General features: G+C 45.0%; 1 protein-coding gene across 4 annotated transcripts; it reads left to right on the top strand.

Annotated features, from left to right (window-relative positions):
* Positions 1-33576: 33576 nt before the first annotated feature.
* Positions 33577-124694, top strand: ARHGEF18 (Rho/Rac guanine nucleotide exchange factor 18). 4 transcript variants are annotated; one of them, XM_069741729.1, is made up of 22 exons: positions 33577-33739; positions 83466-83533; positions 86862-86922; positions 92020-92158; positions 92321-92433; positions 92755-92895; positions 94537-94784; positions 97644-97769; positions 99174-99291; positions 100803-101051; positions 101137-101213; positions 104761-104939; positions 108401-108492; positions 108582-108770; positions 112872-113006; positions 116069-116154; positions 116388-116432; positions 117613-117660; positions 119250-119690; positions 120317-120641; positions 121582-121704; positions 122382-124694. In XM_069741729.1, exons 1-22 carry the CDS (start codon positions 33595-33597, stop codon positions 122534-122536), a joined length of 3303 nt encoding a protein of 1100 aa, XP_069597830.1. In that variant the 5' UTR covers positions 33577-33594; the 3' UTR covers positions 122537-124694. The 4 variants fall into 4 exon arrangements, with proteins under 4 accessions (XP_069597830.1, XP_069597824.1, XP_069597814.1 ...); XM_069741723.1 differs by having other exon boundaries at positions 119250-119696; XM_069741713.1 differs by having other exon boundaries at positions 119250-119705.
* The last annotated feature ends 19485 nt before the right edge of the window (positions 124695-144179 follow it).

The raw sequence follows: 144179 nt of genomic DNA, 5'->3' as shown, positions 1-144179 counted from the left end.
TGTATTTTTTGACCCAAAAAAAACGCATGAAAACGCATGCGGTTTTTTTTGGTCCAAAAAACGCTTCTAAAAATACTACAAGTAGCATTTCAGAAAATGAACGCATGCAGTAAAAAAACGCATGCGTCAAAAAACGCGACCAAACGCGTACACAAAAAAACGCATGCGTTTTCAATGTTAAATATAGGAAAAAAAAACGCTGCAGACAAAAACGCAAGTGTGAAACCACCCTAATTCTTTTTTTATTGATAGATCTGGTGATTCTGAATGCGGCAATACAAAATATGTGTAGTTTTTTTATTGTTTTATTTTGAAGGGGGCAAAAGGGGGGGTGATTTGAACTTTTATATATTCTTCATATTTTTAAAACTTTTTTTTTACTTTTGTCATGCTTCAATAGCCTCCATGGGAGGCCAGAAGCCGGCATAGCTTGATCGGTTCTGCTACATAGGGGTGATGCTCAGATCGCCCCTATGTAGCTGAACTACAGCATTGCTATGAACACCGACCACAGGGTGGCGCTCACAGCAATCTGGCATCAACAACCATAGAGGTCTGCAGGAGACCTCTGGTTGTTATGCCGACGCACTGCTGACCCCCGATCATGTGACGGGGGTCAACGGTGCGGGCATTTCTGTCCGGATGGCTGGCATTTAGCTAGTTAATTGGCATGGGCGGATCGTGATTCTGCCTGCGCCTATTGCGGGCACATGTCAGTTGTTCAAAATAGCTAACATGTCCCTGCTTTGATGTGGGCTCACCGCCGGAGCCCGCCTCAAAGCGGGGATTCTGCCATTGGATGTATTATTCTATCCGATGGCAGAAAGGGGTTAATAAAACTGTTACGGTATGCAAATTATACTTAAAACTGCAGAATGTCATTTCGCTTCAAAGAAGATCTGTCTGCTATCTTGATTTGTCTCACTAAATGGACAAGTCCACATAGTATAGCAAATCTGGAGCATCTTTTCTTTTAGCTCTGTGCTGTACCATTCCTACAAAAATTGTTTTTTTATTAAATAGAGGTTGTACCCTTTCTACAAACCTTTGTCTGTAGATTGTTCTTTAAGTATCCTCCTCAGTTTCAGAGCCTCCACCACTTGCCTAGTCTCAGTTGATCAGCTGCAGTGGTACTCGTGCTGCAGCTAATCACAGAGCTCACTGGTTTGTGCTGATGAGACTGGGATAGCAGCAGAGATAAAGCACTGGACTCATACGACTCTAAGAACTAGGGGCTGAACCAGTTACGAAAGTGTCTGCTCTCTTTAACATTGTCCAATCGGTTTCACCAATGATATACTACATAAGAACACCCCCCTTTTGACAAGAGAAATGGTAACATCCTGGTCGAAAAATATTTCCATAAATAATTATGAGGTGTAACAGAGAAACTACAAAGTACAGTTATGAAAAAGATGCTCCAGAATGATTATTCTATGGGAAATTGAAGTATTTAATGAAAATGATGTCAGGGGAGAGCTTTAAAAATAAATAAAGCACTTAGTAAAATTCTTTTAAACTAAGGTCAAATTAGTATAACCATTATCTTTTTACAGACATATTCAATAGTGTAAAAGCAGTGTAAAATGAAATTTCTCTGCAATTCCCCCAGTAAAATATAATCATCCTCTTGTCTTCTAGGGTAAGATGAAAGAGCTGCTAAAAGAGAAAGGCAGAGATCCAACGGACAAATGGATAAATACCAGTGGGCATGAGCTGGTGCCAGGCTGCTTCTCAAGTCACGCCAAATGCACTTTATGCACCAGGTCACTTGTAAATGGGCGTGGACTACAATGCATGCGTGAGTAGGCACTGCTTGTTTGCTTGAAGGGTGGGCACTGCCACATTAGTTTCCTTTTCTAGAGTAGAGCAAAAAGATCTGTGTTGTCCCGGTCTGGCATCCATCCTCCATGGCAGCCGGACCATGACATCCTCACTTCTGCAGCCCTAACCTGGCATCCTGGGAGCTTCTGCTGTTTACTAGACCATGCAACACCATGACGTCAGGTGAGACTTGATAACTGGGCTGCATGTCACACCACACCATAACATTGTGGGACCTAGTAAACCTCAAAGCCTTAGTCTGGCTTCCAGACTAATGCAGAACAAATCTTTTGGCTCAAGTCTAGTTGATGTATTTATAGTGGTCTGTGGATTATGTGGTGTTGTTGTCTTTAATAGTAAAATGTCAAAGGTTTGGAGATAGTTTCTTTTAGTCCATTTGAGATGGACATGTGCCGTGGCACAAAAATGTTGCCTTTCACCATTTGAGGAACCTTAAATGGAAAGTGTACTTCTTTTTCCTACCTGGTTTCTGAATGTTGGACTTCATATTTGATCACTATGTATTGAGGTTTTTTTGTCTTTTTTTTGTTTACTGCAAAGATTTCACTAGCAAGGCCAATTGATCACTACTTGATATGCTAGAACTACGCCATGTTCATATATCAACCCAGGAAAAGTTAGCCTTTCATATAATACTTGAACGTTGTGCAGTGGCAAAAATGAGTGTTCCCTTTCAGGTCCGTGAGGGATGAGGTAGCCCGCCAACACAGTGCGTAGTTTTATTGGAATGCTATATACCAGTGCAGTGTGTATTATTGGAGAGGTGCTTTGTCTTATGAAAGCAGAGTTCTACCCTCTTATATAGTTTTTAACCCCTTTACCCGAGGGTGGTTTGGACGTTAATGACCGGGCCAATTTTTACAATTCTGACCATTGTCCCTTTATGAGGTTATAACTCCGGAAAGCTTCAATAGATCCCGGTGATTCTGAGACTGGTTTCTCATGACATATTGTACTTCATGAAAATGGTAAAATTTCTTTGATATGAATTGTGTTTATTTGTGCAATTTTCCAACTTTGAATTTTCATGCCCTTAAATCACAGAGATATGTCACACAAAATACTTAATGAGTAACATTTCCCACATGTCTCCTTTGCATCAGCACAATTCTCGAACCATTTTTTTTTGTTATAAGGGTTAAAAGTTGAACAGCGATTTCTCATTTTTACAACACCATTTTTTTAGGGACCACATCACACTTGAAGTCACTTTGAGGGGTCTATATGATAGAAGATACCCAAAAGTGACACCATTCTAAAAACTGCACCCTTCAAGATGCTCAAAATCACATTCAAGAAGTTTATTAATGCTTCATGGGGGTTCACAGGAATATTTGGATTGTTTAAAAAAAATTAACATTTAACTTTTTTTTCACAAAAAATTTACTTCAGATCCAATTTTTTTTTTATTTTCCCAAGGGTAAACAGGTGAAATTGAACCCCAAAAGTTTTTGTGCAATTTATTCTGAGTATGCTGATACCCCATATAATGGGGTAAACCACTGTTTGGGCACATGGCATAGCTTGGAAGGGAAGGAGCACCATTTCACTTCTTCAACGCAGATTTGGCTGGAATTGAGATCGGATGCCATGTCGCGTTTGGAGAGCCCCTGATGTGCCTAAACAGTGGAAACCCCCCATAAATATCCCCATTTTGGAACGTAGCACCCCCTCAAGGAACTTATCTAGATGTGTGGTGCTGGTGAGCACTTTGAACCCCCAAGTGCTTCACAGATGTTCAGAATGTAGAACCGTCAAAATAAAAAGTCAAATTTTTTCCACAAAAATAGGGATTTTTGTGTACTCACCGTAAAATCCTTTTTTTCCGAGCCACTCATTGGGGAACACAATACCATGGGTGTTATGCTGCTGTCACTAGGAGGCTGACACTAAGTTGAGACAAAAAAGTTAGCTCCTCCCCTGCAGTATACACCCTCATGCTGGCTTCCAGAGAACCAGTTCAGTGCAAAAGCAGTAGGAGATCAATAACAATATATTACATAACATTAGAGTATAACATGTGAGAGACAGTCAAGAATCAAAAGAGTAACGTGCTGTAAGGCTAACAGGGTGGGTGCTGTGTCCTCCAATGAGTGGCTCGGAGAAAAGTATTTTACGGTGAGTACAAAAAAATCCCTATTTCTCCTTCGCCACATTGGGGGACACAGGACCATGGGACGTCCCAAAGCAGTCCCTGGGTGGGAAACAATACAACCAAATAACTCCGCGTACCATCTGACTATAAATGCATGACGGCTGCCTGCAGAATATGTCTGCCAAGGGCCGCAACCGCAGAAGAATGAGTGTGGACATTGTAGTGCTTTGTGAAAGTAAGCTGGCTAGACCATGTTGCGGCCTTGCAAACCTGCTCCGCCGTTGCCTGGTGCTGAATGGCCCAGGAAGCACCCATCGACCGAGTAGAGTGTGCCCTAATCCCCGCCGGGATAGGTCTGCCCCTGACCCAATAAGATTCTTGAATAGCTGATCGGATCCATCTGGCTATCGTGGCCTTAGACGCAGCTAAACCCTTTCTGTGACCCTCTGGGAGAACAAAGAGGGAGTCCGATTTGCGGAAGGGAGCAGTCCTAGAAATGTACCTCCTGAGGGCCCGTACCACGTCCAAGGTGTGAAGGGCCTTTTCGACCCTATGCCTTGGCTGTGGGCAGAAGGAGAGAAGAATGATATCTTCATTAAGGTGGAAGGATGAAACCACTTTAGAGAGAAAAGCCGGAGATGGGCGTAGGACTACTTTGTCCTGGTGGAAGGAAAGGAAAGGCGCCCGGCAGGATAACGCGGCCAACTCTGAGACTCGCCTGATAGATGTTACTGCCACAAGGAAGGCGACCTTCCAGGAGAGAACAGTCAGCAAGACATCCTGCAGAGGTTCAAACGGAGATTCCTGTAGAACGCTCAAGACCAAATTGAGATCCCAGGTCTCTAACGGCATTCTGCAGGGGGGTACCACGTGGGAGACCCTTGAACAAAGGTTCTGACTTGCAAGTTAGAAGCAATCTTACGTTGGAACAACACAGTTAACACTGAGATCTGACGTTTGAGGGAACTGAGCGCCAGGCTGGAATCCAAGCCGGACTTGAGAAATTCCAGAATGGAGGGAATTGAGAAAACGAGAGGACGACCGTGGAGCCTGCACAATGAGAGAAAGGCTTTTCAGGTGCGGTGATAGATGCGAGCGCAAGACGCCTTGCGAGCGCTTATCATGGTGGCAATGACCTGCTGGGAGAAACCAGCTTGAGTTAGGATCCAGGTTTCAACAGCCAAGCCGTTAAACGTAGGGACCCTGAGCTCTGGTGGTAGATCGGCCCTTGGCGAAGCAGATCTGCGCGGTCTGGTAACCACCAGGGGACGTCAGAGATGAGTTGGACGAGCTCCACGTACCATGTGCGATGTGGCCTATCCGGGGCGATAAGGATCACAGGAACCCCGTCCATCTTGATTTTCTGGATCTGATGCCATGAAGATATCAGTGCGTCCACCCGGATGGCCCGGGGATCCCGAGAACGTGCTATGAATTTGGGAACTTTGGCGTTCAGTCTGGACGCCATCAGGTCCATGTCCAGAGTTCCTCAGCGAAGGCAGATTTGCTGGAAAACCTCTGGATGGAGTTCCCACTTCCCCGAGGCGAGACCCTGATGGCTGAGGAAGTCCGCTGCCCAGTTCTCGACGCCTGGAATGTGCACTACAGAAATGGTGGAGTGGTTGGTCTCGGCCCAACGGAGAATGTGGGAGACTTCCTGCATCGCTGCCCTGCTGCGAGTACACCCCTGATGGTTTATGTACGCCACCGCTGTGACGCTGTCGGATTGAATTCGAATTGGGTGACCTGCGTGCAGGAAGTGAAAACGTCTCAGGGCAAATCTGATAGCTCGAATCTCCAAGATGTTTATGGGAAGTCTCGACTCCCGAATCGTCCAACGCCCCTGGGCAGTGTGGTGGAGAAACACCGCTCCCCAACTGAGGAGACTGGCGTTGGTAGTTACCACCAGCCAGTGGATTGGGAGAAAAGACCTCCCCTGGTTGAGAGATGATTCCAAAGTCCACCATTTGAGCGCTTGCCTGATCCGCGGGGGCAGAGGACATGAGAGATAAGGGACTCCTGTCCCAATTGTTCAGCAGGGCCTGTTGTAAGGCGCGGAGATGCAGTTGAGCCAAGGGAACCGCTTCCATTGCGGCCACCATTTTCCCCAGGATCATCATATCAAACCGAATGGACTGCGGACAAGGGCGACAGAGCGTCCTGGCTCCCTGCTGAAGCGCTTGGGCCTTGGACCGAGGAAGGAAATCCAGCCCCTTGGACGTGTCCAGGATCATGCCTAGGAAAAAGATTCATTGGGCTGGAACGGGGGAGGACTTGTCCAAGTTGATAAACCAGCCCAGGCGTGAAAGGGAATCCAAGGTAATGCGGACGCTTGCTTCGCAGGCATGAAAAGACGGACCTTTGATCAGGAGGTCATCTAAGTATGGCAACACAACCACTCCTCGGGAGTGAAGAATGGCCATGACAGCTGCCATGACCTTTGTGAATACCCGGGCACATTGGCAAGGCCGAGGGGTAAGGCCGTGAATTGAAAGTGGTCCTCATGGATGGCGAAATGGAGGAACCTTTGATGTGGCGGGAAGACTGGGATATGAAGATAAGCATCTTTGATGCCTATTGATGCTAGGAACTCCCCTCTCTCCATTGAGGAGATGACTGACCGGAGGGATTCCATCCTGAAGTGCTGAACCTTTACGTACTTGTTTAGGAGCTTCAGGTCCAAAATAGGGCGCACCGTCCCGTCCTTTTTCAGCACAACGAAGAGGTTTGAGTAAAAACCTCTGAATCTCTCGTGTTCTGGAACCTGGAATAATGACCCCATTTTGGCGGAGGGATTCAATGGCGCGGTGAAGTGCGCGAGATTGAGCTCCCGAACTTGGGAGATGAGAGGGAAAAAAATGTTCTGGAGGGGAGGTGGAGAATTTTATTTTGTAACCAGAAGACACCAGGTCTCTGACCTATTCGTCGTGAATGACGGAAAGCCAAACATGTTGAAAAAGAAGCAGGCGTCCGCCTACTTTGGAGGTGTCGACTGGAATACTTCCGGAGTTATTGTGAAGGAAATCTGGAAGGCCTGGACCCTCTGGTTCTGGGTTGCCTAGGCTTTCCTCGCCAAGACTGATTCGGCCTGTAAGAAGGCCGAGAGTCTCTGTCTGTGTGTGGAGATCGTTCTGATCTGGACGAGGATGTGGAGAAGGACCAGAAAGGGCTATTGCGAAAGGGCCGAAAACGTTGCTGGTGCTGAAAGGCAGCTTTAGGCCTGTGTTGAGGGAGGATCTTGCTTTTCCCTCCTGTAGCATCGGAAATAAGTTCGTCTAATTTTTCTTCAAACAGATATCCGCTCTGAAAGGGAAAGGAAATCAGAGACTTTTTTGAGGAGGAATCCGCGCGCTACTCTCTAAGCCAAATAGCTCTCCTGATGGTGATGGCATTTGAAGCCGATGTTGCCGCACAGTCGGCTACGTCTAATGACACGTACATCACTAATCTTCAGCCATAGTAATTTGTTTGGCGAGATCCGCCGACTCAGACGAAGACCCTGGTCCTGAATGGATTTTGCAAGAGCATCTGCCCAGAAAACCATTGCCTTGGTGACCCATGCCGCAGCGAAGGAAGGAGATAGGGAGGAACCAGAGGCTTCATACACTGAGCGAGCCAGGGAATCTGGCGTTCTGTGGGATTTTTAATTGAAGCCCCATCAGGTACGGACAAAAGCGTTTTGGTAGCCAACCGCAATACCAGAGGATCTACCAGAGGTGGTTCCATCCAATCTTTGGCAAGATCTGCGGAAAAGGGATTCTTAGATTTCAGGGCCTTTTTACCCGTAAAGCGTTTATCCGGTCGCTCCTTGTGTTGCCGGACTATATCTAGGAAATCTGGATGAGAGGCGAACACCTTATGGGATCGCTTGGTTCTCGTAAAGGAAACCGCGTGATCCGGAGTTGAATTAGGGTCATCATCAACCTTTAGCGCATGATTGACAGCCTCATTGAGGGAATCAACAGTTGATCAAAACTCCAGAGAATCCGGGTCCAAGGACGCCTCAGACTCATACTCAGAGTCGTGATCGCTTCGAGCCCCTGGAGAGGGTGAGCGATAAAGTGGAGCTACCAGAGGCTGAATGGCATGGTGAATGCTCAGGAGAGGTAGTGCGGATCCGTTTTTTGGATGTCCGTACCTCTTTTAGGTGAGAGCGGCCCCTGCAGGCCAATGATTGCCCTGTTATAGAGGGGTCATGTAGGGATTCATTCACTTTGGCTACCGAAGCCATGGATTGTGACAGTGATGCAGCCTACTCAGGGGGGCTAGAAACACTGGGGTCGGCAGCGGCAGAGGGCTCCTGGGCACATTGGGCATCACAGGCAGGGCAGAGAGGGGAGCTTTGAGGCTGAGAGAGGGGAGCCTGGCAGGTGGTACATGCAGAGAAAAAGTTGGTATGTACCTTAGTGGTCTTTTTAACCCTTGACTGCAACATGTTGTACCCCAATGTGAGAAAAAGGGGTAACGCTGCAGGGAAGCACGTAGTGCCGTCTCCTTACCCAGGTCCTGTGCTCCGCAATCGGATAGGTGGCGCTGAGTGGGAAAACCCTCCAGAGCGGTTGGCATGTAGGAAGAAGCTGTTCAGTGCTGCTGTGCAGTGGGAAGATGGCTGCCAAGAGTTTGGGGGTAGTCTCGCAAGGAGAAGCGCCAGGACCAGGGGCTGAGCCACAAACCATGATACGAGCGTGGGCGGGGCCTATCAGGATGCGGCCTACACTAGGCCGAAGCCGGGGACTAAATTTTCGGCTTCGGCCAGTGCGCACCCGCCGACCTCCGGAAAAGACGCCGCGGAGCCCTTACCGCTATGGAGCCCTCCCAAAACGCCAGAAAACATGAACCCTTATCTGCACTTACCCCATATTGAGGGGGGGGGCCGATGTTGGCTCGGGTAGATAGGACGGTGCAGGTTTAGGCGAGCCTCCATCCACCATCCCCTTGAAAGGGGGGTGAAGAGGAACTGTCCGCCTCCTTCCATCATCCGCTTTTTCAGTGGTGATGCAGTGGGGGGCTGCACGGACGCCACAGTGGAAAGTGCCTCTGAACAGCCGAGGGTGAGACCTGGTGGGCAGGGCAAGATGTCCGGCAATAAGGCCTGGCTGCAGAAGAGGATACTGGAGGTTACACTCCAGTGCTCGTCTGTAATGCAGGGGGGAGATCGGTGCCCTTGAAGGGGCCCGTCGCCTCAAAATTCAGCTCAGGCAGTGGCATCCCACGTCGCAGGAGAGGATACGGAGAGGGATACTCTCTGTGCTCGCCTGTTGTTGGTTCGGGGAGATCGGAGCCTTGAAAGGTTCCGTCGCCCCTTCGTCCAGAAAGAAGTTAAATCCAGTGTGCCTCCTACGGACACCATCCCTAACCCACCTCTTCAACCTAACACTATCTTCTGGCACCTTCCCTTCTGCTTTCAAACATGCCACAATCACGCCTATCCTTAAAAAGCCAACCCTCGATCCAACTGCTATGTCCAGCTATCGCCCAATATCACTGCTCCCATTCGCTTCCAAACTCCTGGAGCAGCACGTCCACTCTGAACTTTCCTCCCACCTCTCATCTAACTTGCTCTTTGACAATCTATAATCTGGTTTCCGCCCCCATCACTCAACTGAGACAGCCCTGACCAAAATCACTAACAAACCTACTTACCGTGAAAGCTAATGGACAATACTCTGTAATCCTCCTTTTAGACCTGTCCTCTGCTTTCGACACGGTTGACCACTGCCTCTTACTACAGATCCTCTCCTCCTTTGGCATCAAAGACCTCGCCCTATCCTGGATCTCCTCGTACCTTTCCAACCGCACATTCAGCGTCTCCCACTCCCACACTACCTCCTCACTACCTGGCTTGGGACAACTCATAAAGTCCCATGGATTCCAGTACCACCTCTATGCTGATGACACTCAGATCTACCTCTCTGGCCCAGACGTCACTGCTCTGCTGTCCAGAATCCCAGAGTGCCTATCAGCCATATCCTCCTCCTCCTCTCACTTCCTCAAACTCTATGTGGACAAATCTGAACTCATCATCTTTCCTCCATCCCATAGATCTTCCTTACCTGACCTATCTATCGACTATCTTTCGACGTGCATGATTTCAATGGAAAAATGCATGAAAAACCAGATTCAGAGGCCGGATTCATCATTTCACATCTCAGTTTCATACGTTTTTCGCCGGATCAGTCGCTGGGCGTTTTTTCACCGGACAGAAAAAACGTTCTTCTGTACGTTTTCTCCGTCCACTGGAAACAGCTTTCCTGACGGATCCGGCAAAAAACGCCGGAAACAGTTTTTTTAATGGATCCGGCAAAAAACAGATGAAACGTGAGGCCATCTATGAGAAAAAAAATGGATCTGGCGAAAAAAAAACCGGATCTGTTTTTTTTTTCAAAACTCACCGGATTATGCTTGATGGCAAAAACCTGATGTGTGAAAGTAGCCTAACTATCCATATATCTATCTACATCTGTCTGTCTATCTATCTATCTATCTCATTCCATCTATCTATCTGTCTGTCTATCTATGTGTGTAATGGAGTGTGGGTTGGACAAATGTAAAAGAGGAGGTTGGACAAGACATGACATCACAAATCTTTTTTTTGTTCAATAATACATCTTTACTTAGCTTTCAAAAACGCATAAAAAACGCATCAAAAACCGAAAAATTTAGTTCAGAAAAATCTGCAGGCAAATCTGCAACGTGTGCACATACCCTTAAGAATTTTACCTAAAACTACATCAGATTTTCACACAAGTTCTAAAAGTAAAGATTTGAATCAAATAAATGAGTACTTTGTTCTTTCTGGGGTAGTGAGCCAAGATCACAGGTCTGAGTGGCAAAAGGACGTAAAGCTTTGCTTGCAGTATCTGGTATGAAACCATTGTGCAAAAATAACTGCACCCAAATGTTTTTCCTAATTATTTATTAGTCCTGCACATCGCTTTAAAGGAATTTTAGCCCCTTCCATCCTACAAAACAGCTTCAATAGTTACCGTACATAGGATTATGCTTTTGCCATTCCAAAACTTTAAACTTTATTCTTCTTTAGCCATTGTTTTGTAGAACAGTGCGGCTATCCTGCTTCACTGGCCAGGTTCTGAAGAGAATCAGCTCATTGACATATGTCCTGAAATTTTCCTGTAGAATTTGCTGATAAAATTCTTTGTACCAAAAGTGCATAGAACAATTCCTAATGTTTTCCCCAAATAAATCTATTTTCTAGCAAAAGTCATGTCTAAACTTCAATAACTTATATTTTGAAAAATCATCAGTTGAGGGCTGCCCAATATTTTTTTTATTAAAGAAGTTGTCCACTACTTTATCAGTGATGACAGATTCTTGTCTTGTGGTAGATTCTTGTCCGAAATGTCACCTTTGGGGGTTTAAAGGGGTATCCAGGAGTAAATGTGATGTCAAGGAAAAATACACCCCCTTCATATTGACTTATAGGTCATCAATATCTCATCGGTTGGAGTCCGACACCCAGCACCTCCGCCGATCAGCTGTTTTCCATGTGGGCGGATGGGAAAGCTCAATTGTGAAGCTGATCCTTCTTCTGATACTACACATCCACCTCCTATTGATTTGAATAGGAGGCGGAAGTGCAGTACCCAGCCGCGGCCACTACCAGAAGACCGATCAGCTTCGCAATTGAGCTTTTCGGCCGCTGACAAGGAGAACAGCTGATTGGCTACGGATATCAATGATAAAGTAGTGGACAACCTCTATAAATATTAAAGGAAGCTTCCAGACTGGTGATTGGTACTTTGCAAAGAGGATTTGTCACCAGCTCAAAAGTGGCCAGTTTTTGCTTTTATTCTATTCCTTCTGCTCCCAAGTATTCAATTTTTTTTTTTTTAAATCTGCCATACAGTTCCAGAGATATAGGCTTTTTACAATTTTTTATAGTCCTTACCAAAATGGTATGACTTGCAGCATTGTCCAAAGGTGTGTCCTTAGCCTGCTCTGTATCATTATCACCAGAAACTGGCCAGTTTTGGCCTGGTGACAGGTCATCTTTAGGTTTATTGACCACAGAATTCAAGAGGGTATACTTTATTGTTTTTCTCCTGACTGTATTTACACCATGTTCCAAATTATTATGCAAATGATATTTTTCTCGGATTTTCCTAAACGGTCGGTGCAAATGACAGTCAGTCTAATAAAAGTCATCACCCGTTAGATTATACATCAAATTTTATTGAAGAAACCTCCCAATGATAACAGTATAATCTCCAAAATGAATAAAAGCTCAAAATGCACTGGTCGAAATTATTAAGCACAGTAGAATATCTAAACATTTGATATGTTTTAAAGAACTGAAAATGCTCATTTGTGGAATTTGCAGCATTAGGAGGTCACATTCACTGACCAAAAAAGCTATTTAACCTCAAAACATCCTAACAGGTGAAGTTACATGTTAACATAGGACCCCTTCTTTGATATCACCTTCACAATTCTTGCATCATTGAACTTGTGAGTTTTTGGAGAGTTTCTGCTTGTATTTCTTTGCATGAAGACAGAATAGCCTCCCAGAGCTGCTGTTTGATGTGAACTGCCTCCCACCCTCATAGATATTTTGCTTGATGATACTCCAAAGGTTCTCTGTACGGTTGAGGTCAGGGGAAGATGGTGGCCACACCATGAGTTTATCTCCTTTTATGCCCATAGCAGCCAATGACTCAGAGGTATTATTTGCAGCATAAGATGGTGCATTGTCATAAATGAAGATGATTTTGCTCCTGAAAGCACATTTCTGCTTTTTATACCATGGAAGAAAGTTGTCAGTCAGAAACTCTATATACTTTTCAGAGGTAATTTCAAACCTTCAAGAACCTTAAAGAGCCCTACCAGCTGTTTCCCCATGATTCCGGCTCAAATCATGACTCCTTCACCTACTTGCTGACGTTGCAGCCTTATTGGGACATGGTGGCCATCCACTACTCCATCCATCTGGACCATCCAGGGTTGCTCGACACTCATTAGTAATCAAGACTGTTTGAAAATTAGTCTTCATTGTGATACAGTGACCCCTGTTACAGCTAGGGGGCGCTGCATGTGCTCCTCAGGATATGCATGGAGGCATATCTGTAGTTGTAATGGTTGAACTAGCCACACACACCTCCCACCTATGGGAGTGGTTACAAGTATATAATGTGACCATGTGGTCACATGGGAGAAAATGGATGGAACTGTGTGGTCTGTGTGCCAGGTCCTGGAGGGCCTTTTTGTTGGGAGGTCCTGGGAGTAGGACTAGATCCTTGAAGAGCACATGGGTGAGGCCTTGGACCTGGGGGCCTATGTGTTGGACGATCCCAGATGGGGATGGACGTCCTGAATAGCGCACAGAGAGGACGCGTGTACAGAGTCCGTGATGGCACTGCGTTTGGGGAAGCTACAGCCCGTCTGAGGATCTGAACAGCCGGGGGCCTGGTGGGCAATCATTGCCCGGGACAGTGATCCCAGTTCGGCAGCTTCCCTGAGAGAGAGTACTGACAGGAGTCAGCGTATGGAGCAGGAGCTCCTAGAAGGTAACCCAGCGTATGGGGTGCTGTGCGGTCACCCACGGCCACTGGTCAGATAAGGATCAGAGTGTTTAGAGACCACGACCCAATGTCATGTGCGCTATATGACTAGGGACATTGATGAACTGTTCGGCGTACGGACACCCATGGTAACTAGACGAAGTGAGAGGTCCAGCATATTTAGTGTCCATGAGATAAAGCCGAATATGAAGTGTCTAAAGATAAAGCTGCAACTTAATGTCACCGATTGGTGCCTATTGTGTTTTATGAAGTGTATATGATGAACTGTGCATAATCAGGTTTATGATGCCATAATAAACCGTATGGACTGTTTAGAAACACCATGCCTAAGTGCTTGAATCCCATGCCAAGCGAGTGTCCCCCAATACACACAGTAAGTGCAATCTTACATCATGTATGTCTGGGTCCACTGCAACCGTTTCTGCTTGTGAACACTGTTTAGGGGTGGCCGAATAGTTTATGCACCAAAGCAAACCTTTGAAGGATCCTACACCTTGAGGTTCGAGGGACTCTAGAGGCACCAGCAGCTTCAAATATCTGTTTGCTGGTTTGTAATGGTATTTTGGCAGCTGCTCTCTTAAGCCAATGAACTTGCCTGGCACGAATATGTCTGTGCTCAGAATCAGCCACAAATCTCTTAACAGTTCGATGATCATGAACAGTCCGTCACATTAGTGATGCAGTGCAGTGCAGTGCATCACCAATGTGACGGACTCAGTGCTACAGGACCCTTGCAGACTTCGCCTACTCCGGACTGCTTCTGCACCTTTTCTACCCTCCATTAGAAGTGTGGTTTTGACAAAGACCAGCCTTGGTCGAAACGTTAACCGTAACTTAAAGTATCCGTCATTTTCTCTGAACACTAATAAGCATTTGGTGATGCCTGTACTAATAATAAAAAATACAACTTTCACGTAAAAACCTGCAAGTCTTGAGTGTGCGGCTGTTTTGTCATACAGACTCAATCAGTCAGAGTCTAACCTCTACAACATGGGCAAGACCAAAGAGCTTTATAAGGATGTCAGGGACAAGATCGTAGACATGCACAAAGCTGGAATGGGCTACAAAACCATAAGTACGATGCTGTGTGAGAAGGAGACAACTGTTGGTGCAATAGTAAGAAAATGGAACCCCATTTGACTGCAAAAGACCTTCAGGAAGATTTAGCAGACTGGAGTTGTAGTTGTAGTACATTATTCTACTGTTCAGAGACAACTAACAAATTATGTTGCTCCCATAGATCCCCCACAGTGACACCCCCAAAAGTATGATGGCCCCCATAACTTCTCTAGACTATTTTGTTTATATGAATAAAGTCTATATAGCATGTCCTCTTCTCCATATAGATGAAGCCTATATAGCAGCTCTTTTGTCCCATCTGGATGAAATCTATATAGAAGCTTCTCTGCCCCATATGGATAAAGTCTATACAGCAGCTCCTCTGTCCCATATGAAGTCTATATGTCAGCTCTTCTGCCCCACATGAAGTCTATATAGCAGCTACTCTGCCCCATATGAAGTCTATATAGCTGCTTCTCTTCCCCATAAGACGTCTATATAGCAGCTGCTCTGCCTCATATGAAGTCTATATAGCAGCTCCTCTGCCCCACATGAAGTCTATAAAGCAGCTCCTCTGCCCCACATGAAGTCTATATAGCAGCTCCTCTGCCCCATATGAAGTCTATATAGCAGCTCCTCTTCCCCATATTAAGTCTATATAGCAGCTCAAGTCTATATAGCAGCTCCTCTGCCCCATAAGAAGTCTATATAGCAGCTCCTCTGCCCCATATGAAGTCTATATAGCAGCTCCTCTGCCCCATATGAAGTCTCTATAGCAGTTTAAGTCTATATAGCAGCTCCTCTGCCCCATATGAAGTCTATATAGCAGCTCCTCTGCCCCACATGAAGTCTATATAGCAGCTCCTCTGCCCCATATGAAGTCTATATAGCAGCTCCTCTTACCCATATGAAGTCTATATAGAAGCTCAAGTCTATATAGTAGCTCCTCTGCCCCATATGAAGTCTATATAGCAGCTCCTTTGCCACATGTGAGGTCTATATAGCAGCTCCTCTGCCCCATATGAAGTTTATATAGCAGCTCATTTGCCCCATAAGAAGTCGATATAGCAGCTCCTCTGACCCATATGAAGTCTACTGTATATAGCAGCTCCTCTGCCCCATATGAAGTCTATATAGCTGCTCCTCTGCCCCACTGAAGTCTATAAAGCAGCTCCTCTGCCCCACTGAAGTCTATAAAGCAGGTTCTCTACCCTACATGGTCTATATAGCAGCTCCTCTGCCCCATATGAAGTCTATATAGCAGCTCATCTCCCCCATATGAAATCTATATAGCAGCTCCTCTGCCCCATATGAAGTCTATATAGCATCTCCTCTGCCCCATATGAAGTCTATATAGCAGCTCCTCTGCCCCATATGAAGTCTATATAGCAGCTCCTCTTACCCATATGAAGTCTATATAGAAGCTCAAGTCTATATAGCAGCTCCTCTGCCCCATATGAAGTTTATATAGCAGCTCCTCTGCCCCATATGAAGTCTATATAGCAGCTCCTTTGCCACATGTGAGGTCTATATAGCAGCTCCTCTGCCCCATATGAAGTCTATATAGCAGCTCATTTGCCCCATAAGAAGTCTATATAGCAGCTCATCTGACCCATATGAAGTCGACTGTATATAGCAGCTCCTCTGCCCCATATGAAGTCTATATAGCTGCTCCTCTGCCCCACTGAAGTCTATAAAGCAGCTCCTCTGCCCCACTGAAGTCTATAAAGCTGGTCCTCTACCCTACATGGTCTATATAGCAGCTCCTCTGCCCCATATGAAGTCTATATAGCAGCTCATCTCCCCCATATGAAATCTATATAGCAGCTCCTCTGCCCCATATGAAGTCTATATAGCATCTCCTCTGCCCCATATGAAGTCTATATAGCAGCTCCTCTGCCCCACTGAAGTCTATAAAGCAGCTCCTCTGCCCCACTGAAGTGTATAAAGCAGCTCCTCTACCCCACATGAAGTCTATATAGCAGCTCCTCTTCCCCACATGAAGTCTATATAGCAGCTCCTCTTCCCCATATGAAATTTATATAGCAGCTCCTCTGCCCCATATAAAGTCTATATAGCAGCTCTTCTGCCCCATATGAAGCCTATATAGCAGCTCCTCTGCCCCATATGAAGTCTATATAGCAGCTCCTCTGCCCCATATGAAGTCTATATAGCAGCTCCTCTGCCCCTTGTGAAGTCTCTATAGCAGCTCCTATGCCTCATATGAAGTCTATATAGCAGCTCCTCTGCCCCATATGAAGTCTATATAGCAGCTCCTCTGCCCCATATGACGTCTATATAGCAGCTCCTCTGCCTCATATGAAGTCTATATAGCAGCTCCTCTGCCCCATATAAAGTCTATATAGCAGCTCCTCTGCCCCATATGAAGTCTATATAGCAGCTCCTCTGCCCCATATGAAGTATCTATAGCAGATCCTCTGCCTTATATGAAGTCTATATAGCAGCTCCTCTGCCTCATATGATGCCTATATAGCAGCTCCTCTGCCCCATGTGAAGTCTATATAGCAGCTCCTCTGCCCCATATGAAGTCTATATAGCAGCTCCTCTGCCTAATATGAAGTCTATACAGCAGCTCCTCTGCCCCATATGAAGTCTCTATAGCAGCTCCTCTGCCCCATATGGATAAAGTCTATACAGCAGCTCCTCTGTCCCATATGAAGTCTATATGTCAGCTCTTCTGCCCCACATGAAGTCTATATAGCAGCTACTCTGCCCCATATGAAGTCTATATAGCTGCTTCTCTTCCCCATAAGACGTCTATATAGCAGCTGCTCTGCCCCATATGAAGTCTATATAGCAGCTCCTCTGCCCCACATGAAGTCTATAAAGCAGCTCCTCTGCCCCACATGAAGTCTATATAGCAGCTCCTCTGCCCCATATGAAGTCTATATAGCAGCTCCTCTTCCCCATATTAAGTCTATATAGCAGCTCAAGTCTATATAGCAGCTCCTCTGCCCCATAAGAAGTCTATATAGCAGCTCCTCTGCCCCATATGAAGTCTATATAGCAGCTCCTCTGCCCCATATGAAGTCTCTATAGCAGTTTAAGTCTATATAGCAGCTCCTCTGCCCCATATGAAGTCTATATAGCAGCTCCTCTGCCCCACATGAAGTCTATATAGCAGCTCCTCTGCCCCATATGAAGTCTATATAGCAGCTCCTCTTACCCATATGAAGTCTATATAGAAGCTCAAGTCTATATAGTAGCTCCTCTGCCCCATATGAAGTCTATATAGCAGCTCCTTTGCCACATGTGAGGTCTATATAGCAGCTCCTCTGCCCCATATGAAGTTTATATAGCAGCTCATTTGCCCCATAAGAAGTCTATATAGCAGCTCCTCTGACCCATATGAAGTCTACTGTATATAGCAGCTCCTCTGCCCCATATGAAGTCTATATAGCTGCTCCTCTGCCCCATTGAAGTCTATAAAGCAGCTCCTCTGCCCCACTGAAGTCTATAAAGCAGGTCCTCTACCCTACATGGTCTATATAGCAGCTCCTCTGCCCCATATGAAGTCTATATAGCAGCTCATCTCCCCCATATGAAATCTATATAGCAGCTCCTCTGCCCCATATGAAGTCTATATAGCATCTCCTCTGCCCCATATGAAGTCTATATAGCAGCTCCTCTGCCCCATATGAAGTCTATATAGCAGCTCCTCTTACCCATATGAAGTCTATATAGAAGCTCAAGTCTATATAGCAGCTCCTCTGCCCCATATGAAGTTTATATAGCAGCTCCTCTGCCCCATATGAAGTCTATATAGCAGCTCCTTTGCCACATGTGAGGTCTATATAGCAGCTCCTCTGCCCCATATGAAGTCTATATAGCAGCTCATTTGCCCCATAAGAAGTCTATATAGCAGCTCCTCTGACCCATATGAAGTCTACTGTATATAGCAGCTCCTCTGCCCCATATGAAGTCTATATAGCTGCTCCTCTGCCCCACTGAAGTCTATAAAGCAGCTCCTCTGCCCCACTGAAGTCTATAAAGCTGGTCCTCTACCCTACATGGTCTATATAGCAGCTCCTCTGCCCCATATGAAGTCTATATAGCAGCTCATCTCCCCCATATGAAATCTATATAGCAGCTCCTCTGCCCCATATGAAGTCTATATAGCATCTCCTCTGCCCCATATGAAGTCTATATAGCAGCTCCTCTGCCCCACTGAAGTCTATAAAGCAGCTCCTCTGCCCCACTGAAGTGTATAAAGCAGCTCCTCTACCCCACATGAAGTCTATATAGCAGCTCCTCTTCCCCACATGAAGTCTATATAGCAGCTCCTCTTCCCCATATGAAATTTATATAGCAGCTCCTCTGCCCCATATAAAGTCTATATAGCAGCTCTTCTGCCCCATATGAAGCCTATATAGCAGCTCCTCTGCCCCATATGAAGTCTATATAGCAGCTCCTCTGCCCCATATGAAGTCTATATAGCAGCTCCTCTGCCCCTTGTGAAGTCTCTATAGCAGCTCCTATGCCTCATATGAAGTCTATATAGCAGCTCCTCTGCCCCATATGAAGTCTATATAGCAGCTCCTCTGCCCCATATGACGTCTATATAGCAGCTCCTCTGCCTCATATGAAGTCTATATAGCAGCTCCTCTGCCCCATATAAAGTCTATATAGCAGCTCCTCTGCCCCATATGAAGTCTATATAGCAGCTCCTCTGCCCCATATGAAGTATCTATAGCAGATCCTCTGCCTTATATGAAGTCTATATAGCAGCTCCTCTGCCTCATATGATGCCTATATAGCAGCTCCTCTGCCCCATATGAAGTCTATATAGCAGCTCCTCTGCCCCATATGAAGTCTATATAGCAGCTCCTCTGCCTAATATGAAGTCTATACAGCAGCTCCTCTGCCCCATATGAAGTCTCTATAGCAGCTCCTCTGCCCCACATGAAGCCTATATAGCAGCTCCTCTGCCCCATATGAAGCCTATATAGCAGCTCCTCTGCCCCATATGAAGCCTATATAGCAGCTCCTCAGCCCCATATGAAGCCTATATAGCAGCTCCTCTGCCCCATATGAAGCCTATAAAGCAGCTCCTCTGCCCCATATGAAGTCTATATAGCAGCTCCTCTGCCTCATATGAAGTCTGTATAGGAGCTCCTCTGCCCCATATGAAGCCTATATAGCAGCTCCTCTGCCCCATATGAAGCCTATATAGCAGCTCCTCTGCCCCATATGAAGCCTATATAGCACCTCCTCTGCCCCATATGAAGCCTATATAGCAGCTCCTCTGCCCCATATGAAGCCTATATAGCAGCTCCTCTGCCCCATATGGAGTCTATATAGCAGCTCCTCTGCCCCATATGAAGTCTATATAGCAGCTCCTCTGCCTCATATGAAGTCTATATAGCAGCTCCTCTGCCCCACATGAAGTCTATATAGCAGCTCCTCTGCCCCACATGAAGTCTATATAGCAGCTCCTCTGCCCCACATGAAGTCTATATAGCAGCTTCTCTGCCCCATATGAAGCCTATATAGCACCTCTTCTGCCCCATATGAAGCCTATATAGCAGCTCCTCTGCCCCATATGAAGTCTGTATAGGAGCTCCTCTGCCCCATATGAAGCCTATATAGCAGCTCCTCTGCCCCATATGGAGTCTATATAGCAGCTCCACTGCCCCATATGAAGTCTATATAGCAGCTCCTCTGCCTCATATGAAGTCTATATAGCAGCTCCTCTGCCCCACATGAAGTCTATATAGCAGCTCCTCTGCCCCATATGAAGCCTATATAGCACCTCCTCTGCCCCATATGAAGCCTATATAGCAGCTCCTCTGCCCCATATGAAGTCTGTATAGGAGCTCCTCTGCCCCATATGAAGCCTATATAGCAGCTCCTCTGCCCGATATGAAGTCTATATAGCAGCTCCTCTGCCTCATATGAAGTCTATATAGCAGCTCCTCTGCCCCATATGAAGCCTATATAGCAGCTCCTCTGCCCCATGTGAAGTCTATATAGCAGCTCCTCTGCCTAATATGAAGTCTATACAGCAGCTCCTCAGCCCCATATGAAGTCTCTATAGCAGCTCCTCTGCCCCACATGAAGCCTATATAGCAGCTCCTCTGCCCCATATGAAGCCTATATAGCAGCTCCTCTGCCCCATATGAAGCCTATATAGCAGCTCCTCTGCCCCATATGAAGCCTATATAGCAGCTCCTCTGCCCCATATGAAGTCTATATAGCAGCTCCTCTGCCTCATATGAAGTCTATATAGCAGCTCCTCTGCCCCACATGAAGTCTATATAGCAGCTCCTCTGCCCCACATGAAGTCTATATAGCAGCTCCTCTGCCCCACATGAAGTCTATATAGCAGCTTCTCTGCCCCATATGAAGCCTATATAGCACCTCTTCTGCCCCATATGAAGCCTATATAGCAGCTCCTCTGCCCCATATGAAGTCTGTATAGGAGCTCCTCTGCCCCATATGAAGCCTATATAGCAGCTCCTCTGCCCCATATGGAGTCTATATAGCAGCTCCACTGCCCCATATGAAGTCTATATAGCAGCTCCTCTGCCTCATATGAAGTCTATATAGCAGCTCCTCTGCCCCACATGAAGTCTATATAGCAGCTCCTCTGCCCCATATGAAGCCTATATAGCACCTCCTCTGCCCCATATGAAGCCTATATAGCAGCTCCTCTGCCCCATATGAAGTCTGTATAGGAGCTCCTCTGCCCCATATGAAGCCTATATAGCAGCTCCTCTGCCCGATATGAAGTCTATATAGCAGCTCCTCTGCCTCATATGAAGTCTATATAGCAGCTCCTCTGCCCCATATGAAGCCTATATAGCAGCTCCTCTGCCCCATGTGAAGTCTATATAGCAGCTCCTCTGCCTAATATGAAGTCTATACAGCAGCTCCTCAGCCCCATATGAAGTCTCTATAGCAGCTCCTCTGCCCCACATGAAGCCTATATAGCAGCTCCTCTGCCCCATATGAAGCCTATATAGCAGCTCCTCTGCCCCATATGAAGCCTATATAGCAGCTCCTCTGCCCCATATGAAGCCTATATAGCAGCTCCTCTGCCCCATATGAAGTCTATATAGCAGCTCCTCTGCCTCATATAAAGTCTGTATAGGAGCTCCTCTGCCCCATATGAAGCCTATATAGCAGCTCCTCTGCCCCATATGAAGCCTATATAGCAGCTCCTCTGCCCCATATGAAGCCTATATAGCACCTCCTCTGCCCCATATGAAGCCTATATAGCAGCTCCTCTGCCCCATATGAAGTCTGTATAGGAGCTCCTCTGCCCCATATGAAGCCTATATAGCAGCTCCTCTGCCCCATATGAAGCCTATATAGCACCTCCTCTGCCCCATATGAAGCCTATATAGCAGCTCCTCTGCCCCATATGGAGTCTATATAGCAGCTCCTCTGCCCCATATGAAGTCTATATAGCAGCTCCTCTGCCTCATATGAAGTCTATATAGCAGCTCCTCTGCCCCACATGAAGTCTATACAGCAGCTCCTCTGCCCCATATGAAGTCTCTATAGCAGCTCCTCTGCCCCACATGAAGCCTATATAGCAGCTCCTCTGCCCCATATGAAGCCTATATAGCAGCTCCTCTGCCCCATATGAAGCCTATATAGCAGCTCCTCTGCCCCATATGAAGCCTATATAGCAGCTCCTCTGCCCCATATGAAGTCTATATAGCAGCTCCTCTGCCTCATATAAAGTCTGTATAGGAGCTCCTCTGCCCCATATGAAGCCTATATAGCAGCTCCTCTGCCCCATATGAAGCCTATATAGCAGCTCCTCTGCCCCATATGAAGCCTATATAGCACCTCCTCTGCCCCATATGAAGCCTATATAGCAGCTCCTCTGCCCCATATGAAGTCTGTATAGGAGCTCCTCTGCCCCATATGAAGCCTATATAGCAGCTCCTCTGCCCCATATGAAGCCTATATAGCACCTCATCTGCCCCATATGAAGCCTATATAGCAGCTCCTCTGCCCCATATGGAGTCTATATAGCAGCTCCTCTGCCCCATATGAAGTCTATATAGCAGCTCCTCTGCCTCATATGAAGTCTATATAGCAGCTCCTCTGCCCCACATGAAGTCTATATAGCAGCTCTTCTGCCCCATATGATTTCTATACAGCAGCTTCTCTGCCCCATATGAAGCCTATATAGCACCTCCTCTGCCCCATATGAAGCCTATATAGCAGCTCCTCTGCCCCATATGAAGTCTGTATAGGAGCTCCTCTGCCCCATATGAAGCCTATATAGCAGCTCCTCTGCCCCATATGGAGTCTATATAGCAGCTCCTCTGCCCCATATGAAGTCTATATAGCAGCTCCTCTGCCTCATATGAAGTCTATATAGCAGCTCCTCTGCCCCATATGAAGTCTATATAGCAGCTCCTCTGCCCCACATGAAGTCTATATAGAAGCTCCTCTGCCCCATATGAAGCCTATATAGCACCTCCTCTGCCCCATATGAAGCCTATATAGCAGCTCCTCTGCCCCATATGAAGTCTGTATAGGAGCTCCTCTGCCCCATATGAAGCCTATATAGCAGCTCCTCTGTCCCATATGAAGTCTATATAGCAGCTCCTCTGCCTCATATGAAGTCTATATAGCAGCTCCTCTGCCCCATATGAAGCCTATATAGCAGCTCCTCTGCCCCATATGAAGCCTATATAGCAGCTCCTCTGCCCCATATGAAGCCTATATAGCAGCTCCTCTGCCCCATATGAAGCCTATATAGCAGCTCCTCTGCCCCATATGAAGCCTATATAGCAGCTCCTCTGCCTCATATGAAGCCTATATATCAGCTCCTCTGCCCCATATGAAGTCTATATAGCAGCTCCTCTGCCCCATATGAAGCCTATATAGCAGCTCCTCTGCCCCATATGAAGCCTATATAGCAGCTCCTCTGCCCCATATGAAGTCTGTATAGGAGCTCCTCTGCCCCATATGAAGTCTATATAGCAGCTCCTCTGCCCCCTATAAAGTCTATATAGCAGCTCCTCTGCCTCATATGAAGTCTATATAGCAGCTCTTCTGCCCTATATGGAGTCTATATAGCAGCTCCTCTGCCCCATATGAAGCCTATATAGCAGCTCCTCTGTCCCATATGAAGTCTATATAGCAGCTCCTCTGCCCTATATGGAGTCTATATAGCAGCTCCTCTGCCCCATATGAAGTCTATATAGCAGCTCCTCTGCCCCATATGAAGTCTATATAGCAGCTCCACTGCCCCATGAAGCCTATATAGCAGCTTCACTGCCCCATGTGAAGTCTATATAGCAGCTTCTCTGCCCCATATGAAGCCTATATAACAGCTCCTCTGCCCCATATGGAGTCTATATAGCAGCTCCTCTGCCCCATATGAAGCCTATATAGCAGCTCCTCTGCCCCATATGAAGCCTATATAGCAGCTCCTCTGCCTCATATGAAGCCTATATAGCAGCTCCTCTGCCCCATATGAAGTCTATATAGCAGCTCCTCTGCCCCATATGAAGCCTATATAGCAGCTCGTCTGCCCCATATGAAGCCTATATAGCAGCTCCTCTGCCCCATATGAAGTCTGTATAGGAGCTCCTCTGCCCCATATGAAGTCTATATAGCAGCTCCTCTGCCCCATATGAAGTCTATATAGCAGCTCCTCTGCCTCATATGAAGTCTATATAGCAGCTCCTCTTCCCTATATGGAGTCTATATAGCAGCTCCTCTGCCCCATATGAAGCCTATATAGCAGCTCCTCTGTCCCATATGAAGTCTATATAGCAGCTCCTCTGCCCCATATGAAGTCTATATAGCAGCTCCTCTGCCTCATATGAAGTCTATATAGCAGCTCCTCTGCCTCATATGAAGTCTATATAGCAGCTCCTCTTCCCTATATGGAGTCTATATAGCAGCTCCTCTGCCCCATATGAAGTCTGTATAGGAGCTCCTCTGCCCCATATGAAGTCTATATAGCAGCTCCTCTGCCCCATATGAGTCTATATAGCAGCTCCTCTGCCTCATATGAAGTCTATATAGCAGCTCCTCTTCCCTATATGGAGTCTACATAGCAGCTCCTCTGCCCCATATGAAGCCTATATAGCAGCTCCTCTGTCCCATATGAAGTCTATATAGCAGCTCCTCTGCCCTATATGGAGTCTATATAGCAGCTCCTCTGCCCCATATGAAGTCTATATAGCAGCTCCTCTGCCCCATATGAAGTATATATAGCAGCTCCTCTGCCCCATATGAAGTCTATATAGCAGCTCCTCTGCCCCATATGAAGTCTATATAGCAGCTCCACTGCCCCATATGAAGCCTATATAGCAGCTTCACTGCCCCATGTGAAGTCTATATAGCAGCTCCTCTGCCCCATATGAAGCCTATATAGCAGCTCCTCTGCCCCATATGGAGTCTATATAGCAGCTCCTCTGCCCCATATGAAGCCTATATAGCAGCTTCACTGCCCCATGTGAAGTCTATATAGCAGCTCCTCTGCCTCATATGAAGTCTATATAGCAGCTCCTCTGCCTCATATGAAGTCTATATAGCAGCTCCTCTGCCCCATATGAAGCCTATATAGCAGCTCCTCTGCCCCATATGGAGTCTATATAGCAGCTCCTCTGCCCCATATGAAGCCTATATAGCAGCTCCTCTGCCCCATATGAAGTCTATATAGCAGCTCCTCTGCCCCATATGAAGTCTATATAGCAGCTCCTCTGCCTCATATGAAGTCTATATAGCAGCTCCTCTGCCCTATATGGAGTCTATATAGCAGCTCATCTGCCCCATGTGAAGTCTATATAGCAGCTCCTCTGCCCCATATGGAGTCTATATAGCAGCTCCTCTGCCCCATATGAAGCCTATATAGCAGCTCCTCTGCCCCATATGGAGTCTATATAGCAGCTCCTCTGCCCCATATGAAGCCTATATAGCAGCTCCTCTGCCCCATATGAAGTCTATATAGCAGCTCCTCTGCCCCATATGAAGTCTATATAGCAGCTCCTCTGCCCCATATGAAGTCTCTATAGCAGCTCCTCTGCCCCATATGGAGTCTATATAGCAGCTCCTCTGCCCCATATGAAGCCTATATAGCAGCTCCTCTGCCCCATATGAAGTCTATATAGCAGCTCCTCTGCCCCATATGAAGTCTATATAGCAGCTCCTCTGCCTCATATGAAGTCTATATAGCAGCTCCTCTGCCCCATATGAAGTCTATATAGCAGCTCCTCTGCCTCATATGAAGTCTATATAGCAGCTCCTCTGCCTCATATGAAGTCTATATAGCAGCTCCTCTGCCCCATATGAAGTCTATATAGCAGCTCCTCTGCCTCATATGAAGTCTATATAGCAGCTCCTCTGCCTCATATGAAGTCTATATAGCAGCTCCTCTGCCTCATATGAAGTCTATATAGCAGCTCCTCTGCCCTATATGGAGTCTATATAGCACCTCCTCTGCCTCATATGAAGTCTGTATAGGAGCTCCTCTGCCCCATATGAAGTCTATATAGCAGCTCCTCTGCCCTATATGGAGTCTATATAGCAGCTCCTCTGCCCTATATGGAGTCTATATAGCAGCTCATCTGCCCCATGTGAAGGTCTATATAGCAGCTCCTCTGCCCCATATGAAGTCTATATAGCAGCTCCTCTGCCCTATATGGAGTCTATATAGCACCTCCTCTGCCCCATATGAAGTCTATATAGCAGCTCCTCTGCCTCATATGAAGTCTTTATAGCAGCTCCTCTGCCTCATATGAAGTCTATATAGCAGCTCCTCTGCCCTATATGGAGTCTATATAGCAGCTCCTCTGCCCCATATGAAGTCTGTATAGCAGCTCCTCTGCCCCATATGGAGTCTATATAGCAGCTCCTCTGCCCTATATGGAGTCTATATAGCAGCTCATCTGCCCCATATGAAGCCTATATAGCAGCTCCTCTGCCCCATATGAAGTCTATATAGCAGCTCATCTGCCTCATATGAAGTCTATATAGCAGCTCCTCTGCCCTATATGGAGTCTATATAGCAGCTCCTCTGCCCCATATGAAGTCTATATAGCAGCTCCTCTGCCCCATATGAAGTCTATATAGCAGCTCCTCTGCCCTATATGGAGTCTATATAGCAGCTCCTCTGCCCCATATGAAGTCTATATAGCAGCTCCTCTGCCCTATATGAAGTCTATATAGCAGCTCCTCTGCCCTATATGAAGTCTATATAGCAGCTCCTCTGCCCCATATGAAGTCTATATAGCAGCTCCTCTGCCCTTTATGGAGTCTATATAGCAGCTCCTCTGCCCCATATGAAGTCTATATAGCAGCTCCTCTGCCCCATATGAAGTCTATATAGCAGCTCCTCTGCCCTATATGGAGTCTATATAGCAGCTCCTCTGCCCCATATGAAGTCTATATAGCAGCTCCTCTGCCCTATATGAAGTCTATATAGCAGCTCCTCTGCCCTATATGAAGTCTATATAGCAGCTCCTCTGCCCCATATGAAGTCTATATAGCAGCTCCTCTGCCCTATATGGAGTCTATATAGCAGCTCATCTGCCCCATGTGAAGGTCTATATAGCAGCTCCTCTGCCCCATATGAAGTCTATATAGCAGCTCCTCTGCCTCATATAAAGTCTGTATAGGAGCTCCTCTGCCCCATATGAAGCCTATATAGCAGCTCCTCTGCCCCATATGAAGCCTATATAGCAGCTCCTCTGCCCCATATGAAGCCTATATAGCACCTCCTCTGCCCCATATGAAGCCTATATAGCAGCTCCTCTGCCCCATATGAAGTCTGTATAGGAGCTCCTCTGCCCCATATGAAGCCTATATAGCAGCTCCTCTGCCCCATATGAAGCCTATATAGCACCTCCTCTGCCCCATATGAAGCCTATATAGCAGCTCCTCTGCCCCATATGGAGTCTATATAGCAGCTCCTCTGCCCCATATGAAGTCTATATAGCAGCTCCTCTGCCTCATATGAAGTCTATATAGCAGCTCCTCTGCCCCACATGAAGTCTATACAGCAGCTCCTCTGCCCCATATGAAGTCTCTATAGCAGCTCCTCTGCCCCGCATGAAGCCTATATAGCAGCTCCTCTGCCCCATATGAAGCCTATATAGCAGCTCCTCTGCCCCATATGAAGCCTATATAGCAGCTCCTCTGCCCCATATGAAGCCTATATAGCAGCTCCTCTGCCCCATATGAAGTCTATATAGCAGCTCCTCTGCCTCATATAAAGTCTGTATAGGAGCTCCTCTGCCCCATATGAAGCCTATATAGCAGCTCCTCTGCCCCATATGAAGCCTATATAGCAGCTCCTCTGCCCCATATGAAGCCTATATAGCACCTCCTCTGCCCCATATGAAGCCTATATAGCAGCTCCTCTGCCCCATATGAAGTCTGTATAGGAGCTCCTCTGCCCCATATGAAGCCTATATAGCAGCTCCTCTGCCCCATATGAAGCCTATATAGCACCTCATCTGCCCCATATGAAGCCTATATAGCAGCTCCTCTGCCCCATATGGAGTCTATATAGCAGCTCCTCTGCCCCATATGAAGTCTATATAGCAGCTCCTCTGCCTCATATGAAGTCTATATAGCAGCTCCTCTGCCCCACATGAAGTCTATATAGCAGCTCTTCTGCCCCATATGATTTCTATACAGCAGCTTCTCTGCCCCATATGAAGCCTATATAGCACCTCCTCTGCCCCATATGAAGCCTATATAGCAGCTCCTCTGCCCCATATGAAGTCTGTATAGGAGCTCCTCTGCCCCATATGAAGCCTATATAGCAGCTCCTCTGCCCCATATGGAGTCTATATAGCAGCTCCTCTGCCCCATATGAAGTCTATATAGCAGCTCCTCTGCCTCATATGAAGTCTATATAGCAGCTCCTCTGCCCCATATGAAGTCTATATAGCAGCTCCTCTGCCCCACATGAAGTCTATATAGAAGCTCCTCTGCCCCATATGAAGCCTATATAGCACCTCCTCTGCCCCATATGAAGCCTATATAGCAGCTCCTCTGCCCCATATGAAGTCTGTATAGGAGCTCCTCTGCCCCATATGAAGCCTATATAGCAGCTCCTCTGTCCCATATGAAGTCTATATAGCAGCTCCTCTGCCTCATATGAAGTCTATATAGCAGCTCCTCTGCCCCATATGAAGCCTATATAGCAGCTCCTCTGCCCCATATGAAGCCTATATAGCAGCTCCTCTGCCCCATATGAAGCCTATATAGCAGCTCCTCTGCCCCATATGAAGCCTATATAGCAGCTCCTCTGCCCCATATGAAGCCTATATAGCAGCTCCTCTGCCTCATATGAAGCCTATATATCAGCTCCTCTGCCCCATATGAAGTCTATATAGCAGCTCCTCTGCCCCATATGAAGCCTATATAGCAGCTCCTCTGCCCCATATGAAGCCTATATAGCAGCTCCTCTGCCCCATATGAAGTCTGTATAGGAGCTCCTCTGCCCCATATGAAGTCTATATAGCAGCTCCTCTGCCCCCTATAAAGTCTATATAGCAGCTCCTCTGCCTCATATGAAGTCTATATAGCAGCTCTTCTGCCCTATATGGAGTCTATATAGCAGCTCCTCTGCCCCATATGAAGCCTATATAGCAGCTCCTCTGTCCCATATGAAGTCTATATAGCAGCTCCTCTGCCCTATATGGAGTCTATATAGCAGCTCCTCTGCCCCATATGAAGTCTATATAGCAGCTCCTCTGCCCCATATGAAGTCTATATAGCAGCTCCACTGCCCCATGAAGCCTATATAGCAGCTTCACTGCCCCATGTGAAGTCTATATAGCAGCTTCTCTGCCCCATATGAAGCCTATATAACAGCTCCTCTGCCCCATATGGAGTCTATATAGCAGCTCCTCTGCCCCATATGAAGCCTATATAGCAGCTCCTCTGCCCCATATGAAGCCTATATAGCAGCTCCTCTGCCTCATATGAAGCCTATATAGCAGCTCCTCTGCCCCATATGAAGTCTATATAGCAGCTCCTCTGCCCCATATGAAGCCTATATAGCAGCTCGTCTGCCCCATATGAAGCCTATATAGCAGCTCCTCTGCCCCATATGAAGTCTGTATAGGAGCTCCTCTGCCCCATATGAAGTCTATATAGCAGCTCCTCTGCCCCATATGAAGTCTATATAGCAGCTCCTCTGCCTCATATGAAGTCTATATAGCAGCTCCTCTTCCCTATATGGAGTCTATATAGCAGCTCCTCTGCCCCATATGAAGCCTATATAGCAGCTCCTCTGTCCCATATGAAGTCTATATAGCAGCTCCTCTGCCCCATATGAAGTCTATATAGCAGCTCCTCTGCCTCATATGAAGTCTATATAGCAGCTCCTCTGCCTCATATGAAGTCTATATAGCAGCTCCTCTTCCCTATATGGAGTCTATATAGCAGCTCCTCTGCCCCATATGAAGTCTGTATAGGAGCTCCTCTGCCCCATATGAAGTCTATATAGCAGCTCCTCTGCCCCATATGAGTCTATATAGCAGCTCCTCTGCCTCATATGAAGTCTATATAGCAGCTCCTCTTCCCTATATGGAGTCTACATAGCAGCTCCTCTGCCCCATATGAAGCCTATATAGCAGCTCCTCTGTCCCATATGAAGTCTATATAGCAGCTCCTCTGCCCTATATGGAGTCTATATAGCAGCTCCTCTGCCCCATATGAAGTCTATATAGCAGCTCCTCTGCCCCATATGAAGTATATATAGCAGCTCCTCTGCCCCATATGAAGTCTATATAGCAGCTCCTCTGCTCCATATGAAGTCTATATAGCAGCTCCACTGCCCCATATGAAGCCTATATAGCAGCTTCACTGCCCCATGTGAAGTCTATATAGCAGCTCCTCTGCCCCATATGAAGCCTATATAGCAGCTCCTCTGCCCCATATGGAGTCTATATAGCAGCTCCTCTGCCCCATATGAAGCCTATATAGCAGCTTCACTGCCCCATGTGAAGTCTATATAGCAGCTCCTCTGCCTCATATGAAGTCTATATAGCAGCTCCTCTGCCTCATATGAAGTCTATATAGCAGCTCCTCTGCCCCATATGAAGCCTATATAGCAGCTCCTCTGCCCCATATGGAGTCTATATAGCAGCTCCTCTGCCCCATATGAAGCCTATATAGCAGCTCCTCTGCCCCATATGAAGTCTATATAGCAGCTCCTCTGCCCCATATGAAGTCTATATAGCAGCTCCTCTGCCTCATATGAAGTCTATATAGCAGCTCCTCTGCCCTATATGGAGTCTATATAGCAGCTCATCTGCCCCATGTGAAGTCTATATAGCAGCTCCTCTGCCCCATATGGAGTCTATATAGCAGCTCCTCTGCCCCATATGAAGCCTATATAGCAGCTCCTCTGCCCCATATGGAGTCTATATAGCAGCTCCTCTGCCCCATATGAAGCCTATATAGCAGCTCCTCTGCCCCATATGAAGTCTATATAGCAGCTCCTCTGCCCCATATGAAGTCTATATAGCAGCTCCTCTGCCCCATATGAAGTCTCTATAGCAGCTCCTCTGCCCCATATGGAGTCTATATAGCAGCTCCTCTGCCCCATATGAAGCCTATATAGCAGCTCCTCTGCCCCATATGAAGTCTATATAGCAGCTCCTCTGCCCCATATGAAGTCTATATAGCAGCTCCTCTGCCTCATATGAAGTCTATATAGCAGCTCCTCTGCCCCATATGAAGTCTATATAGCAGCTCCTCTGCCTCATATGAAGTCTATATAGCAGCTCCTCTGCCTCATATGAAGTCTATATAGCAGCTCCTCTGCCCCATATGAAGTCTATATAGCAGCTCCTCTGCCTCATATGAAGTCTATATAGCAGCTCCTCTGCCTCATATGAAGTCTATATAGCAGCTCCTCTGCCTCATATGAAGTCTATATAGCAGCTCCTCTGCCCTATATGGAGTCTATATAGCACCTCCTCTGCCTCATATGAAGTCTGTATAGGAGCTCCTCTGCCCCATATGAAGTCTATATAGCAGCTCCTCTGCCCTATATGGAGTCTATATAGCAGCTCCTCTGCCCTATATGGAGTCTATATAGCAGCTCATCTGCCCCATGTGAAGGTCTATATAGCAGCTCCTCTGCCCCATATGAAGTCTATATAGCAGCTCCTCTGCCCTATATGGAGTCTATATAGCACCTCCTCTGCCCCATATGAAGTCTATATAGCAGCTCCTCTGCCTCATATGAAGTCTTTATAGCAGCTCCTCTGCCTCATATGAAGTCTATATAGCAGCTCCTCTGCCCTATATGGAGTCTATATAGCAGCTCCTCTGCCCCATATGAAGTCTGTATAGCAGCTCCTCTGCCCCATATGGAGTCTATATAGCAGCTCCTCTGCCCTATATGGAGTCTATATAGCAGCTCATCTGCCCCATATGAAGCCTATATAGCAGCTCCTCTGCCCCATATGAAGTCTATATAGCAGCTCATCTGCCTCATATGAAGTCTATATAGCAGCTCCTCTGCCCTATATGGAGTCTATATAGCAGCTCCTCTGCCCCATATGAAGTCTATATAGCAGCTCCTCTGCCCCATATGAAGTCTATATAGCAGCTCCTCTGCCCTATATGGAGTCTATATAGCAGCTCCTCTGCCCCATATGAAGTCTATATAGCAGCTCCTCTGCCCTATATGAAGTCTATATAGCAGCTCCTCTGCCCTATATGAAGTCTATATAGCAGCTCCTCTGCCCCATATGAAGTCTATATAGCAGCTCCTCTGCCCTTTATGGAGTCTATATAGCAGCTCCTCTGCCCCATATGAAGTCTATATAGCAGCTCCTCTGCCCCATATGAAGTCTATATAGCAGCTCCTCTGCCCTATATGGAGTCTATATAGCAGCTCCTCTGCCCCATATGAAGTCTATATAGCAGCTCCTCTGCCCTATATGAAGTCTATATAGCAGCTCCTCTGCCCTATATGAAGTCTATATAGCAGCTCCTCTGCCCCATATGAAGTCTATATAGCAGCTCCTCTGCCCTATATGGAGTCTATATAGCAGCTCATCTGCCCCATGTGAAGGTCTATATAGCAGTCTCATATGGATGAATTTTGTATAGCAGTTCTTCAGCCTGAAGTGAATGAAGTCTACAGTTGTGGCCAAAAGCTTTGAGGAACTATACAAATTTTACTTTTCACAAAATTATTGCCGCTCTGGTGTTTCTAGACCTTTTAGTCAGATTTTTCTATGGTTACCCAAGCACAATAATAAGCATTTTTACACTTGTATCAAAAAATACCTCAAGCTGATGTAAAGACTCAATAAGTAGTGCTGAGGATGTCTGCAATTCGCCGACATGTTGGATATCAGCTCCCGGGCCACATCCTGACTGATGGCCCATACTTGTCTAATCAGTGCTTGGAGTTGATCCTAGTTTCTGCGCTTTCCTGTCTCACCGCTGTCTGAGGATTGTCCACAGGTTGTCAGTGGGACTGAGATCTGGGCGTTTCTGGCCATGAACCTACAATTTTAATGTTTTCATCACCGAGCCACTCAGTTACCACTTTTGCCTTGTGACATGATGATCCTTCATGCTGGAAAACTCATCGTTCATCACCAAAGTGCTCCTGGATGGCCACCAGCTGGATTTGGCCCAGAATCTGAGATCCAGCATGTCATGAACCGTGAGGGACAGCACTGTACAGATTGAGTCTTTCCATAAACTTATTTATCAATAAAACTAATGAAATAATTGTAATTGCACTTCAGTAACCATAGAAACAGCGAAGAGATCCAAAACACCAAGGCAGCAAACAGTGAAAACCGAATTTTGTGTTATTCTGAAAAGTTGTGGCCAGGTCTGCAGAGAGCAGCCATTGCCCTGAAGAGCGGTGTTCTGCCGCCATCTAGTGGTGAGAACAGTAAGTGACGCTGATGGCTCGGCTCCTGCATGTACCGGTCACTCAGGTTGTGGCATTTACCGCAGCGCGTATCCCGTCCGTACACAGTACGGAGGCGCCAGCGGAGCCATAGCGTCACACTGACTGGCCTCTGTACCGTGCCACGTCCGTGCCCGCACCGGTGTGGATACATGTACACTATAGACGCAGGTAGCACAGACACAGCACTCGCCGTCCGCCTCCCTCTCCCCAGGACCGGAAATGCCCCTCCTCCATACTTCCGCTTCCCGGTGACCCCGTCAGGTGGAGTCCGGTGTGCTCGGGAGCGCGGAACAGGTACTGTCCCGGTGTGGCTGATGTGTGCCAGGCTTTGTCCCTGGGGATGAGCCCCTGTGTGAGGCGGGCACCCTGCGGGGCTAATGGTACAGCCTGCGGGTACGGTGTGTACCGCCCGTGTGTGACCTGCTGACAGTGACAGGTGCAGTGTTCTAACCATGGCAAGTGTCAGCGCCTGCGGGGCTACAAGATGCCGGTGTATGAGGACCCCGCAGGAATATGTCATTGGGGGCTGCCTCCTTCATGGGGGTCCGAGGAGCTTAGCAGTGTGAGGTGTGTGAAGACCCTTACTGGTTAGATGTGAGCTGTTATACCGACACCTGGCCGTATACTGAGGGTCGTATATACACCTGGCCGTATACTGAGGGTCATATATACACCTGGCCGTATACTGAGCGTCATATATACACCTGGCCGTATACTGAGCGTCATATATACACCTGGCCGTATACTGAGCGTCATATATACACCTGGCCGTATACTGAGGGTCGTATATACACCTGGCCGTATACTGAGGGTCGTATATACACCTGGCCGTATACTGAGGGTCGTATATACACCTGGCCGTATACTGAGGGTCATATATACACCTGGCCGTATACTGAGGGTCGTATATACACCTGGCCGTATACTGAGGGTCGTATATACACCTGGCCGTATACTGAGGGTCGTATATACACCTGGCCGTATACTGAGGGTCATATATACACCTGGCCGTATACTGAGGGTCGTATATACACCTGGCCGTATACTGAGGGTCGTATATACACCTGGCCGTATACTGAGGGTCATATATACACCTGGCCGTATACTGAGGGTCATATATACACCTGGCCGTATACTGAGCGTCATATATACACCTGGCCGTATACTGAGCGTCATATATACACCTGGCCGTATACTGAGCGTCATATATACACCTGGCCGTATACTGAGCGTCATATATACACCTGGCCGTATACTGAGGGTCGTATATACACCTGGCCGTATACTGAGGGTCATATATACACCTGGCCGTATACTGAGGGTCGTATATACACCTGGCCGTATACTGAGGGTCGTATATACACCTGGCCGTATACTGAGGGTCATATATACACCTGGCCGTATACTGAGCGTCATATATACACCTGGCCGTATACTGAGCGTCATATATACACCTGGCCGTATACTGAGCGTCATATATACACCTGGCCGTATACTGAGCGTCATATATACACCTGGCCGTATACTGAGCGTCATATATACACCTGGCCGTATACTGAGCGTCATATATACACCTGGCCGTATACTGAGCGTCATATATACACCTGGCCGTATACTGAGCGTCATATATACACCTGGCCGTATACTGAGCGTCATATATACACCTGGCCGTATACTGAGCGTCATATATACACCTGGCCGTATACTGAGCGTCATATATACACCTGGCCGTATACTGAGCGTCATATATACACCTGGCCGTATACTGAGCGTCATATATACACCTGGCCGTATACTGAGCGTCATATATACACCTGGCCGTATACTGAGCGTCATATATACACCTGGCCGTATACTGAGCGTCATATATACACCTGGCCGTATACTGAGCGTCATATATACACCTGGCCGTATACTGAGCGTCATATATACACCTGGCCGTATACTGAGCGTCATATATACACCTGGCCGTATACTGAGCGTCGTATATACACCTGGCCGTATACTGAGCGTGGTATATACACCTGGCCGTATACTGAGCGTCGTATATACACCTGGCCGTATACTGAGCGTCGTATATACACCCGGCCGTATACTGTGTGTACTCCTGGGCCGCGCACGGGGCGTCGTGTGTACTCCTGGGCCATGCGTGGTGTGTTCTGCAGTTATGATCCACTAAATGTTGGCACCATTACAGTGTACTTTTTATTTCCCTTTTCCTTTCACCTTGTGGTGTTTGTTGATGGGTTTTGAGCTAATATGCCCCCAAATATCTTACGTTTGTAAAATCACGCCAGTGTGGGCTTAGTACGTCTTTGCAAAAATTGAGCCACTTTTTAAAAAGTGGCAATAGATTCAACTGAAAACATTTGGAAAAACAAAATCCTGTCACAATGGCAAAAAAAATTAATAGGCAAACACATAAAAAAAATGTAACTAAGGCACAATTTAATAGACTAAGGTGCAAATGGAAAATAGATATAAAAAAACAAAATAAACCAATAAAAGGTGCAAATGGAATAATGAATCGGACCCATTAGTCTTTTACAATAGTGATTTACCTCTGGAAAAAGAAGCGTCATCTTGGCCCCGGGGAATCCCTGTTGACATTGCTCGCTTCATTACCTGGAAGTGGTTGTTATGGGGACTAATGACATGCCTGACATATTTGTGAAGGATTGGCAGTCTGTCCTCCCTTGTGTAATGATGACACCGGCACAGCTCTTTCATCACATCAACAGTCTTGGTATTTCCCTGTCAATGTGAAGATCAAAGGCATTTGTGCTCAAAAGTTTACATACCCCGGCAGAATTTTTGCTTTCTTGGCCTTTTTTCAGAGAATATGAATAAGGCCGGAGTCACTACAGCGAGATACGGCCGAGTCTTGCAGGTTATTATTATTATTATTATGTATTTATATAGCACCATTGATTCCATGGTGCTGTACATGAGAGGGGTTACATACAAGTTACAAATATCACATACAGTAAACAAACTAACAATGACGGACTGATACAGAGGGGCGAGGACCCTGCCCTTGCGGGCTTACATTCTACAGGATTATGGGGAAGGAGACAGTAGGTTGAGGGTTGCAGGAGCTCCGGTGTTGGTGAGGCGGTAGCTCCGGTGTTGGTGAGGCGGTAGCTTCGATAGTGATGAGGCAGCAGCGGTGTCAGTGCAGGCTGTAGGCTTTCCTGAAGAGATGAGTTTTCAGGTTCAGGTTAAAAACAAGCTCTGGCGCTCCGGAGCGGAGCGTGCAGCTCCATGTATTGCTATGCGGCCGCACGCTCCGCTCCGGAGTGCCGGTGCTAGAGCTTGGTTTTAACCTGCGAGACACGGACGTATCTTGCTGTAGTGACTCCGGCCTTACACTAAAACTTTTTCTCCACTCATGGTTAGTGGTTGGGTGAAGCCATTTATTGTAAAACTACTGTGTTTTCTCTTTTTAACCCCTTAATCCCATATGACGTACTATCCCGTCGAGGTGACCTGGGACTTAATTCCAAGTGATGGGATAGTACGTCATAGTCGATCGGCCGCGTTCACGAGGGGAGCGCGGCCGGGTGTCAGCTGACTATCGCAGCTGACATCCGGCACTATGTGCCAGGAGCGGTCACAGACTGCTCATGGCACATTAACCCCTGGAACACTGCGATCAAAGATGATCGCAGCGTTTTGGCGGCATAGGGAAGCATCGCGCAGGGAGGGCGCTCCCTGTGTGCTTCCCTGAGACCCTCGGAGCAACGCGATGTGATTGCATTGCTCCGAGGGTCTCATACCTCCTCCTCCCTTCAGGCCCGGATCCAAAATGGCAGCGGGGGGGGGGGGGGCCTTCCGGGTCCTGCAGGGAGGAGGCTTTCAAGCACCTGCTCAGAGCAGGCGTCGCTGATCTGACACTGTGCACTGCAAAGGTGACAGATCAACTCAAACTCACAAGAAAAACATGGGTCCCATATGCTAGAGGGTAATGCCAAATTGGCCTATAATGCATACCCATGAGGTAACTGGACATTAGATGTATACTCCTAATACTTACAACACTTTGAATAAATGGAGTTCCATACATACAATATTAAAAGTTGGTGTACTTTATTATAAATCTCAAAAATTACATATAAATAACAAAATTATAACAGAAAAAAAGGGGAAAGACAGAACCCTAGTAAGGAAAGTGCTGCATCCCTGGTACAAACATGAGATCATAATGAACCCCAGACATGGTAATAATATATTACTACTTAAATAATCAGGACTCTTGCTGTACTGATATGCCTAGCATAAGTATGAGACAATATCCTACCTCTATAGGAGCGTACCTATCCCCAGTGTTGTCATAGTGACATAAACTCCATATGGGGAGGCAAGAGTACGAGATAGTAAATTTAAATAAAAACTTCCTTACCCATGCTGAGGAGCAGTAAAGTGCCGGGATGCAAGTGTGAACCCTCCTGACGCGCGTTTCGCGTAGGCTTTATCACAAGAAGGGAGATCGCTGATCTGACATATAATGGGATCTTCCCATTTCACCGCACTTGGAATTTTTTTTCCCGTTTTCTAGTACACGACATGCTAAAACCAATTATGTCGTTTAAAAGTACAACTCGTCCCGCAAAAAATAAGCCCTCATGTGGCCATGTTGACGGAAAAATAAAAAAGTTATGGCTCTGGGAAGGAGGGGAGCGAAAAACGAACACGGAAAAGCGGAAAATCCCAAGGTCATGAAGGGGTTAAAAATGTTTTTTTCATTTTTTTGTCATATTTTAAAGTAGGTCTTATCTTGCCTTGTAAAGACGAAAAAAGCCTTTTATTCTTGCATATCTTACACAAATTCACTGCAGATTTCCTGGGGAGAAAATTTCCTCTGATTCAGGCCGGCGTCACACTCAGCGTAGGGAAATACGGTCCGTATTTTACAGGCGTAATATGCAGAAATGATCCCAAAACAGTGATCTGTAGGCAGAGTGTGTCTGCGTATTTTACGCATGTTAAAGGGAACCTGTCACCCCCAAAATCGATGGTGAGGTAAGCTCACCGTCATCCAGGGCTTATCTCCAGCATTCTGTAATGCTTGTAGATAAGCCCCCGATGTAACCTGAAAGAGGAGAAAAAGAGGTTAAATTATACTCACCCAGGGGCGGTCCTGCTCCGATGGGTGTCTCAGGTCCGGAACAGCGCCTCCCATCTTCATTCCATGACTTCCTCTTCTGGTCTTCACTCCGTATTTTTTTCATACAGCGCTAGATAGCAGAAAAGCCAGTAATTCAATTGCCGGCTTTTGCTATCTCCTTATCAAACCCGACAAGATATGAGACATGGTTTACATACAGTAAACCATTTCATATCCCTTTTTTTTTTTTTTTTGCATCTTCCTTGCGCTCAGTCATGTCCCACGCTGTAAATCCATCTGAAGGGGATAGTTTTACATCCAGGAGCTGTAAAATCTGGGGAATTAATTGAAAGCAGGGGAACGTAGCATCGTAGACTTGCGGTGCTGTGCCCCCTGCTGACATAACCTCATATGAACTCTAGCGTGAGAAAATAGTCAGAAAAATTCCCACGCTAGAGTTCATGAGTTTATACCAGCAGGGGGCACAGCACTGCAAGTCTACAATGGTACGTTCCCCTGCTTTCAGTTTATTCCCCAGATTTTACAGTCAGGAGCAACAGCTGCATTAGCAGGCTCCTGGATGTTAACCCCTTCAGATGGATTGGCCTCATTCTGTACTATGACACTTTATGCAAATCTGCTGCAATAACCATAACAAATACACATGCAATTAATTTGTGATTTGTTGCAGATTTTTTTTCCAGTCAATATACATCCCATGTGTACATATCCTTAAAGGAGTCTTCCTAGAATTTTTTTTTTCTCTATGAAGCTAAGAACTTACTGACAAGTTGCTAACTACCTGTCTGTTTTGCCCAGTGACGATCTCTGCATACTCCGCTGCTCCTGCAGTCGTCGATTCTCCTGCTTGTGTTATGTCAACAGCATCTCCTTTTTCCTCAGCTCTGCTGTCTCAATGGGGTGTTACTGCTAATGAATAGTAATGAGCGAGTGTACTCGTTGCTCGGGTTTTCCCTAGTACGCTCGGGTGGTCTCTGAGTATTTTTTAGTGCTCGGAGATTTCGTTTTTGTTGACGCAGCTGAATGATTTACATCTGCTAGCCAGGCTGAGTACATGTGGGGGTTGCCTGGTTGCTAGGGAATCCCCACATGTAATCAAGCTGTCTATCAGCTGTAAATCATGCAGCTGAGGTGAAAAAAAACTAAATCTCCGAGCAGTTACAAATACTCAGAGACCACCCGAGCGTGCTTGAGAAATCTCGAGTAACGAGTACACTCGCTCATCACTACTAATAAAACCCTAGCTGTGAGGAGCCCACTGTCAATCAGCACGATGTCAGCAGAGCACCGTGGAAGAGAGAAATTTGCACTTTGGAGTGACGTCAACGAGAGTCGCCAACAGGAGTGGTCCGTGACAGCTCTGAGCGGGGTAGATTGTCACTGGGCAAAATAGGTCGGCAGCTACCTACCTGTAAATTCTTAGCTCCATGAGAAAAAAAATGCAGAAGTTCCTGATAACCCATTGAAATCTTCCCTATTTTGCATATATCTTTGAAGGATGCCCATCCAGGCTCAAATGCACCAGAGCAGCCTTTGCAGCTTCGCATCCCTGCTCTGCCGGCAACAAACACAGCTCAGCTGCACCATGTTATCACACGCGCAATTGTGGAGTTGGGGTCTGCAAACCAGCTAATGATATTGTAAAACCACATAAGCGGCTATACTAATGTAGATGCTTAGTGATAACTCAGAGGTTGGGCTAGTCAGAAGCATGCTGGAGAAGCAAGTGCTGCTGGGAAATGTCGTTTTAGCAGGGTACGAATAGACTCGACCATTCAGCTTTGTGAAGCTGGATGTAAAGAGGTGCAAGTAGAGATCCTTTTCCTAAATCCTTTTCCTTCCCACAAGCTGCTGCCAGGCTCCTAATTTTATCTAACATTTATCATCGAGAGACAGTAGACCTCCAAACCCAGGCGATTATTAGTCAACCCCACCAACGTTAATTGGTAAGTTTCTAAAGTGGCCGAACCTCATGAGGAATGTGGCAGGGAGCACTATGACATAGAAGAACCTGGGTCCCCCGGGATCGCTGGTGTGGGCCAGTCTAGCCCCGGACATATAGGATTCTTTCTTGTGGATGGCTTTGGCTAATTAAAAGTTTGCACATAGAGCAAAATGGGTTATTTCATACAGCAGAAAGAAAGGTCTAATGATTGACATAGGAAAATGAATGTTGTCGCATAACTATAAGCAGGGTCTGAAAGTTTGTTTTAAAGGGGTATTCTGTAAAAAAGCATTTACTATTTATCGATTGGATAGGTACCGTAATAAATGTTGTGCCTAGTGGGGGTCTGACAAGTGCCCAGCTTTTTCCTTCAGTGACAGGCATATACTAGACCACTGATTAAGGGTCCCATCCTGGCTATTGCAGGGTTTCCAAACAATCTGATTTCCACCAATGTATTATCACATGTACAGTGATTAGTTAATGCTTAGGACTTATTAGTGCAAATGCTCATTAGGCAAAACATGCGGACGCTGGGACTCGAGCATGTCACTCGCACACCCGCGATACTCTGTGCGTACCCAAGCACCCTTGGCAAACTCGAGTAGCGAGCACTTGCGCTCATCACTACTTATGACTGAGAGTATCTGAACGCTACATCTTAGGTGGGTTCTACCTGGAGCCCTCCTGAAAAAGCGCTTAATAAATCTTAAGAAAGTGCATACCGTATGTTCAATCCAAACCACATGCCTTATGTGCTGTATTTTGTACCTGCTTTTAGCTGCTTCAGGGCCTCAAATACCGTGAATCGGCTATGTGACCGGTACATTCTTCTGACGGCTCGGAAGCCACTCCCTACTTTATAAGTAGCTAACAAATGTCACTGGCAGGAAAACTGCTGCAAAAAGTTATAAGAAAGACACTTTAGGAAAAAACTGCAACAATTTTTTTTTTAAAGTTTTTAAAGTGTTTTTCTCTGGCTAAAATTCAGCGGGTACGCCATCTATAAGACCCTTAGGCTATGTTCACATATGCCATTTACACTCCACCTCTCCCAGTCGGATTTGAGGGGAGAAAAGCCACAATACAGGAATCACAGTATAAGGCCTCATTCACACATCAGTATTTGTATGCCAAAACAAGGGGTGGAACTTAGAGAAAACTATAATTGAAAGATTGACCCCTGTTCTATGTTTTGGAGACAGTTCTGGTTTTGGCATACAAATACTGGTGTGTGAATAAAGCCTTAAAGTACGTTAATTTTACCAGATCTCACCCACACACTGGGAAAAAACTGCAGTGGAAATGGAATGTTGATTTCCAATGAATAGAATCTGTATCAAAATCCACAGGGAGAAAATGCAAATTTTGATGTGGAATTTGCAGCGGCAAAGTCTGCATTGGAATATTCGTAAGTGTGAACATGTCCATAAAGCCAGTTACAGAATGTGCAGTGTCATTTCTAACCATCTTAAGACAAGTACACGCCTTAGAGATAATTGAGGGTGCATCAACAAAAACCGATCCTTGTACTGTAAACCGTCAGTGAAGATGATAATCTGTGACCGTCCAACCTTCCATTGTGTGTGCCCATAATTGTAGTGATCCTATCTCTCTCAGCTCCTCGCCAACGCTCACACTAAGATAAGATTGTTCCTTTCACTGGTGGGAAGAGACACCTGGCAGCGCCAATCTGTGGAACAAAGAACAGGACTTTCTAAAATCTAAATAACCCTTGTTGGATTACCAGTAAATACACGTGATCTTCTGTCTTACACTATGTGATATATTTTCCCATGCGATAACTTAGTATGAGACTGTATGAATAGAGAGGAAAATCGCATTATGGTAGAGCAAGGGTGGGCAATTAATTTTCCCAAGGAGCCACATGAGAGAGGACAGTTGTGGATTGCCGAACCAATAGGCTGAAATGAATTCTGCTTAATCTTAACCCCTGTCTGACATCGGAAGTAATGTTCTGTCCATTTGCCCTGGGCCTGTTTGACCATGGACGGTATGTTACGTCATCGCAATCACCCACACACACGGGGGTGTGCTGGCAATCGCCGCTGGGTGTCAGCTGATTCTGACAGCTGACACCCGGCACTAAGTGTAACCCCCGAAATGCAGCGATTGAACACGATCGCAGCATACCAGGTGCTGGCAGAGGGCTGACAGCCCCTCTGCTTTTGGTCGGAGTCCCCGCGTTATGTTGATATCTGGGTCACCAGACCTAGCAAACTTGCTGATCATGCCCAGTGCTTGATTAGCAACTTTGTCAGTGCAGAGCTGACAGTTTCTGCAGCATGGAGATCAGCCTGCAAAAACTGATAGTCCCATAGTGGGACAAAGTAAAAATGGTAACTTTTTTTTTTTTTTTAAATAATTGTAAAAATATTTAAAAAAATTAAAAAACACTTTGCATCTCTAAATTAATATTTAGACCCAACCTATAGAACTGTCCCACTAGTTAACCCCTTTAGTGAACACTATAAAAAAAATAAAAAAAACAATGCTTAATCATCATACCGCCGAACTAAAAGTGGAATAAAACTCGATCAAAAAGACGGATATAAACATGGTACCGCTGAAAACATCATTTTGTCCCGCAAAAAAACCAGCTGCCGTACAGCTCCATCAGCGGAAAAATAAACAAGTTATAGCCCTTACAATAAAGCGATACAAAAATAATTTGTTCTATAAAATGGTTTTTATTGTATAAAAGAGCCAAAACATAAAAAAAATACCGTAAATGAGGTATTGCTGTAATCGTAGTGACCCAAAACGTAAAACTGCCTGATCAATTTTACCACACACGGAACATCATAATCCCCCCTCCAAAAAAAAGAAATTCCTGAATTGCTGGTTTTTGTTCATTCTGCCCCACAATAAGTAATAAGATGTATAACTATGTGCCTAATTCTAAAACTCTGGACAAAACCGTCAATGAAAAAGACCTGGGTGTATGGATGGATGACAAACTCATATTCAGTGGCCAGTGTCAGGCAGCTGCTACAAAGGCAAATAAAATAATGGGATGCATTAAAAGAGGCATAGATGCTCATGAGGAGAACATAATTTTACCTCTATACAAGTCACTAGTTCGACCACACTTAGAATACTGTGCATAGTTCTGGTCTCCGGTGTATAAGAAAGACATAGCTGAACTGGAGCGGGTGCAGAGAAGAGCGACCAAGGTTATTAGAGGACTGGGGGGTCTGCAATACCAAGATAGGTTATTACACTTGGGGCTATTTAATTTGGAAAAACGAAGACTAAGGGGTGATCTTATTTTAATGTATAAATATATGAGGGGACAGTACAAAGACCTTTCTGATGATCTTTTTAATCATAGATCTGAAACAGGGACAAGGGGGCATCCTCTGCGTTTGGAGGAAAAAAGGTTTAAGCATAATAACAGACGCGGATTCTTTACTTGTAAGAGCAGTGAGACAATGGAACTCTCTGCCGTATGATGTTGAAATGAGTGATTCATTACTAAAATTTAAGAGAGGATTGGATGCCTTACTGGAAAAGTATAATGTTACAGGGTACATACACTAGATTCCTTGATGGGGCGTTGATCCAGGGAACTAGTCTGATTGCCGTATGTGGAGTCGGGAAGGAATTCTTTTCCCCAATGTGGAGCTTGCTCTTTGCCACATGGGGTTTTTTTTTGCCTTCCTCTGGATCAACATGTTAGGTTAGGTGTTGTGAATTCTGTGGCAGAGCTCCCTCCTGTGGTCACAAGTGGTACTTCGGCTGATTCTCTCTGTGAGCTTCCGTTGGTGGAGGAGAGTGGTACTGCGGCTTCTGAGTTTCCTTCCTCAGGTGTAGTGGTGAAGTCGTTAGGTGCTGCTCTATTTAACTCCACCTAGTGCTTTGATCCTGGCCTCCAGTCAATGTTCTAGTATTGGACCTGTTTCCTCCTGGATCGTTCCTGTGGCCTGCTGCTCTGCATAGCTAAGTTCCGCTTTTGCTATTTGTTTGCTGTTTTTTTCTGTCCAGCTTGCTTATTTGTTTTTTCTTGCTTGCTGGAAGCTCTGGGACGCAGAGGGTGTACCTCCGTGCCGTTAGTTCGGTACGGAGGGTCTTTTTGCCCCCTTTGCGTGGTTTGTAGGGTTTTGTGTTGACCGCAAAGTTACCTTTCCTATCCTCGCTCTGTTCAGAAAGTCGGGCCTCACTTTGCTTAATCTATTTCATCTCTACGTTTGTCTTTTCATCTTAACTCACAGTCATTATATGTGGGGGCTGCCTTTTCCTTTGGGGTATTTCTCTGAGGCAAGGAAGGCTTATTTTCTATCTTCAGGCTAGCTAGTTTCTCAGGCTGTGCCGAGTTGCATAGGGAGCGTTAGGCGCAATCCACGGCTGCCTCTAGTGTGGTTGGAGAGGATTAGGGATTGCGGTCAGCAGAGTTCCCACGTCTCAGAGCTCGTTCTATGTTTTTGGGTTATTGTCAGGTCACTGGATGTGCTCTGACTTTTATGTCCATTGTGGTACTGAATTACCAGATCATAACAGTACTGGAGGCCAAAAGTACTAATGATTCTCAATAGAGGGAAAAGAGAAGTTCTGAGACCATTTTTTGTTTCTCTGCACTGTGTTTTGCCTTTTTTTTCCCCTAGACATTTGGGTGGTTCAGGACACAGGTGTAGCGATGGACATTAAAGGTCTGTCTTCATGTGTGGATCAGCTCACGGCAAGAGTACAAAATATTCAAGACTTTGTGGTTCAGAATTCTATGTTAGAACCAAGAATTCCTATTCCTGATTTGTTTTTTGGAGATAGAACTAAATTTCTGAGTTTCAAAAATAATTGTAAACTATTTCTGGCTTTGAAACCTCGCTCCTCTGGTGACCCAGTTCAACAAGTTAGGATCGTTATTTCTTTTTTACGTGGCGACCCTCAGGACTGGGCATTTTCCCTTGCGCCAGGAGATCCTGCATTAAGTAATATCGATGTGTTTTTCCTGGCGCTCGGATTGCTGTACGATGAACCTAATTCAGTGGATCAGGCAGAGAAAAATTTGCTGGCTCTGTGTCAGGGTCAGAATGAGATAGAGGTATATTGTCAGAAATTTAGAAAGTGGTCCGTACTCACTCAATGGAATGAAGGTGCGCTCGCAGCTATTTTCAGAAAGGGTCTCTCTGAAGCCCTTAAAGATGTCATGGTGGGATTTCCTATGCCTGCTGGTCTGAATGAGTCTATGTCTTTGGCCATTCAGATCGGTCGACGCTTGCGTGAGCGTAAATCTGTGCACCATTTGGCGGTATTATCGGAGCATAAACCTGAGCCTATGCAGTGCGATAGGACTTTGACCAGAGTTGAACGGCAAGAACACAGACGTTTGAATGGGCTGTGTTTCTACTGTGGTGATTCCACTCATTCTATCTCTGATTGTCCTAAGCGCACTAAGCGGTTCGCTAGGTCTGCCACCATTGGTACGGTACAGTCAAAATTTCTTTTGTCCGTTACCTTGATCTGCTCTTTGTCATCTTATTCTGTCATGGCATTTGTGGATTCAGGCGCTGCCCTGAATTTGATGGACTTGGAGTATGCTAGGCGTTGTGGGTTTTTCTTGGAGCCCTTGCAGTGTCCTATTCCATTGAGAGGAATTGATGCTACGCCTTTGGCCAAGAATAAGCCTCAGTACTGGAGCCAGCTGACCATGTGCATGGCTCCTGCACATCAGGAGGTTATTCGCTTTCTGGTGTTGCATAATCTGCATGATGTGGTCGTGTTGGGGTTGCCATGGCTACAAGTCCATAATCCAGTATTAGATTGGAAATCCATGTCTGTGTCCAGCTGGGGTTGTCAGGGGGTACATGGAGATGTCCCATTTCTGTCTATTTCGTCATCCACCCCTTCTGAGGTTCCAGAGTTCTTGTCTGATTACCGGGATGTATTTGATGAGCCCAAGTCCGATACCCTACCTCCGCATAGGGATTGTGATTGTGCTATCGATTTGATTCCTGGTAGTAAATTCCCAAAGGGTCGACTGTTTAATTTATCTGTGCCTGAGCACGCCGCTATGCGGAGTTATGTGAAGGAGTCCTTGGAGAAGGGGCATATTCGCCCGTCATCGTCGCCATTAGGAGCAGGGTTCTTTTTTGTGGCCAAGAAGGATGCTTCGCTGAGACCTTGTATAGATTACTGCCTTCTAAATAAGATCACGGTTAAATTTCAGTACCCCTTGCCGTTGTTATCTGATTTGTTTGCTCGGATTAAGGGGGCTAGTTGGTTCACCAAGATAGATCTTCGTGGTGCGTATAATCTTGTACGTATTAAGCGAGGCGATGAATGGAAAACTGCATTTAATACGCCCTAGGGCCATTTTGAGTATCTAGTAATGCCATTCGGACTTGCCAATGCTCCATCAGTGTTTCAGTCCTTTATGCATGACATCTTCCGAGAGTACCTGGATAAATTCCTGATTGTGTACTTGGATGACATTTTGATCTTCTCGGATGATTGGGAGTCTCATGTGAAGCAGGTCAGAACGGTGTTTCAGGTCCTGCGTGCTAATTCTTTGTTTGTGAAGGGATCAAAGTGTCTCTTTGGGGTTCAGAAGGTTTCATTTTTGGGGTTCATCTTTTCCCCTTCTACTATCGAGATGGACCCTGTTAAGGTCCAAGCCATCCATGATTGGACTCAGCCGACATCTCTGAAAAGTCTGCAAAAGTTCCTGGGATTTGCTAATTTTTATCGTCGCTTCATCTGCAATTTTTCTAGTATTGCTAAACCATTGACCGATTTGACCAAGAAGGGTGCTGATGTGGTCAATTGGTCTTCTGCTGCTGTGGAATCTTTTCAAGAGTTGAAGCGTCGTTTTTCTTCTGCCCCTGTGTTGTCAACCAGATGTTTCGCTTCCATTCCAGGTCAAGGTTGATGCTTCTGAGATTGGAGCAGGGGCTGTTTTGTCGCAGAGAAGTTCTGATTGCTCGGTGATGAAACCATGCGCCTTCTTTTCCAGGAAGTTTTCGCCTGCTGAGCGAAATTATGATGTTGGCAACCGAGAGTTGCTGGCCATGAAGTGGGCATTCGAGGAGTGGCGTCATTGGCTTGAAGGAGCTAAGCATCGCGTGGTGGTCTTGACTGATCATAAGAACTTGACTTATCTCGAGTCTGCCAAGCGGTTGAATCCTAGACAGGCTCGTTGGTCGCTGTTTTTTGCCCGTTTTGACTTTGTGATTTCGTACCTTCCGGGCTCTAAAAATGTGAAGGCGGATGCTCTGTCTAGGAGTTTTGTGCCCGACTCTCCGGGTTTGTCTGAGCCGGCGGGTATTCTCAAAGAGGGAGTAATTGTGTCTGCCATCTCCCCTGATTTGCGGCGGGAGCTGCAAAAATTTCAGGCTAATAAACCTGATCGTTGCCCAGCGGAGAAACTGTTTGTCCCTGATAGGTGGACGAATAAAGTTATCTCTTAGGTTCATTGTTCGGTGTTGGCTGGTCATCCTGGAATCTTTGGTACCAGAGAGTTAGCGGCTAGATCCTTTTGGTGGCCATCTCTGTCGCGGGATGTGCGTTCTTTTGTGCAGTCCTGTGGGATTTGTGCTCGGGCTAAGCCCTGCTGTTCTCGTGCCAGTGGGTTGCTTTTGCCCTTGCCGATCCCGAAGAGGCCTTGGACACATATCTCTATGGATTTTATTTCAGATCTTCCCGTCTCTCAAAAAATGTCAGTCATTTGGGTAGTTTGTGATCGCTTCTCTAAGATGGTCCATTTGGTACCCTTGTCTAAATTACCTTCCTCCTCTGATTTGGTGCCATTGTTCTTCCAGCATGTGGTTCGTTTACATGGCATTCCAGAGAATATCGTTTCTGACAGAGGTTCCCAGTTTGTTTCGAGGTTTTGACGAGCCTTTTGTGCTAGGATGGGCATTGACTTGTCTTTGTCCTCGGCTTTCCATCCTCAGACTAATGGCCAGACCGAACGAACCAATCAGACCTTGGAAACATATCTGAGATGCTTTGTTTCTGCTGATCAGGATGAGTGGGTGTCCTTTTTGCCTTTGGCTGAGTTCGCCCTTAATAATCGGGCCAGCTCGGCTACCTTGGTTTCGCCGTTTTTCTGCAACTCTGGGTTCCATCCTCGTTTCTCTTCAGGGCAGGTTGAGTCTTTGGACTGTCCTGGTGTGGATACTGTGGTGGACAGGTTGCAGCAGATTTGGACTCATGTAGTGGACAATTTGACCTTGTCCCAGGAGAAGGCTCAACGTTTCGCTAATCGCAGACGCTGTGTGGGTCCCCGACTTCGTGTTGGGGATTTGGTTTGGTTATCTTCTCGTCATATTCCTATGAAGGTTTCTTCTCCTAAGTTTAAACCTCGTTTCATTGGTCCGTATAGGATTTCTGAGGTTCTTAATCTTGTGTCTTTTCGTCTGACCCTTCCAGATTCTTTTTCCATTCATAACGTATTCCATAGGTCATTGTTGCAGAGATACGTGGCACCTATGGTTCCATCTGTTGATCCTCCTGCCCCGGTTTTGGTGGAGGGGGAGTTGGAGTATATTGTGGAGAAGATTTTGGATTCTCGTGTTTCAAGACGGAAACTCCAGTATCTGGTTAAGTGGAAGGGTTATGCCCAGGAAGATAATTCCTGGGTCTTTGCCTCTGATGTCCATGCTCCCGATCTTGTTCGTGCCTTTCATATGGCTCATCCTGGTCGTCCTGGGGGCTCTGGTGAGGGTTCGGTGACCCCTCCTCAAGGGGGGGGGTACTGTTGTGAATTCTGTGGCAGAGCTCCCTCCTGTGGTCACAAGTGGTACTTCGGCTGATTCTCTCTGTGAGCTTCCGTTGGTGGAGGAGAGTGGTACTGCGGCTTCTGAGTTTCCTTCCTCAGGTGATGTGGTGAAGTCGTTAGGTGCTGCTCTATTTAACTCCACCTAGTGCTTTGATCCTGGCCTCCAGTCAATGTTCTAGTATTGGACCTGTTTCCTCCTGGATCGTTCCTGTTGCCTGCTGCTCTGCATAGCTAAGTTCCGCTTTTGCTATTTGTTTGCTGTTTTTTTCTGTCCAGCTTGCTTATTTGTTTTTTCTTGCTTGCTGGAAGCTCTGGGACGCAGAGGGTGTACCTCCGTGCCGTTAGTTCGGTACGGAGGGTCTTTTTGCCCCCTTTGCGTGGTTGTTTGTAGGGTTTTGTGTTGACCGCAAAGTTACCTTTCCTATCCTCGCTCTGTTCAGAAAGTCGGGCCTCACTTTGCTTAATCTATTTCATCTCTACGTATGTCTTTTCATCTTAACTCACAGTCATTATATGTGGGGGCTGCCTTTTCCTTTGGGGTATTTCTCTGAGGCAAGGTAGGCTTATTTTCTATCTTCAGGCTAGCTAGTTTCTCAGGCTGTGCCGAGTTGCATAGGGAGCGTTAGGCGCAATCCACGGCTGTCTCTAGTGTGGTTGGAGAGGATTAGGGATTGCGGTCAGCAGAGTTCCCACGTCTCAGAGCTCGTTCTATGTTTTTGGGTTATTGTCAGGTCACTGGATGTGCTCTGACTTCTATGTCCATTGTGGTACTGAATTACCAGATCATAACAGTTAGGCTATGGGTTGAACTAGATGGACTTAGTCTTCCTTCAACCTTAATAACTGTCACAAAAATCGCAATAGTAAGCGATAAAAAAAGTAATGTGCCCGAAAATGGTACCAATAAAAACGTCAACTCGTCTTGCAAAAAACAAGCCCTCACATGACTCTGTGGGCCAAAATATGGAAAAATTATAGTTCAAAAAATATGGTGATGTAAAAACTATTTTTATATTTTTTTGCAATAAAAAGCGTCTTAGTGTGTGACAGCTGCCATTCATAAAAACCGAAGATAAAAGTTGCATAATCACTTATACCACACGAGGAACGGTGTAAAAAATAAAGCCAAATCACCTATTAATTTTTTCATTCTGCCTCCTAAAGATCGCAGTAAGGCTCGGCGCACATTTATCCTGCGCTCTGTGCTGAGCGCTTACATCGCAGTTTCCGTGTAAATCTCTGAAATACGTGATTCAGACAGAACCTCTGGCCGAAGATTCCCTATAATGGGGCAGATGGAGGCACTGTGGATGCCGTCTGACCTGTGATACGGTGGTGTCTGTCTTTTTAGGCTTGCATAAAAATACCAGCAGCACTGAAAAGGACTCCACTGAACAGAGGCCAGAGTAACTCTGCTGCTTCATTATAGTGAAAGGATTCCTCGGGGGTTTCATCTGAATCACGTCACTCAGAGATTTAGGGTATGTTCACACGTTCAGGATTTCCATCCTTTTTTTTTCAGGACAGTTTTTTTAAAAAACTGCAGCTCTTGGCAGAAAACGCAGGTCCTTTTTTTGTCCGTTTTTGATGCGTTTTTGATGCGTTTTTTGATGCGTTTTTTTATCCTTTTTTTACTGTGTGTTTCCTAGGAAGCTTTTTAGGGCTAAAATGGCTGAAAATACCTAACCCTACCCCTAACCCTACCCCTAACCCTACCCCTACCCCTAACCCTACCCCTAACCCTACCCCTAACCCTACCCCTAACCCTAACCCTACCCCTAACCCTACCCCTAACCCTACCCCTAACCCTACCCCTAACCCTACCCCTAACCCTACCCCTAACCCTACCCCTAACCCTACCCCTATTCTAACCTTAGTGAAAAAAAAAAAAAATTCTTAATTTTTTTTATTGTCCCTACCAATGGGGGTGACAAAGTGGGGGGGTGTCATTTACTATTTTTTTATTTTGATCACTGAGATAGGTTATATCTCAGTGATCAAAATGCACTTTGGAGCGAATCTGCCGGCCGGCAGATTCGGCGGGCGCACTGCGCATGCGCCCGCCATTTTGCAAGATGGCGGCGCCCAGGGAGAAGACGGCCGGACGGACACCGGGACGCCGGGTAAGTATAAGGGGGGGAGATTAGGGCACGGGGGGGGGCATCGGAGCACTGGGGGGGGGCATCGGAGCACGGGGGGGGGGGGCATCGGAGCACGGGGGGGCGGGATCGGAGCACGGGGGGGCAGCCACACTCCGCCCACGCACTTCCGCCCGCTCCCCCGCACTTCCTGCTGCAGCGGTTCTGCACATCAAATCGCAGTAAAACCCGCAGATATATTTTTGATCTGCGGGTTTTACTGCGATTTTGACCTCACAATGGAGGTCTATGGGTGCAGAACCGCTGCGGTTCAGGAAGAAGAATTGACATGCTCCTTCTTTTTTCCGGGAGCTATTCAGCGCGTCTTTTTTTTTACAATTTCCGGACCATGTGCACAGTGTGTCCTGTTTTCCATAGGGTACAGTGTACTGTACCCTGCATGGAAAACAGCTGCGGAACCGCAGCGGCAAAACCGCCGCGGTTCCGCGGTAAAAAACGTACTGTGTGAACATGGCCTTAGATGGAAACCCCAAAGTAAATGCTCAGTGTAGAGCGCTGGATAACTGTGATCCCAAACGTTATGTAAATTGTTCTCAATAAAAGCTTCAACTCAATCCACAAAATAGCAAGTCCCCACTCAGGTCTGTCATCTGTTAACGGAAATATAGGGGGCTTCCACATTACTGGTAGTAGAAAGGCTCGCTGCCAAAAGAAATTCAGCAAATTCTGCACTCCCAAATCTAAATGGCCCCCTTCCCTTCTGAACCCCAGTGTTCCTAAACCACATATTGCATCCACATTTGGCATTTCTGCAGTGATGAGAGTTTACCTAACTTACGGGAGTATGTCTTCAGAAACATGGGCTGGGCATAATGTGCTGGTGACGGCAATGTACTGTTTACAGGGGCAGTTTGCAATTTTCATTTGGCAACATTAATGTTAGTATTTTTTTGTGTGTTTTCAAGGAAATTTACAAAACTTATTTTTATTGTGACCTGTTCTGTTTGAAGTGACTTTGGGGGTCCTATATATTTGAAACCCCAAAAAGTGATACCATGTTAAAAAACGCACCCCTCAATGTATTAAAAATTGCTTTAAGATCGTTCATTAACCTTTCAGGTGCTTTTCAGTAATTAGTGCAAAGTGGCATCACAGGAATGAAGAAGTTTAATTTTACCACCTAAATGTTGCTAACTTCTGAACAGGTCACTATAGCTAGCTATTATTTGGCCATCAACTGCCATGGCAAGCATCAGGACCACACGATCAAGATCTCAGGGTGCCCGTGGGGTAAAAGAGGAAGCCCCCAAACTGATAACCATCTAGATTCCATAGTCACTATTGAGAGCAGCATTTAAAGGCTTAAATGGCAATGGTCTGTGCCAACACTGATAGTGGCTGATGCAGAAAGTTGTCAGCTATAGTGTACAGCTTTTGGATTGCCATCTGCATGGGGATGAAATTGTTCTGAGGTCAGTGAGGAACTATTAGGCTATGTGCACACGCTGTAAACCTATGGGAAACGCAATCCGCAGTGCCCATGCTGCGGAAAAAAACGTGCGGAAACGCAGCGGTTTATATTCCGCAGCATGTCAATTCTTTGTGCGGATTCCGCTGCGGTTTACACCTGCTCCACAATAGGATTCCGCAGTTGTAAAACCGCAGTGGAATCCGCAGTAATTCCGCAATAAATCCGCAGTAATTCTGCAGGAAATCCACAGGTAAAAAGCAGTGCCTTTTACCTGTGGATTTCACAAATCTGCTGCGGAAAAATCCGCAGAGCTCCAAAATACGTGTGCACATACCCTTAGTGGTCACTAAGGGGTTATGCCTGTAAGATGTCAGTTTATTCTGTGGATTTCATAGATTTGCTGCATTTGTGCAATTAAACCTGCAATAATTTTTGCTACTTGGATATCCTGCAGTAGTTAAGTCACATGTGCATATAGCTGTAGGCCACGTTCACACGTTCAGTATTTGGTCAGTATTTTACATCAGTATTTGTAAGCCAAAACCAGGAGTGGAGAAGTCAGAGGAAAAGTGTAATAGAAACATATGCACCACTTCTGTATTTTTTTGCATTTTTCATCAACTTTTTAGCTTACAAATACTGGTGTAAAATACTGGATGTGTGGATGTGGCCTATGAGTAAGATATGTAGCATGATTGTAATGTATGACATGGGGTTAAAGTTCCTTGCCATAGATAAGGATCAGATGGGGTCTCCAGCAGTAAGGACCTTGTGGTCACATCATCTCTGGGATTCGGTCAGCATACCAGACTCGGATCAGCACTGCGACTGACCTTTGGCGGAGCAGAGGACGGTTTCCTCCTGTAACTGGGGCTCCTGTGATGCCCCAATTACAATGGGACAGTAATGGGTGATAAAAAGAAGAAAATAAATTTCCCAGAGGTCTTTTCTGTTCTCTTGAGGGACAGACTATGTAGAAAAAATATATATGCATACAATATACAGTATAGTAATGGAAAAGTCCCCTCGACAAAAAAATCCTCCAAAAAAGATCCGTCTTTCTTTCTGCAAATAGGAGAGGCAGAAAAAACTAAACAGGCATTTTTTTCGTTCTATAGCCGGGGGTCACATGAATGTATAAATTGGACGAGTGCTGTTCAATGTTTTATTTTCGTTTTATCGTATAGCACTTGAACCAATGTTCTTCAGTGGGGCAGTACTGATGATTTTTTTTTTTTTTAACCGATAGAATCACAGTATGTTGTGATTTCACTCTGAAATCAAATATCGCTCATCTACTCGAGTCTGTGGGTGCATGGAAAACATTGGACTGCACTTAGTGACAGTGATCAGAGTTTGTTCCGAGTGGCATAATAGACCTGATTTTCTCCTGAGCATTTACAGCTGCGTGACCCTGACCTATATGCTTCTCCCTGCTCCCTTTCTGTGTGATTATGCAGTGTACATTGGAATTAGACATAGGGTGATAATGAGAAGTTTCAAAGTCTAAGAATCGGAAAAGGCGCAAGGACATTTATTAATAACTTTAATCCTATAGGTTTATGCCTGCCTTTTATGCTCTAAGAAGGCCTTCAGACTGCAGAAACTGCAGAATTCCTACCTCAAATACCATATATACTCAAGTATAAGCCGACCCGAGTATAAGCCGACCCCCCTAATTTTGCCACAAAAAACTGGGAAAACTTATTGACTCGAGTATAAGCCTAGGGTAGGAAATGCAGCAGCTACCGGTAAATGTCAAAAATAAAAATAGATGCTCTATACCGTTCATTATTGCCCCATAAGATGCTCCATATAAAGCTGTGCCATATAGAATGCTCTGCACCGTTCATTATTGCCCCATAGATGTGCCATATAAAGCTGTGCCATATAGTGCTCTGCACCGTTCATTATTGCCCCATAGATGTGCCATAGAAAGCTGTGCCATATAGTGCTCTGCACCGTTCATTATTGCCCCATAGATATGCCATAGAAAGCTCCGCCATATAGTGCTCTGCACCGTTCATTATTGCCCCATAGATGTGCCATATAAAGCTGTGCCATATAAAGCTGCGCCATATAGTGCTCTGCACTGTTCTTATTGCCCCATAGATGTGCCATAGAAAGCTGTGCCATATAGTGCTCTGCACCGTTCATTATTGCCCCATAGATGTGCCATATAAAGCTGAGTCATATAGTGCTCTGCACTGTTCATTATTGCCCCATAGATGTGCCATAGAAAGCTGTGCCATATAGTGCTCTGCCATATAGTGCTCTGCACCGTTGATTATTGCCCCATAGATGTGCCATATAAAACTGTGCCATATATAATGCTGCTGCAATAAAAATAAAATGCCATACTCGCCTCTCTTGCTTGCAGCTCCTCAGCGTCCCGTCTCGGCGTCTCTCCGCACTGACTGTTCAGGCAGAGGGCGGCGCGCACACTAGTACGTCATCGCGCCCTCTGACCTGCACAGTCACTGCAAGAGGACGCGAAGACAGAGCGGCGCCCGGCGTGTGGAACGGGGACAGGTAACTATGACATACTTACCTGCTCCCGGCGTCCCTGGCTCCTTCTCCCGGACAGCTGGTCTTCGGGTGCTGCAGCCTCTTCCTCTGTCAGCGGTCACTGGCACCGCTCATTAGAGAAATGAATATGCGGCTCACCCCTATGGGAGTGGAGTCCATATTCATAACATAAATGAGCGGTCCCACGTGACCGCTGAACAGGGGAAGAGCTGTGGCACCGAAGACCGTGGGACAGGCAGGGAGAGTGCCAGGAGCGCCGGGACTAGGTGAGTATGCCTCAGACCTCTCTCCCCCTCACCCGCCGACCCTGCCGCCGACCGTGACTAGAGTATAAGCCGAGAGGGGCTTTTAGCCCAAAAATTTGGGCTGAAAATCTCGGCTTATACTCAAGTATATACAGTAAGTCATCAGATCTGCTAAGGTACGTACTGTGAGGCAGTGACCGGTGTCACATGTGAGGGTCACTGCGTGTTCCCCCCCCCCCCCCCCACAGGGTGCGCATGGAGGCGTATTGACGCCATGGGAGGTCAGTGCAGTCACGCATATCTGTGATTGTAATGCAGAATAAAAGTGAGTATAGGTCTTGGACAAGCTATTTTTCCATGGCAGATTTAAGAGAACCTGCTGGGCTTTTATTTTTTTGAAACGGACTACATGATGGTAGTGGGGCAGTTTCCTCCCCAGGCCTGGGTTTTCCATGTGGCCCATGGCCAAAGATTCCAGCTAAAGGGTCCAGCCTGCAGTAAAGGGTTGGGTGTGTCGGGGTCAGTGTCAGTCTGGTGTTTGCAGGAGTGTAGAGCAGAAGCTCCACCTGTGTGAGGAACAGAGGCAAGTGGAACCAAACAGCCATGGGAGCTGAAAGGCCTGGCACCCACATTGTACACAGTGGTGCAGTCGCCCACAGCAACAAGTCTCGGAGGTGGACTGGCGTGTTTATTGGCTGCAGTCTGGAGGATATTGTGTGCTGTGCATTTTTTGTGACTTGAACATTAAAGAGAGTTTTGGTTTGGAACTTTCCTGGGTCACTGCCTCATCACTGCACAGCGTGGATACCGCTGCACTATGTACCCCAATTCTTATTCTTTGGCATATGTACCTCTAACTATTCCCTGACCGCATCATTGGCTTTTGTACCATAGACATGTTTGGGCTGACGGCAGGCCTGTTTTTCTTGAAGTTTTACTTTTGCACAGATACTTGTGTGACCATCCAGTCCTGTGCCCCAAAGGCAAACAAATGTCAGTGAAGACTAAGATTGTTCTGACCCCAGGTCTGGAGATGCCTTCTGCTGGTGCCTGCTCTATCCTTGGTTTATTATAAGCAGCAAATCTATTCATTTATGTGGATATCTCACTTATTCAGTGGGTCTTGCAGAAAGAACCCCATTGATATGTTCTCTAGTCCACTTTGCCACATAATCATGGATGGCACAGGTCAATGGCCAGTGACTGCAAAGCTAAGCAAACTGGCGTTAGTTGGCATTAGCAACATATCACAGCTCAGCATTTATTTTTCAAGAGTCAAATGTAAAATGTGCTTATATAGTGTGCCCCGAAGATGGTGACATCGAAGAAAGTGAAAGCTTCTTGCATGTTGGAATTTTTAAGAACTGGGTCTGTTGCGGCAGTAAAGTAAAACTTTTGAAATAAACTTGGTATGTGATACGCTTAACAATTTTTTTTTAATTTTTTTGGTTACAGGGGAAATCTGTACTCAGACTGTTCAAAGTAAATCCCACCTATGCGGAGCCAATCGTTTCTATACACCTTCCCAGCTGCTTATTTTCCATCTATCTCCACCACCCCATTATTTGATTGCCAGTTCTGGCTTCTTAGGGCCAGATGAGGGAGAAGATAGATGGTAAACGAGGAGGAGGGAAGGTGAATGTATATGATTGCCCCCGTTGTGATGCACCGAGCACCTGTACTTGGCTTCAATACTCTTCCTGTGCTGGCAGTCCCTGGCTGTGCCTGGGCTACACTGCTGCAGCCCCTTACTACAGACATGCCCGCAATCATGTGACTAGTCATGTGCTTACCAGGACCAACAGAAGCAGCTGATCTGCCACTATTTCTGTTCCATACACTGCGCTCACTTTGCTGTATATATGTGAGATGGAGAAGCTGTGAAAACTGCTTCCATCTTCTTCACATGGTCCACTGCTTTGTTTCAGCGTGACTAAGGCTACGTTCACATTAGCGTTCTGCCGGGCTGCGTCGGGCGCAGCCGCGGCGACGCATGCGCCATGCGCCCCTATATTTAACATGGGGGCGCATGGACATGCGTTTTGCGATGCATGCGTCTTTTTTGACGCAAGCATTAGGGCGCAGAGGACGCAGCAAGATGCATTTTTTTTGCGTCCAAAATCCGGCAAAAAAAGGACGCATGCGTCACAAAACTATGCGTTTCGGCATGCGTTCTTGTTTGCGTTGTGCATTGCGTCGACGACGCAGCAGCGCACAACGCAAATGTGAACGTAGCCTAATTGAAAATATGTGAAAGGGAACCTGACAGCTGACACATGCCGCCTGAACTCCAGGGAGCATGAAGGACACTGGATGTATTATATCATCCAGGCCAGTGTATTTCTGAGTAAAACATACATTTGTCACTCAGGGACTAGTCCAACTGGCCGATGCTTGAAGGCTTCTTCCTGCCCAACTCCTCTTGAGTGACAAGTCATTCCCTAAAATGAATAAAGGAGAGACTGGACAAGGGGAGAAGCTGCTGGGCACTGGCCTTTTGGACTAGTCACTTGAGCCTTAGGGTCAGTTTTTAAATGTATGTTCACACATTGTGTTTGTAGCATTTTTTTCTGCACCAAAAATCAAACTATAGCAGGAAAAAAAGCTGCGTACAATACACACATTTTTAAAGGTGTTTTAATGTGCATTTTTACTTGCATTGTTCAGCCATTCTTTTGAATTCATGGAAAGTATTGCAAAAAAAGCTGAAAGAATTGGCCAAAAAATGCAGCAGGGCTCAAAATATGTGCAGAAAAAAAGTGTCCATATCATGTGAGAAATTTGCTGGTACTGTAGAGCTCTGCATATTTTACGCCCCAATGTGTATGTACCCTTTCTCTGAAATGCTTCGGTGGTCTCTACTAATCACATACCTGGCTGAAATGACGGAGCCTGACTGATTGGTACGATCGTGATTCGGGCAGCATAAGAGCGGATCAGCAGGAAACCCCTGTCGTCTTAGGGTTTCCAGAATGTCTACAGGACTGTTAGTCTGTACAATTTTCTGTATGTTCCTAAAACTAACGACGAGTGGGACAGACTCCCCTCCTGTTTAACTTTCGTATTTTGTACTTAATAGATTTTTCTTTAATTAGCTCTAAACCCTGCTGTAGGACTGAGCCTATAAGTTTAACAGATGGAGATGCAATGAAGATAGCATGGGCATGTAGGCCAAGAGTGATCCATCCCGCTGTGTTTATGTTTCGGCATATTATCTCTGTGAGGTATTGGTGTGGGATGTGCTCTGTGTGGTTTTGCAGGCATATGACTTTCCACTGGCTTTGCGGAACAACCTAATTACTGCATGCTTGGCATTCCTGTGCCCTACCCAGTTTTGGTTTCTGTTTCTTCTTTCTAGAGATTTAAATGTACATTCATATTTGGACGATCATCTGCATTTTAGTTTCATATTTTGGATGTTCTGTAGTAGTAAACATAGCTTTCCTAAGGTGTAATCCATTTTTCTGCTTTTATAAAATGAAGCATGATGCGTTTCTGCAGTCTGACAGATTTACGGTAAATGGAGCCTGTCACATCCAGAAACCCTGTTTACCTGCATAAATAGTGGTAACCTGCCTGTAGGTAAATAGCGTTTGAATCCAAAGTAGTTGGCTTACTGGAGCAGTGGCTCAAGAGAAAATGAAGATTATTCTCCCTTCAGCCACTTGTTACCATTCATCAGTGCACCGCGTAAAGCGGTTATAGTCACCCCTCAGTACACAGTCAGTGCACTATTATCACATCCCAGCATATTGATAGTTAACCTATTCTGCAAATCCTCACTGCAGATTGGGTGGTCAACCATTGTACAGAAGAGCGATTCCAGTACAGTGAGCAGTAACTATGCTTGCTCCCTGCATCGTACCTTTGACTCAAACAAGAGGGAAGGAGAATAAACCTCCAATAAGGCAGCAAAACAGGATTTAAATGCTATTTAGCTGCAGGTTACCACTATACATGTAAAACGCATTTTTAGACGTGAAAGGTTCCTTTAAAGAGAATCTGTTAGGCTACTTTCACACTTCTGTCTTTTTGAAGACGTTGCAATGCGTCGTTCTGTGCAAAAAACGTATCCTGCAAAGTTGCCCGCAGGATGCGTTTTTTGCACATAGACTTGTATTGCCGAAGGATCGCGACGTATGGCCATACGTCGCGTCCGTCGTGCACTGGATGCGTCAGTATTTGGCGGACCGTCGTAGCGAAAAAATGTTCAAGGCAACGGTTTTTCATACGTCGGGTCCTGCAATTCCTACCGTGCATGCGTGGCCGGAACTCCGCCCCCTCCTCCCCGGGACTTTAGAATGGGCAGCGGATGCGTTGAAAAACTGCATCTGCTGCCCACGTTGTGCTGAATTTTCACAACGTCCGTCGGTACGTCACGCTGACGCTTAGCGACGGCCACGTACCGACGGAAATGTGAAAGAAGCCTTACCTCTCATGACATGTCTATTTTAGTAACTACTTGTATTCCTTAAATAAAATGCACAATTCCAGAGCGTTTTTTCTCATAATTCTGCTTTTTGCCATTCTTCTTATTTCTCCTAGAAATGTTTGAATTTTTTATTTATTATGCATTGCTTATATAGCGCCATCATATTCTGCAGCGCTTTACAGACATTATCATCACTAACATTCCTCTTGGCAAAGTACAGTAGTATGTCTCCACACAGTCTGATGCTTTCAGTACTGAGTGAATAGTGCCAATCTGTAGAGACACCCCCCCTCCCAAATTAAACAGCATGTATGCAAGTACTTGGATAAGTATACAGTAAGTAACCGAAGCCAGTGTTGGACACGATGACCCACGAGGTCCCTTCCAATTCTAACATTCTATGAAATGTATTCTTAAGTTTTTAGTTGAATGAGGAATGACACAATGCAGAGTGCTGAGAAAAGATGCTTCAGAATTATTACACCAGGAGTTCAATTTACTTGCTAACAGGTGTGGCAGGAGAGGTGACCGATCCTCATTAACCCTTCCAGATATCCACCATACATGTAAGGGTACCGTCACACAGTGGCAATTTGATCGCTAGGATGGCACGATCCGTGACGTTCCAGCGATATGGTTACGATCTCGCTGTGTCTGACAACGCTACTGCGATCAGGGACCCGCTGAGAATCGTACGTTGTAGCAGATCATTTGAAACTTTCTTTTGTCGCTGGATCTCCCGCTGACATCGCTGAATCGGCGTGTGTGACGCCGATTCAGCGATGTCTTCACTGGTAACCAGGGTAAACATCGGGTTACTAAGCGCAGGGCCGCGCTTAGTAACCCAATGTTTACCCTGGTTACCAGCGTAAACGTAAAAAACAAACAAACACTACATACTTACCTTCAGCTGTCTGTCCCCGACGCTGTGCTTCTCTGCACTGGCTGTGAGCACAGCGGCCGGAAAGCACAGCGGTGACGTCACCTCTCTGATTTACGGCTGACCGGCGCTGACAGTGCAGAGGAAAGCACAGCGCCAGAGGACAGACACGGAATGTAAGTATGTAGTGTTTGTTTTTTTACGCTGGTAACCAGGGTAAACATCGGGTTACTAAGCGCGGCCCTGCGCTTAGTAACCCGATGTTTACCCTGGTTACCCGGGGACTTCGGGATCGTTGGTCGCTGGAGAGCTGTCTGTGTGACAGCTCTCCAGCGACCAAACAGCGACGCTGCAGCGATCGACATCGTCCTTTCAGTGAGACAGTACCCTTAGGCACATGCCAGCAGTGGCTGTATGGAGTGGACTCTGGAGCTGAGCCCATCAGTACACGTTAAACACTGGGTAAGTTTTACAACCAGCAATCAGAGCAAGTTCTTATTACTGCTTTTTAACCATTTATATGCTGCTGTCAATCTTCTGCAGTAGCATTTAAATGGAAGATTATGATGGCACATCAATTTGGGCTACCAGCTCCCACCATCCCTTTGCAAAAGCCTTGTTTGCTGCCATGTCTGCAAAAGTCTGATCTGTCAAGATATTAAATTACTTTCTTTATCGCCTCTCATTGGGGGACACAGGAACCATGGGTGTATGCTGCTGCCACTAGGAGGCTGACACTATGCAAATAAAAAAGTTAGCTCCTCCTCTGCAGTGTACACCCCACCGACTGGCATTATACTCTTCAGTTTAGCTTAGTGTCAGTAGGAGGTGGACACGGGTCTTTCATTAGACCCTTATCTACCTCAATGTGCGTCGTTTTCTTTCAGTTTTCCTCGGAGGGATACAGGGTGAACAGTCACACCTGTATTCCCACAAGCGGACTATGAGTACGGTGTGTACTGCCACCCCGTATCCTCACAGATCCCTCACCAGGACCAAGATCCTGGCACACCAGCGTGCTCAGAAGTCCGGTCCTGGCTCCATCCCCCACCCACTCGCCCACCAGAGCCTGTCGGTTGGAGGAGACGAGGACGTCCATCAGCCCTGGATGTCTCACCCTCTTTTAAGGTTAGTACGGCGTGGGATGTTTTTTAGGTGAGTATTTCCCCTATCCCATCCCAGATCCTTGTTAGGGGGGGGATTCTTGTTAAGGGCTCCCAGACGGTGACCCTCTCTTACCCGGTCATCGCCTGTAACCTTGCGGCGCGGTCGATATTTTATCGGTGATCCTGGAGCTCCAGCATTTTCCCCATTCTGAGCAGGCTGCGGCGCCTGTTTTCTGGCCGCAGCGCTCTCACCCGTGACCAGCACCTTCTTTCTTGACAGCTCTTGGCTGCTGTTCGCTCCTTTCCGCGGCGCACTATCAGCGCTGCGGTTTTTCACTGGGCACAGTCCTCAGCGCAGCAGCCCTGCAGTCTATCGCGCTGCTTATCGCTGCAGCGCATTGCTCCGGCGCCGCAGGAGGTGGATCTGCGGCGCCCTTCAGCGGCGCAGGCTGCGGCGCCTGTGCCGCCAGCCTCCCGTCGTGGCGCATTGCTCCGGCGCCGCAGGAGGTGGATCTGCGGCGCCCTTCAGCGGCGCAGCCTACCAGGCTGCGGCGCCTGTGCCGCCAGCCTCCCGTCGCGGCGCATAGCTCCGGCGCTCTATACCGGCGCCGCGGCTCGTTTCCCGGCCGCCGGTTCCTAATTTAAGCCCCGGCTTCGGCCGGGGCCTACTTCCGGTCTTCGGATCTGTCTCTTCCGCTTCTGCGGGCGGGCTTTTTTCCCGCCCGACATACTATGACCTGCCCACCGGCGCCTCTGCGTCTAGCTCCGCCCCCTTCCTCGTGGGACACTCGTCTGGTGTGAGCATCGCTTCACACCACAGCAGCAGCCCTTGCAGTGCCTCACGCAGCGCGCCACGCTCCTTCGCCCGCATCTTCTGTGAGCTCAGCACCAGGGGATTTCTCCACCAAGGACAAGTGGGACATCTTCCAGGACCGGGTCCGTGAGTAGCTGCACTGCAGTCTGACACCCCCCTCTGCCCACTGTCCCCTAACCAACTGGCATCTTCAGGGTCCCTCAAAATGTCTTCCTCTAAAGGGGGCCGCTCTCGCCCCCCTACTTCTTCTTCATCTACTACCTTAGTCACGTACTTTGCATGTTCGTCCTGTAACAGCAAACTTCCCTCAGGTCAGTCCTCCCCGCTGTGTCAGTCCTGCAGCAACCCGATTGCTCCCACCGCCCAGGATCCCCCGGCTGTTCCGCCCGAGAGTGATCCCCCCATCCCAGGCTGGGCCGCTTCTCTGTCACAATCGGTGGCCGATTTAACACGGGTGTCTCAAACCCTGGTGTCCGCGCTGGATCGGTTACCCCTGCAGACCCCTGCAGTGGCCAGCGGGTCGCAGGAACCGCCGCCCGAGCCCTCCTTGATTAGCCACAAAAGGTCCAGACAGGAACGTCGGTCTGAGTCCTCTTCGCGTTCCATCTCGCCGCACGGCCCTCCCCCGCGGTTGGTGTCGCACCGTTCCTCCTCCCCTGAGTCAGGCGAGGCTTTATCTGATGCGCCCTCAGAGGAGATGTCGGAGTTGGATCCTAGCCAAATCGCCACCATGAGTGAGTCGGTCCAGAACCTCATTCGGGCTATAAACCAAACCTGTGGCATTAAGGATCCCTCTACGGAACCCGCAGATCAGGCGGTTTCGTTTAGACGGGCCAAACCACCTTCAAAATTTTTTGCCCCTCATCCTGAATTCGAGGAAATCCTGGCCAGAGAGAGAGAGAATCCGACCAGACGTTTTCAGAGGGGAAAACGCCTGGGGGTGTTATATCCTTTTTCACCAGATCTTACCGCCAATTGGACGGTCTCTCCCTCGGTGGATCCACCTGTGTCCAGGCTGTCCACCAACACGGTGCTCCCACTGTCCGGCGGAGCGTCTCTGAAGGATTCTAACGACAGAGTTATAGAATCCTTCGCAAAATCTGCCTTCGAAGCGGCTTCAGCAGCGCTATGCCCGGCCTTTGCTTCCACTTGGGCCTCAAAATCCATCTCAAAATGGGCCAAGGATCTGCGGCGAGGTATCCTGGACGGGGCTCCTCCCGCGCAATTAGCGGAACTTGCCAACCAGATTTCCCACGCTGGTGAATACCTGGTTTCCGCCTCCCTGGATGTCGCCTCTTGTGCGGCTCAGGCTTCCAGCAATGCCGTTGCCATCCGCCGGACCGTTTGGCTCAAGGCCTGGCAGGCGGACTTGTCCTCCAAAAAGTCCCTCACTAGTCTGCCCTTCCAGGGCTCTCGTCTCTTTGGTTCCCAGCTGGACCAGATCATTAAGGACGCCACTGGGGGCACAAGTTCCCTTCTCCCCCAGGCTAAACCTCGTCGCCCTCCTCCTAGACGGCAGTTTCGCTCGTTCCGGCCTTTTCGTCGCTTCGCTGCATCAAACTCCTTTTCCCAGCAGCAACAGAGGCCACAGGCACGTCAAGAGAAGAAGGCGGTGTCCTTCAGGCCCACTCCGTCCTGGCGTCCTCGCTATTCCCAGGGTAGATCGTCCAGGCCCAGGACTGGAAGATCCACTTCCGCATGACTCTCGGCAAGACTCCAGCCGAACTCCCAGGTTGGGGGGCCGTCTTCTCCGTTTCAGGGACGTCTGGATTTCCGCAGTAGAGGATGCATGGGTCAGGGAAGTGGTGTCTTCGGGATACAAAATAGAGTTCGCCTCCCGACCCAGAGATCGTTTCTTCCAATCTCGTCCTCCAAAAGATCCCGCTTTGGTTCCGGGCTTCTTCGCAGCCATCGCTTCTCTGCTCAAATCCGGGGTAATCGTTCCCGTCCCAGAAAAGGAACGGTACACGGGTTTCTACTCGAACCTCTTTGTGGTACCGAAAAAAGACGGCAAGGTTCGTCCGATTCTGGACCTCAAATTGTTGAACAGGAGGGTTCGCCTGAGACACTTCAGGATGGAATCCCTTCGTTCAGTAATTGCTTCCATGGAGGCTCAGGAATTTCTATGCTCTATAGATATCCAGGACGCCTACCTACATGTTCCAATATTTCCCGGACATCACCGTTTCCTGCGCTTCGCAGTGCAACAAGATCATTTTCAGTTCGTCGCCCTGCCGTTCGGTCTCGCAACCGCGCCAAGGGTGTTCACGAAAATCATGGCGGCGCTGATGGCCATTTTGAGAGTCAGAGGCTTGGTTCTGTTTCCATACCTCGACGACATCCTCATCAAGGCTCCGTCCTTTGCTCAGGCCCACGAAAGCTTGTCCATTGTTCTCGACACCTTATCCCGTTTCGGATGGCTGGTCAACCGGAAGAAGTCCTGCCTTATTCCTTCTCAGCGCATCATCTTTCTGGGCATGCTCTTCGACACTCGTCAGTCCAGAGTCTTCCTTCCCAAGGACAAGAGATCCACCCTTTGTCGGGACATTCTCTTGCTCCAGGGTCCTCGGCCTCCCTCCCTCCGATCGGCCATGAAGGTTCTGGGGAGGATGGTAGCTACCTTGGAAGCGATTCCCTTCGCCCAATTCCATTCTCGACCCCTTCAGCAAGCCATTCTGTCTCAGTGGGACAGGTCGGTCTTCTCCCTGGATCGGCCGATCAGACTCTCCTTTCGGGTCAAGCGGTCTCTCAACTGGTGGCTGACGTCTCCTCTCATCTCCCAGGGCAGGTCCTTTCTTCCGGTTCACTGGCAGGTGGTGACAACGGATGCCAGCCTGATCGGCTGGGGTGCGGTTTTTCGCCACCTGACGGTTCAGGGCCGTTGGTCGCTGCAGGAGTCCGCGCTGCCGATCAACGTCCTCGAAATTCGGGCCATCTTTCTGTCCCTCCGCCTTTGGGAAAGGATCCTCAGGGGCCTTCCAGTCCGGATCCAGACGGACAATGCCACGGCTGTGGCATATGTCAACCATCAGGGGGGGACTCGGAGCTCCTTGGCCCTTGCCGAGGTGTCCAAGATCCTCCTTTGGGCAGAGGCAACGGTTCCGGTGATATCCGCGGTGCATATCCCCGGCGTAGAAAACTGGGCCGCCGACTTCCTCAGCCGCGAGGGTCTCGCGGCAGGGGAATGGTCCCTGCATCCGGAGGTCTTCCATCAGATTTGTCTTCGATGGGGAACTCCGGATGTGGATCTCACGGCGTCTCGGATCAACAGGAAGGTTCCACAATTCGTCTCCAGGTCACGCGATCCTCTCGCAGTGGGCGTCGATGCTCTGGCCATTCCTTGGTCACAGTTCGAGCTGCCCTATCTGTTCCCACCCCTTCCATTACTTCCCAAACTGTTGAAGAAGATCAAAGCGGAAGGGGTGCCGGTCATCCTGATCGCCCCGGATTGGCCCAGGAGAGCTTGGTTCGCGGAGCTCGTCAACCTTCTCGCGGACGCTCCCTGGTGCCTTCCAGACAGGCCCGATCTGCTGTCCCAGGGTCCGATCTGCCACCCGAATTCTCGGTCGCTCAGTTTAACGGCGTGGCTGTTGAGACCGCGGTTCTAAGAGCGTCCGGCCTTTCGGACCGGGTGATTCACACCATGATTCAGGCTCGGAAGCCTTCGTCTTCCAGGATCTACTACCGCACCTGGAAGGCCTACTTCCGTTGGTGCGAGTCCAACCGCGTGCCGCCTATGGTTTTTTCCCTGCCTTCTCTTTTGGCCTTCCTTCAGGCAGGACTGGATTCGGGCCTGGCTCTTAGTTCCCTGAAGGGTCAGGTCTCTGCGCTTTCCATCCTCTTTCAGAAGACCTTGGCCTCTCGGCCACAGATTAAGACCTTCTTTCAGGGGGTAGCCCACGCCGTCCCGCCGTACAGGGCCCCTGTGGAGGCATGGGACCTAAACCTGGTACTGGACGTTTTGAAGGTTTCTCCCTTTGAACCTCTTAGGGAGATTCCTCTATCAGTTTTATCTTGGAAGGTGGCCTTTCTTGTGGCCATCACGTCCATTCGCCGCGTTTCCGAGCTGGCGGCACTGTCTTGCCGCCCTCCGTTTTTGGTCATTCACCAGGACAAGGTGGTCTTCCGACCTCCACCTTCTTTTCTTCCTAAGGTGGTTTCCACCTTCCACCTCAACGAGGACATCGTTCTACCTTCCTTTTGTCCAGCTTCGACTCATCCTCTGGAGCGATCGTTGAACAAGCTGGACCTAGTCAGGGCAGTGAGGATTTATCTGGATAGAACATCCTCTTTCCGGAAGACGGATTCATTTTTCGTCATTCCTGATGGCACGCGCAGAGGCCAGCCGGCTTCTAAAGCGACTATTGCTCGCTGGATCAGAACGGCAATTTTGGAGGCTTACCGGGTCAAGAACAGAGTGCCCCCTCCTGGGATTAAGGCTCACTCTACCCGGGCAGTCGGCGCCTCCTGGGCGGTGCACCACAGGGCTTCCGCCCTACAGCTTTGCAAAGCGGCAACTTGGTCTTCCATCCACACGTTCGCCAAATTTTACAAGGTCCATACCTACGCATCGGCGGACGCCAGCCTAGGCAGAAGGATCCTGCAGGCGGCAGTGGTGAGTCCTCTGACCTGATGGAAGTCTGTTTTCCCGCCCTTGGGACTGCTTTGGGACGTCCCATGGTTCCTGTGTCCCCCAATGAGAGGCGATAAAGAAAACAGGATTTTTGGTTGCTTACCGTAAAATCTGTTTCTTGAAGCCTCCATTGGGGGACACAGCTGATCGCCCCGGATTGGCCCAGGAGAGCTTGGTTCGCGGAGCTCGTCAACCTTCTCGCGGACGCTCCCTGGTGCCTTCCAGACAGGCCCGATCTGCTGTCCCAGGGTCCGATCTGCCACCCGAATTCTCGGTCGCTCAGTTTAACGGCGTGGCTGTTGAGACCGCGGTTCTAAGAGCGTCCGGCCTTTCGGACCGGGTGATTCACACCATGATTCAGGCTCGGAAGCCTTCGTCTTCCAGGATCTACTACCGCACCTGGAAGGCCTACTTCCGTTGGTGCGAGTCCAACCGCGTGCCGCCTATGGTTTTTTCCCTGCCTTCTCTTTTGGCCTTCCTTCAGGCAGGACTGGATTCGGGCCTGGCTCTTAGTTCCCTGAAGGGTCAGGTCTCTGCGCTTTCCATCCTCTTTCAGAAGACCTTGGCCTCTCGGCCACAGATTAAGACCTTCTTTCAGGGGGTAGCCCACGCCGTCCCGCCGTACAGGGCCCCTGTGGAGGCATGGGACCTAAACCTGGTACTGGACGTTTTGAAGGTTTCTCCCTTTGAACCTCTTAGGGAGATTCCTCTATCAGTTTTATCTTGGAAGGTGGCCTTTCTTGTGGCCATCACGTCCATTCGCCGCGTTTCCGAGCTGGCGGCACTGTCTTGCCGCCCTCCGTTTTTGGTCATTCACCAGGACAAGGTGGTCTTCCGACCTCCACCTTCTTTTCTTCCTAAGGTGGTTTCCACCTTCCACCTCAACGAGGACATCGTTCTACCTTCCTTTTGTCCAGCTTCGACTCATCCTCTGGAGCGATCGTTGAACAAGCTGGACCTAGTCAGGGCAGTGAGGATTTATCTGGATAGAACATCCTCTTTCCGGAAGACGGATTCATTTTTCGTCATTCCTGATGGCACGCGCAGAGGCCAGCCGGCTTCTAAAGCGACTATTGCTCGCTGGATCAGAACGGCAATTTTGGAGGCTTACCGGGTCAAGAACAGAGTGCCCCCTCCTGGGATTAAGGCTCACTCTACCCGGGCAGTCGGCGCCTCCTGGGCGGTGCACCACAGGGCTTCCGCCCTACAGCTTTGCAAAGCGGCAACTTGGTCTTCCATCCACACGTTCGCCAAATTTTACAAGGTCCATACCTACGCATCGGCGGACGCCAGCCTAGGCAGAAGGATCCTGCAGGCGGCAGTGGTGAGTCCTCTGACCTGATGGAAGTCTGTTTTCCTGCCCTTGGGACTGCTTTGGGACGTCCCATGGTTCCTGTGTCCCCCAATGAGAGGCGATAAAGAAAACAGGATTTTTGGTTGCTTACCGTAAAATCTGTTTCTTGAAGCCTCCATTGGGGGACACAGCTCCCTCCCAATGTTTTCTGTTGTTATCTGTTCTATGACTGTTCTCACGTTACAGTTCTCAAGTTTGTGGTTATGGTTTTTCAACCTTGTTTCATTATCTCCTACTGCTTTCTCACTAACTGAAGAGTATAATGCCAGTCGGTGGGGTGTACACTGCAGATGAGGAGCTAACTTTTTTATTTGCATAGTGTCAGCCTCCTAGTGGCAGCAGCATACACCCATGGTTCCTGTGTCCCCCAATGGAGGCTTCAAGAAACAGATTTTACGGTAAGCAACCAAAAATCCTGTTTTTAAACTGTATGATAAATGATGTAAGGCAAAAAAAACCAAAAAACTTCAGAATTGTCGTTTTTCGGTTGCCGCACCTCCCCAAGGAATGCAAGAAAAAGTGCACAACATATGTACCTCAAAATGATGCAAAATTACAAATGTCTCAACGCAAAACAAAAGCCCTCACAGCTCCTTCAAAGGATAAAAGGTTAAAACCGTATATCAAATAAAGCAGTTACATCTTATTGGCAAGTGCAAGGTCCCCTTTAGAGGGAAGAGGTATCATCAGAAAATGTCCTATTGTTGTCAGGTTTTTTTGTTAAAAGTATTTCAAGATTTTTTTGGCATTTCTTTTCATCTTACATTGTTAAAAAAACAACATTTGTAATCTTGCAATTTTCGCAGTGGTCACTGTATCTTTTTTTAGACTTGTCCATCATGTCCTTTCAAAAAGAGTTTTCAGCAAGACTCCTTATCAGAGGCAGGATTACATGTGACAGGTGACACCACCATACACAACAGATAACCCAGGATCCATTGATCACAATAGGTGATGACACAGCTGACCCTGCTCCTCCTCTCTTCACAATGACCTCTGCAGAGGCTCTTTATACACTTCAGGACAAGAGATGAGGTCTGCATCCAACTTGTGGGTTTGTGTATGTTATTTCATGAAACCACAGTGGCCAGTATGAAAATTGGAAGACTTCTATTTTTTAATTTTTTTTTTTAATACAGGTTTTGATATGGGAATTAGTGATGAGTGAACGTTATCGGAGCATGTTTGTGTGCTAACAGTGTATTTGGTGTGCTCGAATAATATATTTGAGTCCCCGCGGCTAAATGTCTCGCGGATGTTAGCTGCAACATATGCAGGGATTGCTTAACAAACAGGCAATCCCAGTATGTGTTGCTGCTGCTTGACAGCCGCGAGACATGCAGCCGCGGGGACTCAAACATATTTTTTGAGCACACTGTTGGCACACAAACGTGCTCTGATAACATCTTATCGCTCATCACTTATGAGAATAAACATATTTCACACAATTTTCAAAAAATACATGTAACACAAAAACTTGATTTCAACAATAGATAATAGTCTGATGATTGCCTCCCTTAACGTACAGATTTTGATACGGAGTTTCAATACAGTGGATGAAATGTGCAACATTGTCACTGTGAATCTTTACCAATCTTCAGCTATGAATTTGACCCCTTACCGGCCACCTATACGCCTTTTAACGGTGATCATTAAGGGTACTTATTCCTTAGTACCGCTTTTTAACGGCTCTGAGGAACTAGAGAATAATGCCGCCGAGCGGCAGCAATTCCCGCGATTGTCAGCTTGTATGTGACAGCTGACACCCTGCCGTATCGGACCCGACTGGTTTTGCGACTGATCCGGGTCAATTAACCCTTTAAATACCACTGTCAATCGTGACAGCGGTATACAAGTTGATACAAGGGGGTTACCATGGTACCCTGAGGTCATGTGATGACCCCAGGGTACGGTAGCCTGTGAGATCCAGCAATAAGCTGGGACTCAGGTTGAGTCAGTGAGTGTCAGTGAGACACTGACTGCTCTCATGCACTGCTGTACATGAGTACAGCAGTGTATGAGACCAGTGATTAAAGTAAACATTATTGATGTCCAACAGTGAAAAAGTGTAAAAAAATAAATAATATGTAAGAGTAAAAAAAAACACAAAAATGCTCACTCAAATCACTAAAATCCATTTCGCCACTCAAAACAAAGCCTTTCTGATAAAACAATAATAAAATAAAGAAATAAAAATAAGAACTATTCTTCTATTTCTGTCTTTTGTTTGCTCACATTTATCTTGCACTCTCCAGTGATCGCTTACATCGGGGTTTCTGTGTAAATTCCTCAAAACTGTGATTCAGACAAAACCCTGACAGAACCACTAACTTATGAGGAAGATGGAGTCACTTTGGACTGGTTTGTGTTCCAGCATTGTCCTATCATTTTAGGTATCTTTTTTTTGCACACAAGTGTGGGCGACCATAGATTTGTGCACGCCTAAAATGGAGACCCTCCAGAGCAGATGCCAAACGGAGTACAAAGTGTCTCCATCTGCTTGATGATGGGTGGTTCCCTCTATATCGTATTTTTGTGGGATTTACTTGGAAGCCCCCACGTAAGTGCTCAGCGTAGAACACAAGACTGTGATCCCAGCCTTATTCTGGAAGCGACTGAATAATATTATGTACCCTAAAATGATACCAAAAAACCCCCCTAATTTATCCTCCACAAAACCAGCCCCCACTCGGGTCCGTCATCTCACTGGAACTCTGGGGGGTTACCACATTGCTGGTAGAACAAAAACTCTGGAAAAGCGACATGGCTCCCACCCCCTCAAATATAATCCAGTGAATTTTGCATTCCCAAATCCCCCTCCTCCTGAGCCCCACTGTGCCTAAACCACAGTAAGAGGCCAAATGTTTGACATTGTAATGGTGAGAAGGCACTTAATTTACGGGTGCGTATCGCCAGAAGCATAAGCTGGGCACAATGCATGGGGGCTCTACACTGTATGGGGGCACAATATATGGGTACTAGACTGGCAGATTTGCATTTCTCCAGAAAACAGTACGGCGTGGATGTTACAAAATGGTCATTGCAGCTGTAGATGCATTCATTGAGAGGTGCAGTTTCTACAATGGGGTCACTTTTGGGTGTTTTCTGCTGTTCTGGCACCTTTTGAGGCTCCACAATTGTTGCCCACAAAATATATTAGCAAAATCTGTGCTCCAGAAGCAAAATTGCGCTCCTTCCTTCTCAGCCATGACGTGTGGCCTAACAGTAATTTCTCACAGCATATGGAGCAGCACCATGTTCGGGAGAAATTGTGGGGTCTAGTTTCACCTATTAACTCTCGTGAACCTGACAAATTTGCAGCAAATACAAATGTTACATTTTTACCACTAACATCTCATGTTTTCACGTCTTAATGTAATAAAATTGTGTGAGGCACCTATTGGTTCAAAATACTCACAGCACCCCTAGATGAATTCCTTAAGGGGTTCAAAATACTCACAGCACCCCTAGATGAATTCCTTGAGGGGTTCAAAATACTCACAGCACCCCTAGATGAATTCCTTGAGGGGTTCAAAATACTCACAGCACCCCTAGATGAATTCCTTGAGGGGTTCAAAATACTCACAGCACCCCTAGATGAATTCCTTGAGGGGTTCAAAATACTCACAGCACCCCTAGATGAATTCCTTGAGGGGTCAAGTTTCCAGAATGGGGGTCACTTGTTGGAGGCTTATGTTGTTTTTACATGTCAGGGGCTCTTGCAATGTGACATAGCATTCACAATCTATCCCAGGGAAATGGCGTTCTTTACTTTCCTAGCCCTGCCATGTGCCTAAGCAGAGGTTTTTGACCACATAGGGGGTATAGAAGCGCTCGGGACAAATTGCACAACAAATTATGGGGTCCGTTTTCTCCTATTATCCATTGTAAAAATTACAAATAGGGTTAAAACAATATTTTTGTGGGAAAAAAAATGAAAATTTTCAATATGCTTACCTAATGTTATCAAATTCAGTGTGGTACCTGTGGGTTCAACATGCCCACTGTACCCCTGTATAAAATCCTTGAGGGGTGTAGTTATCAAAATGGGGTCACTTGTGGGGAATTTTCACTGTTTAGGCAGGGACTCTCCAAACGCGACATGACGCCCGCAGACATTCCATTGAAGTCTGCATTACAAGACGTCATTCCTTCCGAGCCCTGCCGTGAGTCCAAACAGTGGTTTTCCTCCATAAATGGGGTATTGACATACTCAGGAGAAATTGCACAACACATTTTTTGTCCCATTTTCTCCTGTTTCCCCTGTGAAAATAAACAAATTTGGGGCTAAAAGTACATTTTTTGTGGGTAAAATGTGATTTTTTTTTTTTTTAATTTTTTTTTTTTTTATTTTTTTTTTCAGAGCTCTACGTTAGAAAGTTCTGTGAGGCACCTGTGGGTTCAAGGTGATCATCACACATCTATATAAGTTCCCTAAGGCTATTTGCACGCAATGCGGATTTGCTGCGGAACCGCAGCTGATTTTTCCTTGCAGAAACGCTGCAGTCGCACTGTGATGTACAGTACAATGTAAATCAATGGGATAAAAAAATAGCTGTGCAGAAAAATCAGTGTGGAATTGCTGCAGATTTCAAAGAAGTGCATGTCACTACTTTTGTGCGGATCTGCAGCATTTCTGCACACTCCATGTTAAAAATCCGCAGTGGCAAAAACCACAGAAAATTGGCACAAAATCCGCATCAATTCCACATAAAAACCGCACAAAATCCACAGCTGTGGATTCTGCCAGGAGATGTGGATTTTGTGCAGAAAATTCTGCACCTCTTTTCCTACATGTGCACATAGCCTAAGGAGTCTAGTTTCCAAATTGGGGTTGATTGTCAGAGGGTTTACACACATCGGGCGCTCTCCAAACGCGACATGGCGTCCTCTCTCTCGATTCCAGCCAATTTTGTGTTCAAGAGTCAACTTCCTAACAAAAAAAATTGTTTCAGAAATTGTGCTGATGTAAAGTAGACATGTTGGGAAATGCTATTTATTTACTTTTTGTGCGATATAACTCTGATTTAAGGGCATAAGAATTAAAAGTTTGAAAATGGCAATATTTTCAAATATTTCACCAAATTTCCGATGTTTTCACAAACGCAAGTCCTATGGAAGAAATTTTACCGCTGTCATGAAATGCAATAAGCACCGTAATAAAAAACAATCTCAGAATCAGCGGGATACTTGAAATGTTTCAGACTAATAACCACATAAAGCAACATTGGTCAGAATTCAAAAAGTTGTCTTGGTCATTAAGGTCAAAATTGGCTCTGTCACTAAGGGGTTAAAGACCACAACATGCTCTCAAGTTCCCACCCTGTGTGAATAGTTTGGTACTTTTATTGCAGGGTAATTTGTGCCAGTAGAGCGTCCTCTTATAAACCGTACTGGGATAGTTTTGTGTACTGTAATTCTGACCTGTAAAGCGTAACACCTTTTACTTTATGGCTCTGTTTCATGAAAAACAACCTCTGTCTGAGACTGGAGAGCCAGCTGTGATCTGTCCTTGTGTTACAAGAATGGACATTTATCTATATGGCCATTATATAATACCATATTTTTCCCGTCAATGCCGGTCTGGTTGGCCGTGACCTCCATATGTTTTCTAGGAACAGGACCCAGTGATCATCTAATTGCTCTGTAGGCTGATTTTTAAATGGTTTTGCATTTGATGAGCAAACCCTTTAATGGGGTTAAAATGTTTTAGAAAAGTACAGCACCCGCCAAGTCGAAAAATATTCATAAGTCCTTAACGCCACACCACGGGACATGGGCAGCAAATGTGACATGCATGCAGGTTACAGAGGCATGCAGAGAGAGACAGTATGGACTATGGCCGTTTCACATACAGACGCTTCAACAGGTACAGGTCTTTAATGGGGTTATCTGGATCTTTAACAACTTGTATACTGCCCATCTGGTTGCCCACATATGGCACTACAAGAAAGTTTTAGAACTTCCTTACACAGTAAGACCCTGCAGGGATTGTGGAGCTTAAGGGATGAGACAGAGCCAAGAGCTACTAGGTCTTGGCAGACTAAGATCCACTCGACAGCGAAGGCAGAAGGCTAAATTGCCAGCTAAGTAATAAACAATTTATTTATGATCTTATGGTGGGGGGGTATAATGTCTAAAATAAAAATGAAAGAAAAACCTAAACAGGTAACTCTCAGGCTCAAACTTCTTTTTCTAATCCTGCCCGTGATGAAAAACCCTTATGTCCAATATGCAGAAATTTTAAAAATAAGTCACAGAAAGGAGAATACAGTTTAAAACCTATTTTAGTGGAAATTAATGAAATAAGAACATGTATAAAAATAAGTGAAATGTATCACCGATAAGAGGTAAATGATATGAATACCCCTAGTCACCTGTGCTTTAGTAGTGACTGCGCCTAATACCACACTTCAATACAGCTTTCCCCAATTCATGGAAATGGGACTGGGAGGTAAAACCAGGCAAAGCAGCTGTTTGGGAAACTATATAGGCGACCAACGAGAAGGGTGCAAGAATTTAATGCCAACCTTAAAACCACCAACAGTCCATGCTGGCCCTCGTCCTGTTCCATAATTATGGAGAACATAGACATCAGACTCCATCTAACAACTCTAAGGCTATGTGCACACGTTGCGGATTAGGCTTAGGAATTTCTGGTGTGGATTCTGCCTCTCCTGGCAGAAAATGCACCTGCGGTTCCGCAGCGTTTTTTGTGCGTTTTTGCTGCGGTTTTATTGCGGATTTGCTGCGTTTTTTTACCTCTGCGGTTTTCTATAATGGAATGGGTACAAAAACGCTGCAGATTAACAAAAAAGTGACATGCTACTTCTTTTAAACCGCAGCGTTTCTGCAGCGGATTTTCCGCAAAGTGTGCTCAACATTTTTTGTTCTCATTGATTTACATTGTACTGTAAATCAATAGTGGATCTGCAGCGTTTCTGCACCTCAAAAAACGCTGTGGATCCGCAGGAAATCCACAACGTGTGCACATACCCTAAGGGCTTCTGCACACACAGCTTTTTCAGATTTTACTGTATTTCTTGTAAAAACCCTCCGTGAAGTATTTTTGTTAATTGACAACTTTATTGTTTTTTTTGCTATTTTGTTAATTTTGTACTTGCATTTTTCCTTGCATTTTTTAAGTTCTATAGAACAGTCTTTTGGTAAAATGCTACAGATCAAAAAAATCCTTTATTTGGTAAAAAAAGTCTGTTACGCTGCACATCGGCGTCAGAGGTCCATCAAAATGTCTGCAAGACAATTGTTTCCAACAAAACACAGGACATCTTGGACATCACCCAATGGACCCCAATATAAAACAATGGACTTAAATTCCCATCCAAAATGCTGATACTCTACTACAGCTGGAAAATCCCGATGGAAAATTCTCTGTATACGCCTTGTGTGCACATACCCTTCAAGGAATCTAGTTGTGTGGTGACCGATTTTTCTTTCATCTGCCTGTCTTGGGAAATCTCTTCTCATTACTAATTATGTGAGCCCTGGAAATGTTCCCTGCTAATTATAAGTCTATTATATTTATGCCTATATAACGCTGACCTTTTAGGGTGTGTGCACACGGAGTTTCTTTGAGGCGGTCAAGAAAAACGAGGTTTCAAGTGGAACCACTCTTTCTAAACGCTCCTTCTTTGAGGAGTGATGATGCGCTGACACTGCTTCAGCCGGTGATGTGCCGCAGCAGCCATGTGTCAACACTCGACGTTGTCGCTGCTGGCCAGTAGACCGAGACCAGCTGGGCTGACAAGGGCAGCCACGCACATGGGAAAGAGGAGGTTGGAAAGATGTTTAACTATACACAATTGTTTTCAAGCAAGTCAGTCATCATGAGACTGATGATCCCAGTGATTGGCTGCAGCAGTTGTGTGCGCTGCAGTCATAACGCCACCTCTGCCGCCTGTGAACAAAGGCTTCGGGCAGTGCCACATAGGCAGTCTTGGACTTGCAGTGTATTGTATATTATTTTTTACAATGACAGAAATAAGAGAAAAATCCCAGCAGCTGAGAGAAGAACGGGGAAATAGATGTGCTCTGCAGAGGGGACTATTGTAGGGGGGCAGGGGACTATTGTAGGGGGCTGGTCTTGCCCAGTGACGTGACTCGCTGCTTTGCGCCCTTGAACCCTCATGTTTCTCCCCTGCCTGCCCCCTTCACTAGTCTTGCTGTTTTTGTTTTCTGCCTCTCGCCCCTCCTCTGTTGTGACTGGCAGACGCTAGCACAGGTTGAGCTTGGCGTTATTGCTCAGAAGTTTAGCAAATTTCCACGTGCACCTCAGTACAATAGCTATTTACGACGCATTGTGACTAGCTAATTGCTAGTCATTAGGAGAGATTACATTTAAGTGCTTATTAAAATTGTATCTACCTTTCTTGCAATATTGCTAGCTAGTATAGGGTGTGTGTCGGAACAAAATTGCAGCACCTTTTAGGGAACAATCCCAAATAGAAAATCATTTGCTGCATTTACCCAAAATCCATCCTTATTCAGATATATTAATGAGGTGTTAGGTGCACCCTGGGTGTGGCCAAGTAGTTCAGCGCACCTTCCCACCTACTTCTTCTCCATGTATCTCCAGTGTCCTGTAAAGCTATCAATCAGCGATGAGATGGCAAACAAGTAGGGTGGAAGGAACCGTGAACTGCTCGGCCACACCAGGGGTGCTTCATTCACCTCATTAGTGTATTCGACATTTTTTTAATTTTTTTTTTTACCAAAAGTAGTAATGACTTAAAACACTTAAGATGTCGTTTATATTAAGTCTTTGTGCCCATCCAAGGTGCTGTGCTTGGTTTGGACACTCATTTTGTTTCGATAAGCCTCCATTTAAACATGTAGTCAATTGTGCAAACCTCCGAGAGAAACTGCTGCACTCCAGACGGGAAAAGGCAACCATCCAACATCCCGCCCGTATTGTCCTAATAAAAAGGACGTGCGGCAGCAACGCTCAATGCCCCATGATATAAGGAGCAGAGAAGTACTACAGTTCCCTGCAGGTTTTGTGGGGGACGGTTTGTTCCCTCAGGTCAGTCACATTGATTATTGGAACGAAAATCGAGGCACGATGCTGAAGTTTTGTATTTCATAAAAACCTATTTAGTTAAAAGCATGACTTTTTAGCTGAAAGTGAATTTTGCAATCGTCTCTCATTAGGATTTCTGGGCTAATTCTTTTCTGTGCATGACTGTACATAGCAGATGCAGAATATGTTACAAGCAGTGCGCTCCGGTGAGCTCGCTCTGGCGGTAGGACCTGTACCACACTAGTCATCTAACGGGAGGAGTGAGGGACTTACTGGCAAGACCTTACAGTCTGGGAGAAAATAGTGGTGACTAGAGAGGTAACAAAAATTGGGAATCAAACAGGTAATGCTTTAAAGGGAATCTGTCTCCAGGGTCCTTGGAGCAGGGTCCTTGATTCCAGTGTTGTATCACTTACTGGGCTGCTTAGTGAAATTTTTATTAAACCTGTGTTTTATCTTCAGATTATCACTATTTGACTACTTGTCCTTCTGCCGGGTAGTCAAACCACACCCCCCACCATTGATTGGCAGCTTTCTGTGTACACTATGCATAGGCAGAAAGCTGCCAATGAGCGTTGTGGGCGGAGAATTGCTTGAAGTGCTACAGTGAAAACTATAGCGAGTAGTAGAGTTAGTGATACATCACTGGAATCAGGTTTTCTGCCCCTACCTCATGCTTCTCTCAGGTGGGATAACAAAAGCCTATTGATCGATTCGCTTTCTGAAGCCCCTGTTGCTGTCGCTCCAGTGTTACAGGGCTGCAGCACTTATCTTCAAAACCGCTGCTGCCTGTCATTGGTCTCAGTGGTGTTATCAAAGTAGAATGTGTATTTTTTTTCCCCTTTTGTTCAATGACCTCTACCATAAAATCTTTTGTTTACTAAAAATAATCATGTTTTTTGTTTTATCCATCAGTTTATTAAGCTTTATCTATATCTATCTAATTTTTTTTTCTATACTCATTGAAATGGTGAAACTGGTGTGCCCTTGTGAATGCAGCTTGGTAAATGGATGGCACCAAGGACTTGGGTATAACATTGGAACTACATTAGACTTCCTCTGAAGGATGTGGGACTATTCCACGGCTGGCCTGCTCGATTACCTGAACCCCGTCCCTGATCTATGTGCATATTATAGATCATGAGGGTGAACACTGTGGCTTACTTTTAGAAACAATTCCGTGATCTCCTGGGACTGGACCCAATCCTTCCCTTGGCTCCACATGTACAGCTTATGCCTGCGTGCAGCGCGATTTCCGATAATCCGTCTGCATCTGAGCCTGGTAGCAGCTTCTATTGAGGTGCACATCTGTCGTTTGGCATAGACTAATTTTTACATGTTACAAAGGACCCCCCGGACTTTCAAAAGCCATCACTGCAAATTGGGAGATCCACATGCGGCAGGCTTCTGTCATGCATGTTCTCGTCATGATTTGCGACAGAACATCTACATGGAAGAAAAGCCGACCTACCTGTTCCCTTGTCAGGCTTACATAACCCCATTCTGGGTCCGCAGACAGTTATATAAGGAGCGGGAAATGCTTAATTTTGGAAACTTTCTTGGATCGGCAGGAGGAAATTGCTGTTGCAAATGTGAACTTTGTTTACCGCTAATTAGGTCTCCTATAAGTGGAGGAGGAAAATGCAGGTCAGCCAGCAGGGTCCCATATTGCTCAGATCAATATGTCTCCACCGTGTGACTTTGTGATCGATGCCTAGAGCAGCAGGGACTTCAGGCAAGCATTAGCAAGCTGCACCCGGTTATCAGTGGGCATGGACAGCCGCAGCTTTCTTGTCAGCAACCCTTTCACAACCACAGGGTTTTGCCATGAAAGGTCCCTCAAATAAATCTCGTATCTCTTAAGTCGGAGGACCACCCCAAATTGCCATAAAAAATGGATTGTGATTCGTGATGAGCGAACATGTTCTGATTAGGTGTTATCCAGCACGCTTGTATGCTAACCGAGGGTCTCCGTCGTGTTCGAAAAATATGTTCAAGTCCCTGCGGCGTTTAGACTCCCACAACACATGCAGGGATTGCCTGTTTGTTAGGCAAACATGTGCACATGTTGAGTATTTGAGTTTTTTACCTCAGTATTTGTAAGCTAAAGTCAGGAGTGGGAGAGTAAGGCCATGTTCACACAGTGCGTTTTTTACCGCGGAACCGCGGCGGTTTTGCCGCTGCGGTTCCGCAGCTGTTTTCCATGCAGGGTACAGTACACTGTACCCTATGGAAAACAGGACACACTGTGCACATGGTCCGGAAATTGTAAAAAAAAAGACGCGCTGAATAGCTCCCGGAAAAAAGAAGGAGCATGTCAATTCTTTTTCCGGAGCCGCAGCGGTTCTGCACCCATAGACCTCCATTGTGAGGTCCAAACCGCAGTAAAACCCGCAGATCAAAAATATATCTGCGGGTTTTACTGCGATTTGATGTGCAGAACCGCTGCAGCAGGAAGTGCGGGGAGCGGGCGGAAGTGCGTGGGCGGAGTGTGGCTGCCCCCCCCGTGTTCCGATCCCGCCCCCCCGTGCTCCGATGCCCCCCCCCAGTGCTCCGATGCCCCCCCCCAGTGCTCTGATGCCCCCCCCGTGCCCTAATCTCCCCCCCTTATACTCACCCGGCGTCCCGGTGTCCGTCCGGCCGTCTTCTCCCTGGGCGCCGCCATCTTGCAAAATGGCGGGCGCATGCGCAGTGCGCCCGCCGAATCTGCCGGCCGGCAGATTCGTTCCAAAGTGCATTTTGATCACTGAGATATAACCTATCTCAGTGATCAAAATAAAAAAATAGTAAATGACACCCCCCCCCTTTGTCACCCCCATAGGTAGGGACAATAAAAAATATAAAGAATTTTTTTTTTTTTTTTTTCACTAAGGTTAGAATAGGGGTAGGGGTAGGGTTAGGGGTAGGGTTAGGGGTAGGGTTAGGGTTAGGGGTAGGGTTAGGGTTAGGGGTAGGGTTAGGGTTAGGGGTAGGGTTAGGGGTAGGGTTAGGGGTAGGGTTAGGGGTAGGGTTAGGGTTAGGGGTAGGGTTAGGGTATTTTCAGCCATTTTAACCTTAAAAAAATTCCTAGAAAACACACAGACTCTGGCTAGAAAACTGCATCAAAAAAACGCATCAAAAAACGCATCAAAAAACGCATCAAAAACGGACCAAAAAAGGACCAAAAAAAGGACCTGCGTTTTCTGCCAAGAGCTGCAGTTTTTTAAAAAACAGTCAGGAAAAAAAAAGGATGGAAATCCTGAACGTGTGAACATACCCTAAAAGTAGAATAGAAACACGTCACCACTTCTGGATTTATCACCCTCTCCTGGGTTTGGCTTACAAATACTGAGGTAAAAAACTTTCCAAATACTGCTAGTGTGCATGTGGCCTAACAGTGGTATTGGTGACACAACTATTTTGCCAATATATCACGTTTCCCTTTTTTTTTATCTGGTGGTATTTGTTGTTCTTTTATTTTCTCCATAAGTCTTGTAAATTGCGTACTTGATTCATTAATTTTGAGCAAAGTCAAAGATGGTCTTAATAATGTGTTGTGTTTTTTTGTGATTTCGTAGTGCAAAAACGGCCACCCGTTATGCCAAACATGGCTCAAAAATTGCACCAAAATATCTGATGTAAAAAACTATTCCAGGGGTGGGATTCAAACGGATAGATGAACATGGCACAAAATACTAAAGATTAGACACACAGGTGCAAACATGGTAATTAATTGGGACCACGGTGGTTACATGCTGTATGTTAAAGGGAATCTCAGTAGGATTAACCCAGCTAAGCCATGTATATGGACATGCAAGGTCATAGGACGCTGAATAAAATGACACCTTGATATCTCATCTGATGTCTTTGTAGAGAAATCTTGTATGTAAATGAGCTGTTAAGATCTATGGGCCGGACACTGATCTGCATGAGAATCTGCCTAAAGAGGTGTGGACAATGACTGAGCATTAGAAATACAGTGATAGCCGAAAGTGTTGGCACCCTTGAAATTGTTCCAGGAAATTAAGTATTTATTATTTTAATTATACGTTTTGTTATACACATGTTTTTCCTTTTGTGGATATTGTAACAACAGGAAAAAAACAGAAAAAAAGGCAAATTGAACATCATTTCAAACACAACCCCAAAAATGGGCCAGACAAAATAGTTGGCACCCTCAGCTTAATATTTGGTTGCACACCCTTTGGAATAAATAGCTGCAATAGATGGCTTTCTATAACCATCAACAAGCTTCTAACACATCTCATCTGGAATTTTGGACCACTCTTATTCCAACTTCTCCAGGTCTCTCATATTGGAAAGACACTTTCTCCCTACAGCAATCTTAATATCTCTCCAGAGGTCTTCAAAGGGATTTAGATCCAGATTTATTCATGGCCACTTCTGAACTCTCCAATGCTGTTCCATCCATTTCTGAATTCTTTTTGAAGTATATTTGGAGTCCTCCTCAGTTGCCTGCCATAGAGCTTTATTTCATTCAAATGTGGACGGATAGTTTGCACTGACACTGATGCACCCTGAGCCTGCAGGACATCTTGACTTTCTTTGGAACCTGATTAAGGCTGCTTATCCACCATCCCAACTATCCTGCTTTGCAACCTTTCATCAGTTTTTTTTCTGCTGTCCACATCCAGGGAGATTAGCTACAGTGCGATGGGTTGCAAACTTCTTGATTAGGTTGCGCACCATGGACAAAGGAACATCAAGATCTCTGGAGATGGACTTGTAACCTTCAGATTGTTGATATTGTTCAACAATTTGGGATCTCAAGTCCCCAGACAGTTCTCTTCTCCCCTTTCTCATCTCCGTGCTTAGTGTGGCGCACACAGATACACAATGCAAATATTCTCCCCTTTTATCTGGTTTCAGGTGTGATTTTCATATTGCCAGCACCTGTTACTTGCCACAGGTGTATTTGAACGAGCATTACAAGCTTGAAACAAAATTGTTTAACCACGTTGTGTGGAATTATGGCCAATTTGCCTTTTTTTCAGTATTTTTTATGTTTTTTTTGTGCTCCAATATTCACAAAGGAAATACCGTAAACGTGCATAACAAAACATATGTAACTGCATTAATTTCCTGGGAGAAATACTTCATTTTCTGGAACACTTTCAAGGGTGCCAACACTTTCAACCATGACTGTATGCTTCTCTGTGTTTTTCCGACTTGCCTGATGTTTCATCACATGGTGTTTTAAAGTAAACTGATTTCATATCTGATCTTATCTACTCTTGGCGTCCTTTGCATTGAATTGCCGTTCAATAAAAGCACTGTTTCCTTCCATTGCTTGTCATTTCCATGAACAATGAGTCGTTATATTTACCCTTCCGAATGCTTGGTGGGCGGTTTCGTTCAGAAATGATTACTTATTATATTCGGATTTCTTTTAATATTGGACTCTTATCGCTTGTGTAATCCTGAGCATGCTTGTCACATTAGCATCTCGTACACTCGCATGCTCCCACTAACAACCATTCTGGCTTTCTCCTTTCAGACACTGATTGCCCACTAGCTTCTTTTCTGTTTTGTATGTACTTTTGCATTTCACATTTTCCAAATATTCCATTTTAATTCCCACATTGTGAACTTTCTTTTTCACAGATTGTGCTGTAAATGTCCATAAAAACTGCAAGACATTACTACCTGAATGCGCCAGCAGCAAATCAAAGGTACAATTTATCTTCTGTATCGCTGATTCCATGAGCAGCGGCAGAGTTACATGGGCACGTTGTTTAGGGCATATTTGCTGGGGACATCTATTACATGATTCTCCTCCCATGAAATATGATTTTGTCCAAGAGTCTTGATTTATGGGAATAAACGTTAGTGAAAAATTTGTGTTGCTTGTGGATTTATACATTACTCTTTGATGTGCACTGAACGGATGTGAGCATATGGGCGACTGCTTTGCGCAGTGCCAGGTAATTGCCCCCTCTGCTCAGATTTTGCAGGGTACTAGATTGTTACACTTAGAATCCAGACTTATGCAACAGCAGAATTTTATGTTCTATCATAGGTGCATAAAAACAGAAGGATGTGACCAATGGCGCTCTGTAGACCTTATTGACTTCTTATCTGGTCCTTTGTCATCGGGTGCCCTAACAGGGTTTGTAATTTTCACGGAAAACAGCACTACTTGCTGTACTAAGTTCATTTTCTTTATCAAGCGTAATTTAAATCTTCATACAGATGTAAATGGAGCCTAACCTGGAAAATATTGGTGCAGACTTGCCAAGATCATGAATCCCTCTGCACTACCTGGGCATCACTACTCTGGATGGCATAGTTTAAAGGGAACCTGTTATGTCAACAACTGCTATTAAAGGGAATCTGTCACCCCAAAAATTGTATATGAGCTAAGGTCACTGTCATCAGGGGCTTCTCTACAGCATCCGGTAATGCTGTAGATAAGCCCCCTATAAGAAAAACAGGTTATATTATACTCATCCAGGGGCAGTCCCGCTGCAGTCTGGGTCTGATGGGTGTCACGGTCCGGCACCTCCCATCTTCATACGATGATGTCCTCTTCTTTGCTTCCTGTCACGGCTCCTGCGCAGGCGTACTTTATCTGCCCTGTTGAGGGCTGCGTAAAGTACTGCAGTGCGCAGGAGCCGGGCCTCTCTGACCTTTCCCGGTGCCTGTGCACTGCAGTACTATGCTCAACAGGGCAGACAAAGTACGCCTGCTCCGGAGCCGCAACAGGAAGACAAGAGGAGGACGTCATCGTAAGAAGATAGAAGGCGCCGTACCGCGATACCCATTGAACCCGGACCGCAGCGGCCCCGCCCCTGGGTGAGTATAATCTAACCTTTTTTTCTCATCTTTCAGGATACATCGGGGGCTTATCTACAGCATTCCAGAATACTATAGATAAGCCCCTGATGCCGGTGGGCTTATCTCATATACGATTTCTGGGGTGACAGATTCCCTTTAACCTGCAGTTATGGGGTTAATCTGCAGGTTAATAGCTTTCTAAAGCAGCGTGACCGCCACACTGAAAGCTTGGCTACCTGGAGGAAATTAACTTTTTTTTTTTTTTTTTTTTCCTCCCGGAGGCCTCTAGCTTTAAGTTGTCAGTCAAAGCCCCTGGCATTGCATTACTGCTCTAGAAAATAGGATACGCAGATACTTGGCACATAATTTGGCCAATTCATGTGTGCCCAGCAGCCAATGACGAGGCAATCTTCGTTGCTGGGAACCTATCCTAATGTGATTCCTTTCCTGGGCTGGGCCTACATTTATATGGGTAGATGGGATCCTGCTGTGATTAAACTGCCATGGGCTGATGGGTGGGTATCTATGCTTAACTAACTTTTTCTTTTTTTTTTTTTTTGCTTCTCCTAGATTGGGTTATGTATATTGCTACACAACATCTTATGTAGTATGCAATAAACTTAGTTCCTATACCCAAATATCTATGTGGCTATTTGTAATGAATACCGCGTTTTTTATGGAGTTTCATTTCCAGAAAAGAGTGGGAAAAATTGGTGGACCTGGACATGTGACCAGGTCAATAGTGGCCAGTTTTTGCTCTTATTTTATTCCCGCTGGTCCTCTGATTATTTTTCTTTTTTGCTTTGTAGGGCTGTGTGTGCACGTTGAATATTTGCTTGCAGAAATTTCTGCAAGATTTCTGCATCTCTTGGCAGGAAAAATTCTGCAGCAAAAACGCGCATTTTTCATGCGTTTTTGTACAGCAATGAAGGCTTTTTTGAGCTTAATAAAGATACCGTATTTTTCGCTTTATAAGACTCACCTGATTATAAGATGCACCTAGATTTTAGAGCGGAAAATAAGAAAAAAATATTTTGAGCCAAATAGTGTGCAAAAACCTTTAATAAAATATAAAACTATTATCTGTGGATGACGCTCTATTATGGGGGATCTGTGAATTATACAGTACAGTGCCTGCAGCACCATATATTGTGACTACCACCCTCCTGCTGTGTTTTTGCTGTGGATTGATGGACTCAATGGAAGTCAGTGGGTGCGGAAGCGCAATAAGAATCGACATGCTGCAGAAAAAAAACACCCTGCAAATACTGACTGAAATTTACTGATCATGAGCACAACACGTCAGGATTGTCATTGAATTACCTTGCACAAGGATTCCATTGCGTTTTTAGACCATTTCCGTGCGGGAAAAAAACGCGGTGAAAATACATCAGAAACGCATCTTGTGCACATAGCCTAAGTCTGCCACGTTCCAGAGAGATGAGCAGTTTTTATATAGTGCTACTTTTTATGGTCTTTTCCAAGGGGGCGTGACTAACAGGATTCTCTGGGGGGCATGTCTTTGAGCTGCTGGGCATTATTACCCTGAGAGCATAAAAATTATCGCTAAAGACCGCAACAAATAGCACCAAATAAAAGCAATCCAATTGTAGGAATTTAAAAAAAATGGGGGGAAAAAAAACGAATTCTCAGTGGAGGAACAGGAATAAAAGAGCGAAAACGGTTCACTTTTGACCTGGTGACGTGTCCTCTTTGTCTTCACTGAGCTGTAAGTGCATATGGTAACTATAAAAATCTCAGGTAATTGAGGGTCCTCATAAAGAGAGGATCTAATAACACTCTCTACTGCTGAGAAAAGAAAAGTAATGTGGTAAAGCCACATCCAGTGTTACAGAAGAAACATTTCTGAGAAAATATTTATCCCTTTTTTTTATGTTTTTTGTTTTCTCAATGAAAGAAAAGTCTAAGGTATGTGTGGGTTTCCTCTGGTACTCCTGTTTTTTCCCACGCTCCAAAGACATCCTGATAGGGGATCTAGATTGTGAGCCCCAATGGGGACAGTGCTGTGGAATATGATGGCTCTATATAGGGGAGTAAATATAGTCTCAATCTGTATAGGTGAGCTAACCGGGAATCTGCTGGATATTGCTATTCTACACTGTACAACATTATGGTTATACAATAATTCGCATACATTGCTGGTGCTGTACCGCACCCTGTTAATATCAAAAACCTCCATTCCAACTTTTCTTTCCTCTGCAGAAGGACAGTTCCCACAAGCCTGTAACATCTACCCAAGTGTCATCTGTGTCATATCAGCAAGGTACCGACATGCTTCTCTTTACTACTTGGGCTACGTGCACACATTGAGTAAATGGATGCAGAAAAAATGCAGCTGCAAAAACGTGCGTTTTTTCCCTGCGTTTTTGAATGAAGTCAAAGGTAAAAAATGCCAGGCAAAAACGCACAGAGAACTGACATGCAGCAGATTGTGACTTGCAGATTTGGTGCAAAAGTAAATTCTCAAGGTGTGCATGAGAACTGTTTTCTCATTCGCTTTGCTGGCTACAGGTTTTGTCACAAATCTGCATGGCAAAAACGCACCAAATCTGCAACGTTTGCACAAGCCCTTATACTCGTGTTTTGGAAATGTGTCTCTACTTTGGACATTAGAAATTGGACAGTCTGATTTTTTTTTTTTTTTTTTTTTTTCCTTGTTCCCAGTACCCCATTTTATTTCACAGACTGAATAGTTTTGATGTGTACCTTAGGGCGTGAGCCTACTACCCTGCTTTTCCTAAAATAATGAAGCGTTTTATATTTTTGCTCCAAAAGATGGGTTAGGGATTATTTTCAGGGGATGTCTTATTTTTTTTCCATTGACAACAATACACACACAAGCAGCACATACACGTGTGTGCCTGTATATACACACACTGCGCATATGGTACATACCAGCCTGTCTCCTTCAGTTTAAAGACCTGCTCCTGCCCCTAAAAGAGTGCTGGTCCTGGCAATTCACCAGTTTGTCTCCCTTCCCCAAACGCTGGTCCTGGCTGTAACGAGGACTTATTTTTGGATTAGGGCTGATATTTCAAGCATACTGTAAAATCATGCTAAGGCTTATTTACGGAGTAGGTCTTATTTTCAAGGAAGCATGATGTTTGGGACTTAAAAACATTTTTCTTTTTTTTTCCTTGACTTAACCTTTTCTTTTTATGGGGTGAAACGTACTGTAGTTTTGAAAGGCACCATTGTGTAATAAAAAAAATAGAGCAGTGCTGCCATTGCTTTTGTGTTTTACATTTTTTTTACAATGAGCCACAACATTACATTTTTGTAGACTTAGCCACATGTATGTTTTTCAGTATTATTATTATGTTTGAAGTGTTTATATAAATACACTTCTGATATTGCTATTTAACTGACAGACAGTCTGTTAGGCCTTGTAAGTTATAGCTATGGCAGCTGGTCAAATTGAGGCACCATTGGCACCTTGTGTGCTGGAACGCTGATAGGATGAGAGAGGGACCCTTTCTCTCTAATCAACCATCTAAATACTAATACTGTTGACTGGCTCTTCTGATCACTACTGTCAGCCAACTCCAGGCTCCCCTTAGTTATGGCACAAGTACAACTTCTGCACCCTTGTGATCACTCAAAATGGTTCGTCAAGGTGTGCCCACTGTGCCAGCAACAAGACATACTATTATTTTAGGGTGTAGGGATGGGTTAAACAAAATAGTTGCCCTGCCTTTCAGTAAATGTAGGAAAGGTTAAATAAAATGGATGGTCTGCCTTTAGCAAAAAATATTTACTAGTACCTGAAAGCAATAGCTTGCCTAAAGGGAACCTTTCACTGTTGCCAAAATCATTATTCACAGCTCTTCCTATGGTCTTCTTGTGAAGCACCTAAACGTTTCAGAGAAAAGCATACCTGGGTGTAATTTGCACAGTCAGGTTCTGATTCATGCTGACCAATGTTTGGGCGAAATTAATTGACTGACAGGTTCCTTTTAAAACTTAGGAAGAAGGGCAAACGTTGATTAAAACATATAGGCCATCTGCAACTCCTCACTGAAGGACCCCCAAATACTTCGAAGTTTTTAGTGTTGGCGAAGACAACTGTTCGTGTACAGAAGGACTGGACAAAAATTAATTTGGACAAGCTAGCTCCCATTATGTTCAAAGGGGTTGGCCATCTTTAGGGACAATTCTTTTAACTTAAATACATGTAATTTGGTTTCAAAATCTTTTTTTGCAATTGTTTCATTATAGATTTTTTACAGATTGGCTTTTTGTTTAACTGCACGTTTTACTTTAATGTGGTTTGTGGCCTTAAACCAGCTGAGAGGAGCTCCAAAAAAGACGGATGAGAAAGTTATAAATTTTCCTGAAAATGGCTGCTAGTGGAGGACCAAGTGGCCAGATGTGTCCATCACCTGAGAAGGCTGGTAGCCAGGTCTGGTCACAAAATGACTGCTAGTGAAGGATCATGTGGCCATACGTGTCCATCAGCTGAGAAGACTGGTGGCCAGGTCTGGTCACAAAATGGCTGCTAGTGGAAAAGCATGTGGCCAGATGTGTCCATCACCTGAAAGGCTGGTGGCCAGGTTTGGTCACAAAATGGCTGCTAGTGGAGAAGCATGTGGCTAGATATGTCCATCCCCGGAGAAAACTGGTGGCCAAGTCTGGTCACAAAATGGCTGCTAGTGGAGGAGCATGTGGCTAGATATGTCCATCACCGGAGAAAGCTGGGTGCCAGGTCTGGTCACAAAATGGCTGTTAGTGGAGGAGCATGTGGCCAGATGTGTCCATCAGCTGAGAAGGCTAGTGACCAGGTCTGGTCACAAAATGGCTGCTAGTGGAGAAGCATGTGGCTAGATATGACCATCACCGGAGAAAGCTGGTGGCCAAGTCTGGTCACAGAATGGCTACTAGTGGAGGAGCATGTGGCCAGACGTGTCAATCACCTGAGAAGGCTGGTGGCCAGGTCTGGTCACATGCTCCTCAACAGCAGCCATTTTATCGGTAGAACTGTCGGTCAATTTGTAAGGAAAGCTCCTCTAAGAGAAAGGGATCAATGTTTTTAAAGAATCCATCAGTGAGCTTGTTCTGACGGTCTAACACAAAAGCTTGTAGCTCAATTTTGTCTGTTTCCAAGCTCCTCTCAGTTGCTTTATGGCCACTGACTACCAGCTTTATTTCCCTGCAAAATGTATAATGCAACCCAATAGATGCATAATGCAACCTGTAAGACAGCTGCAACACCTGGGGCTGCAGGGAGTCAAACAAAATATCCGAGCTTTCCCAAGATACTCGGATAACACCCGAGCACGCTCTGGTAACACCCGTGTGAACTGTGCCCGGAGTTGGATACTTCTGTTTGGTTCTGTAGCTCGGGCTGAATACTGAAACTGGTGCGATCGCGCTTCTCTTTGCTCCAGGAGAACCTGTTCGGGTGAGCCCGCACTGACATTTATGTGCCCTGCTAAATTAACTCTTTATTTGCTGGGACACCTTTGTGTCCCGAAAAGTCTGTTTTGGTTTTGAATCCCTTGGAGTTCCATAAAAGCAATACAACTGCACTTTTGGACCAAACCGTCTTGCCTGTGTGAACGCTACCTAATGCCTGTTTGAGAGAGTGAATCCCTACAATGTTCTTTGTTCCTCTAAAGAGAGTCCAGGGTACTTGCTTCAGTTCAAGAGAATTACTTGTAACATTGAAAACGGGGTGGGCATTGCCTGAAAGGGCTACACCGGAGCAAAGATAATAAGAGTTACATCCTAGTCTGATTTTCGCTAACCCTGAGTGACACAAATTGTGCTGGAGAATAAAACTAAAATGAACACGTAAAGAGTAGCCATCATTTTTTTTTTTTCTTCCCATGAAGTGCACATAAAAAGAAGAACCTTTGTAATATATCTTATTAGAGAAATCTGCTTCTATCACATCCTGGACTGATCTTGTATTCTAAATTCAAGAGAAAAATCTGTATTCAGTGAAGATAGACCTTCCCATTACCAAATTAGGAAATGACAGTTGTGTGTTAAATTCTATGGAGGTGGAGGAGCTAGAAGCAGAGGCAAACATTTCGCTGCATGAAAACAGACAGTTCTCCATAGAGCTTTATAAGCACCAACTGTCATCTAATTAATTGGAAAGTCTGTCTTCACTGAAAGCACCACTCCATATTTTTTATTGTTTTCAGCTCTGGAGTGGCACTTTAAATGTAACCTCCCCCCCTCCCTGCCATTTTTTGGCACTGTTCTGGGCCTGCAGTACCATCTTGTGATGGCAGCTTCCGACTGACCGGAAGTCAGACGCTACAATCCAAGATCTCCGAGCAAGTGTTACGAGTCTCTGATAGACTTGTATTGAGAAGTGACATCCGCACAGCTCCATGAAACCCTGGAGCTGCAGACAGGTCACTTTTCGCCGGTGACCGATGAAGGCGGCAGGTGAGTAACAGACAGGGGGCAGGGGACGTATATTTAAAGCATCTCTCCAGTGGTGCAATAAAAAAATGCTGGAGTGGTGCTTTGATTTTACCCATGAATTGAGAATGAATGAGAAAGTTGTGTGAAAGTGTTTGCCCTCTTCCTGCCCCCTATCCTTCTGCATGTTTGTCACACTTAAATGTTTCAGGTCATCAAACAGATTTTATGTATATTTGTGTTATCTTTTGTCTAATATTTTACATTTGTTTGTTGATCTGAGACATTAAGTGTGACAAGCATGCAAAACAATGGGAAATTAGGAAGGGGGCAAACAGTTTTTCACCCCACTGTATATTATAAAGCTTCATATTTTCATCTGTACCAGTGATTTATGAAGGAAATGGTTACTCTAGCAATATTTCGTAGTGGCTGCGTCCGCTCTCTGCTTTATTGCTTCCCAGCAGGATCTCGTGTTGGTGGTACATACAGGAGTCTGCTTTACACGTGTGCAGTTTACCAATCAGATTATCGGTTTGCACTTGCCGCAGAGAAGAGCTGAAGTCATTTGTCTCATAGATACAATTGGCTGTTGAACACTGGGTGAAATTGACTTTGATTGCCAGCCATGCGAGCTCAGTCAATACCGGTTAGATAAGCTGCAGGAGGGGTTTCTAGAACCATCGCGAGGAGCTTACAAAGCTAGAAAACCTGAGGTTGATGGATCATTTAGAGGTGAAGTGCCTGAGAAGCAAAATGGGCAACGCCAGCCCGAAGAGAGACAAGGGAAATGGCTGCAAGTCTTTTCCCTCTAGAATGTCACTTTACAGCACATATCCACGGAAATGTTGCAGAAACTTTGTTTTGGAGAATGAGCTTTTGACTTTTCGCATATTCTCGGCCCTGCGCCAAAAGGCAGAGCGCGGCGGGCAGCCCGATGGCAGGTACTCCTATTCCAACTCCGTCTTTGCCTCTGTTGCAGCTTCTTTCAAGGATCACCCTCGCATTGCGATCTTGGGGCTCGATGGGACTCATGCACAGGCTCGTGGGCTCGGAATGACTGTCACTAATAGAGGAAATTCAAGAGTGGAAATACAAGCGACCTCAGCTAGTCGAACAAGGTAAGACTGGCGTCCATGGCCATTTACAGCAGAGCTGATGGCTGAATCCTGGATGAGAGAAGGCATGTGATGTGGCCCAGCTCCATAGTAATCTGCTCCCATGATGGACAGACCTGAGTGTGGATGATCTGCACTAAACGTCTACTTTTTCTTGTTTGACAGTTCAGCAGCTGGAGAAATGGATGAACTTGACTCAAATTTTATAAAGTCTAGGATCTTCACAGATGATAATGTTTCGCTGGCTCCATCTACCACCGAGCCTGTATTTGTCGAAGGTAAGTGTTGGGGAAATGTGCTGCTCGTACTGTGGATTTCGAAGACCTTTGTTTTCCTTATTCACGCATGTTCCTATCACCGGTAAGTGATGAACTCTGCTGTCCTGGAGCACTGCGCAGGATTTGTCCCTGCACCCCCCTCGTCCATCACAAATGGCTATGTGATCTTCAGTAGATCATTACATACTAGCCTACATCTAATAAACAAATTGTATTCTGCTGTTGTCTCTATCTCTGGATCAGGTTATCCAACTTTTAAGCACTGATTTTACAACCTTTTTTTTATGAGTATCTTGACAGGCTATTTTCTCCTTCTTTCAGATGCTTTTTATTCTTCTGTGAGAACTGAATTGGAGGGTGATGCTGTTGAATTTGAGTTTGAGTCTTGGAGCAGTGCCGTAGAGCCGCCTTATGCCAAAAAGCAGAAGAAAGAGGTCATCAAGCGACAGGATGTGATATACGGTCAGGAAAAAACTGCTATTAAGTCCTTAAGAATTACATGTCAATGTTAAAGGGAACCTGTCATCAGCAAAAAAACGCTATCAACATGCAGATATGGGGTTAATCTGCAACTTAATAGTGTCACTATCTTACCTGGCGAATGCACATAGCCGAATGCTGTGGTGAAAAAAATGAGCTTTATTCCCCAACAGGAGCATTGGTTTTCCGACACTGGTTCAGTAACAGCACCCCCGGCCCTGACTGACAGCCCGAATGCAGAGCCAGTGTCAGTCAGGGCCTGGGGGTCCGATGACAGCGGTCAGAGCGGTGACTGAAATCGTTTCATTTTCTCCCAGCGACATTCGGCTACGTGCAGACTGATTGATGGCTTTCTCACTGCCGGAATCAGCACTGATCGGCAGGTTGTGGAATTTTTATGCCACATTTCGAAACTTTTAACCCTGTAATAAAATGATGTGTCAAGTCAGACCCCAACTGCCGGTCTATTCATTCTCTATGGGGCTGCCAGATGAAGCAAAGTGCAGCACCACAGGTAGTGAATAGAGCGGCCATTGAGCATGTGCCCTGCTGCTCCATTCTAACGAGGATAAAAGTGCCTACTGGTCAGATCCCACCGTTATACCTGTTATTGGGTATCCTGCAAATGGTTAATAGCTTGTTTTCATCTGTCAGTACCTTTAAAGGGAACCTGTCATGTTGAGAATGGTATCTGATCTGCTGGCAGGATGTTATAGACAGGAGGAGCTGATCAGATTTATAAACATTTTTGTGATAAAAGTTTCATTAAAACTTTTTAATGAAAAGTTGTATTCACTTCAATCCCTAGTATGTGTCCAGTGGGCGGTCCTATTTAGTGGCTGATGGTCTTCACTGTATGACTGTGCATGCAGAGATGGCTGTCACTCACTGAGTAGGACCGCCCACTGGACTCTTGCAGACAAATACCAGGGACTTCAATGGATAAAATACAAGTTATAATCTTTTCCAACAAACCTGCATATCGTTCAGTTCTGCTTCTCCTTCTCTCTGCTAAGCTGTTTATAGATTGGAATGCATGTACAATGTGACAGGTTCCCTTTAAGCCTTGATCAGCTGAATTTGGAGCTTCAGTTGCAGTGAATGGGGAGAGCCATGGCCACCTCTCCTGTCACTGCGGCCGTGACTTGTGTCCTGGAGATAGATGCAGGTCACAGAGGTGGGACTCGCACCTATTAGGGTATCTGCACATGCTGCGGAAAACGCTGCGGGTCCGCAGCAGTTTCCCATGAGTTTACAGTTCAATGTAAACCTATGGGAAACAAAAAACTCTGTGCACATGCTGCGGAAAAACTGCACGGAAACGCAGCGGTTTACATTCCGCAGCATGTCATTTCTTTCTGTGGATTCCACAGCAGTTTTACAGCTGCTCCAACAGAAAACCGCAGTTGTAAAATCGCAGTGAAATCCGCAGAAAAACCGCGATAAATCCGTAGCAGTTTTGCACTTCGGATTTATCAAATCCGCTGCGGAAAACTCCGCAGTGGACTAGAATACGTGTGCACATAGCCTTAGATATTCTGATATGCCGTAAATATGTGTTGTGACCCAACCCCTTAAACTATGAAACAAAATGGCTTACAGCTCTCCTTTTATTGTTTTCAGAACTCATGCAGACAGAAATGCACCACGTGCGAACACTCAAAATCATGCTGAAGGTGTACTGTCGAGCACTGCGTGAAGAACTCCATGGCGGTAAAGAGGTGCACCAGCTCTTCCCGTGCGTTGATGAACTTTTAGAGCTACACTCGCAATTTCTGGCCCGCTTTAAGGAGAGACGTAAGGAGTCTTTAGAAGAAGGCAGTGATCGGAATTACATCATACAGAAGGTTGGGGATATCCTTGTGCACCAGGTGAGGATGTCTCTTCTCATCTCACTTCTTGTTACAAATCACATAAGTGACGAGAGACTTTCCGAGCTCTCTGACACACAGCTCTCTGCTCCGAGCTCTCTGACACACAGCTCTCTGCTCCGAGCTCTCTGACACACAGCTCTCTGCACCGAGCTCTGTGCTCCGAGCTCTCTGCTCCAAGCTCTGTGACACACAGCTCTCTGCACACAGCTCTCTGACACACAGCTCTCTAACCCGAGCTCTGTGCTCCGAGCTCTCTGCTCCAAGCTCTGTGACACACAGCTCTCTGCACCGAGCTCTCTGACACACAGCTCTCTAACCCGAGCTCTGTGCTCCGAGCTCTCTGCTCCAAGCTCTGTGACACACAGCTCTCTAACCCGAGCTCTGTGCTCCGAGCTCTCTGCTCCAAGCTCTGACACACAGCTTTCTAACCCGAGCTCTGTGCTCCGAGCTCTCTGCTCCAAGCTCTGTGACACACAGCTCTCTGCACCGAGCTCTCTGACACACAGCTCTCTAACCCGAGCTCTGTGCTCCGAGCTCTCTGCTCCAAGCTCTGTGACACACAGCTCTCTAACCCGAGCTCTGTGCTCCGAGCTCTCTGCTCCAAGCTCTCTGACACACAGCTCTCTGCACCGAGCTCTCTGACACACAGCTCTGTGCTCCGAGCTCTCTGCTCCAAGCTCTGTGACACACAGCTCTCTGCACCGAGCTCTCTGACACACAGCTCTCTAACCCGAGCTCTGTGCTCCGAGCTCTCTGCTCCAAGCTCTGTGACACACAGCTCTCTGCACCGAGCTCTCTGACACACAGCTCTCTAACCCGAGCTCTGTGCTCCGAGCTCTCTGCTCCAAGCTCTGTGACACACAGCTCTCTAACCCGAGCTCTGTGCTCCGAGCTCTCTGCTCCAAGCTCTGACACACAGCTTTCTAACCCGAGCTCTGTGCTCCGAGCTCTCTGCTCCAAGCTCTGTGACACACAGCTCTCTGCACCGAGCTCTCTGACACACAGCTCTCTAACCCGAGCTCTGTGCTCCGAGCTCTCTGCTCCAAGCTCTGTGACACACAGCTCTCTAACCCGAGCTCTGTGCTCCGAGCTCTCTGCTCCAAGCTCTCTGACACACAGCTCTCTGCACCGAGCTCTCTGACACACAGCTCTGTGCTCCGAGCTCTCTGCTCCAAGCTCTGTGACACACAGCTCTCTGCACCGAGCTCTCTGACACACAGCTCTCTAACCCGAGCTCTGTGCTCCGAGCTCTCTGCTCCAAGCTCTGTGACACACAGCTCTCTGCACACAGCTCTCTGACACACAGCTCTCTGCTCCGAGCTCTGACACACAGCTCTCTAACCCGAGCTCTCTGCTACACCGCTCTCTAACCCGAGCTCTCTGCTCCAAGCTCTCTGACACACAGCTCTCTAACCTGAGCTCTCTGCTCCACAGCTCTCTGACACACAGCTCTCTGCTCCAAGCTCTCTGACACACAGCTCTCTGCTCCGAGCTCTCTGACACACAGCTCTCTCCTCTGAGCTCTCTGGCAGACAGCTCTCTGCTCCGAGCTCTGACACACAGCTCTCTAACCCAAGCTCTCTGCTCCGAGCTCTCTGCTACACAGCTCTCTAACCCGAGCTCTGACACACAGCTCTCTAACCCGAGCTCTCTGCTCCGAGCTCTGACACACAGGTCTGCACCGAGCTCTCACACGCAGCTCTCTGCTCCGAGCTCTCACACGCAGCTCTCTGCTCCGAGCTCTCACACGCAGCTCTCTGCTCCGAGCTCTCACACGCAGCTCTCTGCTCCGAGCTCTCACACGCAGCTCTCTGCTCCGAGCTCTCACACGCAGCTCTCTGCTCCGAGCTCACACGCAGCTCTCGGCTCCGAGCTCACACGCAGCTCTCTGCTCCGAGCTCTCACACGCAGCTCTCTGCTCCGAGCTCTCACACGCAGCTCTCTGCTCCGAGCTCTCACACGCAGCCCTCTGCTCTGAGCTCTCTGACACACTTCTCTCTGCTCTGAGCTCTCTGACACGCAGCTCTCTGCTCCGAGCTCTCTGGCACGCAGCTCTCTGGCACGCAGCTCTCTGGCACGCGGCTCTCTGGCACGCGGCTCTCTAACACGCAGCTCTCTGCTCCGAGCTCACACTTTCTGCTGTGGTGTTGAAGCTGCACTTTGTGCAGTCCTTGAGAAGTAAATAATAATTATTTTTATGGCTGCAACATATTCTGCAGAACTTTACAATTAAGCAGGGATATGTGCAAACAGTATTGACTTTAAAAAAAATAACACACCATAAAATAAATGTTGATTAAAATATGTATTTTTTTTTTAATTTGTATGTGCTTATGTACCTGAAAAATTGCCATATTACGCACTTATTTTATATTTTTGTTTCTAACAAACACATTTTTTTTCCCCTTCCTTTAAAAAAATGCATGTTGTTTTACGTCTTATCAGTATAAAGCAGACTGAGAAGACCATAAATAATGTAAATGGAAGGTGTCTCCAGAAGGTCATTCTTCAGCCTTTTCTCATTTCAGCCTGATGTATTGTGTGCCGAGCCGCTATCTTTCTGTTCCAGGTCCCATGTATCTGGCCATAGAAATATCATTTGGTAGCTAATAATTATCTTGGTTATTGATTTACCATGTTGTATATTTTGGCATAATGATATTTTATATGCGCTTATGATATAAAAGAACTAAAAATCCCAGAAGAATCGGGTGCATATCAGGCGTTGTCTTAACCCATTGTCGGCCAAATGGAGCTGATAGTTTGGCCACACAGGTTACATGGAAAGTCTGCACGTGAGCATAACTTGTGTTTGAGTGACATTTTATTCCTAATACTTTGACTCTCTGCTCCCAGTTCTCAGGTGACACTGGTGAGCGGATGAAGGATAAGTATGGCATCTTCTGCAGTCAACACAACAGAGCAGTCAGCCAGTACAAGTTTCTTATGCGGGAGAATAAGAAATTTCAGAACCTGATGAAAGTAAGTAAAGGGTGCATGAAGCGAGCATTTCATTTTTTATTATAGTATCATTTTAGGTAACTTTTCAGAATATATACTGTCACAGGAATAGCACTAATTCTGGCTCTTATATGACTTGCATTTTGCATTTTCACTAGTTTTCCCCCTCTGTAGCCTCTCTCTAATTTTCAGTTCTCTCTGAGCTAGCGGACAGAGACTGGCTGGTATGATGTCTCCAATGCACAGTACACGTGCTTTTATTTCCCTATGTAGCACACAGAAGCTAGAGCAGTGTGGAAGATATAGCTGTACTAAGCTGTATAGATGTGAATCCAGCTCTGGGAGATGTAAAGCATTTGATTAACAGCTGATGCTGGATCTGAGTGTGCTTTCTTGCTTCTGTAGCGTTCTGCTCTTCCTCCCCCTACTTCATGTATGCAGAGTTTGGTGAAAGAACAATAACCATTAGGTATTAATGTTGTTTTTCTCCTAACACGTGCATAATCTAATGCTTGATGGAGCTTGTCATGTGCACGATCATGACAAAGGCAGGGAAATATACAGCAAGAATTAACGTGTCGCCACGCTCTTAAGCAATTCGTGCAACCACAGGGAAATGTAGCAGTATACCATTCTATATTGCAGGGAATCTGTCACCAGGTTTGTGCCACCTGATCTGAGAGCAGCATAATGTAGAGACAGGGATCCGGGTTCCAGCAATGTGTCACTTAATGTCGTTTTGATAAAATCCCTGTTTTATCAGTATGAGATTCACTAGGGACTAGTAGGGTTTTGAGCATATTCATGAGCTCTGTATAAAAAAGGAAACCAGTAAGGGGCATCTCTCTGGAATCAGGGTCTCCGTCCCTACATTAGGCAGCTCTCACATTGGGTGGGAAAAATTAGGTGACAGATTCCATAACTTCTGTGTACAATGCAAAAAGTGCAATGACTTACAGATCTGCACATAATACAATATACAGTTATGTTCAAAGGGAATCTGTCACTTGTTTCATTCTGCCCTAAACCACGGGCACCCTGATCCAGAGCCTGGCTGCAGGTCTGGCGAGAGAATTGCCAATCACCTGGAGCGGCGGTGGGATCCTCTAACTTGTCTGTGTGTATCCAATCACACAGCCAGGCTTGGAGTCATGGCTTGAGGGACGGGTTTCCTTTAGCTTGAAGCGCCCTCTTGTGGCATTATTCGGCAATTGCAAAGCTAAAGGCTTTTATTATTTGGTACTGATATGGCTGTTATGAACAGCTAGTGACTTATTGTCACAAATGCTGGGTATTTAATGTGGTGTCCCCAATATAGGAGATCGATTTGTCGATTGTAACCAAAATGAAGTTGTTGTTTATAATTGACTACAGTTCAGATCCTAAAATTGCCTTGTTATTGGTTTATGTCTAATTGCCAAACAGAAAATCGGCAACTCGACTATTGTGAGAAGGCTGGGGGTGCTGGAGTGTATCCTGCTGGTCACCCAGAGGATTACAAAGTATCCAGTCCTGGTGGAGCGGATCATACAGAACACTGAAGGTACGGGCCGGTCAATTATACATTTATTTCTTTTACTCACTCACATAGCGCTTTAGATGCATTATAATCGCTGTCCCCATCAGTCTCACAATCTAGATTATTATTATATATTATTATAGCGCCATGTATTCCATTACATAATAAATAACAAGTACAATAGTCTTGAAAATTACGGTAAGTGATTTAAATGGTTCTGTTTTGCCTGGCTATAATCACACCTAACATTTACCTTATTCTTTACGCCACTCGTACCTTCGGCATACGTTTGGGTGGGCATACCCGGTGTCCCCTCATTCCAGTAAATCAGCGGGTAGCATACGTTTGCGGCTGTTTGATCTGTACATTTGGTGCATATGGCCGCAGAGTTTCCCAGCATATCCACTGTACATAGTGTAGAAACAGACTCAGCTGAGCTCCTCTAATGATTTATTCTTATTGCCCATCCTTGGTTACAGAAGATTTTATTCCCAGACCGTTGTTTAGTCCAGTGTTTGAAGTGCATTGTCTACTCCGTTTTTATGATCCTTTTCTTGATTTCTAACAAATTTCTAAAATATCTATTCCTCACTTTATGCCTCCAGAAGGTTTTGTAAAGCCGGTAGTTCTTCTTTTTGTGCCAACTTTATAAACATCCCCTTGTTATTACAGTCTCGTAGTTTTAATCATGTAATTCTTAGGAAAGGATGTCAGATCTATATTGAAATGCTTCTGCTTGCTTTAAATGGGACTTCTAGACCTGTATGTCAGCTCTTTAAAGGGAATCTGTCACCAGGTTTTTGCACCTAATGTGAGAGCACCATAATGTAGAGACAGAGATCCTGATTCCAGCGATGTGTCACTAATTGAACTGCTTGATGTACTGATTTTTTTAAATGACTGTTTTATCAGCAGGAGGTTATCACTAAAGGACTAGTAATCCTGTTGCCTTGTAGTCCTCCATATTCATGAGCTCTGTATATGCCCACCCCCAGCACTGATTGGCAGCTTTCTAGGTACTCTGTGCACAGGCAGAAAGCTTCTAATAATATTAGGCAATATCTAATTACAAATGTAGTATAGTTCTTCTGATTCACTATGTTGCTTTCCCCATGTAAGACATTGCAGTAGCTTAGGTATCCATGGTTACGACCACTGGCAACGATTAAACTGAGTGATTGTAACCATGGATACCTAAGCTACTGCAATGCCTGCACAAGGGGAAAGCGACATAGCAAATCAGAAGAACTGTACTACATTTCTAATTGGAGGTGTTTGCAAATATGATTATTACTCCCACTACATATTGGGATAGGATCTTGGAGATGGGAATACCCTGTAACCTGGGTTGTTACTAGTGATGAGCGAGGTGTTATTACAGCTCCTTATCTGAGCATGTCTGCTCAGCACTAGTTGTCACCCCTCCGACGCGCTTTGTGATTCTCAGCTCCTGCAGAACTGTCAGTCCAGAATAATGACCTGTCGGGTTCCCCTACATTAGAAAGTTGTGTGACTGTTCACACGGTTTATTTCAGAGGGAACTGAAGACTTTGTGGCTTTATCTCGGGCTCTCACACTAATAAAGGAAGCCATCACAGAAGTAGATTCCCGTGTGCATAAAAGTGAGAAGGGCCAGCGTCTGGACGACATCATAAGCAAAATGGAGCCGAAGTCTAACGGCAAACTGAAGAATGGCATGACATTTAGGAAGCGTGACATGGGGCACAGGCAGCTTATTCACGATGGCATGCTCTACTGGAAAACTGCGTCCGGACGGTTGAAAGGTAATGGACTATCATCCGGACAATCCAATAGTGGCCTACTCGCACACTTTCACTTTATGAACCCGACTTTTCTCTTTATTCGTAGATATCTTGGCCGTTTTACTGACAGATGTTCTACTTTTACTTCAAGAAAAGGATCAAAAATATTTATTTTCTTCTGTGGTAAGTATGACTTAAATATAGAAGGGATATGCTCATTCTTTAGGCTCGTTCACACTGTATTCTCGGCTTGTGAAAAAAACAGACAGCACTAGGACCAAAAAAAAACGGATTGTGGCTAAATGGCTGAAAAGTACAATAATAATTTATTTAATTATTTTTTTTTATTTACAACTTTCATCATAGGGTCCAGGTCAGCATGATTACCAAACATGTACAGGTTTTATTTTTTTTAAATTTACTTGATGAAAAATAAAACAAATATTACTTATTGCCATTCCGAGAACCGTAACATTTTGAAGGGAATCTATGAATATGACCTATTCATGTGGGCATACAGGTAATAGAAATGTTACACTAATCCTACCTGTATGCCTCATATTAATGGTCTTGTTGCTGAGAAATGTTTCTACTCTTTCTGTATGCTAATGATTTCTTCCAGGCTCCCGGGCCTGCGGTGCTGTAAGAAATCCCTGCCCTCTGTTTTCATGATACCACTGCTCTCCCTAATTATCCCCTCATTACACTGTTTACTGACTGGCTTGATTAATGTTATATTTTGATATATTGGACTTTTAGGAACGTGGAAATATATTTATCTTTTCATTAATTTTTAATGGGGGGAAGAAGGTGATACATACTAGTATTTTTAATATTTTATTAATAATATAATTTTTTACTGTATTTTGTGGTGCCCTTAAGGTACCTGAACCTGCAACTGTCTGCTTGTACTGTATACAGCAATACTGAGAGTATTACTCTCTATAATATAAATCACGGCCTCCCATGGATGCGGGCCACAGGCTGACTGTCATATGGGTCGTGAGCGTCCAGCTGTTAACCTGTTAAATGCTGCTGTCAGCCTGGGACTGCGGCATCTACAGCGCACTTCCTGGGGGTGTGTGGTTCTAACCACCCTTTGGCACGCCAATGGGATGCCATGAAAACTGGGGGTCTACTAAAGACTTGTGTACTCCTGGGAAAGGCAGCCCATGTCTGGCATCTTTGGGAGGACTTTTTTTTTTGCTATCAACAGCAATACTGTGATATATATATATATATATATATATATATATATATATATATATATATATATATATATATATATATATATATATATATATATATATATATATATATATATATATTGATATTGTAGGCTGGCAGCTGGACAGGTGGTGGACAGGGGGAGGATGTGTGTCCTCGAGGAGCCCAGCCTCTTTAATGTAGGACCCGGAGCAGCAGGCTCCAGCACACATAGTGCAGAGTGGTGTTTTAATGGGTCCTGGAGCTATTCACTTACCTCCAGGTCTTGTATTGTCTGATGTAAGGCTGCTGGGGCTGTCTCACTTGGTCTGTGTGTGCTCACGATGCGGAGGCCTTGTATGTGCTGCTCAGACCCTGCTGGAGTCAGAGAGTGAAGATTTACCACTTAAACGGGTGAGCCCGTGCTTTGTATGGACTGATTATTTGCCATTTTTGTTCTGTTATATCCCAGTTTTATTTTGTTCACCAGACTGTTTATGGGCATTTAATAAACCACCTGTTTGTCTTGAACCGACGAACTAAATTCCAGTGTGTGAACCAGCATCTACTTACAGTCCGAATTCAGCTCACCTGCGGGGGGCGGTGTTGGAGCAGGCTCACAGAAGGTGTTCGGAGGTGCGAGTCCCATCCCAGGCTAGTAGAAGGGGGTGTTTACTTGGCGGTGGATGGGGTCTACCGACATTTTTTGAAAGCCCCCGCACTTGCTTGGTTTCAATGTGATGGACTTTGGGGGGGAAAATGGACGCCTGAGGCGCTGTTATGGCAGATTTCGATCTCTGGCACCAAGATCTGAATCTGTGCATGCGCCACCTCCGGCGTCCATTTCAATGGAGTCCACTGCATTAAAACCATGGAAGTGTGAGAGCTCTGGACAAAATGTAGGCGGAGTCCTCGCACATCCGAGCATCCACTCCTACCAGACCTGGGACTCGCAGCATTGCCCTACAGCGTCGCACCTCTGAACACCCCTCCTCTCAGCCCGGTTTTGCAACTTTCCCCACCTTCAAAGAATGGAGAGGTTTGTGATCTTTATAGTAGGTACACTTCAACTGTGAGAGACAAAATCTAATAAAAAATCCACAAAATCACATTGTATTATTTTTACATAATTAACTTGCATTTTTTTGCATGAAATAAGTACTTCATACAATAGAAAAACAGAACTTAATATGTGGTACAGAAATCTTTGTTTGCAATTACAGACGTCAGACGTTTCCTGTAGTTCTTGACCAAGTTTGCACACACTGCAGCAGGGATTTTATCCCACTTCTCCATACAGATCTTCTGCAGACCTTTCAGGTTTCGGGACTGTCACTGATCAACATTGCGTTTCATCTCCCTCCAAAGATTTTCTATTGGCTTCAGGTTTGGAGACTGGCTAGGCCACTTCAAGACCTTGAAATGCTTCTTACGGAGCCACTCCTTAGTTGGCCTGGGTGTGTGTTTCGGACCATTGCCATGCTGGAATACCCAGCCATGACCTATCTTCAGTGCTCCTACTGAGGGAAGGAGGTTGTTGGAGTCATGTATCGCAAGATTTTGTCCATCTATCCTCCCTTCAATACGGTGCAGTCATCCTGTCCCCTTTGCAGAAAAGCCCCCCTAAAGTATGATGTTTCTCCCACCATGCTTCCCAGATGGGATGGTGTACTTGGGGTTGTACTCCTCTTTCTCCTTCCTCCAAATACGGCGTGGGGAGTTGATACCAAATAGTTCTATTTTGGTCTCATCTGACCACATGACCTTCTCCTATACCCCCTATGGGTCATCCTGATGGCCATTAGCAAACTTCAAACGGACCTGGACATGTGCTGGTGTGAGCAGGGGACCTTGCGTGCCCTGCAGGATTTTAATCCATGACGGAGTAGTGTGTTACTAACGGTAATGTTTGAGACTCTGGTTCCAGCTCTCTTCTGGTTATTGACCAGGTCCTCCCGTGCAGTTCTGGGCCGATTCCTGACCTTTCTCAGAATCATCTTTACATGTAATGAGTGCAGAGTAGGAGGGCTTCTTAAAGAGAAACTAACAGGTCTGTGAGAGCACAATCGTTGCTAGTTGGTAGGTGATCAAATACTTATTTCATGCAATAAAATGCAATTTCATTATTTAAAAAAATCATACAATGTGATGTGATTTTCTGGTTTTTATTTTTATGTTCTTTCTCTCACAGAATGAAGTGTACCTATAATAAAAATCAATTGTATGTGTAAAAAAGTGTGTATTAGGTTTTCAATAACTAGGCATGTCTTTCTGAACTCATGTAGAAGCCTTGTTTTATCTCAATTTAGAACATAAGTGGTCTAACTTTTGCTGACTTATAATTGTTCTAATAATCATTATTCAGACTCTTCTCGAAGCCTTACCATTCTTACAAAGTAATGGATGCTCATCTTTATTACCGAGTTTCGGGAAGACCTCTGAATCTCATGTCTCCAAAGCTTGCTGTGCCCCGTAGAACTGAAAGGCTTTTATTTCTGGTAATCACTTTAACATTTACTTGCAGGATTCTAAACCACCTGTAATTTCTCTGCAAAAGTTGATTGTGCGAGAGGTGGCAAATGAAGAGAAAGCCATGTTCCTCATAAGTGCTTCATTAAATGGGCCGGAGATGTATGAAATTCACACTACCTCCAAAGAAGAGAGAAACTCCTGGATGACGTTAATTCGAGAGGCTGTTGAGAGGTACTGTGGTTTAAGAAATATCTTCTTTTGGGAGCTTGCAAGATGTTGATCAGTACAATTAGTTAAAAGGGTTGTCCCGGGAACAAACTATATTTTAATCAATAGATCTTGGAAAAATAAAAGTTCTACCATTGGTTGTGTTAAAAAAAAATGTTTCTATTAATTTTTTTTTTCAAATCAATAGTACATGTGAATAGTAATAATATCAACAGTAAAAATCAATGAAACGTAAAAATAATATATATATTTGTACCGTGTTAGCCAGTAGATAGAAAAATATTTGGAATTGAGAGTCCTCAGTGGTTGATACCTTTTAATGGCTAACTGAAAAGATGGTAACAGATTGCAAGCTTTCATTACTACTCAGGTCTCTTCATCAGGTAGTCTATGCCTGATGAAGAGGCCTGAGTAGTCTCGAAAGCTTGCAATCTGTTACCATCTTTTCAGTTAGCCATTAAAAGGTATCAACCACTGAGGACTCTCAATTCCAAATATTTTTCATGTGACAATAAGAAACTTTGTGATATATCTTTATTCGGGAAATCCGCTACTTTCTCCTTTTGTATTTCTCATTCGTTCACAAAGATATATAACTGTTAAAATGTCTTCAGTGAATCCAGAATTTCCCATTACTGAGCTAGGAAATGACAGTTGGTTCGTGTAAAGGGAAGTATTCTGATATATACACAGGGTGGGCCATTTATATGGATACACCTAAATAAAATGGGAATAGTTGGTGATATCAACTTCCTGTTTGTGGCACATTAGTATATGGCAGAGGGAAAACTTTTCAAGATGGGTGGTGACCATGGCGGCCATTTTGAAGTTGGCCATTTTGGATCCGACTTGGTTTTAACGTAACATTATTCTTTCATGAGTTATTTACAAGTTTATGACCACTTATAAAATGTGTTCAAAGTGCCGCCCATTGTGTTGGATTGTGAATGCAACCCTCTTCTCCCACCCTTGACACACTGATAGCAACACCGCAGAAGAAATGCTAGCACAGGCTTCCAGTATCCGTTGTTTCAGATGCCGCACATCTCGTATCTTCACAGCATAGACAATTGCCTTTAGATGACCCCAAAGATAAAAGTCTAAGGGGGTCAGATCGGGAGACCTTGGTGGCCGTTCAACTGGCCCACGACAACCAATCCACTTTCCAGGAAACTGTTTATGTAGGAATGCTCGGACCTGACACCCAGGATGGTGCTAGGGTGATATTCACCTTACCGGCACTCGCGCCCTGGTTGCACATATGCAGGCAGAGGGCGTGGCCAAACAGGAGAGGGACCCGCCGGATTTAAATATCCGACAGCGGCAGAGCTCTCTCTTCTTTCCCTCTTCCTGCTCCCATCATCACATCCACCTCTGTCCCCATCTACTCAAGTACCATGTGTTATCATCAGCCCGAAGCCTTTCTGTGTGCAACGGCCGTGGCTCCTCTGTCAACCCTGCTCCCCACCCACACTGACCTCTACTGTCCTGTCTCTGCTCCACACCAGCACTCCGTATCCTGAGCCCTACTTTCGGCTCGCCTCTGCTCTACTCCGGCACTATACTCCCCGTCTGGCTCTCAGCCCCACTGCCCTCAGCCCTGTCCCCTGTGCTCCATACCGCCGCCCCTTATCTCTGTGTGCCCTTCAGTAGGCATCCTCATCGCTCCCAAGCAGCACACCAGAACCGGGCTAAGTTGCTAAGTATCACTACTTTTAACCCCTTGTACCAGCCGTAGTTATTAACTCTTTGATAGGGATATTGAGTAATAGGCGGGTGGGCTGTTTTTATTGTGTATGAATTTTGATTACGTAATATGGGGGAGAAATACAATTAGGTAATTGTGGGTTTACGTGTATATTAGCATTGTGTGTTATTGCTATTATTGTATACAGTGTTAGTGTGTTAATTTGGTATAATGACTATAGACTTGTGTGTAATAAATATTGCCGTTCATATAGTACATTACAAAGGAGCCAGAGAAAGTTAAGGTGTGCGGTATTAGCCCAGTATTGGTTATTGATAGTCAAGCCTGACATTAATAATATACCGAATACCGCCCTGTAACAGTGTACAGAGAGAATAAGAGAGTTTTCTCCCTGAATGGAAAAATGGGTTAAATTAAAGGAATAGGAATTCTTCTGGGCATGCTCTGTTTCAAAAAACCGGAATCCGTCATTGGATTCCATCTTCTGACGGACAGCGATGGATCCTGCGCCCTTAGGCTTCCATTATAGACAACAACGGACGGCGCAGGATCCCCCACTGTCCGACTTTTCGACGTACACAAAAAACGTTCCTAGATCCGTTGTCTCCTGCCGACTGACAACGACTTTACGATGGATGAAACGTAAGGCCATCCGTTACAATCCGTCGCTAATACAAGACTATGGGAAAAAAACGGATCCAGCAGAAACATTTGCTGGATTCGTTTTTTTCTAAAAGCGACTTTTTGTGACTGATTCTAAAAAACGGATGTGTGAAAGAGGCCTTACAAAGATGCTTATTTTCATGAGTACTATTGATTATATTGATTAGTGAAGTAAACAATACGTCGGTTACTTTTTAAATATCCTTTGCCATAGGGAGAGACGAGATTAGTTTGCCAGCATCCCCAGCCAGCTCCACCCCGTATCGCTCCAGGTGATATACAGGTCTTGCCTTCCTATGTATACACATGGATAAGACCTGTCAGGCAAAGGAGGAGGCCGAGGAGTTCTCCAAACTAGTCTTTTCTCTCTATGGTCCCTGGCCAGGGGTGGATCTGCAGTCTGTGTTTTCTCTGTGTTGCACTTGGCTGCAATCATGCAACCAGGATCTGATTCAGGATGCCCACTCTTAGGGCAGCATGAATTGACTAACGGGTTGCTTTTAAACAGCATCTGTCAATCGGATCATCCCTCCTAAGCAGTTTATATGGGCATTCAGGTCACAGGAAGTCAAATAAATGACACATTGATATTTGTGATGTGATGTTTTACGCCAGAGATATCAATTTTTTTTCTTATATGAAAATGAGATGTTAATATCTATGGGCCGGGCAACAAACTGCCTCCAGAGAGTATTTTAAATGAAACAGCACGTTACCATTGTCAGATATGTAGATTAAGAGAGCAGACTGTCAGTCATTACATGTCTCACACTGGTCACTCTCCGTTTCATTTAATATAAGCTCTGGAGGCAGATTCTCATGCAGATCTGTGTCCGGCCCATATCCCTGAACAGCTTATTTATATTTCAGAAGAATGTGTATTTCTCTGGAATAAGACATCGGATCGCAGATATCAAGATTTCATTTTATTTAGCTTCCTGTGACCTGAATGTCCAGGTGGGCTGATCCTACTGACAGATTCCTTTTAAAACCTCAGCCTGTCGTCATGGTATCCTACAAAGGTGATACACTTAGATGATAGATATTTTTGTTATATGTTAGATAGTCTCACAGAGTTTTATGTTTCATACAGTTGTCCAGATGAAGAGACAGGTTTTCTTAATGAAGCCGATGAAGAGCGAAAACAAGTGTCGGAGCGTGCTGCTAGGAGAAAGGATCTTCAAGGTATTATAATTATTTAGTAGTTGGTTTCTAATAATTTGGATTACCAGATTAAATAATCCATATGAAACATTTGTTTGCTTTGCTTGCAGATCGCCTAATCATGAAGGACACAATAATCATACAAAGTCTCAGTGAAAAACTGCAGATTTGTATGGAAATGGCTGAGATGTATGGTTTTGACGACTCTTCACAAGGGTCCAGGGTTCGATTTCTTGTTGGATCTGACAACGAAGAGAATGCAAAAGGAGAACAGCTGCTCCTTTCTGCCATAGCTGAAGGTAAGATGGAAAATATTACACCTATAATCCACTATATACAAGTTGTCCACTGATTTGTTAAAACCAATCAGATCTCGGAATGAAGTTCCCTTATATACATTGGACGAGTTTGGCTGATAGTTTGAGTACATAAAAGCCCTAGACGATTTATTGTTGGGGGGATATTAATCTGGCATATACGATTTTGTACTTCAAATCATATTGTCTCCCTGAGATAAGGTGGGCTAAGATATGTCTGGTGATGGCTCTTTCATAAAATATTCAGGAGCGTTCAGCAAAGTCACCGCCCCTGTGTATAGGAGAGATGGCTGATGCCTGAACAATCAACTCAACTAGGGTTCCTCCGACAGTCCTCTACTGTGGATTGTGGACTTTTGATCTGAGATTTAATTGCTGTGGGCAGCTCTTGTAGTGTCACAGCAGAACTTCAATGGTGTGACCCTGCGAGTGTCACAATTGCAGGTATATATGCAGAATGTAGCCATCACGTAGAGCTGTCCTATACTTTTTGGGATTCAACAGCATTGTTTTTTCGTTATGGTTCGCAGTCTACATAAGCGCCCTTTTCTCCCAATTTTTAATTCTTTAACGACCTGCTTCATACCATGCAAATGCCGGCTGTGTTACCGCATCTGCCTGTAACTGTTTCATCAGAAGCTTACTCCGATTACTGCTGATTAATTACTGGAATGATATCAGTCTCTGACAGCAGCATTTCAATAATGCCAATGTCCCTCCTGAAGGCCACTGTAACCGCCATCTTGGCCCAGCCACAGGTTGCGCTTCATGCGAGAACCACAATTTAACTATATGTACTGCATTACTGTGGTATCGGAGTCTATTAAAAAATTGCGCACACAGAACTACATTGAAATGCAAATTTGATTTAAATACAGGATAAAAATTAAAAGGATGGACTGGTGATGCATGGCAAGAAGCCAAAAGGAGGCACCTCACAACGGCAAAGTGTACAATAAGCAATATAGCCTGGACTGAATACAGCCGGTTTCCACCTTACAAACTGACGCTAGCAATACATGATAATTATATGCACAATGCATCTTTCCTTCACAAGTAGTAAACTGTGCAGAGCATGCATAATAGTGAGGGTAGAGTAGACCGTGTGCAACTAAGCTATAAACTGAGGGAAGATTACTATACCTAAGCCAAGCGATAGCGCCCATTCCCCTAAGTGTGCTTCAGCATGCGGGCCTTTTTCTAGGGGTGTAGCATCATGGAAAGATTGAGCCCCTTAAGTATTGTGGATAGTCCAATCAAATTGCATATAGCGGTCTGTAAAAAAGATAATGAAAGACTGCCGATGATTGGAGTACGAAGCACTGACATCAGACTACGGTCAGCGTCAGTAAGGGCATCATCATTGGAGGGGGGGTGGGGTTGGCCACAGTGACATCATGCAACCAACGTGCCGATGGTTGAGATGCCGCCAGGGGCGCCAAGTAACTGGACATCAGGGCGCATGCGCACCAGCAAATACTGCAAGGCAAAGACTAGATGGCTTTCAGAGTATATAGTACAGAATCAATCACAGCGATTACTTAAAGGGAACCTGTCACCCCCAAAATCGAAGATGAGCTAAGCCCACCGGCATCAGGGGCTTATCTAAAGCATTCTGAAAGATGAGAAAAGCAGGTTATATTATACTCACCCAGGGGGCGGTCCCGGTTCTGTTCTGGTCCATTGGGCATCGCGGTCTGGGGCCTCCCATCTTCTTACGATGACGTCCTCTTCTTGTCTTTACGCTGCGGCTCCGGCGGAGGCGTACTTCGTCTGTCCTGTTGAGGGCAGAGCAAAGTACTGCAGTGCGCAGGCGCCGGAAAAGGTCAGAGAGGCCCCAGCGCCTGCACACTGCAGTACTTTGCTCTGTCCTCAACAGGGCAGACAAAGTACGCCGGAGCCGCAGCGTGAAGACAAGAAGAGGACGTCATCGTAAGAAGATGGGAGGCCCCGGACCATGACGCCCATCGGACCGGGACCGCCCCTGGGTCAGTATAATCTAACCTCTTTTTCTTATCTTTCAGGATACATCGGGGGCTTATCTACAGCATTACAGAATGCTGTAGATAAGCCCCTGATACCGGTGGGCTTAGCTCATCTTCGATTTTGGGGGTGACAGTTTCCCTATAAGGTCAGATTACAGTATCATCTAAGATTTCCTAGGATGGGGTCAATCTGTTGGTACATACCAAAGGTGCATATGAATAATATAGACTGTAAACATCAACAATTATGCACACGGGCCCCCATACATGAAATATAAGATAAAGTGCATGTGGACATGCAGGGATAAATATAAATGAAAAACCATTGCACCCATACAAATACGGTGCAGAGAGCTGCTTAAGTGTTCTTCAGCAGAGGAACGGAACACTTGGCAGTTATAGCTATATTGACTGGAGGTGAGTGCAAAATAACAAGGTAGCCAAAAGCTTACTAGTAGGTATGGAGTGCTTTGAAATATTATAGGATGAAAATAGGGTGAGGTGCAAAAAAGCGCATAGAAGTCACAGGAAAGAGTATCTAAGACCATCCTACAAGTTAGTGTGTCCCTATAAGTGTTGGAATGTTACTTGGATAGCTTCTGACTAGATGATCGCGCAAGTTGCGGCAGCGTCAAGCGGTAATAGATGGTTACGACGGTAAATCTTGTTTCAGCATACAATCCACAAGTAAAATGGGCCAATGTGCTTTTATAACCTCTTGCATCATTTGACACTGAGTAATACTGATGGTCTTCAATCTGCTGCTTTTTCCCCCAATTTGAATTCTTGATTTGCTTCATACCATGCAGATGACTGCTGTCTTACTTCTGCCGCTTACTCCGATCGCTGCTGATTAATTATTTGTATTCGATCAGTCTCTGATAACGCCAATGCCGCTGTTGAAGGCCCCGTGACCACCATCCAGGCCCTCCCGTCAAGCTCCACCGCGGGTTGCGCTTCATGGGAGAGCCACAATTTCACTATATGCACTGGAATACTGTGGTATTGCAGAACATAGTATAAACGATCAAACAATCACAGGTTCAAGAGTGCTATAGGGTGAGCGAAAAGTCAAAATTGGAATAATAAAATAAGATCAAAAATATCTAAAAGATTAAATCACCCACTTTTTGCAGCTTGAAAAATAAAGGAATACAAAAAATAAATATATTTATCAGTGTCCAAAAGAATCATGAAAATCGGAATACCAGAATTGCCGTTTTCAGAAAAATGCAATAGAAACTGATCATAGTTTAATATGTACCCCACAACTTATTTTTTTTGTTTTTTTATTCCATAATTTTATTTTCACCACTAGAATAATAAAACATTTGGACAGGTTGGCAACTGCTGTAATCGTCTTGCCCTGGAGAATCATGCTGCGGGATCATTTTTACTGCACAATAAATGCAGCATAAACATAACCCAGGCCAATAACTTTTTGTTCTGACATTTCACTACACATGGCTTTTTTTCTCCTTTTGTCTTGTACATTGCTCGGTAAAATTAATTAAAACTGCCAACTCTTTTCTCCAAAACTGGCCGTCCTAAAGTTATGGCGAACTGAAATATTTTTTCTTATTTTTTTTTTTCTTTTAATATATTTTGAAAAACAGGGGAGGAAAAAACTACAAATTACTGGTTCAATAAGTGGTTAAGGATGAGCTGTTAAAGCGGTTGCCCACTACTTGGTTAACCCCTTCTCACGTCACATGTTTGGCCCCTTTAAAATTAAAACACCTATACTCCCCTCCCATGCCGACACGTTCTAGTGGTGTCGGCACTTGCTCTACCGGGGCTCACGTGAGGATAAGTCAAGTGAGCCCTGCACCCAATCATCGCTTGCATCTGTCTTCCCTCCTTTCGAACATTTACGTAATCAAGAGAAAGTGATCGCTGTGGCTGGCCGTCCACCTTCCCTTGGTTACTTGTACGTCTGAAGGCGGAACAGTAACAAATTTTGGCTTGGGAAATGAGAAGAGGTTGTCCAAGTAGTGGACAACCCCCATAACTGTTCACTTGACAAACCTCATAAACCTAGAACAAAAAGATAACACCTTTCTTCTGTGCTTCTTCACCTTTGTATTCATTTTTGTAGCTGAAAAAATTGAAGCCATGCTGCTGTCCCGGTTCTCCACCCCATGTGACGATCCCAGCTCTCCGGTTCCCACTCTGCCTAGAAGATCTGAGACTTTTGGGGGCTATGACAGCAACTGTGGACATATAAACAAAAGTAAGAATATTTCTTCATTACCAATGAAGATGGAAAATGTTTAGCTCGACTTAAAGATTATTTGGCTCAGTTTATCTGTAAAGCAGTGGGTTAAAGGGAATCTGTCAGTAGGTTTCGTTATTTAATCTGTGAGCCGCATGATGTAGGGGCTGAGACCCTCATTCCAGGAATTTATCACTTACTGGGCTGCTTTGTTTGTTTTGAAACTATAATCAATAAGTGTTTTATTAGCAGGAGATTATCATTAGAGAACTAGTTGTCCCGTGCCATGTAGTCTTCCTGCTGTGAGTAATCCTGCCTCCGCCACTGATTATCAGCTTTCCGCCAATAGAGTGTACACAGAAAGCTACCAATTACTGGTGTGGGCACTGTTATACAGGGCTCAGCATTCAGGGAACTGCTAGATCTGCAGCATATAAAACAGTGATTTTTTATCAAAACTGCAACAGGCAGCCCAGTAAGTGACACATTGCTGGAATTAGTGTCTCTGCCCCTGTACCATTCTGCGCTCCGATTATATATCAAGAACCTGGTTATAGATACTGTTTAACATGTAAAATAAAGATCCCTCAGTCATGGTCCACTGCATGGAGTAATCAACCCCTAAGTGATCAGACATTTCGTGTTTTAACGGGAATCACTTTTTAAAGTCTTTTGGTACAAACGTAAGTTTTCCAATATTTTTTTTTCCTAGTGTTGTTTTTTTTAAACCTTTACTTGAAAATGTTTTCTTGTATGTTTTTTAGTATTTTTGGAAATGTGTTAAAAAAGTTGCAAGAAATATTTTTTCTTTAATTTTGCTAGTAAATTTCCACTACAATAAAGCTTTGGGATATATTTCTTTTTAAATATGTGTATATTCTCAGATTACAGCCATGAAGTGCTTGTTTGGTTACTAATAAAGCGGACCTTTCACCAAATTTCTCATGTTGAACTGGACACAAAAATTAGTAATTCTAGCTGCAGAACAGAATAAAGCTTAATTTGTTTGTTTTCCATTTCGCCTCGGTTGTGGAGATATTAGCAATCATATTTGCAATTAAATGTCATCTTTATTCAGGACATTATTAAAAAATAGTACTAAACTTGTACATGAGAGGAATGGGGTCCCTGACGATCCACCGACCAGTTTCGAGCTTTCAGGTCTTAATCATGGCGTCCCCATGATTAAGACCTGAAAGGTCGAAACGCGTCGGTTGATTAGCAGGAACCCCATTTCTCTCATGTACAAGTTTAGTACTATTTTTTTTTAATAATGTCCTGAATAAAGATGACATTTAATTACAATAACTTCCACGCTGGAGACTACGTCGTCTTTCTCTTTGCAATAATCACAGTATGTTGTATTCAGAACTACACACTGTGATGGAGATGCAGGTTCTGAGGGACCCTCCCTTCTAAGACGCTAAGTCACAGATCATATGGGGAAGCTTGATTTTGGCTTTTAATGTAAGCAAGCCCCATGATAATGCTCCCTTTCATGCAGTCACAGATCAGAGGAGTGTGGTTTGCTCTTTGTTTTGTTAAGTGTCTTCACAGTCTTTGACTTGTGAGGAGGAGCCGGTAAGGGGAGGAAGCCATGAATTGTAACAGTTACCGTGTATACTCGAGTATAAGCGGAGATTTTCAGCCCATTTTTTTGGGCTGAATGTCCCCCTCTCGGCTTATACTCGAGTCATACCCAGGGGTCGGCAGGTGAGGGGGAGCGGGGGCTGTCTAATTATACTCACCTGCTCCTGGCGCGGTCCCTGCAGGTCCCTGGCTGCCCGGCGCCCCAGCTTCTTCCTGTACTGAGCGGTCACATGGTCCCGCTCATTACAGAAATGAATATGCGGCTCCACCTCCCGTAGAGGTGGAGCCACATATTCATTACTGTAATGAGCGGTAACGGTGACCGCTCAGTACAGGAAGAAGCAGCGCCGGGGAAGCAGGGACTGCACAGCGCCAGGAGCAGGTGAGTATAATGGGGAGGGGAGCGCTGCGCGATATTCACCTGCTCCCTGTTCTGACACTGCTCCGTCTTCTGTGTCTTCTGCAGTGACGCTCAGGACAGAGGGCGCGATGACGTGGTTAGTGCGCGCCCTCTGCCTGAACGTCAGTGCAGAAGACGCGTTTCTGCTGCAGAAAAATCTGCTGCAGTTCTGCACTAAATCTGCATCGTGTGCACATACCCTTAACCTACTGATGTCTCAATTAATTTTACTTTTATTGGTATCTATTTTTACTTTTGACATTTACCGGTAGCTGCTGCATTTCCCACCCTAGGCTTATACTCAAGTCATTAAGTTTTCCCAGTTTTTTTGTGGCAAAATTAGGGGGGTCGGCTTATACTCGGGTCGGCTTATACTCGAGTATATACTGTAAGTTGCGAAAGAGAAGAGGGGAGAACAGGAGTCGTGACAGCACACAAGCTGGGAAGGAAGATGCAGGCAGCGCAGAACAAGCAGTGACACTGTATTATTCACGGACTTGTCATTCAGTGCTCTGCCTTTGCTCATGTGAAGGCGCTTTCAGGGAAGTGGGGACTGTAACATACAAGCTGGGAAGAGGCAGGCATAGATTACAGGAAGGGTAAGAAGATAGATCACAAAGGAATAAATAACATTACACATCAGGCTTGCTCAGGGGCCTGGCTTGCATAATTAGCAAGGGAGAAAGCCATGCACCCCTGATCTATGAGTCCATGGAAGGAAACAAGTGGGCTGGTTAGCAATAGGAGCCATAAGTAAGCCTCACCCCCAGACGGGAGAGTGCGCACTCAGGAGCTGCAATGATTAGTCCGGAATAGCATATGCTGTGAGTTATGGAAGCGCTATCATAGATGATAGCCTTTATGGTTTTTGAAGTTATGTCTGATTACTTTATCTCCCCAAAGTGCCCCTTTTAATATGCGATCTGTATAGCTACTGTACTTATATCTTAGATTTCAATCACCGTAAGCAATATATATAATGTTCTAATGCTACATTCTTTTTACTTGGGGAAATTCCGCCTGTTTTCCATAACTTGGGTGTTGGTGTGGTGATATCTAAATTAGAGCCTTGTTGTGTTTTGGTTTGCAGCGGGCAGTTTTAAGCAGCGAGTCAAGGACCGACGCACCACATCTACCAGTTCAGAGACTCCAATTCAAGACTTTTTGTTCAATGAGGTAATACTTCTAACCTTTTGCATTATGAGGTAAACGTATAACCATCTGTGTTTTGGTTTTTATTGAAATCGTATACAATTAGTTTGTGTACCACTTGGTAATGGGTTTTAACTATTTTAAAATGGTGTTGTTTGTTTCTTTGCTATATTTTGCGTTTTACAGAGTTACTGTATATGCCCAAGGAAGACTAAACAAGTTCAAGGTTTAACATGTTGTATATTTTCCTTTCATAGACAGATGTGCCCATATTAGAAAATGACAATGCTCCAGAATCAGAGGTAACCTTTTGTCCTTGACCAAAAATATATGCCACACTTCTTATCTACGGCAGATATCTCATAGTAGCTAGCTAGTTATAACACTGTGAATTGAACATAGAGGAAAAATAAGGGGAATGAAGTGTTGATATGAGATTGGGTTAGATTTCTCTTTGTACAGTATGTCTGCCATTGATTACCAAAATTATAATCTTACTGATGCTATAGAAAAAAGAGCAAAAAAGCAGCAACAGGCAGACAGCGTACCTGGGCGCCATGCCTCCAAGGCAACCACCAAACATCAATATAGAAGATAAAAAATGGAGGCAGCAAACCAGTTAAAGGTGAAAAAATTGCCATTTAATAGACCAAAGTGGTGACATTTCGGCTCAAGGATGTGAGCCTTTTTCAAGGCTTCAAACAGGCTCACATCCCTGAGCCGAAACATCGCCACTTTTGTCTATTAACCCCTTAATCCCATATGACGTACTATCCCGTCGAGGTGACCTGGGACTTAATAAGTACGTCATACGTGCTCACGGGGTGAGCGCAGCCGATTGCCGCCAGGTGTCAGCTGATTATTACAGACCGCTCCCAGCACATTAACCCCCGAAACACTGCGATCAAACCTGATTGCAGCATTCCAGCGGCATAGGGAAGCATCGCGCCGGGAGGGGGCTCCCTGCGTGCTTCCCTGAGACCCTCGGAACAATGCGATGTGATCGGGTTGTACGAGCGTCTCCTGCCTGCAGGCCCCCTAAAGTTAGGGGCTAAAAAAAGTGGGTGTGCAACTAAACATTAGGTTAGTGATTCACAGGAATGCTAAATCCACAAAAAAGTACATATTGTGAGTTTGTAAAGACAAATCCAGACACTGCTATGTTTTAGAACAACCCAATGCTCATTTTTTATTTTTTGCAAAGTACTTAAAAACGATATACATTTCTCCATGTTTTGAAGTACAAAACAATGTGCAATGTTCCCAATGCTGGAAATAAAAACTACTATAAAGATTTTGTGATTAACTCATGTTTTTGAACACCCTGCTATTATTTTGCACGCTACTGTAGCTTGTTGTAATTCCACCAAATGTGACTTGGCACTTAGCAGTCAGTCATAAGGCTGGCAAGTAGTAGGACACTCTTCTAAAAGATTGGCTTTTTTATTCTTGATTAGTAACCATTATTATTTGTTTTTCCAGATAATTTTGAAGGTGACAACGCTGATACAAATGCTTTACAGCCTACAGGTGAGTTACGTTAAATAAGAAAAAAAAGTTCCAATGTGCAACAGTTTGTTTGCATATTCTGCTTCCGTATCTGGGAGGGACATTTCAGGGATCTTTCAATATAATTTCTGAATCCATCCCCTTACAAGCTGTATCTATTGAAGGGAAAGCATAGACAAACAATACATTTGTTGGGTAAAATGGCTACATACAGATTCTAGTTGAGATTTAACAATGTGTTTTTAAGCGGAGTCTGCCCCCCTCATTTTTAGCTAGCTCTCCTGTGATACAGGGGATTTAGCCCCCATCTGTTCATCACATGTTGTGATGAACGAACCTCCGAGCTCGTTCATCACAACACCTCTTATCTGGCCTTGCACATCTGGTGGTCTTTTGCGCTCACAAACTAGCCTAGTATGGTACAGTACCTGAGATAATAACTTTTAATTCATATGCAAATGAGGGGCTTTGGTGCACCCTTTGCATGACCAAGAGCTCAATAGTCCATTACACCCCCTCATTTTGCATGTTGGTGGCTTCCCCTACTTCTGCCTGACGGCGCTCGCTACCTTACCAAGTGCTACCTGAAGTCAAAGTTGCATCAGATGCATTCTTCTCCATGGCTCCTCTCTGCTAACCGGTCTATCAGTGTAGTGAGCAGAATCGGCAGAGAGGAGCCAAGGAGGAGAACACACAGCCAAGAACAAGCGGTGTCAGTGCACATATATGGTTGTCGACTTTAGGCAGCATTTGCTTTGGGAAATTAACGCTGTCAATTGGAAATTTGGGAAGCCCCCCAATATGCAAAATGAAGGGGCTTAACAGTGCACCCCTCATTTGGATGACCATTAAGTTATTCTAAAGCACTGTACGTGTAATGGGCACAGTGCTAGCATGTTTTTCATAGGGTCGAAGTCCTGTATATTACTGTATAGCTAATTTAAAATGCATTTTAAGGAAGATAGACCCTATAATAGCTTTATGACAGTTTCGCCTTTGACGATCATTTGAAGTTTTTTTTTTTTTTTTTTTTACAAACTTTTCATCCATATAGTGATTTATTTTTATTGTTTTAAATCTGTATTACATCAACATATTTGTTTTTGGGACTGGCTTCCACACGTAGCGTCAGTATGGCTTTAATGCCCCCATTGAGTTCTGCTAGTGAGTAGAAATGAGCGCATTTGCTGCAGAGGAATCCCGGCTTCCTGGATCGTGGCGGCTGATCAGCTGTACGGTGCCGCAGCTGCATGTGTCACAGTCACGACACGCACGGAGAGCCTGTTTGTTGGGTTCTCCATGCATGTGTTGTGACTGACACAGCCGCGACACTTGCAGCTGCGGAGCTGATCGACCAGCGCGATCCAGGAAGCCGGGATTCCTCTGCAGCTTATTCGTGAAGCGCTATAGCTTGCCAAATAAGAGGGAACCCGAGCAAATTGGCTCATCTCTACTAGTGAGCCTCTTCTAGAAAACCAGACAGACCGGTTCATGAACTAGTCCATTCACTTCCATTGACCCGCGTTCTAATTGTTCTGTTTTGCACATGGACAGTTCATGTGCTTGTCTAACCTGAGCCTAACTTGTAACTGTGTTCTGTTAATTCTCAGGCCTTGATAGCACAGCAGGACAGCTACATAGAGGCACAGAGAGAATATGAAAAGCAATCGCGACAGCAATCATCCAGGGGCAATTGGTTGCTTGAGCAGGAGAAGCAGCGGAACTTTGAAAAACAGAGGGAAGAGTTTGCTAATGTGCAGAAGCTACAAGACCAACTTAAACAAGAAAGACAGCGGTGGGAGCGTGAAAAGAAAAGGCAACAGAAGGACATGGAAGCTACTGAGATGACGCTCCGGCAAAGAGAGGAAACTTCACGGATTGAAAAGGAGAAGATGAAGCAGGAACGGATAGAACTAGAGGCACAGAGAGAAGCCTATCAGCATGACTTGGAAAGGTTGCGCGAGGCTCAAAAGGCAGTGGAGAAGGACCGAGAGCGTCTGGAGCAGCTGAAAAAGATAAAGAAGCCCGTTGGATCATTTACTCCAGAACTGGTGCAGGTCACATTGGTTTGTATACTCTATATTATGCATCTGTTCTTTTTATTACAGCAATTCCAACAGTTTGCTTTCTAGGTACGTTTCCTGCACCCAGCTGCAGGAAAAGCCTCAGCGTTTCTCCAGCCCTATTACTTGTCAGACTACTTGTATACCTGTTTGGTCCTGATGGACATACAGTTCTCATCATAAACGAGTACACCCCAATAGATAATTTTGTGAGAGAACCAGTAGTTTCCTTTCAGTGTTGACATTTTCTATAAGATACCATGCAACTATGAAACGGTCTTGCCAAAATGTTTGAAATTGTTCTCCTGTTCAGTGAGCTATTGAATACAATCTTACTTTTTATAAGGGGTGTACTCATTTATGCTGACCACTGTACTTCTGCTTAAGAAGGCAAAATGAGAAAAGACTGTTTCCCAAGCACGCTCAGTAAATGTATGTTAGAAATTTGGTTAATATAAGATATAGAGCAATCGGTGGCCTAACATAGTGCATAGTTAGTGTATGCAGTCCAAACGGGAGCCATTATTTTTATGAGTCGTCTGTAATGTCACTGAAAGTTAAGTTAAAGAAAAAACAGCATTTAAAGTGACATTAGCAGTGTTTTATTTATTCAGGGTTTAACACATTCTGCAAGTTTTAATGGAGAAGGAATGCAGAACTTAGAAGGAGCCAGTATGAAACCTACCGCCAAAAGCACTGCCTCGGTATCAGCTGCTGACTACCTGGAGAGGCCTGAAGTCACACGTCGAGACAGTACCTCCATGGAAGCTAGACCTGCATTGAAAAATGAAGTGCCTATTCATTTGTTAAGTGCCACTAACCAGATCCAGAAGCCCACATTACTCACAAAGCAGCAGATACCTACCAAGCTGGCCACATTGACGAAAAGTGGGAGGGACAAGTCTAGTAGAGGAAAATCTCATCGGACTGACAGTTCAGGTCAGTGGAAAACATCTTAAAACTAAGCAACTGCAACCTCCAGTGAATAATGGCGTGGCAAAATTATATTGTGATTATTTGTTTATAGAGTAACTAAACTTTCTTAGTGATTGTCCATGCGCTTGAATTGCCTGCAGACTGGTAGAGATTCCCGGTCTTGATACCCCCACCGATTGATATGCCATGAGAAGTGCGCAGCTCCGCTAACGTGAGCGCACAATAAGTGGGGTATGGCTTCAATAGCAAGCATTTTGGCAAAATTAGTTGAAACAAGCAAATTCAAATTTCAAGAGAGCCTATCATTTCTAGGGTGTACTTAGTTTTTTCACATTTTCACACATTATACGATTGTTATGAAATTGATCATGACCCTGGCTTCAATTAAAAGCATATTAGATATTCGAAATCGGATTAAAAAAGTGAAAAACGTACTTAATTGGTCAAAATGCGTTGTGCATACTAAATATTTTCCAGAGTACCCAAAATCTGACAATATTTCAATCCAGTTGCCACCAGCTACACGCTTGTCTAGTTTTCTTTTTAGCAGAAGCAACCTTTGGTTCATGGAGAAAACTCTACCCCGCACCACTGTCACAGTCCTGTAAGAACAGGGTGGATGGGCTCAGTGTGGTCCTCAGGGCAGGTCCCCGGACTCCCATCATACAGTCTTTATAGAGGGACAGATGCATAGTGGAGTCCAATCAGGGCGTATGTCACATTCACATGGTGGTCACATTACCCGTTTGTGGACCACCTATTGCATTGGTTTTACGGTAAAAAAAAAATGGAGATGCAAAGGATAAAACAGCAAAAGGAGCAGGCAGAAGAAAACAGCAGTGCAAGCATGGTTCTAACACATCATTAGGCTTGTGGTTTGGTTAAAAACATTTCTAACCTTTCATCACACACAGTTTCATGTAAATGGTATTGTCTGTAACAGTATCCATAGGTCACAGGCCACTATTTCCGTCCAAGCTCTCTGAGAAGGATGACAGTGTTATGAAGATCCGAAGAGCTGCCAGTCCAAGCCTAGTGAGCAATCAGATAACGTTCTTCCAGCAAGGTAAGCAGATAGGGCTCGAGCTTGGGTCAAATATTTTGAACAGCTTCTTTCTGAACAGTATACAGCATAGTATTCCTACATCTGGAAGCAGAAATGGCGCAAGGTCACAGTAGCTCTGTCTGGTGCCAATGCATGGACACCTTATACAATTAGCCTGCAAAGTAGTCCTTAACTCTTTCATCACTCACCTTCTTTACCAAGCAAGGACTTGGAGCTTTAGCCTCCTTACCCTAAATAATGAGCCCTTGCCTGATTAATTTCCCAGCATCCACCTTTTCACTGTTTTAACCCTGAAATTCCTCTATTGCACAACCCAATGCAACTAGAGTGCCGTTATGAGTGTGCTGACAAGATAAATACAAAATATTGCAAATCCCAATTATTATTGCAGCAGATTCTAGGCATCCTGAAAGTGTAGACCTCCTGTGGAAAAATAAAAGCTGAAATTTGATGATGCCATTTATATGTGTCAGACCCATTGTGTCTATTATATGAAAAGATGGTATTGTCCAAGACAAGACCCTTACTAGGGAAAATGGAGACCGGAGTCATGTAGGGCAGATGACCGAAGTGCAAACTGCAAGGTTGTAGCATGTAGGATATTTCATCACTTATGTAGGGATTTAAATGATTGTACATATTTTCATGGTTGTTCTCCATCTGCCCATTCTACTTAGATCTTTCCGGACAAGACTATAGCAGTGAAATACAAAGCCATCCTTCAAGCCTTTACCGCCAAAGCAGTGGCCACCTCGTACCACCCTCCCCCATGCTTCCCCCAGCACCTCCCGCTGATGAAGACACAAACAAGGAAGATGTTATATTTTTCTAGTCTTCCTATCAAAGCATTAAAGTTTTACCGCAGTTCCTTTGACGCTGGACTTAATAACTTTTTTGGATTTCAGCCTGTACCACTAAGGCCTTGTAAGGTATATTGACATAGTCTTGAAAGCGTCGAGCATTTTTTACAATGGTGACGTTTGTGACAGTCCAAAGAAACGCATTCACCAATTGAAATGCAATATTAACTTATTTTAGCTTGTAGACTACTGACCAGATGTTACCGATTCTGAACGGTGGATGTTTTTTTGTCAGAGCAACGTCATAGAGTTATGATCTAGTGACCCCGTCTGCATCTGTGTTGTACTGAAGCATCGCCTGCTGGACAGGACTGCTGAACAATTAGCTAAAAAAACGATTGCCTATTTTTATTTTCACTTTAAAACCTATTTCAAAAGGCCATGATGGGCATCACTGACCACCGTCCACAATGAGGAAAACATGCTTGCACATTAAATGGTAACTCATGTTTACCCTTATTTATTGACTGCCTCTTGAGATGATTTTCTGCAAAGGTTCTTCTGATTCCAGCGACCAGACGTTGTTTCTATTTCTAAAAACCTAAAGGATGCTGCACCAATCCAGACCAACTAACAATATTAGAAACATATTTTGCCACTGGTGAGAGATAGAAACTGTCAGTGATATGTGTGATAATACCACATGGAGACCATTGAGCATGTGCGCAAATTTCCCAATTTTTTTTGTTTGTTTTTTTAACCCATTTCTTGTCCCAGTCTTTATTTTCTCATGGTAGAGAATAGCGTACCACTGCCAGTTATCTCCTGCTTGTTAGCTCAGTACTATATTCTACATAATCTGGACTCGCTGAAATAAGAATAGTGCCATTATTGTTTATAATCAGTGTTCTTTAAATATGTATAGTTTTACCTTACTGGTCTACTAGCACTTTTAAGAATTACATAGCACAGATTGTATTGATGTCAAAATCAGTAGGCCCTTGTATTTTTATATGACCACAAACAAGTGAATCGTGAAGATAAGAGATATGTGATCGTGTATTTAATTTTATTTGATATATTTTTTCATCCTGTTTTATTACACTCTTTGTACCAATTAATTTCTTTATTTTAAAAGGGAAAATATTCAGAACATTTGACGTTATTACTCTTCTCAGGAGCATTGTCTCACATTTCTTCTCACCTTGATTTTAATGTACTCTTTATACCTTATAGTAACTTCCATTGAAAATGTCATTGCATTAATACATGTTATAGTGTGTGTGTAAGGTTAAGAAAATTGTGTACTGTCCCTAAAACATATTGAATGATACCTGTCAGGTTCTAAGAAATTTTCAAAATGTCTTCTCTTCCTATATGAGAGGCTGGCCCTCCATATTGTACGTATTCCAGTGCCCATAAATGTATGGACTGTAGTGCATTGTGTAGGCTCAATTGTTCACATCATGCACTTTTAGCACAACATGTAGCTTCAAAAATACAGTGCAACGTGTTCCATTCATTGGTCTTCACCTGGTGTCAAAAAGTCTTGTAAAAAGCATGTGCGCCCATAGAATCATAGAATGGTAGAGTTGGAAGGGACCTCCTGGGTCATCTGGTCCAACCCCCTGCTCAAAGCAGGTTTCACTAAATCATCCCAGACAGATGTCTGTCCAGCCTCTGTTTGAAGACTTCCATTGAAGGAGAACTCACCACCTCTCGTGGCAGCCTGTTCCATTCATGTCCAAAGTCGCTCTTTCCAATATTCATTCCTGCCTCTTTATATTTCTATTTTTTAGGCATCAGTCAGGCTTCCGTTGTTCATTTGCATGTTTTATACTTGTTTTTTATCTGATATAACCTTATAATAGTTTACAGTCCGAGTTTTTTGCAGACTGAACTTCCCACTAATAATCTCCGAGACGCATCTGATTTTGATCCAATTGATGGATCAAAGTCGCCCATTCAAACTTTGAAGATTCGGCCAGGGATCATAGCCAGAGATGAGACTAGTTTGGTTTTGACCTCACCAGCTTATCACAATGCTGCTGCAAATGATTGACAGGTTTCTCCCTTGCATGCGCATAGAGAGAGACTTGTCAGTCATCAATAGAGTTGAGCGAATATGTTTGGGTCTCTTCTTATTTGGCAAGCTGTAGCGTTTGCCGAATAAGCTGCAGAGGGAACCCGACTTCCAAGATCGCTTTGGCCGATCAGCTGATCGGCGCCGCAGCTGCATGTGTGGCGGCTGTGTGACTGACACAACACATGCATGGAGAGCCCAACAAACAAGCTCTCCATGCATATGCTATGACTGTCACACAGCCGCGACACATGCAGCTGCGGCGCTGATCGGCCGGAGTGATCTTGGAGGTCGGGTTCCCTCTGCAGCTTATTTGGCAAACGCTACAGCTTGCCTAATAAGGACCCAAACATATTCGCTGAACTCTAGTCATCAACAGCAATGCTATGGATGAAGCCAGACTACTCTGGTCTCTGGCTATGGTCCCCAACTGGATCTTTAAATGAAATTTTCTCTGAAACTTTGGAGTGTTTCAGAGAATATTCTACCTGTCTGCAATCGCACAGCCAGGCTCTGATTCATTCCGCCCGCGGTTTGAAACAGTGATGGTAAAAACTAGCACACTGACCAAACAGTGATGACATATTCTAAAAAGGAATTCTGCACTCTTATTTCATTATAAATTATTAGATTAAACAAACAAATTGTGTATAAGCAAGGTTTGACATGTCGGCCTCGCCCACAGAAAGTCCAACAGCAGCAGGACAGCATTTCCTGACTTTAGGTATGAACGTTGTGAGCAACCAGCAACATGTTATGTCATAGAATTTCACTGTGAATGCGATTAAATTAACCAAAATGAATATACCTTTTGTGTATATCTGATGAAGGTCTATTAGACCGAAACATCAAACCTTGCTTATACGCAATTTGTTTGCTTAATCCAATAAATTGCATCAACATTGAGTGCTGGAATCCTTTTTATAATATTGGATTGAGACCCTGTCCGTACACCTAACCATTGACAGAGTGCCTTACTTCTTCTGTTTCTTTTCAAACACTGATGAACAATGGTCTGTATTTTTTACACACCAGAAAAATCATGGCGATCTCAATAAGACCTTATAAAATGTTAGGAAAGGGAGACACGCCATTAACCCCAAAATCTGGACTGACCTGGGGTCTCCAAACTCAAACGTATAGCCTCAAAGACAAATATAAGGCTGTGAGTTTGTCAGGAGACCCGCTGCCAGACTGGGCATTTGTAATACGGACCTTGAAAATTACTCTTATGATCCTGGCCTTAGTTAGAGTTTAATCTGCCAGTGTTTACGGTCAGTTGTCTGTATTTTTTCTTTTTCAAGAAACCGACCATGGGGGTTGTCTATTGTTGCAGCTTTGCCTGGAGTGACTGTAATAAAAGTTAGTGAATTTAGTATGATCACATGATTTTACTATATCCAGACCTCATCATGATATGGAAATGCTGAAAAAATGGAGACAACATTTTCAAAACATCTCAATTTTGCTAGGTATCAAGTATGAGTACCATGTGCAGGAATGTAGGACTTACATTACATGTGCTTGTGTGAGGAATGTTCTGACATGCAAATAATCAAGATCCACTGCTGGCAGCTTTTGTTTGTAATTGCTGATCAATGACGTAGTACATGGGAGACAAGTCCATAGATGCTGCAGGCCATGGTACCATGTTTAGGCCAAGTTCGATTTCTCATGGTAGCATGAGCAACATGCGGCCCATGTTATGTTTAAAAAAAAAAAAAAGGCTACTAGGAGACTATGGAGATATGGCCATACTACTAGTTCTCCAACAAATCAATATACTGCCTAGCTGCTGGTGTACCTGTAATGAAGACACAGGCACAGTGTTAGCCAGAGATTGATCTGGAGGCTGTGTGGGCAATGTCAATAAGAGATCTTTCCGCGAGAATGTTGGTGTCCCAGGAGCTGTTTTTTCAACGCAACAACACTAAGCCCTATGTTACTCATACTACTGTGAGCAATTTGTGTGTCATATATGCACTTCCATGGCCTGCTGCATCTCAAGACTGGTTTCCCATCAAGCACAACTGGAACTTCATTGGACAGCAATTACAAAGGTAGCTGCCAGCAGGGGATCTTGCTGATTTGCATGCCCAAATGCATTCAGCGTGGCAGAAAATTTCTCAGACAGCTATTAATAACCGCAACAACATGCCAAGACCTGTAAGTGGAGGCTTCTCTGCACTTAGCGCTCATACTAACTACATATGAATAAATCTAAATTCCTTGAAATTTTTCTTTCCATTTTTCATAATTTGCACATCCTTAACATCCTATGATTTTTATAATTTCACAATGTTTTCTTCTTGGTGTTGTAATTTCAATGTTGAGGAGAGTAAACAGTGGGGAAAAGAAGTACTTGATACACTGCTGATTTTGCAAGTTTTCCCATCTACAAAGAATGGAGAGGCCTGTAATATTTATTGTAGGTACACTTCAACTTTAAGAGACAGAATCTAAAAATATACAAATAAAAAAACAGAAAATCACCTTGTTTGATTTTTTACATAATTAATTTGCATTTTATTGCATGAAATAAGTATTTGCTCACTTACCAACCAGCAAGAATTCTGCTCTCACAGACCTGTTTTTTTTTAAAGAAGCCCTCCTACTCTGCACTCATTACCTGTATTAATTGCACCTGTTTGAACTTGTTACCTGTATTAAATACACCTGTCCACACAATCAATCACACTCCAACCTCTACACCATGGCCAAGACCAAAGAGCTGTCTGAGGACACCATGGTGAAAATTGTAGACCTGCACAAGACTGGGATGGGCTACAGGCATGCAGCTTGGTGAGAAGGCACCAACTGTTGGCACAATTATTAGAAAATGGAAGAAACAAGATGACTGTCAATCTACCTCGGTCTGGGGCTCCATTCATTGTCTCGCTTCGTGGGGTAAGGATGATTTCTATAAAAGTCAGGAATCAGCCCAGAACTACACGGAATGACGTGGTCATTGACCTCAGAGATGTGAACACAGTCTTCAATATTACCATTAGTAATACGCTGTTGTGGTTTAATATCCTGCAGGGCATGCAAGGTCCCCCTGCTCAATGCTAGCACATGTAAAGGCCCATTTGAATTTTGCCAATGATCCAGAGGAGGCATGTGAGAAGGTCAAATGAGACCAAAATAGAACTTTTAGATATCAACTCCACTGGCCTTGTTTGAAGGAAGGAGTATAATTCTAAAAACACTGTCCAAACCTGTCAAGCATGGTGGGGGAAGCATCATACTTTGGGGGTGCTTTTCTGCAAAGGGGACAAGATGACTGCACCGTATCGAAGTGAGGATCGATGGGGTCCTGTATCTCGAAAATTCGGCCAACAACCTCCTTTCCTCAGTAAGTGCAATGAAGATAGGTCGTGGCTGGGTCTTCCAGCATGACAATGACCTGAAACACAGCCAGGGCAACTAAGGAGTGGCTCCGTAAGAAGAATTTCAAGGTCCTGAAGTGGCCTAGCCAGTCTCCAGACCTGAACACAATAGAAAATCTTTGGAGGGAGATGAAACTCCATGTTGCCCAGCGACAGTCCCGAAACCTGAAAGATCTGTATGAAGGAGTGGGCCAAAATCCCTGCTGCAGTGTGTGCAAACTTGGTCTAAAACTACAGGAAACGTCTGACCTCTGCAACTGCAGAAAAAAGGTTTCTCTACCAAATATTAAGTTCTGTTTTTCTATTATATCAAATGCATATTTCATGCAATAAAATGCTAATTATTTTAAAAAAAATCATACAATGTGATTTTCTGGATTTTTTTAGATTCTGTCTTTCACTGTTGCAGTGTACCTACGAAAAAAATTACAGACCTCCCCATTCTTTTTAGGTGGGAAAACTTGCAAAATTGTTAGTGTCAAATACTTATTTTCCCCACTGTATATAATCTTGCATATTACCCGGACATTGCTCTGTTTTGTCAGCAATGACTGGTGTACGGTAGTGTTATTTGTATTTTGTAATTTGGCTGGGAAAAGGGCATCAAGAACACAATACATTGGAACGTGATTTAATGGTCATGTTTCTAGGATTAGATGATGAAGTAGGTTTAGTTTCACTACGGCTGGGTAACTACAATGTATCTGGATCAAGCTTCACCATTCAATGGACAAACCAGACGATAAATGAACACATTTTTTTTTATCTGATTATTTTTGAAAAAATGTCTGTCTTTAAAGCTGCTTCATTATAAAGACCATCTTTAATTGTACAAATAACTAATAGAGCAAGCATCTGATCCTTAGCTCAGTTAAGCAAAGTATAACCGGTCATAAAACATTATTTGATTTTTTTTTTTTTTAGTTCTTGCCTTGTTTCTCCACCCTTATCATGAATTCTGTGACCCCTTCATTCATTTTATGATCACTTGGACCATGATGGAAAAGGCAAAGCACTGTAGGTGCTGGAAAATGTATCTTTCATTTAAAAAAAAATCTGGTGTATGGATGTAAATTGTGTAAATATATATGTGCATTATATATTTTTTGTTTTCTGGAAATGATAATGTAATGCCGCACATGTTTATGTTGTGTGTCCAATGAACAAATAATACTTCCGCAGTATATAGCTAAGCTGCTGTGAATGAATTGATGTGTATATGTGAAAGAGACACACTGCAAGCTATAAAAAATTGTAATTACCATATGTTTGACAAATAAACTGTTGATTTCAATGGGTTTAGTTTCAATCCTCTGCTGTTTGCATTGCTGACAATTAACACCTTTACCCCCCAAGCCTGTGTGCATTTTCTTGACCAAGCCAAGTTTTACAATTCTGACCAGTGTCACTTTGTGGTAATAACTCTGGAACGCTTCAATGGACCCCACTTGCATTTATTTATGAAAATTTGGCAAAATTTTTGCAATTTTCAAACTTTTAATTCTTATTCCCTTAACTCCTTAACATCCAATGACAGATACATCCGACATTAAATGCCTTCCCCTGTTTGCTGAGGGCATCGGCGATTAGCCCTCACCTTTTCCGGCACTTGACAGCTGATTTGATCAGCTGCCATATGCTCCTAACAGCCGCACGTGGAATCACGATCTACCCATGGCTGTTAACATGTTAAATGCTGCTGTCAAACTAACAGCGGCATTTAACATGGACGCGCAGGAAGCTCGTCATTAACTTTGCCCATCGGCGCCCGTGTCACATGACCGCTGATCGCTGATGGGTTGACATGACAACCCGAGGTCTGCAGAAGACCTCTGTGGTTGTCATAGCCGGATAGCTATAAGCTCCGCCCAGTGGTCGGCGCTCATAGCAAACGAGCATTTCTGCTACATAGAGCAGGGCTGCAGCCCTGCGCTATGTAGTGCAAACAATTGTATGATCGCAGCTTCTGGGCTCCCATGGAGACTAAGGCCGGCTTCACACTTGCGAGTTTTACGGACGTAAGAGCGCAGAAACTACATCCGTAAAACTCGCAAAACAAACGGCACAATTATTCTCTATGCCCCTCCTCCTATCTGCCATATTAAACTGATCAGTATTATACGGCTTTCTACGGCCGTAGAAAATCGCAGCATGCTGCGTTTGTCACTGTATTGCGCAAATAAAACGTCAATGAAAGTCTATGGAAGCCACAAAAATACGGATCACACACAGACCAGCAGTGTGACTTGCGAGAAATACGCAGCGGTGTTAGCGAGAAAAGCCGGCAATTCATTGCGGTGTACAGTAAAATCACACTGACAGCTTCCAGTAGAATAGGTAGAATAAATGTGTACACATAGAATATGTATATATATATATATATATATATGTCAGTGAGACACATATATATATATATATATATATATATATATATATATATATATATATATATAAATATTTCTTCCAGCGCTAGACAGCTTTAAAGCCGGTAATTCAATTACCGGCTTTTGCTTTCTCCTTCCTAAAACCCAACATGATATGAGACATGGTTTACACACAGTAAACCATCTCATATCACCATTTTTTTTGCATATTCCACACTATTAATGTTAGTGGTGTGTCTATGCAAAATTTGGCCGTTCTAGCTAGTAAATTAAGGGGTTAAATGGCAGAAAAAATTGGCGTGGGCTCCCGCACAATTTTCTCCGCCAGAGTAGTAAAGCCAGTGACTGAGGGCAGGTATTAATAGCCTGGAGAGGGTCCATGGTTATTGCCCCCCCCCCCCCTTGGCTAAAAACACCTGCCCCCAGCCACCCCAGAAAAGGCACATCTGGAAGATGCGCCTATTCTGGCACTTGGCCACTCCCATTCCCATTCTTCCCATTCCCGTGTAGCGGTGGGATATGGGGTAATGAAGGGTTAATGCCACCTTGCTATTGTAAGGTGACATTAAGCCAAATTAATAATGGAGAGGCATCAATTATGACACCTATCCATTATTAATCCAATACTAGTAAAGGGTTAAAAAAAATACACACACATTATTAAAAATTATTTTAATGAAATAAAAACAAAGGTTGTTGTAATATTTTATTGAACGCCCAATCCAATCACTGAAGACCCTCGTTCTGTAACAAAAAAACATAATAAACCAACAATATCCTTACCTTCCGCAGATCTGTAACGTCCAACGATGTAAATCCATCTGAAGGGGTTAAAATATTTTGCAGACACGAGCTTTGCTAATGCAACTTTGCTCATGTCTGCAAAACCCTGGAGAATGTAGGTAAAGTAGGTCATTGACCTATATTTACCTGCATTTGCGGTGAGGCGCCCTCTGCTGGCTGTTCCTAGATCGTGGGAATTTTCCTAGAAAGCTCCCAGGCTCGAGTTCATATGAGGACAACCAGCAGAGGGCGCTTCTTATGATCTCGAGCCAGGGAGCTTTCTAGGAAAGTTCCCACGATCTAGGAACAGCCAGCAGAGGGCGCCTCACCGCAAATGCAGGTAAATATAGGCCATTGACCTACTTTACCTACATTCTCCGGGGTTTTGCAGACATGAGCTGCTGCATTAGCAAAGCTCGTGTCTGCAAAATATTTTAACCCCTTCAGATGGATTTACATCGTTGGACTTTACAGATCTGCGGAAGGTATGTATATTGTTGGTTTATTATGTTTTTTTTGTTACAGAACGAGGGTCTTCAGTCATTGGATTGGGCGTTCAATAAAATATTACAACAACCTTTGTTTTTATTTCATTAAAATAATTTTTAGTAATGTGTTTGTGTATTTTTTTAACCCTTTACTAGTATTGGATTAATAATGGATAGGTGTCATAATTGACACCTCTCCATTATTAATTTGGCTTAATGTCACCTTACAATAGCAAGGTGGCATTAACTCTTCATTACCCCATATCCCACCGCTACACGGGAATGGGAAGAGAGTGGCCAAGTGCCAGAATAGGCGCATCTTCCAGATGTGCCTTTTCTGGGGTGGCTGGGGCAGATGGTTTTAGCCAGGGGGGGGCCAATAACCGTGGACCCTCTCCAGGCTATTAATATCTGCCCTCAGTCACTGGCTTTACTACTCTGGCGGAGAAAATTATGCGGGAGCCCACGCCAATTTTTTCCGCCATTTAACCCCTTAATTTACTAGCTAGAACGGCCAAATTTTGCATATACACACTACTGACATTAGTAGTGTGGAATATGCAAAAAAAATGGGGATATGAGATGGTTTACTGTATGTAAACCAGGTCTCATATCATGTCGGGTTTTAGGAAGGAGAAAGCAAAAGCCGGTAATTGAATTACCGGCTTTAAAGCTGTCTAGCGCTGGAAGAAATATTAATATATATACATATATGTGTCTACTGACATATATATATATATATATATATATATATATATATATATATGGACAGTATATATATTTTTTTTTTTTTGTTTTTTTACACATGGATCGGTCGGTTTTGCAAGCCTGCAATAAAAACACGCAGTACGGATGACATACGGATGACATACGGAGGATGCCATGCGCAAAAAACGCTGAAACACCCTGCCTACGGAGGAGCTACGGACCACTATTTTCGGGACTTTTCAGCGTATTACGGCCGTAATATACGGACCGTATTTTCATACGCTGAGTGTGAAGCCGGCCTAATGAAGCAAGTAAAAAGTAAAATAAAATTTCAAAAATACAAAAAATATATATATAAAAGTTCAAATGACCCCTCCTTTTACCCCATTCAAAATAAAACAATAAAAAAATCAAATATCCACACGTTCAGAATCGCCCGATCTATCAATATATAAAAAGAATTAATCCAATAGGTAAACGACGTAGCGAAAAAAAAAATTGAGACTTCAGAATTAAATTTTTTTGGGTCCTGCAACATTGCAATAAAATGCAACAATGGGTGATCAAAAGATTGTATACACACCAAAATGGTATAAATAAAAACGTCAATTCGGTGTGCAAAAAACAAGCCCTCACCCGGCCTCAGATTCTGAAAAATGGAGATGCTACCGGTCTCGGAAAACGGCATTTTTTTTTTATTTTTTTTTTTTACAAACTGGAATTTTTTTTTCACCACTTAAATAAAAAAGAACCTGGACATGTTTGGTGTCTATGAACTCGAAATGACCTAGAGAATCATGACAGGTCAGTTTTAGCATTTAGTGAACATGGTAAAAAAAATCCAAAAAACTATTATGAAATTGCACTATTTTTGCAATTTCACAGCATTTGGATTTTTTTCCCATTTTCCAGTTCAAGTTATGGTAAAATTGATGGTGGCATTCAAAAGTACAACTCGTCCTGCAATAAACAAGCCCTCACATCGCCATAATGACGGAAAAATAAAGACGTTAGGGCCATGGGAAGAAGGGGAGCAAAAAATGGAAATGCAAAAACGGAAAGATCCCTGGTTACATATTTCGACTGTCTGCAAGGGTTCTAAAGGCGCTAAGGTGGTGGACGGACATGGAAAACCTCTTAAAATGGGTTCCATGGATGGTTCAAGAACCAGTAGTAATTACCTTGAATGCAAGTCCAGGTTGGGGTGCCCACCTACAGGGGTTTTGTTTTCAAGGTCTGTACTATTCCCATTTTATTCTATACGAATAAAAAATGGTTCCTCTTAAACCTAAAAGAACTGACCGCAGTCAGGAAGGCAACCTTGAAATGGAGTACAGTCAAGAACATGGTAATTCTATCAAACAACAATGCAGCAGTGGACTATTTACATCAAGGGGGAACCAGGTCAGACACATTAATGTCAGAGGTAGAAATAATTTAAAACTTTTTATCCCTTTCAGACCGACACTTAAGGGGATCAGAAAACATAATTGCCAACTACCTAAGTCGCCATTTGCCCAGTCAAGGCGAGTGGGCCCTAAACCGAAGAATTTTCAAGCAAATTTGTTTGGCATAGGGTCTTACGGAAGTGGATTACCGTAATCTGCTACCACACAAAATTGCCAGGTCGAATTTTTTTTCTCTAAACCGAAGGGTTTCAAAATGCGGTAAATGCACTTTTACAGAAATGGGATTGATTTCAGCTGGCCCATGCCTTTCCACTTTTTCCCCTAATTCCGATGGTATTGAAAAAGATACACGTGGACAAAGGAAGGGTAATATTAATTGCTAACTTTTGGCGTAAAAGTGCCTGGTTGACTTGGCTAAGGGCTACTTTTCACTTCCGAGAAATATGTCTGTGTCTTGCCGGTTAAAACCCTGCTCTGGCGCCGGCACTCCAGAGCGGAGCATGCAGCTCCATGTTTTGCTTTGCAGCCGCACGCTCCGCTTTGGAGTGCTAGCGCCAGAGCAGGGTTTTAACCTGCGAGACTCGGACGTATTTCTTGCAAGTGAGAAGGAGCCCTTAGGGTCATGTTATCCTTGTACCCTTGGATTCTATTCTATGGTCCAGACCTCCTGTCCCAGGTGATCCTCGCAGAATTTAATTTCCACTCTCCTGTTGAGTAGAAAAATTTACCTCCCTTAAATAACCAAAAATCAGCATATGCAAATTGCCTCTTCTGAGAAAAAGGACTTGAACTCTATAGCGCCAACTGTTGGAAGTAGCGATCCTACAAGTCACAATCAACCCTTTAACGTTCTATATGACTTAGGATAAATAGCCAAATCAGTATCTCAATTCGCAGACACAGTGTTTCGGGCTGTTGGCCCTTGTCAGTGCAAAGAATGAGAACTGATTTTGCTAGGTGAAAAGCTCTGGACTGAGGTCTAAGGGGTAAGGTTTCTCTTTGTGGAGAGTGACGTACCAGCTCTGGCTTGTCAAGGTAAGGAGGCTTATTCGCCGTGCAATGCTCCTCTGGGAAATTTATTATGCATATTGCCTCTTGAGAGAAAAAGAGGACTTGAACTCTATAGCGCCACCTGTTGGAAGTAGCGATCCTACAAGTCACAATCAACTCTTTAACGAGTCATGCAATATGACTTAGGATAAAAGCCAAATTAGTATCTCAATTCGCAGACACGGTGTTTCGTCAGTGCGAGCCTTTCATCTTGCCAAATCAGTTCTCATGCTTTGAATTTTTATTAAGATTGTAATTATCATTCTTTTACAGTTCACAGAGAATTATGCTAATATATCAGTATCATGGGCTGTCAACATGTATGACTGAGGCTGCCGTCACACTATCAGTATTTGGTCAGTATTTTACATCAGTATTTGGAAGCCAAAACCAGGAGTGGAACAATTAGAGGAAAAGTATAATAGAAACATATGCACCACTTCTGCATTTATCACCCACTCCTGGTTTTGGCTTACAAATACTGAGGTAAAATACTGACCAAATACTGCTAGTGTGACGGCAGCCTTATAGTGATGGGCAAGCACTAAAGTGCTCTTTGCTCGGGTTGAGCATATTATAATGCTTGGGTGCTCGACCCGAGCAACGAACCAATGTAAGTCTATGGGAAACTCGAGCATTTTTTCCGCGCCCTCCCTCCCCCGTCCCGGCAGACTTTAGAGGGACTATAAATTGCGTAAATCTATGGGAACAGTGCTCAAATGGCATGGGAACATCATGGGCAAGACCCCTGGAAGCATTTCTGACTCCCAGGTCACTGCTGTGAACAATGTTGTCAGAGTCTTATGCCACTTTTATAGACTGACAATAAAACATACAAAAATAAAACCAAAATGGATTTTCCTGGGAAATATGTTAAGGAACATCCTTTCCAGGGTAATGACTTGTATATAGCAAAATAAATAATCCCCTCCAAAAAAATGCTCCTCCACACTATGGGCTATGTTCACACGTAGCGTTTTTGAACTGTAGCTTTGCCTTCAACCAAGACAAATGCATTCATTGGGAAATGTCATTTTAACATTTTACAACCTTATCTGGCCATGTGGTGTGTGACACATAAGCAGACACATCCTGTTTCATTTATAAAGGAATGACTCTGAAGGTCACAAAGCATTTTTTTTATAAGGCCATCAGGCGGCCTTTGCTATTCATCCATCAACCGGCTATGCTTTGTTGTTCTCATTATTAAATAGTAGGTCTCCTATACTGTTATTGCCTATGCAGTGAGTGGCAGGGCTGCCAAAAATTTGGACGCACCCCAATACTCCTTTGAAGAGATGTACAGGAGGGCCACCTGAAACAATGTTCCCATTTTTAGGAAGTTGGTATTCCCATACTGTTTGCCTATACAGTGAATGCAAGGTCTGCCCCAAATTTGGACGTGTAAGGAGGAAGACCGGGCTTCAGGTACCTGCGTCAGGCCGGGTCCATAAGGCCGGCGTCACACTAGCGAGTTTTACGGATGTATGAGAGGTGCAGAAAATACGGATTGCACACGGACCAATGATTTTCTATGGCCCAGCTCCTATCTGCCGTATTTTACTGATCCGTATTATACGGTCTTGTACGGCTGCAGAAAATCACAGCATGCTGCGTTTGTCACCGTATTGTGCAAAAAAAAAAAGCCAATGAAAGTCTGTGGGGGCCAGAAAAATACGGATTACACACTGACCAGCAGTGTGACTTGTGAGAAATACGCCAGACATCTCCAGGTGCCAGGAATTGTGCCAAGCCCTCAATCAGGAAGCTCAGACATGCTAATTAGTTGAAAAAGCCTCACAGACATCCCGGAAGTCTGGTGCTCGCCTCCACAGAGTTCCAAGCAGCATGGCCAGCATAATCAACATTGATATGCTCCTCATCCTGGTCCAAGAAAGGCCTGAGATCTGGGACCAGCATGATCCAAACTATGCCAACCGGGCCAGGAAAGAGGCAGCTTGGAGGACCATCTGTGGGATCCTATTCCCAGATTATGCACAACGGCCACGTGCGGAGCAGACACAACTTTGTAAGTACACTCATGTTTCGACATTAATTAACCTTGAAAAATGCTTTACCTACATGATTGCAGGAAGAATATTTTTGGTCTTAGTATGGTATTTTTTTCCATTTTTCGGCAAAAACAAAGATGATTAACATGAGAAAGGGTTTACGTACATAGATAATATAGATGTTGCGTAGGGTAATATTTTTTGTTTACACAAAACTGGTACAGAGGGGTTATGGACCCTGTCCTTGTTTTTTTTTTCTTGTGTATTTTTTTTTTTTGTTAAGCAATTGTAACTATGCAAATCATTTAAGAAGGCATTTTATTATCATTGTTCAAATATGATCTATCAATGCAAACTGTTTTAAGCAATGTGCAGAATGATGTTAAAAAATATTTGTTACCATGTCATTGCAGTGGATGATGTTATGACACGATGGCGCAGCATCAGGGACCAGTACTGGCGGGAAAGGCAGCAGCGGGCAAGAAGTGGGTCAGCAGCACCAACCAAAAAAAGGAAATACATATGTTACGATCGACTTTTCTTTTTGGATGCCAGTATGGATCTAAGACAGTAAGTAAAAACAACACAACACATTTTTTTAATAATTATTTGGCCAGGGCAGCCACAGATGATGGAGAGGAGGCCTTTGCTTGAAGCCTGGCCCGGTACCTTTGTCCCCTTCCCCGTGAGGTGAGGCTACGTGTGAGAGGGTGTATTCAAATCCTGATTGATTTAAGCAAACCTCCAAATAATCCCTATGATGTTTTTGAATTTTTTGAGAGAAGGCAGCTTTCACAAACTAACCTCTTGCGCCTTCAAATAACTCAACAGGTGCATGGTCAATCAGGATTTGAAGCACCTCCTCCACGTATGCCTACACCTCAACCCCTCCCAACCCAAAATCGACAAAGGCCAGCACCGTACGAAATGGCAGCCTACAACCCACCTTCCCAATATGGTCACTTGTCCTGGGTTTGGACAACATGGCCATTTTGGGGGTGGGTATGAGTCCAGCCAATATGTCCGTCAGCATGAGGGCCAGAGACAAATACCTTATGGCCAATACACAACTGGCCAATATGAACAAGGCCTGTATTTGGTTCAGCAACCCACAGCATCCACACAGGGTCAAGGACAATTGGCCCAACAAAGGCCCCCTGAACAGGACCCAAAGCTGCCGCCATCACCACCGCCACCTTACAGGAATCTGTAAGCCAAAGTGTTTTTTTCCCCTTTGTTACGCATAACCATGTTTTGGGTTATTTTGTTCTGTATTTGCACTTTGTTCTGTTTTGTTTTTAAAAAAAAAATACAAAATAAAAAAATGTATAACCATATAAAAAATGGTTAAAAGTTTACAACAAAAGGCTTTTGCTCTAAGTAAAAAATGTTGTCAAAAGCCAATTGATGTTTGTGGACCAATCATTATTACATCACACACATATGCTCTGTTCATAATCATCTGGTAATTAAGGAAATACAACACAGAGTACTGTTTCTGTAGACAAAAATATTTTATGTTGATAATATATTTTGAAAATAAGAAAATCACAACTGAGAAACAGCATAATGTTGCCAGGGAGTAGCACCCTGAGGAGAAACAAAATAATTTGTGAAAATATCTCTCACTTTGATTCCAGAAAGGGGACGGCGCGGAGGAGGGCCATGTGGTGTAGGGCTACTCACATTGGGCAACATTTCTTCACCAAGAACAGCTGACGGGCAATCATGAAGTCTAGTAAAATTGTGCAAAACAACACAAGCCTTAATCACTTCATTAATAGTAGCCTCACTCAGCTGAATGGCAGACTGGAGGAGACGCCATTTGGCACACAGAATCCCAAAGGCACGCTCCACCAGTCTACACGCCCTGGAAAGCCTCAAATTAAAAACACACCGCCGGTGATCCAGGTTGCGCCCCGGGATAAGGCCTCATGACACTCCTTGTCAATTGGAAGGCTTCATCTCCCACAAGAACATACGGCACTGCTTCAGCATTGGAGCCTGGGAGTTGTTGTGGTGGTGGGAGGTCTAACTGGTTTTCACGTAGCCGCCGACCCATAATGGATGAATTAAAGACCCTTGAGTCTCCTGTTTGCGCATAGGCCCCAATGTCTACAATTATAAACCTGTAGTTACTGTCAACTACAGCTAACAGAACTACAGAAAAAAACTGCTTATAATTGTAGAATGGGGAGCCAGAGTTCGGCGGCTTACGCACCTGGATATGTTTCCCATCCAGGGCTCCAATGCAGTGTGGGAAGTCACAGGTGTCATTGAACCCACGGGCTATTTTGAGCCAATCAGCCATTTTTGGCTCAGGCATAACAAGTTCATGGAGTTTGTCCCATATTTCAATATATGTGGAATGCACAATGCCAGAAATGGTGGAGCGACCAATGAGAAACTCCAGGTGTAAGACAAGCCAGTTGACAGGAATCTGAAAGGACACAAAAAAACATATTAGTTAGGTAACAATAGTTTAGAAAACACATGATAAAGCGCAAGTATGTTGGTTAATAAAAAAACAGGAATATCAATGAAATAAATCGACCTGTACCTAGTGTTCATAAGTAGAACATTAAAAATAGATATAATAATAAAACATCATCAACATACTGTACATTATGTGAGGATGTTGAATACATACCGTAAGGTAAGGAGAAGACGCTCCTCTGCGGATATGCTTTTTCGCATCCTGGTGTCCTGATACGTGAGGCCTGGACGTACTGTCTCCAACAAGATATCAAATGTTGGTATTGTCATTCGACAGTATAGGTAAAACTTATCAGGATGTGCACGCAGAGCTGTATAGAGCCTCTGAAAATGGCCTTTAGTGAGGCGTTGAGTCAAAAGAGGATGCACCCACATTCTTCTCCTTCGCGGATCTACAATCACAGGGTATGGCTGGCCAAACCGACGCGACAAGACCCAGTTAAACAAAACCCGCTGAGTTGGGGTGAAGTGCAGTAGGTCAGACATGGTGCAAACATTACCACAACACACCAACAGATGCACAACCACAAAATGGCCTTATGGGAGTGAGCCACCTGTTGTAGAGGCCTTAAATAGGGTTGATGAGGCTTATTTAAATTAATTACAGCCTCCAAAACCGTTAAATGTCCATTTTGGCAGGTTGCGTGAAAAAAACACATTACGGATGTCATACGGATTACATACGCAACATTACATGCGCAAAATACGCGACCACACCTTGCCTACAGATTACATACGGATCAACATTTCTGGATTTTTTCTGCGTATTACGGCCGTAAAATACGCACCGTATTTACCTACGCTGAGTGTGACGCAGGCCTAACTGTCGAGGCTGCATCCAGCCTTGCAGGGTTGGAAAGATTGGGGAACTGGACAGGTCCCATACAAATCAAAAAAATTCTGGCACTCCAAATGTCTGCAATTTAGATTTTATTTTTATTGCATTCCCAAATTTATAATGTTTCGGTCTGTTACTTAGACCTTCCTCAGACTAAGATTGAAAAACAAGAAAAAAACAAACCATGAATAAAACAATAAGTACATAATTGCCTTAAAAAGTTCAAAGAGACGAACAGCACCAGGACTCAACAATGCAGTATTGGGAGCGCTGAATCAAGTACACCTCTTTAGACCACAGCGTGCGGTATTCATGCAGTACTTTTTCAATCCTAGTGTAAAGAAGGTCTAAGTAACAGACCGAAAAGTTATAAATTTGGGATTGCAATAAAAATAAATCTAAATTGCAGACATTTGAAGAATATGGCAAGCTAAAAACGGAGATTCTTGCACGCTTGCGAGTAACAATGACTCTCAGGGCGTGTTCACCATTGGGTGTATCACCGGGACAGATCACAAATGTTTAACCTGGCCCAGAAGTGGCTGCAGAGTCCTCTACGCCTGCGCAGATGGTAGAACGGGGGGTGAGGGACCGGTTTGTGCGCTCCCTGCTGAGGCCCGTACAGACTTGGATTGCCCAGCGAGATCCCCGGAATGCCGATGGAATGGTTGGGAGATACCAGGGGATGGAAGGTTCCATGAGAATGCAGCCCACTCCATACTGGGGGTCCCAACAGGGGGCAGAGGCCCAAAAGGGGTCAGTCTCCCATACTGTTTGCCTATGCAGTGAATGCTTGAGCTGCCCCAAATTTGGACGCACCCCAATACCCCTTGGAAGAGACGTGGAGGAGGGCCTCATAAAGCAATGTTCTCATTATTAGGAAGTGGGTCTCCCATAGTGTTTGCCTATGCAGTGAATGCTAGGGCCGCCAACAATTTTGGCGCACCCCAATACCCCTTTGACGAGACATGGAGGAGGGTGTTACCATTAGAGAGGAGTGGGTCTCCTATACTTGTAATGCCCATGCACTAAGTGTATGGGCTGACAAACATTTACCCCTGGGGGTATACATGAACATACTGTATAAACTTTTTTTTGGTACGGGCACCATAAACACTCTTTAAAAAAAAGTATGTAGGTGTTACATCACGGACCACGGTCACCCTGGTGATCTGGTGGTGGAGGATGAGGAGAAGGAGGAGGACAACAGCAAAGAGCCAAAATCAGGAAGTGTATACCCATATGTGCATGTGAATAGACCTTCCAAAAAAAGACACTGGATTTCAGTTTATGTTACACTGTTATCATTCGGTGGTGTAGAGAAGTCTGGCCCAATCCAGCCCTTGTTCATTTTTATATGTGTCAGCCTGTCAGCATTTTCAGTTGTCAGGCGCATGCGCTTATCAGTTACAATTCCACCAGCGGCACTAAAAATCCACTCTGACAAAACGGTAGTGACAGGGCAGGCCAGGACCTCCAAGGCGTAGAGAGCCAGTTCATGCCACGTGTCCAGCTTGGATACCCAATAATTATAAAGCACAGAGGACGTTGGTACGGTCACCAAGGTATTCCCTTAGCATCTTCCAAAATTTTGCACTCCTTGTGAGAGTACCACGCACCTCAGGGCCTGAGCGATGAGAGTTTCGGAGAAAACTCTCCCAGAACTTTGCCCGTGTTCCTCTGCCTCTGCTGGACTGGAGTTGTGTCACTCTCGCCTGTACTCCTTGGTTGTCCAACGTACTGTGACCTCTGCCGCCAGCGTTTTCAGATCGGAATTTTTTTAATAATTCCGCAACAAGGGCCCACTGGTACTGCCCCATTTTAGTAAACCTATCTGCCTCTGGAATAAGAGATAGAAAGTTCTCGTTGTAGCGTGGGTCTAGAAGTGTCACCAACCAGTAATGACTGTCACCAAAATTTTGAGAATGTGAGTGTCACGGGAAAGGCAGTGTAACATAAACTCAGCCATGCGTGCCAGATTGCTAACAGGCAAGACTTCTGTGTCCTCACCAAGAGGATGACTGACCATGCTCTCCTCCTTCTCCCTGCCCTCAGCCCATACGCGTTGAACAGACGGTATGACATTTGTGCTTGTAGTACCGTCTACAGCTCATAAAACTAGCTCCTGATTCTTCCTCCTCATTTTCCTCATTGTCACCTAATCCACGTTGAGATGAGATGAGGCTGGGCTGTGTGTAATCACCCTGTATGATTCCTTGCTCCATCTTATCGTGCTCCTCCTGCAATGCATCCTCTTTGATTGTGAGCAGAGAGGATTTCAGAACACAGAGAAATGGAATGGTGATGCTAATTATGGCATCATCACCGCTCACCATCTTGGTGGAGTCCTCAAAGTTTTGGAGGATGGTACATATGTCTGACATCCATGTCCACTCCTGAGGTCTTGTGTGGAGACTGAACTGAATACCGATGGCCTTGTTGATGCTGATAGTCAACAACTGCCCTCTTCTGCTCACAAATCCTTTCCAACATCTGCAGTGTAGAGTTCCAATGCGTGGAGACTTCACACAACAGTCGATGAGCCGGAAGCTGCAAATGCAGGTTCAGGCATGGATACGTGTGTGAGCTCACCCTGCCTCAGAGCCGCCACCAGGTTCTGGCCATTGTCACACTCGACCATGCCGGGCTGTAGGTTCAGCGGTGTCAGCCACAGATCTGCCTGCTCTTTCAGACCTGTCCACAACTCTTCAGCATTGTGCTGTTTGTCACCTAAGCATATTAGCTTCAGCACAGCTTGTTGCCGCTTGGCTGAGGCAGTGCTGCAGTGCTTCCAGCTTGTGGCTGATGTGGTCATTTCAGAGATGGAGGCTGAATAGGAGGAGGTGGTGCAGGAGCTGTAGACTATGGGGGCAACCCTGACTGACGTAGGGCTCGCAACCTCGGCATCGGGAGAGCATGTTCTATCCCAAGATCTGACTTGGTCCCGGCTTCCACTATGTTAACCCAGTGTGCTGTCAACGAGATGTACCATCCCTGCCCACAAGCACTTGTCCATGATTAGGTGGACTTTCCCAGTAACCGCTTTGTTGAGGGCACGGCTAATGTTGTGGGACACGTGCTTGTGTAATGCAGGGACGGCATACTAGGAGAAATGGTGGCGGTTGGGGACCGAGTGCTTTGGGACGGGCACTGCCATCAAGTAGCGGAAAGCTGCCATCTCCCCGAGCCAAAAAGGCAACATTTTGTGTGCAAGCAGTTGAGAAATGTGTGAATTTAGTAGTGTGGCCTGTGGGGCGTTGGCTGCGTATTTGCGCTTGCGTTCCAAGGACTGGGGTATGGACAACTGAATGCTGCACTGGGACAAGGACGTGGATGTGTTTGCTAATGGTGCTAGTTGAGTTGGTGCAATGACAGGTGCAGGGCAGGAGGCATCTTCGCATGCACCATGGACAGGGGATTGGGTTGCATGCACAACAGCGGAAGAAGCAGTGATGTCACCCGCAGACACTGTTCTTGGACCCTGGGGTTTGGCCCACAAAGTCGCGTGCTTTGCTGCCATGTGCCTGATCATGCTGTTGGTGGTCAGGTTGGTAGTTTTGCTACCCCATGCTGATGCTGGCCTGGCAGGTGGTGCAAATAGCATTTTTTTGGTTATTGGCAGAGTCTTTAAAAAGCAACCAGACTCAAGAAGACCTAACAGTTGCACTGGCAACTTCCATCGTGTTGGCGTTATGGGGAATGGTTGCCTGCCTTCTGTCTGCAGCCACCACACTGCTTCCTGTTTGTTGGGGTGCTATGCCTCCCTCCCCCTGTGTGCTGCTGTCCTCGCTCTGCATGTCCTCCAGCCAGCTTGGGTCAGTTACTTTATCATCCATCACCTCGTCCCTCCACTTCTGCACCCTGGTCCTCCTCCTGACTTTCTGGCAATTGTGTCTCATCATCGTCCACCTCTTGTGACACTTTCCCACGGTCGCCTTCGTGTGACCGTGGCTGCTCAAATATTTGGGCATCGCTACATGCGATGTCCTCTTGCCCCACTTCAAGAGGCCCGAATCTATAAATGGAAAAGTGATT

Source organism: Ranitomeya imitator, chromosome 1 (genome assembly GCF_032444005.1).
Source record: "Ranitomeya imitator isolate aRanImi1 chromosome 1, aRanImi1.pri, whole genome shotgun sequence".
NCBI lineage: Eukaryota > Metazoa > Chordata > Amphibia > Anura > Dendrobatidae > Ranitomeya > Ranitomeya imitator.
This window is presented reverse-complemented; position numbering and strand designations above follow the sequence as displayed.

What these genes read in the sequence shown, in the direction of transcription:
- ARHGEF18 (XM_069741713.1), top strand. Translation starts at nt 33,595, where the DNA reads ATGTACACTATAGACGCAGGTAGCACAGACACAGCACTCGCCGTCCGC. An exon ending in TGCTCGGGAGCGCGGAACAG is followed by an intron (nt 33,740 to 83,465) that starts GTACTGTCCCGG and finishes TCTTTTTCACAG; the next exon opens with ATTGTGCTGTAAATGTCCAT. An exon ending in TAGGAGAAAGGATCTTCAAG is followed by an intron (nt 108,493 to 108,581) that starts GTATTATAATTA and finishes CTTTGCTTGCAG; the next exon opens with ATCGCCTAATCATGAAGGAC.